General features: G+C 40.5%; 7 protein-coding genes across 7 annotated transcripts; 2 read left to right on the forward strand and 5 right to left on the reverse strand.

The window, feature by feature from the left end:
- Window positions 1–264: 264 nt before the first annotated feature.
- On the reverse strand, window positions 265–12,914 carry LOC119719699 (elongator complex protein 2-like). Its single transcript, XM_038189195.1, has 18 exons — window positions 12,761–12,914; window positions 11,980–12,156; window positions 10,679–10,928; window positions 9,753–9,884; window positions 8,635–8,784; window positions 7,419–7,514; window positions 7,129–7,229; window positions 6,619–6,756; window positions 6,362–6,517; window positions 5,587–5,688; window positions 4,935–5,024; window positions 3,817–3,976; window positions 3,147–3,277; window positions 2,686–2,869; window positions 1,994–2,115; window positions 1,537–1,691; window positions 1,290–1,391; window positions 265–672 (listed from the first exon to the last, which is right to left on the reverse strand). The coding sequence occupies exons 1-18, from the start codon at window positions 12,887–12,889 to the stop codon at window positions 537–539; spliced, it is 2,511 nt and encodes an 836-aa protein (XP_038045123.1). The 5' UTR covers window positions 12,890–12,914; the 3' UTR covers window positions 265–536.
- Window positions 12,915–13,442: 528 nt separating this feature from the next.
- Window positions 13,443–24,230, reverse strand: LOC119719553 (BRCA1-associated RING domain protein 1-like). Its single transcript, XM_038189024.1, has 9 exons — window positions 24,044–24,230; window positions 23,096–23,152; window positions 21,035–22,613; window positions 20,655–20,735; window positions 20,060–20,232; window positions 19,121–19,281; window positions 17,958–18,146; window positions 16,306–16,427; window positions 13,443–14,611 (listed from the first exon to the last, which is right to left on the reverse strand). Exons 1-9 carry the CDS (start codon window positions 24,115–24,117, stop codon window positions 14,273–14,275), a joined length of 2,775 nt encoding a protein of 924 aa, XP_038044952.1. The 5' UTR covers window positions 24,118–24,230; the 3' UTR covers window positions 13,443–14,272.
- Window positions 24,231–25,337: 1,107 nt separating this feature from the next.
- On the reverse strand, window positions 25,338–29,508 carry LOC119719580. The gene is made up of 5 exons (XM_038189056.1): window positions 29,164–29,508; window positions 28,182–28,401; window positions 26,906–27,180; window positions 26,382–26,437; window positions 25,338–26,255 (listed from the first exon to the last, which is right to left on the reverse strand). The coding sequence occupies exons 1-5, from the start codon at window positions 29,384–29,386 to the stop codon at window positions 26,013–26,015; spliced, it is 1,017 nt and encodes a 338-aa protein (XP_038044984.1). The 5' UTR covers window positions 29,387–29,508; the 3' UTR covers window positions 25,338–26,012.
- Window positions 29,509–30,757: 1,249 nt separating this feature from the next.
- On the reverse strand, window positions 30,758–38,123 carry LOC119719627 (serine/threonine-protein kinase Sgk1-B-like). The gene is made up of 9 exons (XM_038189128.1): window positions 38,119–38,123; window positions 36,890–36,984; window positions 36,244–36,429; window positions 35,568–35,680; window positions 34,213–34,443; window positions 33,699–33,833; window positions 33,275–33,539; window positions 32,156–32,254; window positions 30,758–31,007 (listed from the first exon to the last, which is right to left on the reverse strand). Exons 1-9 carry the CDS (start codon window positions 38,121–38,123, stop codon window positions 30,871–30,873), a joined length of 1,266 nt encoding a protein of 421 aa, XP_038045056.1. The 3' UTR covers window positions 30,758–30,870.
- A 10,308-nt stretch (window positions 38,124–48,431) lies between these two features.
- LOC119719375 (kinesin-like protein KIF28P) lies at window positions 48,432–67,126 on the reverse strand. Its single transcript, XM_038188803.1, has 24 exons — window positions 67,051–67,126; window positions 65,908–66,108; window positions 65,329–65,461; window positions 65,081–65,169; window positions 63,724–63,841; window positions 63,170–63,281; window positions 62,884–62,991; window positions 61,450–61,583; window positions 61,083–61,153; window positions 60,011–60,071; window positions 59,665–59,826; window positions 58,610–58,725; window positions 58,204–58,318; window positions 58,023–58,086; window positions 57,761–57,889; window positions 56,727–56,893; window positions 55,855–56,003; window positions 54,488–54,625; window positions 53,301–53,522; window positions 52,587–52,655; window positions 52,289–52,411; window positions 51,023–51,148; window positions 50,482–50,559; window positions 48,432–49,878 (listed from the first exon to the last, which is right to left on the reverse strand). Exons 1-24 carry the CDS (start codon window positions 67,090–67,092, stop codon window positions 49,690–49,692), a joined length of 2,916 nt encoding a protein of 971 aa, XP_038044731.1. The 5' UTR covers window positions 67,093–67,126; the 3' UTR covers window positions 48,432–49,689.
- A 1,877-nt stretch (window positions 67,127–69,003) lies between these two features.
- LOC119719376 lies at window positions 69,004–73,702 on the forward strand. The gene is made up of 5 exons (XM_038188804.1): window positions 69,004–69,759; window positions 70,450–70,590; window positions 70,966–71,030; window positions 71,461–71,599; window positions 72,189–73,702. Exons 1-5 carry the CDS (start codon window positions 69,130–69,132, stop codon window positions 72,438–72,440), a joined length of 1,227 nt encoding a protein of 408 aa, XP_038044732.1. The 5' UTR covers window positions 69,004–69,129; the 3' UTR covers window positions 72,441–73,702.
- Window positions 73,703–75,885: 2,183 nt separating this feature from the next.
- LOC119719841 lies at window positions 75,886–94,381 on the forward strand. The gene is made up of 5 exons (XM_038189337.1): window positions 75,886–76,101; window positions 90,114–90,249; window positions 92,355–92,489; window positions 92,876–92,919; window positions 93,290–94,381. The coding sequence occupies exons 1-4, from the start codon at window positions 75,887–75,889 to the stop codon at window positions 92,888–92,890; spliced, it is 501 nt and encodes a 166-aa protein (XP_038045265.1). The 5' UTR covers window position 75,886; the 3' UTR covers window positions 92,891–92,919; window positions 93,290–94,381.
- Window positions 94,382–111,504: the final 17,123 nt, after the last annotated feature.

Consider the following 111,504-nt stretch of genomic DNA (forward strand, 5'->3'; position numbering starts at 1 on the left):
AATTTTGACCAAAAAAAGGAATTCCTTAAAACTTACTAGAAAGATGCCTAAGGGACCCTAGAACACATTCCAATTCTATTTGTAGAAAGATATGCTTTTCCAAAAAAATTTGGATGAAAATATGGGGCCAAATCAGTCAAAAATGTTAATTAATTTCTCACAAAATCGATGATTTTTGCCCAAAATCTTCAAAATATTGGGTGTTTGAGTATTGATTTGTGCTCCTCTGACTTCCAAAGGAATTTCTACATTGTTTGGAGAAAAAATCAATTTTTGGCCGAATTTTGATAAAAATGTAAGACTAACCCCTTGCATTTTTTTTCATTTTGAGCAAAAAATGGAATTCCTTGAAACTTGCTTTCAAATGCCTAAGGGACCGTAAAACACATTCCAATTCCACTTATAGGCATTTGATTCAGTAAGCACCATGTACTATTTATGCACAAACCCCTCACAAAAACATGTCACTATCTAAAACATTATCTAGAGAGAAACGACGAAGATGTAACCATGGGGTCATCATGTGACCTCTGTCGTCATAACGAGTTGCCCTCAATACTGTGGATACGTACGCTGCCGTCCGAGCTGCAGCTGGCAAGCTGGAGATGTGATGTGTGACCTTTGACCTCTGGTCTCCAACGCAGCCTCTTGACTGTCATGGTGTGGCATTGTCTGTAAAAAAAAAATTTAGAATTTAGATACGGATGTCGGTTGATGCTGGATTTTTTAACATTTAGGCATGAGTTACTTTTAGGACCCCTAGATTTTTTGAGCTTGCTCAAATTTTTTTCTTCTCTCAATGAGTTTACTACTCCAAAACTAGACTAGCATTCTCTAGTAGTGTTTTTATTACAATTGCCACTGTGTTTCTATCATTTTGAACACAGAGAAAATGTGACATTCTTTGTGCATGACATAGCTGTAATTGCGCATCAATAATCGCGACTAGTTGCGATAAATAGTGACTAGTCGCAACTAGTAACGTATTATTTATTTATCAAGTAATACCTCTAATCGCACTAGTCACACAGGCCTAGCATTTCCCCCATAATGTACCGCATAAAACAAAACCCTGCCCTCTTTCCACAAAAATTAATCCTGCGGATAATTAACATGGTATCACTGTCTCGAGTCTGAAAACATTAGATTTTTTTTGTTCAACTAAATATTTTCTCAGCTCCTTCAAAGTTAAAAGGATGTGAAGTCACTTTTAAAGACACAATATTGATTTGAAAATTCTTGCAAAAATAAGAAGTAAATATTTATGCGTAATTATTTAACAAACTTACTGTGTTGGAAAGCGGAAACACGTCTGCCAGTCGTTGGGTTTCTCCGAGTCCCATTTCAGTACGGCCATCGTTCCTGCCTCCAACCCAACAGCTAAAATGTAACTGCAATAAAGAAATGAAAACTATCAAAACAGGTTGGTCCAAAAATCACTTCAGTCTCAAGACCACTGAATTAGTTTGGTTTTATAGAGAACAGAGAAAAACAGTAATGTGGAATTGTTTTAACCATAAAAGTGACTTAATTTACCTTGAATCGACACTGTTTAACACTGGAGCGAAGTCTACTGCCGTCACTGCATCCTTCAGGTCAAAAGGCACTGAGCATGCTCGGTAGTTGCCAAGGCAAGTGGGTGATGCTGTGTCCCCATCCTGGCTGGTCGACCTTTGACCCCAAAAAATGACCTGGAAAATACAATTTCATATGGGAATTTGTTATTTAGCACACCGAATGTAATTAACAAAGTTCCAAATGGACAAGATTATTGGGAATTATTGCAATTTATTTATGCAAATCAACGTTTAAAGTGTTGGAAATGTAAATCATTTTGGTTCTTTGTTAAAGCGCTACATAAATCCTATTATCATCATTGTTACATCTTAAGCTTTTTTAACCTAAATCAAATTTATAACTTGAAACTGCTTTTACGGGCAAATTTCAAACTTTTAATTTATTTTACGAAAGAAAAGGTCAAGGTTCAACCTACTTTTTTATCCCGTGACGCCGTGGCGAAGTACTGGTCGTCATGTGACCAGGCACATGACCAGATGATGCGCGTGTGGACGGAGGTTTTCTTATCTGTGCATGCCTCCAATGTGTAGGGACAACCTGCCAAGAATAAAAAGGAAAAACGGCATAATGAAAGGTTTCATGGTTCATAAGTTTTAAGACTTTTCTCCAAAACTTACAAGTTTTCCTCTCCTAAGCACAGAAAATATGTGCTAAGCAGAAACAGCTTACCCGTCAAAAATGAGAAGGTTGTGGGTTCGAGTCCAACCTGAGTTTTCTTGTGATTTTTTTCACAAGACCTCGGACAACACTGAGTATACAGTTTTTATGAAATTATGTTTGTGAAATTGGGGGGGGGGGGGGTATTTAACACTGAGTGTGGCCTGGTGTTTAGGGTTCGTGACTCATGATCAGAGGGTCAGAGGTTCGAATCCAGCTGCTGGCCAAACTTTATGTCCTTGGGCAAGCCACTTTACCCCACTTGCCTCTCTCCACCCAGGAGTATAAATGGGTACCGGCATTAGCTGGGGAGTAACCTGCGATGGACTAGCATCCCATCCAGGAGGAATAGAAATATTCTCAGTTGCTTCATGCCATGGAAACCAGAGATAAATGCTGGCCTGATGGGCCATATTGGCTCGTGACAGACGTTACTTTTTCTTTGCTCACCACTTTTGGATTTTGTCTCTTGGAAGAGGGACCAGGTCCTGTCTCTGGAGACTGCCAGAAGACGCTGGCCGTCGTGGGAGAACGCTAGCAGGGTCACGGTCAGGGAGTGGGCGGAGAGCTGGCTCAACTGACGCCAAGACGCCGTGTCCCAGAGGATTATGGTCGCGTACTCGGGCTTGGATGCCTACAGAGGAAAGGATGAAGGAACTTAAGCATTTGTGAAGAAAAAAATGAAATGGTTTTAGTGGAGTTGCTTCAAGGCATTTCAAATGAATTTTTTAAAGGCATGTCACCTGAATTGAGGTTGTATCAAAATTGTTATATAGTGGCAATTGGAGGGTTTTAATGGATTGAGGATGGATCCAAGCCAAATGGGTCAAAGTGGTTAGGGTTCAATTCCAGAATTTTCCAGGATTTTTCCATGAATGTGGGAACCCTCAGTAAATATACCCCTTGCTCACCTTGCAGGCTGACGCCAAGACGCTCCCGTTAGGATGACTAGCAATGCTAAAGATCTCATAACTGTGACCGTACAGCTTCTGCGTCTCTGGCCATAGGGTGTTCTGGAGTAGGTGTTCCTCTGTGGGCGGACCTGGGGTAAAAAAAAGGAAGGGGGGATGTTTGGTTAATCATTTATTTTACTTAATAAAGCAAAACTTTGCTGATGTTGGCCGGATTCTCTTGTACCGACCGTATAATGTGCAAAAGTCAACATTTGTTGGCCAACATTGACAAAATGGAATGTGCAAGTTTGCAGTTTTTACATTTGTGGATGATCGAGCTTGGACATGTTTAGCTGTTGGTGTATTTTTCTATAGCTTTCAGCATACTGCTTACAGGCATATATCATTTACAGCTATCCAAAAAGTAAACGAAGACATTATTTTTGTAAAAAACGTACTTGTTCAATATATTAAAGACACTAAACTTGACGGGTGGAGGGTCGAGTCAACCAGGTGCTTCTTTATTGTTATTGGTTTCTGGTTGTTGTGCAGTGCAGCGCCATGAGCGCCGCAAGCGGCGGATACCGGCGCTATATAAATTTTCATTATTATTATTATTATTATTAAACTGGTCTGTGAAATTATTAATTTTTTTTTTTGAAGAAAATTTTTTCAAACGTTGCATTACCTGCCAGTTCTAGCGGGTTGAAGTAAATCTCGGGGTACATCTCGCTCGGGTGCGAGATCTCGCGGTCCGAAGTCGGCATCCCCGCGCCTCCCTGGAACACCGCTTTGTTGGACAAACCCAAGGCTGGGACGCTCGCTCCTTCAGGAATATCACTTTTCTTCTACAAAAGTAAAGACAACAATTTGAGTCTTTCATTCAAAACTGGTCTTCTGGGTTCAATGGAACATTGCATTAGGCTCCGCCCTCCTGCAAGCTTGTCAGACTTGTGTACACGCATGTTGAATATTAATTATGGCTGTGATTGGTCAATGCGTCATGGGGCGGGGCTTAATGGATCAATCCATTCACAGAGCTAATCTGCACTCAAATTTTGCTAAGCACAGAAAATATTGGCATAGCGACAATGGGTTACCAGCCAAAAAATTTCACTAGATGCACACTGCCTGTGACCGGTTCCCGGCTAATGTTGGCAGAGTATAATCAACGTGCTAAGCTATTTTTCTTTTCCAAAAAAGAAAATTTGGCCCCGTTAAGTTCCTGCTTGGAGTATTAAATGAAGAACCTTCCAAAATCAGATTACTTTAGGTAATTCTGTGCAAATGGTAAATGTATTTCAAAGGTACATGTAGCAAGCAACTTTAGCTTGTGAACATAATAAATACAATTACATCCATATTCTGCAATATATATCCAAATCAAGATTACTCATAGTGCAGTACAATAAAAAGTAAAAAAATATCCAAGTTAAAGTTAAAAACATTTAAAGCTTTACACTATAGTTAAACAAATTTACTAACAAAAACAGAGACTAAAAAAGAGACGGGCCATCCGCCACAACTAGAAAACATGCCCAGCCGAGCACTACAACCAACCAAACGACCGACTGACCAACCAACCAACCGACCGACCAACCAACCAACTGACCGACCAACAAGCAAATCAACTAACCCACTGACTGACCAGCTACAACATATATGCTTCCCGTAATAAAGTATTCTGCGTGCAAACGGTTTAGCACATTTCTGTTCTTGTGCTGTAGGTACGGAATGATGATCATAAGCTCAAGAATTCCATGATTAAGTAGAACTCTTGGTTTTTAATTTCAAACAAATCCTTACCCTGTCCTCAAGATCCTGTCTGACGTCAATACTCGATATCCTGCCAAAGTTCGCAATGAAGTTTCTTGGGGCCTCAAACACTCGCAAGACCTAGGACAACAAACAAGACAACAGTTCAGTAAATTTGAAATTCCTTCGCCCCCCCCCCCTTTTTTGGCTGCAAGTCTCCCATACTTAGTAATCTGTGGTAAACTTTCTGGACTTGGAAATTGTAAAATTTGAACAATTGTAACAGCGGCCAATTTCAGTGCACTGCTGAGGGAAAGAATGTTGCAACCTGACGCCACTTTTTCTTCATATATCATCTCAATAAAGGTCAATCATTGCAAAAATGTTGAAAAGACATGAATCTGGGACTGAGAAACATTTCCATTTTCCAATTTTGCTAGGAAATATATGCACCCGTCTCTCCATTGACTTTGTACATAACCAAAGAAGTGGTGTCTAGATACTATACAATTTCCCTGCTGAACACAGAAAATATTATCTTAGGAAAAACGGTTTACCGGCCAAAATTTCATGCAATGCACACTGCATGGGGCTGGTCCTGGGGCTTATTTTTAATTACCGCAAAACAATTTACTATTTGAAAAATTTACTAATTTTTTTTTTTTGAAAAAAAATAAAGCTGAATTTTGATTGAAGCAGAAACCTTTTCGTCAGCTCCCGAGGCCAGACGGAATCTGTCGACCATTGCCAGGCACTGCATGTCGTAGCCGTGGACCTGGGGTCGAGCGATCTCATGCCACGTGGTCTAGAAACAAAGGCAAAAACAAAGAAGGGTTAAAACACGTTGCCAAGTCAACTATTCTCGAGTCATGAAGCTACGTAATATGGCACTTGGTGCTGTGGTTGCTAAAGGGATTTTTTTTTCTAAACAAAAAAAAAGTCCAGGCTCATTGGAGGGGTCATAAGTTTTAATCTGATCGTCTTATGATGATGTCATTTATATAGACCTTTGGGGCATTGTGTTAGCTACATATTGATACCCCGTTTGCTACCAAAGACTGTAAATCGTCTGAGATTAACAACGGTTTATGAGAAATGATGCAGTTTGAGAAGTTGCAAATTGAATATTACGCGAGGAGATATTGCCTGTGGTCATGGTGCATTTGCCCTTGGGCAAGGCACTTTGTCACTCATTGCTTCTCTCCACCCAGGAGTAGATGGGTACCTGTGAGGGCAGTGTTGGTGACTGTAAGAGGTTGATTATAGCCAAAAGCGCGGAAATGGTTGCCTACCGGCCGTGTATGCTCCCTAGGGAGTTGAGAAGGTTTCAAGAGTGTTTGCCCGTTGACACAGGTAAAATAATAATTGTAAAGCGCTCTGAAACCCTGATGTGAAAGTGCTGTATAAATGACTGCTATTATTATTATTATTATTATTATTATATAAATGTAGCGGTGATACAACTCAAAGGTGTTTACCTTGTAGCCTGGTCGTCGCCAGGGGGCGTGTAGTCGTGTCGTCTGGTCCGAACCCACGCTCATCAGGAATTCCCCACCCTGGGGATCCCAGACTATGTCCTGCACACCGGCGTAGTGACCGCTGACCACCGGCATTGGTGACCACTGGTCACTCGTCTGCCAAAAAAAAAAATAACCACAAGTAAAGAGCCGTTTGGTTTAGCTTGAAGAAACTTCATCAATTTTTATCAAAATGTTACGACGCGAAGACAACTTACTCTATCGGGATTGGAAGTGTCCCTCGCCCACAGATGAAACGCTCCTTGGTAGCCGTGAGCTAAGATTGCGTTCCCGTCAGGACTGAACTGGCAGCCGTACAGGCCCAAGGTGTTACCGCCCACCTCACCTACCCTAACCTATAGGAGAGCAGAAAAGTATACCTTATACATATGCATGAGCTAATCCACATATTTCATTGGTCCTTTAACACCTATCGTTTACTGTGGGAGAAAGAAATTTATCTTATTCACATTCATTAGCGAATGCATGCCTTTAACAACAATCATTTGACTATTTAATTTTTTTGTTACATCTGACTCATTTTAATCAGATCAGACTTTACTCTTTAAGAATAAAAATGTAAAATTTCATCTTTACAAAATTTAACTTCATCAAATCTTAGTTTGAGGACACGTCCCCAAAAGTTCAAGAAGCAAAAAAACAAGGATCCATTCCTTCAATGTGGCCATTACTTCAATGAATTCATCTCATGAATAAACACAACTCACATGATCCAGCCACACCCCTGATTCGCTGTCCAGCTTCCATATGATCATGGTCTTGTCCATGGAGGCGGAGAGTAGGCGGGGCTCCTGGTGTCTCCTCCCATCTGAGAAATGACCAAACAAATAAACTGTCTGCATGGTCCCATATGGCTTTATGGATTCATTAAGGAGTAAGTACAATGTAATACAATGTAATACAATGTAATACAATTTAATACAATGTAATACAATTTAACACAATGTAATACAAAATCCACATATTATTCCTAGCGAAACAAATGAACATATCGTACCTCTGTAAGTTGACGGTTGCCAATGTAACCCGTAGACCCACTGTTCATGACCGGCCAGCACGCTCTCTAGCACCACAGAATAATGAGCCTCACCACCTGAATTGAAAGACAAGAAGTAAAAAAAAAAAAGAAGTACGTTATGGCAAGATATTTTCTAAAAAAAATTGCTGACTTTGAATTTCAAAGGCTGTGGAATAAGTAAACATGTTCCTATTTATAAGATGGATTTTTGCGTCGGGGTGATGTAAATTCAATAATGGTTTGCCCTTCACCGATGTAGAAACGCTGTATACTCAGTGTGTTACCCACAAAGTGAAAGTGAGCAAAAAATAACTCGGGTGGGAATCGAACCCACAACCTCCTGCTTTCTATAGTGCTTACGTCATGTTCCTGATTATCTCTATTATCTCTATCTTATGTACCTGTCTGAGTTTATCTCCTTATATTTGAACTTTATCTAGCCGTTTCAAATTACTAAAGTTATCACAGAGACAATTTTGTGGAGATGCAATACACAAAACTTTTGCCAGCACAGAATGGTGAGGTTGTCGTGTCTATGCAACAAGGTCTTTGCATAGACAAAAAAATGGCGAGTGACGTCATGTTTTCAATGTCAAAAGGTCGTATCCCGCTTAAAATAACCCTGATGTACACGCAAAGTCATTGGACATCGAGATATGACCTTGTTGCACGGAGCGAATTCGCGCGAGATACGACTTTGTTGCAGCATTGAGTTACAACTTGTTGCACTGACACGACAAGGTATTCTTCAAGTTTTGAGTCAGTACAAAGTACGGTGGGTTGCTAAGGCAATGGCATAGAAATTGTTAGTTGGGGTGGGTGGGAGGTAGGGTTTGGGGGTGAGGGAATGGGGGTGAGGGAATGGGGGTGGGTGCGGGGGGGGGGGGGGGGGGTTGAAGTTGGAGACTAAGACAAAGCCGAGATTTGAGAAATTATGTGAGGCAGATGATATTTGCGTACGGTGTGCCATGCACAAGCAGGCCGTGGGCAGAGAGCGCCTTCAGTACGTTGATCAGATGCTTGGCTACCTATCCCTTCTCCCTCCCCCTCCTGTTTCATTTTTGTTGGGGGGAAAGGAACACCCCCTCCCCCTGCAACACCTCAACTTTACTGTAGTGTTGGATTTACTTCAGGATGATTCTGTGCCGAAGTACCCAGGTATTTATTCAAAAGATCTTCCTCTGACGTCCATTACCTTCCCAAGCTGCGTGGAATTTATTTCCCTTCAGTCTCAGCTCCCCCTCGCTCGCTTCAACCACGTCGTCCTTGCCCGGCTCGGCTTGGACTCGCCAGAGCCGAATGAAGCAATCCTGGGAGCAGCTAGCCACAAGGAGATCCCCAGTATCTTGAAGAGGCACAAACAGAAGGATTTACAAATACAAACAAAACATTTGTACAAAACATTCGGTGCCTACGGGCTCCATGCTCAAATACCCCAAGAACTGTGGACACAAAAATGGCTTATAAAAAAAACACTTTAACCCTACCAGACACAACACAATAGATCAGGGCCAAATTTCTTGGCTCTGTTTACAGGCATGCAACTGGGAATTTAGAAAAAACGAGGAAAGTCCAAACCACACAAGACTTTGTACAGTATTTTTTTAACTTGTAATGCCATTCATGAGAAGTAAAGAAACGAGGAAATCATTGGATCCGAGGAAAAGTTACATGCCTGTGCTTACCATAAGTGAAAAAATCCCTGCTTAACTGTAGCAGAAAATGCTGTAATAACGGTAAGCGTATTTCACAGGTTAGCGAGGAATTGTGGCTTCTGCGCATGCGTACATCCTGTAACTACGGATTCTGTGCTTACAGGGTTAGCACAGAATTTGTGTGCTAGCGGGGTCAGCAGAAAAGCAATTGTAATCACAGAATTCTGTGGTTAACAGAGCCTTAGGCCATCAGCCTCGGTCCAAAATTTTGGCCATCGGCATCAAATGAGGGGAATAATTGGCAAGGTATACACCTCAAAAGTTAGAAAATATGTCATAGCATTGCAGCGGTGGCAACTTTTTGGGTGTTATCACTCTTTTTTTCCAAAATGTCCATCAAAATGCTTGTAACCACTCTAGGGGCGGTATACCTTGCGCACTATTATCATTTATGCCCTGATTCGTTACTGACCAAACCCCAGGCTGATGGTCTACATGAAATTGGGCCCTGGTAAGATGTATTGATGGTACCATAATGGAGAATTGATAGCTACACATGTTGATAAAGGCACCCAAAGAGTGGTGCTACATGTATATTGCTAAAATGTAACAAAACTAACAGTGGAACTGCCTGATAGATGAATTTTGAATTTCTCACCATCAGCTGTTACTTCTACTCCTCTGATCCAGTCCTCATGGCCAGTCAGTGACAGGCATCTTGTAAATTGGCCGTCTGCTTCCTGGTAAAAATGAAGTTTTGTGTCGTCGCCTCCCAGGACCAACAACGGCACTGCGAAACAAAACGAGAGTTAAAACCTGAGTCGACGAATGGAAGCCGAGTTGGGATCAAGTCCTCATAGGTCATAACAGTCTATCAAATGTCATTGTAAGTCCAACACAAGTCATCACAAGATTTCAAAAGTCTGTCACGTCACCGCAAGATGTCACAAGTAATAACAAGATACCATCAGTGATCCAATCTCTAGTCATCACAAGTTTGTCACTAAACACCGCAAGTGCATCACAAGTCATCATTGGATATCACAAGTCCTCACATAATATCACAAGTCCTCACATAATATCTCAAGTCATCACAAGATACCATATGTCATCCTGTCTCAAGTCAACACAAGTCCATCACTAAGTATCACAAGTCCATCATAGGATATCACAAGTCGTCACAAGATATCACAAGTCGTCACAAGTTGTCACAAGTCGTCACAAGCTGCCACAAGTAGTCACAAGAAGCCACAAGTCATCACAAGAAGCCACAAGTCATCACAAGATACCATAAGTCATCCTGTCTCAAGTCATCACACGTCCATCACTAAACATCACAAGTCCAACGCAAGTCATCATAAGATGTCACAAGTACATCACAAGTAATCACAACTTGTGATTCACAAGTCATCACAAATCTATCACAAGTTATCAAGAGACATCACAAGTCATCGCAAGATATCACAAGTCCACCACAAGTCCTCCAGGTCCCAAGTCATGTGACCAGATAATCAAATTGGCAAGTCCGTCTCACAGGAGAACAGGCCCGATCGCGCCCTCTGTTGATATCCAGATCCCACTTACCCCTTGTGCCGGGGAGAATGTACAGTGCAATGTCCAATGCAAACCCACTGCCGAATGTTATGCTCTGCTGGCAGGCAAAATCGCCACTGATTTCAGCCCTCCGCCAGAGTTTCACGGTTGAATCGCCAGATGCGCTGGCAACGAGCGTGGGTGAGTCTAGGGAGAGCTGGCCGCTTTGGTCTGGGAGGTAGACGGCCTCTAATGCTGTTACGGCTCCAGTGTGACCAGTGAGTTTAGCATGTTGCTGGTGCTGTTGAAAGTAACAATAGTATTACAAATATTGAAAAAAATTTAATGAAATGATGTGACATTTAGTTTTTCTGTTGTCACAATCAAAACACATTTTAGTGGTCTGACCATGCTCAAGCATATGGAAACAAACTGGCAAAAGTGGCTAGCATATTTGTGATGCGATCAAGCTAAATGAGTCGTTTGTCGAACCTGGCCAATTTTTTTTTTTTACAGATTTGAAAAAAGCACAATCTCAGCAATACTGCTGTGAAAACTGCATGCTGATACCATCTTTAGTTACAAATTATGGAAGTCGGAACACCAAGAGATGTGATGAAGTGATGTGATGAAGTGGCCCTAATTTGGCCTGAATCTCCAAATGAAAATTCCTGACAAACGACTCATTCAGCTTGATTGCATCACATGTGACTATCTGATATTTCTTTTCTCCTTCAAAAAGGGTCTCAAGACCCACCTTTCCCCCAAATCGTAGCTGGCTGTCCTCTTTTCTTTGTCTTCTTTCCCTGTTTCATTCTTTGTTCAGTACTTTGTATCCTTAGGCAATTTGGCACTCTATAAATCCAGTTATTATTATTTATTATTAAATGGATCTCCTAGTGGTGACCTCCAACTCTCCCTTTCTTACTGTTGAGGGGGTGCTTGTGTGCAGAGCTGATAGATTCAACTAAGGCCAAGTTCGGGCAAGGACCATTAGTCGACTAGTGGTTGATTTGTGACGTACCTTACGCCTGCGCACTGATAGCAACGTGCGAACGTCTCTTGTCAAACGCTGGTCAAAATGTCATCGCAAAACTTCTGGATCCTGGCTCTCTGCTAGCGTTATGAATGCGCACGGCTATTGGTTACCAGCGAAGCAACCAACCCCAGTAGGCTGGTTCCAAATAGTCGACTAGCGTAGTCAACCACCGTCGACTAGACAGAGTTCGGGCAAACGTTAGTTAACCATTGGTCAACTATAGTCCTTGCGCGAACTTGGCCTAGGTTGACTCGCTATTTGACAATGACACACCTCTCCAAGAGGTCATGGTGTCAGCAGCCTAGATCCTCACCTGACTGTCAGTCCCTCTCCACACGATGAGAGCACCATCTTGGGATCCAGAGACCAGCTCTGTCAGGGCCAGCTGTCCTCTCTGCTCCAGGAAGGGACACTCTATCCACTTGACGCAGTTGACTTTGCCTTTGTGACTGCTGAGTAGACCACAAATTTTCCCAGCTGAATCTGATGACTGCATAAAAAAAGGGGGGGGGAACTACTTTGGAGTTAAGCCTGGTTCATACTGCATGCGAAAGCGAATTCGAAGCGAATTTGATGTCATGAAACGTTCGCTGCAAAATTCACCCGAGTTGAAATATGTTCAACTTTTGCAAATACTCTCCATGACGTCACAAGTTCGCATTCACTTTCCTGCAGAGTATAAACCGGGCTTCAGAATTTTTCTAGCTCCTTCGACTGCGTAGGCCGTAGCCATTGAATTTTAGGGCAGGGTGGGGGGGGGGGGGATCTTCCAGTTTTCTGCAATTACCAACAACCATCTTATCTATTTCAATATTTCAACAATATTTCAGACAAATACATGCAAGACTGTGACAAACTGACATGCAAAATAAGACTAAGATTTTTCATGGGGAAATAAAGTCCAACACAAGGTAACAACCATCTCTTTCAAACATTTATGGAAAAAGTCTTGACTGAGTGACAATGTTCTGCATATTGCAAAGGCGCAAAGGACGCCCCATAGTATTGCACACACAAAACTTTAAAAGTCAACATGGTCTACGAATCATGTCAATTGCAGTCTTAAAATCTTCAGACAACAACTAAAATCTTACCTCTGTTTCGTACAGTGCTACATAATTAAATGTACCAAAAGCCACGAGTCCATTAGCGCCCCAGTGCACACAATGTGGAACTCGATTGCAGGAACAACTGATGTAGCATGTGTCCATGGAGGCCGCCATCTTGAAATATTACCCACGATGCTTCACGCAAAAAACGCGCGAAATTCACACGTGTGTGGGCGCGACCAACAAGAGCGTGAACTTCATTGGTCAATAGTTATTCAATGACATCACTGAGGGAGGGGCTACTTGTTGTAGTGACGTACTGGGGACTTTTTGGATTTTTACTAATGTTCCTTACGTGTACAACTCGACGTCAAAAATGTAAAAGGGGCTGGCCAAGTGAAAATTTTTAGCATATCATGCATATACATTGATTGAATGGAAGGGGGGGGGGGTAATTTTTAGGGGCCGGGGGGGGGGGGGGGAGAGAGATTGAAAGGAAAGAATGTTGCAACCTGACGCCATTTTTTTCATCATATATCATCTCAATAAAGGTCAGTCATTGCAAAAATGTTGAAAAGACATGAATCCTGGACTGAGAAATTTCCAATTTTGTTAGGAATACTTTTTTTTATAAATAAATTTTCTTGACTCTCCATAGAGTTTGTACACAAACATCTGGATACTGCATTCTTTCCGAGATGAATAAACAAAAATTAAACCAAAAAAGTTGCTTAAATCATCGTTATGCATATGCATTTATTATAAATCTGATTTAACATAATACAGTATTTCAAAGAAAACTGGTACCATCATATCAAATTCTTCTGTAAAATATTAGAAATAGTTGAGAAGGAATTTGCGCAACGTATTTGACTTCAAAGGTATTTTGTGTTGAAATCCACGAAAGAATTCAAGATTACTGCAAGCGTTATTTACAAAAATTGTTCGCAATCATTCTAGTGAAATGCTTGCTGGAAAGTACTTCATAATTACACTATTTTCCCTTTGCATTCTTACCCAGTGTACATTTTTTTCCAGCTTTTTAAAATCTAAAATAAGATAGAAAAGGAATCAGTTAATTCCTTACAGACATTGTACTTATTAAGCTAAATGTTATAATACCAAAAACAAAACATCTTAAGATGATTACGTTTGTAATAAATGCACAACAGCTGTAATTAAAACAATCTAAGAATTCGAAATTCTTCAATAACTATTTCCTTTTTCTTTTCAAAATTTTTACAATTGCCTGTTGTATAAATGTTGTAAGTTATAAAAATGATAATAAACATGGGCAACACTACAGTGGATTTTCATGGAATATCGATTTGTCTTGTTCCTAGAAGTCACAACTGTTGTTGGCAACAACACACTCTCAAAACCATTCTATTTGTGTTATAAAAGAAATTTAATCTTTCTTTAAGTTTGTTTTTGCAAAAAGAAAAAAGGACAAAAGCCAATATAAATGACACAATAACATAAGGTTTCACACATGGGTATACCTCATTTTAAACCATACAGACTTGCGACAGAAATAAATGCTGCTTTGCCCAGTTACTAATCGGGCAAGTCCAAAAGCTCAAACTGAGAAATGCAGTCCATGAGCCAGGAAACGGGCGCTGTGCACAATTTCCCCGTCCTGACTCTAGGGGGTGCCCTGCTACCAATGTGGTCATGGATGATGTAGTACGAGCATGCTGCGAGATCGGACCCCGCTCGCGCGTGGTACGGTATCGTCGTCGAGGCCTGGACAATGTCGTCGTCCGGTTTGGGTTGCCTGTTGAGGATCCTCCCGCCGCCGTTTTTGATCAGCTGGATAATTTCGTCTTTGGAAGGGGTCGGGGGGCTGAACGTGCTGTACAGGTAGAAGTGGCAGCCGTCCAACAGACTTGGGAGCTGGAAAGCAAGAATCGATCAAAATTTGAGAAGAAAAAATTTCAATGATTCAAATTGATTGGGAAGGCCTTTAAAAATGGACCGGCCGACATGTCAATCAAACAGTGCTCAAAACTGTCGATTGACCAATCAGATGAAGACTTTTGGTCGGGTGGCCAGCTGGTCAGGTGACCAAGCACTGTGAGTAATGTACACAAGCCAAGAGTGGGCGGGGCTTATGGCCAAATCGGGAACGGTTCATTGGAAAGTCCAACTACACCAAAGTACAATAATTTTTGAATAAGACAATGAAAGAAAAGAATTGGCCAACGTTTATCTGTAGAAGAATTACTTTAAAACTTTCGAATTGCAGCACAACCATAATTCAGTTCTCGTAGGTTAGACTGGTGTCTGCCTCCAATTAGAATCAATATTGTAGAGACCAGGAACCAGTCTATTTGTAGGGTAAACCGTTTATTTGTTAAAATAAAATTCTCAAATGGTGAAATTTTGTTGGGAGTAAAAAATTGATTTTACTGCAGAAATAATGATGGTACGTCTTGATCTTAAAGGACACATGCAGTCCAAAATTTTCATAACGTATTTTATTTTATATATACATTCATTTATGTGTATTAAATGTGAATTAAAAGCAGAAATGGTTCTGGTGTACGTTTAGTGTGGTAATTTGCCGTCCAAAATTGAACCCCCCTTTTTGATTTTCACGGCAACTCCAAATGAGGGCGCTGTTCATGACATAAACAAAGGCAGAGAAATCCAGGGCCCGTAAATGACGTCTGGGTACGAGACGGATTAGCGAAGCTACTGTGCTGTGTGTATGTGCAGCCGCCGCGTACCCGTACGTGGCATTATATGCACACGTACGAATGTGTCTACATGTACATGGGATATGTACAGTACACGTGGACGTGCCACGGTGCCACCGTTGTCGAATGAACACAACGACGACCGTCATGACCGTAAAAGTTCCGAAGACCGTCCTCTTCTTTCCTTAGCAAATCCGATGAAAATGGTACAGATTCGTCCGATTCCAATCAGAGTTCTAATGATTCAAACACTGACTCGATGTTTTTTTAGGGGCATGCCCAAGTTGCTGTACAGACCAGCATCAAAGCACGACGGCTCAAAGTGCAGCGCAGAGGGCCGCGAACTCACTGGGCCCGGACCACTTTGCTCTGGTATTTACCTTCACTTTGGCTCTCCAAATGCTCCGATATTTCGGATTTACTGGAAACAAATGAAGGCTTACTCCATCCTTGGTAGTTTTGCTACACCCAGCAGCCACACACCTTGTCGGCATGGCCGAAAATCGGGTGTTATTTCTCCTCGATTCCGAACGAAACACCAGAAAAACTTTCAGTGCCGCAATGTATATGTACATGTATTATGATGCACGCCGCAATGCCGGTGCCCCCACAGCGCGGCAAGTCTCTGCCTTCGCTTGCGTCATACCCCTCGCGAAGTTTTATGTTAATGAAGCTTCCCTTTGTGGGGCGGAGTAGTTTGACCAAACATGTTCACAAATTATTTTCCCCCATTTATCTTAGAAAATAAACACCGCCATACACAAAATATTGTTAAGAACATCATCCTTTATTGATTTAAGCAAAAAAAATGCAATCAAAATTTTATTGCATGTTCCCTTTAAAGATGGCTTGATCTACCAATGTTCCATTATAGCAAAGACAATGTACCTGCTGTTCTGCATTCTTGCGACCCTTCTCTGCTCCGGCACTAGAGGGCAGTGTTGTCGTTCCCTTGACTTCAAATTTGGTCTCAGCCGCTCGTGATTTTTTTTTTAGACATTCCGTTATCCCTGACAAAAAAAAGTAGAGTTAGTAAGTTGTAATTGAGATAATATATTGCCAAGAATGACTATAAGCCAGCTGATCAGGGGTAATAAAATTATGCGAAGGCTTGATTAATAAATCAGGATTTCACAACTTTAGGCCCCCCAAAAAAGTCTCCGGTTTCTGGTATGGAGCTTGCCCAAAAAGTGGTGCGGCGACGCGGCTTTTTTTTTTTTTTTAACCTGATTTTTTTGCTTCAAATGTCGGCTGATGACTGCAAATGGTGCCCGACTAAACTTAGTGCAAATATATGGGAGTCCAGAGAGGCCACATAAAGCTTATTCTCGACCATAACCCAATCTAAAAACACCTTAAAATTGTGCAGCAGCAGGATTCCAGTCAAACCAGTGAGTTTGGCGGTTTTGAGACATCATCTTTCATTGAAAAAGAAACTTTTTCATTTTGCCGACGCGCATGGCTACGGCGACGCGCATACCAGAAACCGGAGACTTTTTTTTTTTGGCGTTATGGTGCGTATGTTGATTTGGTTTTTGAACATAATAGGATCATTGGCATTTATCCCAAAAGTAGTCTACCAAATTATTATCAAAAAGCTTGCTTTGATTAAAGATCGTACTGGTACAAAACATCCCGTGAAATTATTCCGTCTGGCTTGCTGTCATTTTGAAGAAATCAAGACATGTAGGTGATTTCCAACGATCAGTCAATCGACAGATTTTTGGAAATAAAGACTGCTACAGATAAAGTTGTGTTTTAAACCAGGTTGCACATGGATTTCCATTTCGAAAAAGTGTAACATTCACTGAGCTGAAACTTCAACAGGTTAGGTTTTGAACATTCATCTTTGGATTTTGAGTGGTGTTATTGGAAATGAACAAAATCCATGAAAAGCAAATGATCACATATGCCTTAAAGGGAATATACATTATTTGCTTTTGCTGTAATTTTCAGAAATGGATGGAATTGGGGGGTTGGAAATATATAGCAAATATAGTTACACTGACTTTTTTGAGGTTTTGGGTTCGAAAATGCTATAAAAACCAAGAAAAACAATCATTTTCCTGTAGTCTGGTTCCCTGACTCCATATAAGAAGAAACAGAGCAGTTTACATACATTGTGGAATTGTAAGGTCAGGGAGCCAGTCTAGCTGGCTCGTACCCGTTCATAGGTGTGTAATCGATTGCAAACAAGTGCGATGGTCAATTGGGGCCAGTATTTGAAAAAAAAGCCAGTTTTTTCCAACACTGATCGGCCGATCAGCGTTGGAAATTGATACCAAAATACCACTTTTCTTGAAAATGACAGTATACCAGGTGCCATGATTTTACAGGATGCTTTACACTGTCATTCACTAACAGTCCAGCAAGGTATTTCAACATGATTTGGTAGTTTTATTTTTTTATGTTTGCAAATGTTGTAATTTCCCTTTAAATCATGTATAGGATATCCACATGATACTTGTCTGGCAAAAGTTTGTATATTTGCCTAGAAAAAAGTGGGTTTTTTTTTACGTTTTGTTCAATGTAATACTTACAGTTGAAGGATACCACCCACACCCCGGACAGTATTGCATTCAGGTACTTCATGGTGCGCATGCACAAGTCGTCACGGTTACAGGAGGCGACAAGATGGGTGACTCCTAGCCCGAACTCGCTGATGACACGCCCGCCTCCGAGAAGCTTGGCGCAGGCTTGAAGTTGCTTCCGTTCAGTGTCCTTCAGACCTACAATTCAAGAAATATAAAAAAAAATTTCAAACAATGAAATAAACTAACAGCCGTTTAAGGCTGTCGTTCCCAAGTTGCGCTGATTCAAAATGTATTTTGAGGAACTCGGGTTGACAAGATTAGTGTTTGGTTTCAACTGGGCAAACGTTATTTGGGTCAATGCACAAGTACCCCCTCAACGGTAAGAAAGGGAGAGGTGGGGGAGACCACTGGGAGAGACATTCGAATGCATTGCTGACGATGCCTGACACTCTCGCGCCGGACACTATGGCTTTGCGCACCTTCAGAATAACGTGCGTTCTTCGCACCATTTGCCCAAACAAGTACGCGCTTGTAGTGTACGTTTCCATCCACTAGGCTCTTCAAAGAGGTTAAATGGCGCCCTCTCTTGTTTGCTCTCGGAGCCCATACTTATTTTTCATTGACCGAACTCCGGAGTCATTTTGAATGACTGTAACAAGTCAATCATTTGCATGAAGTTGCTCCTAATTGTTCCAAAAGTCGAACTTAATTTTAATCTTTGGAATGTAGTTTGGCAGGATTTGCAAAATAGGTGTCAATGACAATTGTAGCTGGAAGATAGTTTTGATGTTTAAAAATAATTATCAATATATATGAATTAGAATATATTTTTCAATATAAATAAACTGACTGTTCTCCAAAAATGTCGTACTTAAAAATGTGCTCACCTTTTGAAGCAACCTTAAAAAGTGCATGTTTAAGAAACTCCGAAAATGATTGAAATCTAAAAAAAAAAAAAACACCAGGAATCTGACTAGGTTCATTTTTTATTGGTTCATGGTTGAGCAAAGAAATTGACTACAACAGGCTTCGAACCTACGACCTTCAGAACAACGTGCATATATTAAACTGAGCTAAAAAAAATTCTAGTGTTTAGATGGTTGTAAATGCCTGTTTCAACTTTAAACTTTGATCGCTTTTTTGAAAAATTTACGAAGTAACTTTCAAACCTGTGCCCAGGAGAACCACTGGTTGGTTTCTTGCAAGCACTGACTTCTGGGATACGGTCGCCATGGTGTTGGTCGTCACGGCAACCAGAGGTTTGGTCCCCATTGCCTTCTTCATTGGTTCTGATTTCGCATAATCTGCTGGGGTCAGTCCGTGCATGTTCCTAAAAGAAAACATTGAAGCAGAAAACAATCAAAAATATATATATTGGAGATACGAAAATGAATTGAGCTGAAATTTTCGATTGGTCTGAAGGATCAAATATTGACGTTTTAAGTTTTGTGAGGACTTTTGAGGACTTGTAAAGACTTGTGAGACTTTGCGATGTACTTGTGAGGACTTTGGGGGACTCATGAGGAAATGAGAGGACTTACGACAAACTTTTTAGGATTTTGTGGAGACTTGTGAAGATTTCTGAGGGACTTGTGAGGACTTTTGGAAACTTCTGAAGACTTGTGAGACTTTGTGATGTACTTGTGAGGACTTTGGAGGACTCATGAGGAAATGAGAGGACTTGCGACATACTTTTTAGGATTTTGTGGAGACTTGTGAAGATTTCTGAGGGACTTGTGAGGACTTTTGGAAACTTCTGAAGACTTGTGAGGACTTGAGATGTACTTGTGAGGATATGTGATGTACTTGTGAGGACTTGTGAAGATTTGTGAGGACTTGTGAGGTCTTGTGAGGACTTCAAGGATTTATGAGGACTGTCGGTGAACTTTCGAGTACTAATGAAGAATTGATGAGGACTTGCAATGAACTTGTAATTGATTGACTTTTGAGTACTTGTGATGGACTTGTAAGTATTTGTGCTGACTTGTGGGGACTTGAGATGTACTTGTGAGGACTTGTGATGTACTTGTGAGGACTTGTGATGAACTTGTAAGGCTTTGTGATTGACTTGACTGCAGCACTGATTACAGATAAAGATTTTTACATACCTGACGTCGAGCGCGGCACCTCTCTCCAGCAGGAGTTTGACAACGTCCAGTCGGTGGTTCATGACAGCATCATGGAGGGGTGAATCGTGCTCAAAGCCTGGAGTGTTGATCAGGGAGCCGTGGTCCAGCAAGAGGGAGACGATAGATGCGTGACCGTGGTTACAGGCCTCATGCTATTTTAAAAATAATACAAATAAAGAATTTCTCTTCAATTTTTGAAAAAAATTATCCATGTTTCTTTCGGGTTAAAAAAAAAACTGGTATTACTTAATGGCACTATACAGCTATCACAAATTTGATTAAAAGATTTTTGTTTAAGGTTTTGTCAAAATGCAAAGTACAGTAGTGTCAAAGCTCATATTTTGGCCAAAATGTTCAAAAAGTATTTGTGAGTTTTTACTCTTTTTTAAGGTATTTTCTTTGATTGTCAAGGACTGTAACCATGAAATCCTATACAGTTTTCCAATTCTTTGGTCGCATTGTGATTTCCAATAATTTTCCAAACATTGTTCGGAGTCCTCAAGTTTTCCGTATTTTTTTGGTAAGTTTTCCATGAGTTTTCCATGTGACTTCCATGATTATTTCTTTGGCTTACCAATGGGGTCCATCCGGCATTGTCCTTGACATTGGGATCTGCGCCTTCCAGTAGAAGTTGCCTTGCCATGTTGATGTCACCCTAAAAAAAACAAAGAAAGCAGACGTCAAGCTTAAATTTGCTCACCAATTCGAACTTTAAAAAGGAAGAAATTGGTTCAACATTGGAGAGCATCTCTTTAAAACTTAGTGGACCATCGAACACTTTTTGAAACTGCATTTTAGAACTAATTTCAAGTGAATTTAGGTAAGTGAAATTTCTGGCTTATTTTCCCTAGAAAAAAAGTCATTTAGTTTAAGGTAAATCTAAATTGAAAACTGTAAAATGCTTTGTGGAATAGATTTTTTTTTTAAATTAAATTTCATATGTTAATTACTGACTTTAATGACAGCGACGTGAAGTGGCGTCTCCCCTCGTTTGTTTCTCTTCACGGCAACACCGCCATTTTTCGGTGAAGTCTTCGTCGTAGTTTCTGAGCTACGACGCTTCTCTGATGAGTCTGGTGCCACACCTTTCTTTCCACTCCTTGGTCTGTCAGTAGTGCCCTGGGTGGTCTTGGCGGAGGGTGGCAGGGTACTAGACTTCCTTCTTGTTTGAGTGGTCGAAACAGTTTGGAGCTCATTTTTGAGCGACAAATTTGAATTTCTCAAGCTTCGTTTGCCGTTTCGTCCCTCATTCTTGTTGTCTGCTCCCTCGAGTGGCGGATTGTTTTCCAACGGAGTCGATTCTTGGGTCTTGCCGCGTCTTTTCTTAGGGGGTGAGGAAGTGTCTTTTTCTGGCGCCTGGGGAGCTGTCTTGGATGACCTGTCTCTCGTTCGCCTTGTGCTTTTCATCGGCAGTGGCTGAGGCTCACTCTGTTTTGAAAGGACAGTTGATTCTACTCCGTCTTTGCTAGATCTGGGTAGTTTCCTTTTAGGTGCTGTGGTGGTAGAGGGTTCCATATCTTTGGGAGTAGAGATGGGAATATTAGAAGCTTGAGTAATTTTCTTTGTCAGTCTTGAGGAGAACTTTGTTGGCTTGTTGTTGTCAGGTGTTAATTTTTGTTGGACGTCTTGACTTTCAAAAGCTCTGTTGGGCTTTGTCAGAGGAGTGTCTACTTTGTTGCTTGCAGGGAGATCTTTGTGGTTTGAGGCGTCCAGATTGGTTGCCGTGCTGTAACCACTTTCCTGGGTACCGCTTGGCGTTTGGACCGTCTCAACGAGGCATTCTTCTTGAGAGGAGATTTCCATGGCTTCTACGCTACTGGAGTCGCAAAGCAAAGTCCCGCTCTGATCCGCGTCGATTGAGAACGAGACGTGACGCAACGATCTCTCCGAGTCGAACCCGCTCTCCGATTCCTCGCTGGCTTTTGCGTCGAAATTTCCACGTAGCCATTTGCGGTTGGCCGCGGCAACGCGCTGTCTCTTTGCCGTCTTTGGGTTGGGTTTCCTGGCCCGTTTCTTGGCGGCCGGTTTTGGGCGCTGCGGGGAGGCCACAAAGTCGTACACGGACATCGGATTGATGATTTCATTCTCGCTACTTGAAGAGGCGATGGCTGGCGCTTTATTCCTTTCGTTTTCCTGGACGACCGAACGTCCGCCATTTTGTTTGTCTGCCTTTGTTTGTTTTTTCTTCTGCTTCTGGCCAATGCCCTTGGATAAAAATTTCTGTTTCTCCTGCATATTGGATTTTTCAAATCTTGGGGAGACATTTTTTGTCTGTAGAGCTTTTCTGTCCACTCCTTCCGTCACCATGACTACTTGATCGCTATTGGTTGTGTCGCGCACCTCAATTTGTTCAGTTACCATGGTAACCTCTTTGTCCCCACCACTGCTTTTGCCATCTTGGTCGATGATGGAACAAAGCTTCTTGTAGAGACCAACGACGCTGTCTAACTCACGCTTAAGTTGGAGGTCTTTCACCCAGGCTGTGGCACAGCAGATGGGGCATTTCTCCCCCAGATAGACATCCACACAAGATCTAAACAAGGCGTAAAGAACAATTGTAAAAAAAAAAAGTATCATTAAAAGGAAAAGACATAAACAGTGGGGAAGTTTTAGGAGAGGAATTTCAAACATTCTTATTTTGTTGGATAAATGGAAAGAATGTTGCAACTGGACGCCACTTTTTTCTTCATAATATATCATCTCAATAAGGGTCAGTCATTGCAAAAGTGTTGAAAAGACATGAATCTGGGACTGAGAAATATTTCCGATTTTGTTAGGAAATACTTCACAAATTTTCTTGACTCTCCATAGCCTTTGAACATAACTGCTGAAGTGGCGTCTGGATACTATATTCTTTATGGATTAATATAGTTGACAAAATGATAAAAATGATACACAATGGTACAAATCCAAATACCATAAGATTAATCAAAAAGAACCTTTAATTTGTCCTGAAAACACAAGACATTAATTGCAAAGTCATTTCACCTGGTGCGATCGTATTGATGGTCTTACCTGCAAAATAGGTGATCACAGGACCCTAACATGCACGGTTCTTGAAGGAGTTTCTTACTGCAAATAAAAAGAGAATTGATTATTTAAACACTTGATAGTCTCATTTAACACAGCCATATTGCAGTTGCAGAGTTGTGAGCTGAGTTGTAAATTTATTTGGCATGTTAGGCTTTTCTTGAATTTGTTTTGGCCAAGTATCCCAAATTTCAGTCTTCATTATTTTGGGGCATGTAACTTTGTGGCACAGGCAGTCGTAGATATTAAGATTGACAATTAAATGCAGAAATGGTATGCAAAAATTGTAGCAAGTTTTTCAGCTCAGTTTACTTGCCAAAAGATAGTGGATATTTAGCCTTACAAACATGGCCCACCCCTCAGATCTCGGCCATCGAGTGACAAAAAATTATGAAACTCAGTAGGCCTACACGCATAGTAGGTGGCATAGGCTACCCATGGGCTACCTAAGAAATTTCATGACTAGGCTATATGGAAAGGTCAAGGGTTTTGAAATTATGGGTAAAGCATTAATTATTCATATGCACCAATGGCAATTATGCTTTGTGTAGGCCTACACGTGTACGGGGAAATTAAGTTTTGAAGGCGCATACTGGGCATAGATCAGACCGGAAAATGTTTCACTGTGCGGCAACCCGTGATTGAAATCTATATTTTTGTTGGTATCAAAAGATGCACAAGACTCTAGACTAGGCTAAAAAAACCCAGGACAGCTTCGGTCGCGAAAAAAATTTGCAAGGGTAGGCCTATTGCAGAAAAGGCGCCCGGCCCTTTATTTTAGGGTTAACAAATGCACTTCGACATGTTCGATCAATCGATCGGAGGCCAGCATAGCTGACTTTATACACACAACAAACTGCATGAACATCATGAACATGAAGATCCGAGAATTACACAACACAAACTCTCCAAACATTCCCGAACTATTCTTACCAAACTCCACATCCTAACGCTTTCTCCAGCTTCCCGATAGCTTCTTTTGTACACTGCCAATCACAAGCTTCCATATTTCGACAAAGCAAACCAGAACGTTTTGAAAATAAACCTTTGAAATTACTTCAGTTTTTCAGAAACGATGAAAGATCCGAGAATGAAAATACGCGCCAGAGTTATATTTTTCTTGTCAAGATCAACAGAGGGCGCTCTTCCGAATGTACGGCCCGCCGCCGCCGCGGCCCCCCCCCCCCCCCCGCCGAAAAAAACCCTTTTTTTCGCAGAAATACAATAAGACAATTAATATTTTCTCCAACCTGGATCTATATATGTCTGTTCGAGGAACAGACATAGGGCTTTTCTGCATTATTTTTTGTATGACTTGACCCTTTGTTTTGAACATAGTTTCATGGCTCATTTGTAGTTCTCCAGATATACACTGAAAAATTGCCTGGGTTAATTTTACCCAAGCAAGGGTGAAAACTGCTAACTACCCCAAATTGTGTTATATGCTTTACCCAATTGTTAAATATATAATTTGTTTAATTCAACCAAAACTTGTGGTCATACAAGACCAAGAAAACTTAGTATATATTTTTTTAAAAGTCTAAAAAGTTCTTCAGGACGGACCCAGGACCTGAACCCAGGAATCTTCTGGGCTCGAGTCGTGGGCTCATAGCTCCTACTCAGCCAACTACTGGCTCAAGAAATTTCTTTTGGACTATAAAACCTTAGGTTAACGCATTGTAAAATTAATTATAAATTTGTACATGCCAATAAGCTAGATACCAGTATATATGCTAATTTCTGGACTAAGAAAACGAGGTGGATAATCAGTCCAAAATGGGGAATTCTTCCTCAATAATTCACTTTACTATGGCTAAAAGTTTTAACTTCTTTAAAAAACCTTGCCTGAAGCATTATTTTTGGAAGTAATAATTTTTGGAAAATATTGTGAGGCCAAAAAAGGACAAGGAAAAAAAAAAAAACAGCAACAGAAGTAAAACTATGCCAACTTCTCTCCAATTTATTCCCATTGATTTTTTTGTTGTTGTACAGGGTGTATATTCATGGGCGTCGCCAGGATTTTTTCTAGAGGGGGGCAAAAATTTTGTTTTGCCAAAAAATGCTTGTATTTCTCAACACATTCTCGATTTATCAGTTTTAGAGGGGGGCAGGGACATTTTGCCCCCCCCCCCCAACCCATTAAATTTACACCACTTTGTCTTCGTGCCTCTTTTTCTTTTTTCTTTTTTTCTTCTTTTTTTTGGTCCTTTTCCCGGGAGGTGCAAGTGCCCCCCCCCCTTGCCCCCCCCCCCTCGTGACGCCCATGTGTATATTGTTAAATATTTAACGGTTAAACAAAGTAGACACGACAATAAACAACATATCAATAGCGGCTAAGCCAACTTAATAATGAATCAGGTATTCTGAAAATTAAGTAGGAATGTTTTTAGTTTATATTTGAAATATTCCTTGAAGGGCAATTAGTTAAAGACGGTGAAAGACAGTTCCAGTTTTTTGGTCCAGAGAAAGAAATGGTATGTTGAGAAAGGGTTGTTCTGACTTGAGGTATATGTAATTTGGATGAAGACCTAGTATTATAATCATGTATGGATCTAAACTGAAAAAAAGTTGTGTAACAATTCAGGAAGTTGGTTGTTTTATACAAATTTATACATAAAAGCATCTTGTTGAAAGACATTAATATTGGCAAGACAAAAGCGTGTGTTTCCTAAATAAAGGAGTGGTGTGTTCATTAAAATGCACCTTACATAGAATACGAATTGCCCTTTTCTGTAAGTTTAATCAATTTGTCAACATTTGACTTGTAAGTGTTGGCCCAAATAATGTTACAATAAGAGAGGTAAGAGAGAACTAATTAACAGTATAGGGCACGCAGAATGCTCTTTTCATTGAACGGAAAACCCATGTTTGGCTTTAACCGCAAATATTCATTCATATAACACTAGAACTGCTTCAAAGTAAAATCGTTGTGTTTGTTGTAAGTGTCACAGGGTAGTATAACTTCTGGTGCTCTGCTGGTGCTCTGGCCGGCATTCTTCAGGGAGGCAGAGTGTTGATCATCGGCCGAGTGCCCTGTCAAGTTGGAAACATACCCGGAGGTGCCGGTCGCAAATCCAACAGTGCCCCCAATGTCGGGTTCATCCTCAGGAGGGCCCTTTGGAGACGGTTTTTGTCCAGCTCCCAACTGAAATACATTCATACGTATTCATTAAGTACTTGGGATATCTTCGAAGTGGCAATTATTTGTGAATATATTTAATGAAGTTATACAGTGTGTAAAAAAAAAGTGGTCCAAGATGAAAATACTAACCATCCTAGCATGCTCTGTGCTTGTGAAGTTCCATTCTTCCATCGATTGAGATTCAACTGTACATAGATTAGAACAAAGATGTTAAACTAACAGTGTGTTGATAAGTCATCGCACATGACAAAGGAACCCAAGATTTAAGGGCAAGTGCATCCCTGAATATGGTATTTCTGGTTATTCATGTATTCAGGTCAAACGCTGCCATTTGGTGTATAAAAACACCGACACCCAGTCTGCAATTGCTGTAATGTAGCTTGCTTAAGGACATGGAGCTAATCTCATTGGCTGGGATTCTTGCAACAAATTTTCACTATGAACCATGATATCTGCACAGGGACCAATGAATTATGAATATTCATGCCATTGGTACCTATCACTTAATCGAAGGGTTTTGTGTTATGTTCTACAGGTTTGTCCTATATGGAGCTGAGGGCCTCCATAGCTGTTCTGCACACCAGTCGATCTCATTTTAAAAAGGCTAATTATTATTCAGATAAAACATGCATATTCATGAGGCTGGAACCTACCACTTAAGTCCAAGGGGTTGCTAGATTTGTCAGGCATCAAGTTGGAGGCTGTCCAGCTGTTCTGCCATGCATCGCTCGGGCGGCTGTTGAGCTGCAGATCAAAGTTAGCAGCATTCCGACTTGATTGCCGAGCCACGTTGTGGGGACTGACCGACGATGTGCCACTGCGGACGTCTGACGACCGACGTTGGAAAGCTCCCTCGTTGAAAATCTTGGGACTGTCGGGGTCCTTGGGGGGTCCATACATGTCCTCCTCCTCCTCGACTTCCATCTCACTGTTAAAAAAAAAATCACAAGATGCAAACAAAGAGTTTTGTTTCTGGTTTGGTTCAAATTGGCGAAAAACCACCCAATTTGGAACAAGTTCAGATGAGTACCAGCGCACAGCTGATAGATTTTGGCATACAAAATTGTGCACCATAAAGCTTGCTCTACGAAATGTTTGCTTAATTACCGACTGTCATGAAATGAAACACCAATGACGCACCAAAAACAGAAAGTTGACTGTGGCAAAAAAAAAAAACTTCTGGCAACATTTGATTCAGTTGGCAGTTGTCACACTGCAGCCTCTACCTTAAATGACATCAAGGTTTTGCTCATGATCAAAAATGAACAGTTTGTATTGGCACAACAAGTTAAAAATGCCCCAAAAGCCCTTAAATAAGCAAGACAAACATAAAACATGAAGCTACAAGAATGCATTTCAAACAACATTCAATTTAGTGCAGGCACGGTTCTAGAGCCAATATTTTTGGGGGGTTAGCAGGGTGGATCCAGAATCTTTTTTCAGGGAGGCATGCTCAAATGTAGACCAGTTATTTTCTTCGGACACTTAGGCCTCCGAAAGTCCTACAATCAGGCACACTATATTAACTAAGAGTGTTCAAATGCACCCTTCTCACTACCATTTATTTAGGGGGAGACAGTTCGCATGTACGTCACATTCTTACATATTGCTAGTGCTTTTTTTTTTTACGGAATTTTTTTTTTGGGGGGGAGGCTAGACAAAATTGGGGGGGGGGGGAGGCTAGACAAAATTGGGGGTGGGGGGAGGGGGCTACAGCCCCCCTAGCCCCGCCACTGGGAGAGTGGGGTAAAACAGTACCCACTTAATATCTCGAACACGGCGTAGTGCCATCTAGATTTGACTATACATAGTATCATTGGGCTAAAATTGGCCTGAGAAGTTGTGTGCCTTTTTACCCCACTCTTCCCTATCTCTCTCATTGCCGCTCCTGTGGGAATACTTGTGTGGGGATTTTATTGACCAACTTACATTTGTTCATCTCGTCTGGTGTCAGCATCGGTGGTTATGCACAGAGTGGAGAGCGACACTTCATGAGCTGGTCGGTTGGCCGGGGGACAGTCTTGTTGAGGGAACCGATAGGAGTCGTTCTTGGGACCACGGGGGGTGAGCGGGAAGGCATGCTGCACGTCCATCAGCCCTGGCTCAGGTTTACCACGCTCAGTGGCAAGGGTCCTGCAGAGCTCATTCACTGTTGAAAAAATTTTTTTTAAGAAACTTTTTTTAACTTTCATGCTAACATCGTAATAGGATTGTCCTTAACCAGTTTGCGCCGGGATTATTTTGACATTGACCGGGTAGGACCCGATGGGTTCAGGCCGTCATCTGCGGGTAGCACACCCTGATATTTCTGGCCTCGCTTGCTGCGAGTGGGTCACTGACCGATATTTTCGGTCTCGCTCGTTGCATGTTCATCCATCATCTATTCTGAATGCCGCTAAACCTTTGCGTATATACACGACATCCGACGTGAACTGTTTGAATGTAGCCTAAGTTAATTCAGTGACTAATTTTGTTGGATCCCACATTTCAAGAATGTAAATAAGTACCGTTGTTTACTTGTTTGAAATTGTCTGGCATGAGGTTTGTTCGGCGAGGCTGGCCATACCGAGTATGGCCAGCCATGCAAAACATTATATATGGGTATTTATGAACTCAGCCATTTCTCAAATGTTGGTTTTGTCATCAAGGTTGCCTTCAGGCTAGAGCTTCATGATCCTGATCTCTAGGAGACACTGGCTCCATTCTTTTTCTGGTACAGGCAGACAGGAGCAACGGAAATTTGCAATACAAAGCCACACTTTGGAGCCTGTTCATTTGGTACCAGTGTTGTAGCCTAAGCTCAGAGGAAGCCAGGGTTTGACAAATGGCCTCGTTTCATAGGAACGGCATCTTTTTTTCTCTCTTTGACACCAGGATGTGTAGAAAGAGTAAACAGGTGAAAGTTACTCACCGATTTTTAAGGCTTGGGCTGCTGTCAGCTCTCCACTGACCATCTGAACAACGAGGTGACGCACGTCGGGATGCACGTTGTGGGATAAGAGCACAGTCTTCTCAATTTGACAGACATAAGAAAAAGTTTGTTGAGTTAGAAACGCTGGTGATTGGGCCGAAAAATATTTCATACGACATTGCCCAGTTGTAAATAGTTTTATGTCAGAACAGAAAAAAATCATGAAATTCAGCCTTTCCTATAAAACCATTGGTTTTCATTTGAAAAGAAAAGGGCATCTTTTGGAATACGGTAAATTTCAAAATACATTTTATTTCACAAAATATGTGTGTTAGGCTCTGTGACTACAAATTTGTATCCTTGTGGAGACACACACACACAATAGGGAACAAAACATTGTAAAGGTCTCCACAGGGCAATTTCTATAGATGAATAGGTCTCCACAAGGTTTTCACGAAATAGATATATGGGTTTTACTCAAAAACTAGGAATTTCCAAGGTGGGTTGATCTGTCGCAAATGGAAGAGTTTTAGAAAAGGGATATTAAGTCCAAATTTCAGCCAAGGAAACTAATTCTGGTTAAAATAAGAGCATTTTGAAACTTCACTTTCAAAATTGAACACTTTACTACACGAGAACAAAGGAATGTCTCCACAAGGATACAAATTTGAGAGTGGGTGCGTGCGTGTGCGTGCGTGCAAGCAATTAGTTTTCCCACCATAACTTGAGAACTTGACATAACAACCTCAAACTTGGTATGTGGGTTGGTCTTGGTGTCCCCTGTCGGTCCCAGGCATCAGTACAGTATGTGGTACAGAAGTGAATACGTCACGCGTACAACATGTGTGTGAAAGACATTAGCGCGTGATTCAGCCCGTGAACCAGCACGCGCGCGTACTCCATTCGTTTGCACTACACTTTCTGGTTCTAAATGACGTCACACTTCGGTGCTCCATTACCTGAACAAAACAGTGAGCCTGATAGTTCAAAAGGGTGGTGCCATATCATGGGATCAGATATACAGTGACGGGGCATTTGTGTTGGAGAACACACCTTCTCTTGTTTTTTCCCCCTGTCATTAAGTACAGTTTGTCTGCTTAAAGAGGTTGTGGAATGCTCGAAGATATTTCCGTAATTTTTTGGGTATATGTAGCCTAAGGTGTGATGAAATAAAAACGACTATTGTTTCTGTCATGAAATGAGTACAAAAGGTACTTTTGAGAGCTTTTTTTCAGGTACTGTTTCGACCCGAACGTGCAATTTGGGTTAAAGTCGTCGTTGCGGGCAGCAAACAAAACACAGTAAATCGTGACGTAATAAACAGGACTCGTTTATGCTACTCTGCATCGGGAGTCCTGTTTATTACGTCACGATTTACTGTGTTTTGTTTGCTGCCCGCAACGACGACTTTTACACAAATTGCACATTCGGGTCGAAACAGGCATGACAGGACTTGAAAAACAGCTCTCAAAAGTACCTTTTGTACTCATTTTATGACAGAAACAATAGTCGTTTTTATTTCATCACACCTTAGGCTACATATACCCGAAAAATGACGGAAATGTCTTCGAGCAATCCACAACCTCTTTAAAAGCAGAGTACCTTCTTTGGATAATTTAAGTACTCAGCAGTAAATCTGGTTGAGAACCAGTTGCAGAGCCGTGATCATCGCATGAGGTTTTTCGGCTGGTATCTTGATAGCAAATTTCAAGTGATTTTACTGCCCTTGAGACTCACATTGATTTCGTCAAAATCCACTGGATGGCTGCAGCATGGAAGTCCAGTGATCATGTGTACCAAGGTGCAGCCCAAGCTCTGAACGTCCATACCATACAGTTGACTTTCTGAAATCATTTGAAGCAAAACAAATCACGATGAAAGATGATTCCTACGCCCCTGTTATCAATCCATGCATGTCAAACACTGTTTGTGCATGTGCAGCAGTCTGCCCTTCAATGCACAACATGCAAGTCGGGCTCCATGAACCCCCCCCCCCCCCCCCCCATCGAAGGTCGGCCACGCCCTTATTGCTTTGACAAAGGAGGAGCGTCAAGCCATGATAGGGTATGTTAAAAAGTTAACAAGGTGTGTCATCGGGGCATCTGTACTCTGGATATTGAATCTGTACCCTGGACAGGCACCAGACTATTTCGTACCCAATTATAACATTCAAGTGCTTTGGACATCCTAATGATCCAGTGCGAGAGAGAAGGTAGTGGGAATGCACTGCTCAATGCCGAGGAGACGAGGTCAGTTCACAGTCGTAGACACAAAATTAACCATTAAACTGGAGGATATGTAGCAGGTTTTTGCTTCTCACTGCTACGAGCGGGGTTTGATTCCCAGCTTGGGTCATATGTGAGTAGAGTTGTTTGATTCTCTCCTGTGCCACAAGGGTTTTTATTCGGGTTCAACAGTTTTTCATACTCTACAAAAAGTGAACGCTTTTGATCCGGCTGTGCTCCGTGGTCAGACATGGGTCGAATGGCAGCTGCCTAAGGCGCCTTGACATGCCCTTGGCTTAACCACGTCGTAGCTGCGTCCTTCACAATTCAGCTTCTCAGCTGCGAGTACGGACGATTAACCCTCCAAATTTTTATTCTTATATATATTTTTTAAAGGCAATCGCCCATGACAAGGCCAGAGGGCCACTCAAGTGTGGCCTACAAAGGAAAGTATGGAGAAAAAAAGTTACAGAGAGAGAAGATATCTATTCCCATAGATATCTTATATGCTATTAACCCCTCGCGTACGGGAAGCGGTAATGGCCGCGTCCGCTAATCCTCACTGGAATGCAGTTGCCAGCTGTGGTATGCCGTGGCACATGGCTAGTGGGTAGTTCCACAGCTGCTGCTTTTGTGCAGTCCCGCTACCACACAAAGGCTGTGCAGTCATGCGGGCCACTTGCTCTATGTGTGGAGGAATGTCCCCATTACGCCCCGTCCTTAAGGGGTTAAGTTATTTTGAAATCAAAGTACAGAAACTCTCTTACCGGCGGTTTCCGAGGCCCCATTGGGTGCAGACAGTCTCCTGGACAGGCCAAAGTCTATCAGCTGAACCCGGTCTCCAGGAAGGATCAGGATGTTGTCAGCTGCAGAACGAGAAAATTAAGCGAGCAGTTAGGAATGCTATTCCATTCTTTGCATGCACGGTAGAGGGCGCTATTGGTCTGGTCTATGAAAAGGATCAGGATTACTGTATAATGGGCTAAAGAATAAAAAATTAAATGGATTGCATAAACAGGAGTGCGGGCTCCGCAAAATGACAAAAATGGAGGAGGGGGGGGGTGCTGGACACCATCTTCTGATAGGGGGCGTTGTTCAAAGTGGACGTTCAATTTAAGACACTTTCGACAATGGGATCTGTGCGCCAACAAAAGAGGGTGCGTTTTTACCCACTTGAGAACACTGTGGACAGGACACACAGCGTTGGCGTACTGTACTTTTCTAGTTCACGCGCGAAGTAGGCATGACTTCCTGAAGGTGCCAAAGCCATTAGCCACAGCGTCTTCACGTGAGCGTCAGGCGTTGTCGGCGCGCGAATACCTTCAAATTTAACTTTGGATCATTCAAAATACGTAGTGGATGGACCAGGAACCAGTTTAGGTCTCCCCCAACTCTCCTTTGAAATCTTGTCAGTTTTGCGCAAGCGGGTGAGATTTAAAATGTGGAACTCGTTATCCTGGGACATTTACGGACGGACACAATGTTTCTGACAGAGCGATTTTGCCAACATGAATGGTTTATGGGGGCCCTAGGGGCATGTAACTTGCCCCCTCCCACCTCACCCTTCAAGCAACACCCGTGCAAGTAAAGCAGCAACTTCACCCATGATCGTTATATTGGGACATTTACGGATGGACACAATGTTTACGACAGAGCGATTTTGCCAACATGAATGGTTTATGGGGGCCCTAGGGGCATGTAACTTGCCCCCTCCCACCTCACCCTTCAAGCAACACCCGTGCAAGTAAAGCAGCAACTTCTCCCATGATCCACTGCAGAATTTCTGCAAGATTTATAAACACCAATGGCAAGCCTTTCTGCACTGAACATACATGTACGCATACATTTTTCAAACACAATTCCACAGACAAAAAAAAAGAAGTTACCCTTGATGTCCATGTGGACGATTTGATGGGTGCTATGAAGCCAAAAAACAACAACTAGCAGCCGCTGCAGGATCCTCAGTGCCCGCACTGGCCCCAGGACCAATTGGTGAATTATCTCCAGAAGGGTCTCGCTACCCAGCTGGTAATCAGAGAGGAGCATCACCTTGTTGTCCGTGCACAACAGGCCCAGGAAGCGCACGATAAATGGATGGTCTAGCCGACTCGAAAGTTTGGGCTCGGATGGCGCAAAGTTCCAAAAAGGGACCTAGAAAAAAAAATATCAAACTAACTTTTTATGGATGATTTGTCTTTAGTGAGTGATTAAAGATGTTCATTATATCGATATGCAAATGAAAGAATTTTTGAATTCTACAACTAATGATGAAAAGATGAAAAGATGCAGATGGAGGTGTAATTTACTCACTCGTTTTCCGACAAAGTATTTGCAAGAGGTTTTATCCTTCAACAAGTCGGCGACACCAAAAGCGCCTTCCCCCAATTGGCGAACAAAGATGTACTGCTTCCCCTGTATGTACTGACCATTACTTGGTTTCAAATCCTGCAAATGACAAGAAAACGAACAGACAGACCATGAACAGGTGCAATGCCTAACTGAGGCTCACACTCTATCAAAATGAGGACTGAATTCAGCTAGCCGTGTCCGAGTGCTACAGGCGGGCCTGGTACGGTAACTGTGTGCATGCTGTTATGCATAGCGCCAGCGCGTGCGCGGAAAGCAACATTATAATTGTTACGCCGCTGCAAAAATGCCGATAAAAAAAAAGGCGCATTAATATTGCAAATCCGGGAGGATATCTTATATGCCCGTAAGGTCGGGAGTTTAGTTGATTTTCCAAGAGCCTCCCGGCGAAATCGGGAGGGTTGGCATCTTAGCAGGAATACTTGTTGTGACACGACAGATGCCTTTCGTCTCTTACCGCATCAAGCAGCACGCCCTGGTGGTATCCACGGAGCTCGGCAGGATTGCGATTCTTCAGCTGTTCAATAAGATCCGCCAAGTCAATCACGTCAAGGGGGCCACCGTGATAAACCCCTTGGGTGGTCAAAGCACCTCTACCAGGCATGCTCACATCGAAGTTGCGGTGTACCTGGAAGCCATCGTCTTGGCACATTCCCTGGACAGCCTGCTGGTTTCGCCAGGTCGAGGTCTGTCAGGGTGGGGAAAAATAATAAAATGCTTCAACCCTCATTACAGAATCACTTAACGGAGTTCCCCACTAAAGGAACACAAACTGTGATCAAACCTTTGGAGAAAAATATGTCAAGTCGATTATTCTGAACAAAACCTAAATACATTGGAGTCTACTGTTCTTCCTGTCCCTGTTAGGCCAAAAAAAAAAAATAAGTCGGTCTCTGGTCAGCGCGCGTCGATTTTAATCTTGCGTGTCGATCTTTTTATTTTCCAAAATGTTCCGCGGTAGCTCCAACAGCGCCCTCTATTTCCGCACCTCCTCAATTTGTTTTACCAAAGAGCACCAAGGAATGGGAAATTGCACCAAGGCAAATGATCGAAAGCACCAAGGCAAATTATAGAGGACACCAAAGTACATAAGGACACCAAAAAAGCAAAATAGTACCCCACCTTGTCTGTACAATCCAAGCTTGAAGAAAAAAAAAAAAAGCCAAAAAAAAAAAAAAAAAAAGCCGCATCGCCGCGTCAATTCCGGAACTTTGGTCTGACCAGAGACCGAATAGGTTTTTTTTTTGGCCTTACATCTATTATTTTCTAATTCCGATGCACTCCCTAATGCAGTCATCCTCCAAGCCTGATTATGAATAGCAAACCACCTACCCAACAAATACAAACATGGAGTCATCGTTAGCCTTAACCCTTCTCAATCCTCCAAAATCCTCCTGCTGGTTTTGGATGAATTTAGAGGATTGACGATGAATGGCAAAGATGTACTGCTTTTTTTGTGGAGGATGCATTACGTCAAGCCAGTAGGCCATATCCTGCATTGGTTATGTTCAGCCATGCATAGATCAGCCCTGTGTTTTTCTCGTATTTCATCCGCACTGCTTCTAAACGCCATTCGCACTGCCTCAAACCATAGCAGTAATTGGCAGAGGATTTGGGAGGATTGAGGCAGTGGTCGCCCTCCACAGACTAAATTCAAGAAATAACGGATGATTTTGGAGGATTGAAGCTGAATCCAATGTTTTCTTGGTGGCAATTGGAGGATTTGTTAGCGTTGAGGTTGCATCCTAGCCAGCGGGCTTTGGACCCTAAATTTAAAGAACGACCCAGAAATTGAGGTTTCAAGCAACTAACCTGGCTCTTTCCGTCATCGTTCGGTTTTGCCTGGCCCGCCTTTTCATGATCGTCTCCATTTCCTTGGTCGGCGGCAGTCTCAACTCTGATGGATGCATTCTTTGGAACAGCTTCTGTAAAGCAAGTGATTTCAATTTTTCAGTGGTAACACAAAGTTTTGTCAATTGTGGACAGAGTTCATGGGCGTATCCCCCCCCCCCCCCACTTTTTAAAGTGGGGGGGGGGGGGGGATATCATATCGCTTGTCCCCGAATAAAAATTGTAGCCAATATTTGATTCTATAACTCAGAATAGCTGATTCAGTGACTCTAAACTCGAAAATGATGTTATAAGTGATGATGTTTTGCTCAAAAAATGTGGTTGAAGTGGTCTGAAATTGCCTCAGATCTCACCACAGAGCATCTAGAGTCCACAGTTTTCGGGGGCCCTTAGGTGGGCCCCGAACCCCACGCCGTAAGGGCTTCGCACTTCACACTCGCATTACTTCTGATCAAGGTATGCCCCCCCCCCCCCCCACTTTGTAGAAGCGATTTACAGCCTTGACAGAGTCTGCAGTACACATCTGCAGTTTTCTGAAATAACAATGTAGCAGCTTCAGCATTATATTGGTGGGCATGTGCCCAGAAATACTCGTAAATAATTTTTAAAAAGTTGTAAAGTAACCAATGGTTAATACCTGTGTTAGAAGATTCCTTTTGCTGTCCAAGCTGTGGATAGCTCCGTTTATCTTTCTTCAGATGCACCTTCGCTTTAACTTCTTTTTCACGTGATTCACGAAGCATTGTTTTCCAATCGTCATGTGCTTTACCATTATGGAAGTCATTTTCTGGGAAAGGTTGCTGGTGCATTGCAGATGAACAAGCTGTTGGTAAAAGAAAAAAAAAGGGAATTTTAGAGATATTTGCCTCAGCCTTGAAAGCAATGAAACACTTTTTTGTACAGTTTTCTTTGCAACGTGGTCACATAAACCAGAGTCTGGGAAAGTTTTCGCAGGCATTTTTTAACACTTAACACAAAGCTGTAATTTTTTTTTGGGGGGGGGGGGGAGGGGGAGAGGGATTCAACATAATAAAAAAGGGTTTCTTTATTGTTTTCATATTAACCAAAACTCAACCCATCAAAGCCCTACAGCAGGTTTTGTTGGAATCTGTCAGGATGGGTACAGTACCCCTAAAACTGACGGTCTTTTACAATGGGTTGGCACACCTTCAGAATCAAAGTCAGAAATATGTGTGTGCAGTTTCCCATATGGTGTTGGAATTTGTCAGGATGGGTATGGTTCCTAGTAAATCATGCTAGGGAGTTAGGGTTAATCAACTCACACTCTGTGGCTGTTTTCGTAACTGTGGACTGACTAAATGCATCTTCCTTCAACTGGGAGCCATCGGATTGTTGGCACTGAGGCGGCTTCTTGGAACTGCAGAGCATTAAAAAAACAAGAAATCCAGCAACGCATGAACAAATACCAAACGAAGCTAGTCACTGTCCCTTTAAGGCTTATTTGATTATTTGCAATAAAAAGCTGTATCTTCTCTGAGCGCTCCCCATTTGCTAGCAAAATGTTGCTAGCACTGCGACTTTGGGTGTACCCCTGGCTACATGGCATAGGGTTTAACCCTAACCGCCCTGAATCCTTCAAAATCCTCTTTGACAAAATGAAGGAATTTGGAGGATTGAGGTTACATGGCAAAAGTGTGTTACTGATTTCGTAGGATGCACTTTGTCAAGGTCTTGGGCCGGACCTTGTGTTGGTTTTTGCTCAGCCATGCATAAATATAGGTCTGGATTATGCTTGAAATCCTCCGTACTGCTCCAGGATGTCACTGGCCAAGCATCAACATATATTGACAGTCACTGCCGCAGGATTTTGCAGGATTCAAGCAGTGGTCACCCCTCCACGGACCATATTCAAGAAATAATGGAGGAATTTGCAGGATTGAGGCTATATGCTGTTTATCCATGAGGACAATTGGAGGATTTTGCAGGATTGAGGCTACATCCTAGCAAAAAGGCCTAGGGAGTTACGGTTAAAGAAATAAAAGAGGGGGATTGACTTCATTTTTTATCAATATACACGGCTTCAATGTAAGGCTGATCGACTTGTGAAATTTACCTCTAAAGCCATGAGAATGAAAGTTTTAGATTTGCGTCTGGAAATTTTTCAGCAGACAGGAGGCTTTTTTTCATCAAAAGTGATCAAAAGTTGCCTTACTTTAATAAAAAATGTTTTTAGGTGGATGATTCTTAAAAATAATGGAGAAATTAAGAATAATGGAGACTCGAGTCCCTCATGAGAAGACTCAACTCGAGTCCCTCATCAGGAGACTCGACTCGAGTCCTTATCAGAAGACTCGACTCGAGTCCTTATCAGAAGACTTAACTCGACTTGAGCGAAGCCTAATAAGACTCGAGTCCCAAAAAATAAAAGCAAAAGTTTGGGAAAAGTATTTGCAATGACTTACTGTGCAAAATTTATGTTCACGTCACTTTGAAAATACAGTACAGTAGCTGCTTGTCATGTACATACATAAAACGTGTCACAGACTCCCACCTCATTGTTCTCGAACGCACAAAATACTATCCAGGAACCAGACTTTAAACATATTTTCTTATAATGCTCTTGGATCGAACGCCAGCTAAATTTATGCCCTCCTTTTGTAAGTTTTGGTATAGTGTTCAAATATTCGTGACTCGAATTGACTCACAAGCTATATATTTGACTCGACTCAACTCGACCTTCTTGACCTAATTACTCGACTCTAGTTACTTCTTTAAAATGACTCGACTCGACTCGAGTCACTTCTTTAAAGTGACTCAACTCGACTGAAGTCACAAAAATCAGTGACTTGTTACAACTCTGGTATAATAATTATATAAGTGCATATCGGGTGCTGAAATGTGATCAGCAATTTTTTTCTGCGTATCGGGTTGCAATCCCAGTGTATCAGGCAGATGAACACACAAACATGTATGTTATACACAAATAAATACATGTACAACCCTAATACACCTGTTGTTTTGTATACATGTACAACCCTAATACACCTGTTGTATACATGTACAACCCTAATACACCTGTTGTTTTGTATACATGTACAACCCTAATACACCTGTTGTTTTGTATACATGTACAACCCTAACACACCTGTTGTTTTGTATACATTGTACATGTACAACCCTAACACACCTGTTGTTTTGTATACATGTACAACCCTAATACACCTGTTGTTTTGTATACATGTACAACCCTAACACACCTGTTGTTTTGTATACATGTACAACCCTAATACACCTGTTGTTTTGTATACATGTACAACCCTAATACACCTGTTGTTTTGTATACATGTACAACCCTAATACACCTGTTGTTTTGTATACATGTACAACCCTAACACACCTGTTGTTTTGTATACATTGTACATGTACAACCCTAACACACCTGTTGTTTTGTATACATGTACAACCCTAATACACCTGTTGTTTTGTATACATGTACAACCCTAACACACCTGTTGTTTTGTATACATTGTACATGTACAACCCTAACACACCTGTTGTTTTGTATACATGTACAACCCTAATACACCTGTTGTTTTGTATACATGTACAACCCTAATACACCTGTTGTATACATGTACAACCCTAACACACCTGTTGTTTTGTATACATTGTACATGTACAACCCTAACACACCTGTTGTTTTGTATTCATGTACAATCCTAATACACCTGTTGTTTTGTATACATGTACAATCCTAATACACCTGTTGTTTTGTATACATGTACAACCCTAATACACCTGTTGTTTTGTATACATGTACAACCCTAATATATATCACTACTGATCTGTGTACTTTGGTCCAAAGACTTTTCAAGATACTGAACATGTACGCTAACTTTGTTTCTTAACATGTACATGTGTTGACAATGCCATACCTGTACATGTATGTCATGTACGTGTGCACATGTACTACATTGCATTCTTACATGTACATGGAGTTGTTAGAAAGTACATATTCATGGGTTGTAAAAATGATTTTGTACCAGTACATGTAAACGGTTATCCAAAAACATGGATAGATATTACATGTATGTGTTTATGATTTTGAGACACACAAGAACATATGCCGGTTTGCGTTCTGCCCTTAATATATAATTTTTTTTTTTTAAATGTATGACTGCAATGAATACAAATATTGCCTACACCTTGATGTTTTACATGTGAAATATTAGATACTTTTTATATTTTACATAAATGTACACTTGACATTGTCAATCGTTTTAAGTTGTCAATTATTTCATGCCAAATAATCTGGAGATAAATGCCGACCTGATAGGCCATATTGGCTTGGGACAGACTTTACAATCATCGCTACATGATTTCCCCTGTTTTAAATTAACTAGTCTGTTGCAGTTGTTGGGAAAACAAATCCAAATTTGTCTTACCTGTCTAATGTAGGCTCATATGCATTCCGTCCTGTGTCAGGAACGGCACTTTGACATTCCATCTTGTCTCTTCAAAATGTTCAAGCCCTCGCCGACTCCATCTTTAAACATTCGCACACTTTTCTTGGTCTTGGGTTTACTTTTCACGTCAGGTTTCTGAAATACACTTCAGCCTGCAATCATCAAAATACAAGAGAGACGCTAATGTTAGAAAACCTGTTTGTCAAGTGGAAATCTGGTTGGGAAAGTTCAATTGTGGCCCTGCAGGAGAGTTGCTGTGGTGTGTGCGTTGACAGGTCGACCATCGAACATCAAAAATGCTGAAGTCTAGTCTGGACTATCTGTTATCAAAAATAATAGTGGCCGGCCAGTAGCCTGAACCCCATGGTCGATATGCAAAAGTACGTGATGAAGAAGGTGTGTGATTGGCCAAATCCCAGTGAGGTAATCCTCATGGTCATGATGACTCATGTATGATATAGTGGCTTGGCCAATCACAGTACTTCAAAAAGCCCCTTGATTTTACCAATCTAACATGAAAAAAAAAATGTTGGTGCTATAACATACCAGATTAAGTTTAAAAAGGCCTCAAAACCTACTTTTCACTCCAAGTTTTTACATTATTGTAACATCATCACACTATTCTCTCTTTCATTTTTCTCCTAGAATAGAATGGACTTGTAAAGTACTTTTACAAACAAAACACTAGTGATCTATTTCAATTTTTTTCCAATGGCTTTATACATAGTGACTAATGCACAGGAATGTTAATCTCCAGTTAGAACTGAGAACAGAACCTTAGAAAATGTTATTGTTGTTGCAAAAGAATGACGTGTGGTCGTTTCTTCAATGTAAGGCAGGAAGTGCAAATGATCTGTTACGGCTAGCACTCAATCAGCATGATTTTTGAAGACAAAATAATCTACCACAATTACCCTTGGCCTAGTGTAGTTGCATGAGCTATCACCATTTTCAATGGTCTTTTCCAAACAATATGATTTCATGGCTTACACATACCTGACATCCCAAATATGCGCCTTCTAGACGAAAGGGCTCCTAACAAACTAGAAACAAGTCTCAAAAATAAAAGTGGCCTGACGTTTCGATCTTTACAAGAGCTGCTTCAGAGGCACAATGCTAGAACTAGAAACAAAGCAAGATATATCTGCTGCCCAGCAGATGAACTTTCATCACCATAATGACATGGCAAATATGCATATCTGGATAAGACAGGCTGATACTTCACACGAAAGCCGCAAGCCAAGCAAATTTCATGACTTCAACAATTAAAGTTTCATTGTGACAAGCGAATTTCATGACTTCAACAATTAAAGTTTCATTGTGACAAGCGAATTTCATGACTTCAACAATTACAGTTTCATTGTGACAAGCGAATTTCATGACTTCAACAATTAAAGTTTCATTGTGACAAGCGAATTTCATGACTTCAACAATTAAAGTTTCATTGTGACAAGCGAATTTCATGACTTCAACAATTAAAGTTTCATTGTGACAAGCGAATTTCATGACTTCAACAATTAAAGTTTCATTGTGACAAGCGAATTTCATGACTTCAACAATTAAAGTTTCATTGTGACAAGCGAATTTCATGACTTCAACAATTAAAGTTTCATTGTGACAAGCGAATTTCATGACTTCAACAATTAAAGTTTCATTGTGACAAATTGGCCGTTTCCCTAATAGTCAGGCGGCTTAGACCCAATTTTTGACAAGTTCATGACCGATTGGTCAAAAGCACCAAAACAGGGCAGATAGATTCTTATAGCCCTATAGAAGATATTTAGAAGGGGTGACATCTTAAATTCATTTGGGAAGGGTGTCTACATGTAATTTGCATAAATACCTTTGTATAAATACATTTGTATAAAAATGCCTGCTACTATTTTACCCAAAAGTTGTACGCATTTACCTTGTCTCCAGATATCGTCAAGTGGTCTTGCTAAACCTCAGTATTGATGAGCTTCAAATTCACCAAGTTGCTTACTGGCACAGTTACCCTATTAAAAATGTATGGAAAATCATGCGAACAACGATAACATTGTGATATTTAGCCCAGAAAACAAAAACGGTGGAAAAACGAGGTATCTGTCAATTGGTGAAGGAGTGCCTAACATGGGAGACTTGAACAAGTTCAAGGAAATTCCCAAAATTATTGGTAAGAAAAATTTGACATAGACATAATTATTGTCAACAACAATAATCGCTTATTTTTGGGGATTTCCTTGAACTTGTGCAAGTCCCCCATGTTAGGCAACCCTTCGCCTAATGTTTAGCCCAATTTACAAACACATAATTTCCCCCCCTTTTTTGATTTTTAGGGTAAACATAAAGATGTTATCATTTTTTTCATGTTATTCCCATTTATTTTTGTTAGGGTTACTGTGCCAGTAAGTAACTTTGGGAATTTGAAGCTCATCAATACCGATGTTAGTCACCCTGCCCAAAATAACTTCAGGTGTCACCCCTTCTAAATATCTTCTCTAGGGCTATAAGAATCTATCCAGTCGGTCACGATTCCGACCATATGCCATCTGACTATAACAATTTTGCTTTATAATGGAACTCGCGTGAAGCATGAGACGGCCTTAAAAATGCAAAACAAAACGGTTGCCATGGCTGGACCAGTTTCAAGATCTTAGCTTTCAGTTTGCTTAAAGGGAATATACATCATTTGCTTTTACTGTAATTTTCAGAAATGGATGGAATTGGGGGGTTGGAAATATAATATAGCAAATATAGTTACACTGACTTTTTTTTAGGTTTTGGGTTCGAAAATGCTATAAAAACCAAGAAAAACAATCATTTTCTGAAGTCTGGTTCCCCGACTCCATATAAGAAGAAACAGAGCAGTTTACATACATTGGGGAATTGTAAGGTCAGGGAACCAGTCTAGCTGGCTCGTACTCGTTCATAGGTTTGTAATCGATTGCAAACAAGTGCGATGGTCAATTGGGGCCAGTGTTTGAAAAAAAGCCAGTTTTTTCCAACGCTGATCGGCCAATCAGCGTTGGAAATTGATACAAAAATACCACTTTTCTTGAAAATGACAGTATACCAAGTGCCATGATTTTACAGGATGCTTTACACTGTCATTCACTAACAGTCCAGCAAGGTATTTCAAAATGATTTGGTACTTTTATTTTTTGATGTTTGCAAACGTTGTATGTTTCCTTTAAAGTTGAACTTCACACCTGTGTTTCTGTTGAGTAATGTTTACTTTGAATCATCTGTTTTGGGGTTATTTCGGGAAAGCAGAGATAACCCCCAAATTGGACAGCAAGAACATGAACTAAAATTATATCATAAAACTGAGGTCATTCAGAAGTCAACAAGATGACTGGTTTACCAAGTTTGTACCCGCTATTGTTAACTAACCCACCCTCCCTGTGTGGACAGTATTTTAGTATCAAGTCCATCAACGTACATGTGTATGTGTACACTATGCTGATAACCGTAAAAGAAAACTACATGTACATGCACTAATAATTTAGTATCCCACATGTTGGCCGCAAGACCTACAATGTACTACATTTTCCGTGTTCCACGAGCGCGGGCGGTGGGATATCAAATCTACATTCAAGCAAACTTGGCGTACAGCAAAGACGGAACACGCACGCATTACACAAACTTTTCAGCAGTTATTCCTTAAATGTATCTTGGAATAGCGTGATACAGTGAGTATATAATACATGTATCACACTATTGTTGCCATGGATCAACCAATCAGGATTGAGGAGTCAAGTTTGTTTGAAGATAAGATGTTCTATACACGTCCAAATGGGCTATGAGTTATCTGTTCACAAAAACCAGGAAACCAGAATACTACTTTGTTCAACTGCAATGGCAAGGTTTTCTATTACAACTACAGAAAACAATTGAACAACCAAAAGGCCACATGAGTCATCCATCAAATTAAACGTGATGTGCCTGGGCACCTGTCAAAGCACAAAAATTCATCACCCCATACAAATAATTTATCAGAAAACCAATAAGCCTCTGTGCTGATGACCTCACACATTGTTTACATGTGTGCTTTCTTGTGGGAGCCTGGTGGGGACGAAGGTTTCGTAGCCCCATAGAAAAGCACACACGTAAACAAAGTGTGACGTCATCAAAACAGAGGCTCTTACAAAAAACACATTATTATTTTTTGCATCGTGTCTATAGTTAACTAAAATGAGGAGTTGAACACTAGCTGAAATCGTTTTTGTGGCAGAGTCAGTCTTACTCAGGAATTCAATTGTTTACGCAACCAATTTGTGAAGTCTGTCATCATCGTTTCGTCATGACTGTTATTTTTAAGTAATTACAAATTATGCAAATATTTGCACCATTATTATGACTACACGAGAGCAACGAAGACTTTTTTCAAAGATACACTCTGACTGTTCTGAAAAATAAAGTAGGGTGAAATTTCGGTTCTGGCAAATTTCAAACTTTAAGACCTTTATTTTAAAGGGAATATACAACATTTGCAAACATCGAAAAATAAAACTACCAAGTTTTTGCGAAATACCTTAATAGGACGTTGGTAAATGACAGTCTAAAGCATCCTGTAAAATTATGGCACCTGGTATACTGTCATTTTCAAGAAAAGTGGTATTTTTGTATCAATTTCCAACGCTGATCGGCCGATCAGCGTTGGAAACAACTGGCTTTTTTTCAAATACTGGCCCCAATTGACTATTGCACTTGTTTGCAATCGATTACAAACCTATGAACGGGTACGAGCCAGCTAGACTGGTTCCCTGACCTTACAATTCCCCAATGTATGTAAACTGCTCTGTTTCTTCTTATATGGAGTCAGGGAACCAGACTACAGGTAAATGATCGTTTTTCTTGGTTTTTATAGCATTTTCGAACCCAAAACCTCCAAAAAGTCAGTGTAACTATATTTGCTTTATATTTCCAATCCCCCAATTCCATCCATTTCTGAAAATTACAGCAAAAGCAAATGATGTATATTCCCTTTAAAGCAAAGTGATCCGGAACTGTCGATGATCCAGAACTGTCGCACTAACTGTACTTTAAAAATTTTCTTGACTCTCCATAGATTTTGTACACAACCCCAGAAGTGGCGTCTGGATACTACACTCTTTCCAAGGGCATGAAGGATTCTGTTTATTTTGTAACACAGTGGAGTCAACATTCTTTGCCACTGCTTAAACCAACTTCAATTTAAGTTTCATATCCATGCAGTCCGAAATTTTTTTGGACTCTCAAAACTGTGTATGAGAGTCCCAAAAGTTAAGGTATTGAAAACATGCAAAACAAGAACATAGACTGGCACCTGAAACAACCAGTCCAACACCGCTTCAGTACTGCATCAATCAACCATGCCAAAAGAATTTAAGAAACATGTGGCATGAACCGGGAACTAGTCTCTATTTACTACACATTTCTCCATAGTCAGCCACCAGACTAATGACACTGAATGAAGAGGTCAGTCTTTTCAAACAGTTGGACCATGGTTGGACATGTACCAGTCTAGTCTTTAGCCTCATTTTGAAATCACTTGACTTCCCTCTTATGTGCAAAATATTGAAGAAAAGTCTCCTTTAACAATAGAATTGAGTCTGCAAACTTGGTTGGTGAAATACTGAGGACCTTTTCTTTGCCCAATGGAATTTTTGGAGAAATTTGTGGTCCAAAGAGTGAGTAAGTTGGCCTGATTTAGTTTTGCATGTTAGCACTCAAGTCCCAGACTGATATTGATGTCCCGCGCGATCAGTCGACGAGCGTGATCGGTCGATCATGTTGCACCATCGGTCGATCATGACGCTATCGGTCGAATGACACGACCGTATACTCCCAGTGCATTACAAAAACATTTTCCCTCTATTATCCCAACCCAGATTCCATAATTCATACCTCATACCATGCAGCAGTCATTCATGAAGCTAATAATCGACTTCAAACAGATGTCTCTGAAGAAGAACTTGCCAAGTTCGCAACGTCAGGCCACATTAATTTTTAGAACAAGAAAAACTAAAATATGACATTTTTGAATGATTTTGGCGGCGTTTCTCCAGAATAACTTCCACTGCCACGGTTGTTGTGCATGTCATCTGTACGTATCATGAATCCCATGAAGCGTCGCGTGATATCACAATAGATTTTACAAATCGCACCATCCACTGGTCGTGTGCATGTATTTTCATGCATTGTGCGTGATGTGGGTGCAATACCGCTTTCAGGCGCGCTAGGTTTCAATTTTTGTCTGGTGCTTTGTCGTGGAAAGCAAGACGACTGTTTCATCAATTCATGCATTTTGCAAGTTTCAAAAAAGAAGATTTCATAATTCATAATCATATCGCTTTCAATTTAATACGACCGACTCGTGAATAAAGCCCATGGGAGGGTTAGGTTTGGGAACAAAGTTACATTTCTTATCAAGAATCAAATATTCTGCTTTACCCTTATTTATTTTTTTTGAATAAGATTAAGAATGGCAAATAGGCTTATTCCCACGACCAGCATGACAGTGAGTGGGTGGACATGGTGGAGCGAGGTTTCGCGCTGGTAAACGTATTAAAACAACTTTTTAACTAATTTTAACTTCTGAACTTAGATATGCTTTATTGCTTTTTCTATAACATGTATTAAGCTACGTTTAATGTTCAAAAGCATATTCAAAATTTGTTGATGCCTGTTGACGTTTGTTGACGCATTTGGACCCCGTGCTTTTTGGGTTGTTCTGGACGAACGTCACATCGCGGCCGGCCGCGCCAGCATTGCAATACACTTTAAAAACACAAACAAATTTGAGGTTTTTCGTCGTCTGTCATGTCTGCAGGCAAATAAACGAAAAACCCGTAGTAACCCAATTATCCTATATTACTCTGTGCATGCCAAACAAATCACGAATTGAAACAAAAATCGGTAAAAGTGTAGGTTTATAATTTTTCTTACCAGAGTCCCGCGAATACATGGAATATCGACGTACGGAATTCAGCCGGTACCCGGCGCGGCGCGCCCTCTAGCGGCGGGCGAGTTGCATATTTCGTGTCGACAACAGAGGGCGCACTTCCGAGTTGATGGACCTCCCCTCCTCCCAAAAACAAATTTTTTCTTTCAGCAGAATATGGAATTGCTCATGAAAATTAAAAGTTAAAGCAATTGAACAATTTCAGAATGTTACTGTCCTCCCCAATTCAAATTTCCTCCTAGGTTTGATGAAAGACAACTTTTCAAACTCTCGGCCGGGGCCCCAGGGACATCCCACAAGTTAGCAAATTAGGAAAAAGTAGTACACAAAACTCAGTCAACACCCAAACGTTGTATGTCCAATAGCTCTGAAAGCTTTTTATTCGAACAAGAGCGAAGCTAGTCAATTGAATAATTTCTTCATACAAAACTGTCAGAGAATTATTAATTATGTACAATGATTATATAATTTAGGATTCATTAAAAACTCACAGAAATGTTATTAAAGGGAATATACATCATTTGCTTTTGCTGTAATTTTCAGAAATGGATGGAATTGGGGGGTTGGAAATATATAGCAAATATAGTTACACTGACTTTTTTGAGGTTTTGGGTTCGAAAATGCTATAAAAACCAAGAAAAACGATCATTTTCCTGTAGTCTGGCTCCCTGACTCCATATAAGAAGAAACAGAGCAGTTTACATAAATTGGGGAATTGTAAGGTCAGGGAACCATTCTAGCTGGCTCGTACCCGTTCATAGGTTTGTAATCGATTGCAAACAAGTGCAATGGTCAATTGGGGCCAGTATTTGAAAAAAAAGCCAGTTGTTTCCAACGCTGATCGGCCGATCAGCGTTGGAGATTGATACAAAAATACCACTGTTCTTGAAAATGACAGTATACCAGGTGCCATGATTTTACAGGATGCTTTACACTGTCATTCACTAACAGTCCAGCAAGGTATTTCAAAATGATTTGGTAGTTTTATTTTGTGATGTTTGCAAATGTTGTATTTTCCCTTTAAGGAGAGTTGTATAGCACACTACACACACATACCACCATTCTATCAATCCGAAAACTATTCCAAAATTAATGTCATTTTGGCAAATAACAAATACTTGCTTTCTAAACTTTTCAAAAGTTTTGGAGAAAAATTCTAGAAAAAAATCATATGAATACATGTGCTATAAAAATAAGTGAATTTTTGAAACTATTTAAGTTGACAGATATAAATCAAATGTCACTATCATTACACAATATCAACCTGCTCAGTTTAACAGCAGAAGTAAAATTTACACCACATTCATCATTCACAGAATGACTTTTTTTTTACTGCACCTACACATAAATTAATGAAATAAAGCCTTAAAGAAAAAGAGGTGTGTGTGTGTGTGTGTGTGGGGGGGGGGGGGGGGGGGGGTCAAAATGTCCCTGCCCCCCCCCCTAAAACTGATAAATCGAGAAATACAAGAATTTTTTTGGAAAAATATGTTTTGCCCCCCTCCAGAAAAAATCCTGGCAACGCCCATGCCATGGACCTTATGCGCACCGACCATCTTAGAAAGCATCTTTCATAGATATTATAATTCAGTAGCACTGAATACACAAAAGGTTCACTCATGCATATATCCAAGCAACACAAAGGCACTGCACTCTAAGATGGCTGCTATGCATGACGTCTATTAAAAACTAATGTACATTAAAAAAGGTGTCCAGTTCTTTTGTAAAAACCTTGCAATGCACACGTGATTGCAACTAAATATTTTCAAAGACTGGTTCAACTGGGTCAAGTTTATATATTTTTATATATTTATTTGTTTATCTATATTGTAATTTATTTGTTTATAGCGGACACAACAGCTGCAGAATTCAATGGACACAACACTGAACACTGTACAAACGATAAAACACACACAAAAAAAGCAAAAGTGTAACAGCAAGTAACGAAATAAACGGACGGAAATTCAAAAAAATACAATTTTCCAACAATGGATTATGATGGAGCCTGTTCATTTGTTGTTGTTTTTTTTTTTTTGCTTTTTGGTCAAAATCTTGCTTGTCTGTAAAACAAACTTACATTTATGAAAATGAGATGATTTCTTGTAATCTTTCTGTAATTGTTATTAAAACAAATGCAGAAATAATAAAGAAACAGAAAAAGAAAATGTCCTAACTTGCTGTATAACGCATACAGGTTTTCAAATGCTTTTAAATACTGCGTCTGATATTGCGTCTGAAATTTCCAACAAAATTTCTTCTCATTAATACACATATATTTGTTTACATATTCTAGATAGATTAAATAAGTTGCAATTTCACAAAATATAAATTCACACCTTAATTTTTTTACACATTTTTAATACTAATATACAGATATGCTAAAAATGCATAAAGACATATATGAATTAAAAAGCAAAAATACAACCATTACTTCACAGCGCCGTAAAGATTTGTGTATTTGATGTTAAAAAGGCGATAAGTTGGGTCCAAGTTACTCGGACTAATGGAGAGTCAAGAAAATTTCCTTACAAATTCGGAAATGTTTTTCACTAAATATAATAATCTCAGTTCCAGTTTCATGTCTTATCGTCATTTTTGCAATGAGTGACCTTCATTGAGATGATATATGAAGAGAAAAGCAGCGTCAGGCTGCAACATTCTTTCCGCAAGTTCTTTAAAAGCATTTACACAAACTAAAATCAGTTTATTTGAAGGAAGATTTGATGTTTCATTGTACATTACAGGTCGTACTTGTCACATTTCCGTTGGCCTTTGAGCTCTCGGTGATCGCGACAACTCGGGCGGCCGCTTTGAAGCTTGACGACGACCCGCCCATGACAGCGGCCTCCATGTCCTTGATCGCGACAAATTCTTCCCCCCGGGCTTTGGCATCGAGGACCAGGTCCCTCAGCTTGTGCTGAAAATAGTTTCGAAAGCAAACGAAAAAATCCAATGTAAGCTTTTTAGAGTATCGTTTGTCATTTGTGAATTTTGTTTTGGAAGCAACAAAGGTGCTCAAAATCTAAGGACTAACCTGAAAAACTTTTAGCTCTGTGAATGCTGTATATTCCGAGAAAACAATATACCAGGATCTCGGTCTCAATTCAAATGTTGTTGAGTCATGTTTTGAATTGCGCCTGAAATCAGCGTCCGGGGCAAGTTCTCATTCAGCCAATTGCTGCTGCACGATGTCACGCAATGAAGTGACGAATAATAGCAACCGCAGATTCGCCCAATCACAAACCAACTACTAACGGAAATTTCCAAAAATGCTTCATGTGGAGTTGGCCTTCTGTTACTGCTTTCTTCAAATTGACAGCATGCCATAAAGAATAATTTCACAGGGAGTTTTAAATAGTGCCATTACTATCTTTAAACCAAGTATGCTTTTTAACGATAATTTTGTCAGTTACCATTGGATAGCCGCAAATGATATACTCTACCTCTAAAAGGTTTTAATTTCAAAGTATCTCTTTTAGGGAATCTAATTGACATTTTTTTTTAAAGTGGGAAAACTCACTAGTTTGGATTCCAGTCTTGCAACTCTCTTTTTCTCTGTGTTCAGTTCGACAGCCATGCGGTATTTTTCTTCTGCGTCCTTCAAAAATAACAATTTGGAAAAAAGAAAGATAATAAAATGAGTAAAAAAGGGAAAACAAAATCTGACACAGAAACTAAGGGCAATAGAAGTACAAAGTCATATACAAATTAAATTATCTACTATGACCCTTAAAGGACATACAGATGTAAGTTTCCTTGAAGACATCCAAAAAAATAAATTCACAACAAAATCTTGGAAAGCATAACATTACTGTTCTTTGATACTGTTCTGAACAGCACCACAATTACACTGTGCAATGCAATGAATTTCGTATGACTTTTTAACTTTATAGACAAATTTTGTTTTTCCATGTTGCAGAATTATGCAAACAATTTAGCAAACAAAATCCATAGTAAAAATTTTTGCAATTTTTAATCAAAGTAGATGAAATTTCTTGTACATGTAGAATTGCACTACAATGCTCTCTAGTGAGTACAGCCAATTTGACTTGATCCCTTACCAAATTGTTTCCTTTTTCGGTGCCGGTTTTTGGTCGGCCCCGGGTAACCCGAGGTTTGTGACTAGCGTCAGACTGACGTCCCCACACCTCGATGACCAGCGTGCCACTGTTGAAATAGTCAAGAAGCTAAAAAAAAAGGGAAAAAAGGGCAAAAAAATCTATCAATTTTTACTGATGGTCACATTCAGTTGTGTTCAGTCATGTCAAGTCCATCATAAGTCAATCACAAGTCCATCGCAAGTCCATCACAAGTCCATCGCAAGTCCATCACAAGTCCATCACAAGTCCATCACAAGTCAATCACAAGTCCATCACAAGTCCATCACAAATCCATCACAAAACATCACAAGTCCATCACAAGTCCATCTCAAGACAATCACAAGTCCATCCCAAGTCCATCACAAGTCCATCACAAGTCAATCGCAAGTCAATCGCAAGTCCATCGCAAGTCCATCACAAGTCCATCACAAGTCCATCACAAGTCCATCACAAGTCCATCACAAGTCCATCACAAGTCCATCACAAGTCCATCACAAGTCCATCGCAAGTCCATCGCAAGTCCATCACAAGTCCATCGAAAGTCCATCACAAGTCCATCACAAGTCCATCACAAGTCCATCACAAGTCCATCACAAGTCCATCGCAAGTCCATCACAAGTCCATCGAAAGTCCATCACAAGTCCATCACAAGTCCATCACAAGTCCATCGGAAATCCATCACAAGACTTGTGATGGACTTGCAATGATCTTGTGATGGACTTGCGACGGACCTGTGATGGACTTGTGATTGACTGGTGATGGACTTGTGATGGACTTGTGATGGACTTGTGATGGACTTGCAATGATCTTGTGATGGACCTGTGATGGACTTGTGATGGACTTGTGATGGACTTGTGATGGACTTGGGATGGACTTGCGATGGACTTGGGATGGACTTGTGATTGTCTTGAGATGGACTTGCGATGGACTTGGGATGGACTTGTGATTGTCTTGAGATGGACTTGCAATGATCTTGTGATGGACCTGTGATGGACTTGCGATGAACATGTGATTAATTTGTGATGGACTTGTTACTGCCTGTGCATTGTACTTGAAAACACTACTTATTTTCTATTTAATTTTTAAAGGGTCAACGTCAATGCGCGATCAGTAATTTATTCTGCGAACTCTTAAAATGACTTTTCACAAAAAAGTGCCAGTAAAGGGTAAAACGCTAAAACAACCCCAAAAGTGGAATTTGAGTTTACTTGCTGTTTAGTACCTCACCTGTTTTGTGACGACGTTGACAGACACTAACTTATTATAGTTGTAGTCTGGGTTGCAGGTTCCTTTGATTTCGGCCGTCTCTTCTGCATTCTTGTCAAGGTAGAAACGATATTTACAACGACTCTGGAGGCAAACCACAAAAACAAATTAGGAGAAACCTCCAGGACAAACAGCTTTACAAACAATAGTTTGGCCTACTTGAAATTAAAAACTGCGTTTCTTAGGAATTTCAGATGAATTGAACAAAATTAACACACCCAAGTACCAAATGACGGATTGGCGGACAAGACAAACTTACTTTCTGAAATCTTAAAGGAAGACCTCTAGCGTGGGTTAAGACGATCTTGAAGGCTACCTGCCTACCCAACTACAATGAGAAAGAAAACAAGAAATCAAGTTGTTTCGTTTTGTTTAGGGACTATAGCCACACTGACGACAATTTTTGTTTTGTTAAAATTTACTGAGACTGTCGATAGCTTTATGTCCCCTCTGCACTTCTTCATCTTTGACAAATTTGTCCTCATAATTTGATGATCTAATTATTTTTGTCTATAATTTCAAACAAACCACCACGGGAAACTGACTAGGTGCATTACAATAATTTGTCAAAGTTGAACAAAGAAACTGATTGGAGCAGGGTTTGAACCTGCGACCTCCGGATTGCCGTTCCGGTGCTCTACCCACTGAGCTATCCAGCCCTATGCTGGCGGTTCCCCAATTTGTCAAAAGGGCAATAAAAACAAACAGCAGTGTTCTTTCTGAGTGATCCCCATTTGCTATTTCCCCGGTTTTCAGCATTGCTAATGTTGCTAGCCTTTGAGCTTAGGGTTGGGGAACTACAATTTTTTGTAAAAATATATTACTAATGATGTCAAAAAGGGGATTTAACTGATATTAAAAACACTTGAAATTACCTTTGATGTACATTGTTTAAGGTTTGGTACAATCAGATTTTAAATTCATTTGTAAAACTTTAAGGACAGAAATACATGTAGCAAAGGCAAAGTTTTACCAATTCCTTAGGCTCGTCGACAAAGTCGTCTTCGGCCAGCGCCGATCCGTCTCGATTACAAGGGTAGATGTCAACTTTCAGGAGACCCTGCTCATTGCCACGGTAATCAGTGATTCCCAGGAATTCTTCGACTTCAATCAGGTAGCCCAGGGACTGGAGGTAGACGTGGGTGCAGCCGATCATAACTTCTGAGTCCGGGGGCTCCCAAAAGGGATCCTTGTCCTGGAGATTGGGGATGAATGGGCGAATGTAATACAACGGGATTTTTTTTTTTACCCGTTACGCCCAAATGGGTGTCTACAGCCAAAATGGGTGTCCACAGTCCAAATGGGTGTCCACATGGGCATCTTTTGTACCCATTTGCAAATGAGCAAAAACTTAATGAAATGGGTGTTTTTGACCCCTTTTAGGCAAGTATGGCACCGTTAGCCCAACTGGGTGTCCACATGGGCATCTTTTGCACCCATAAGTCTAGCTTCTGGAGGTAGACATGGGTGTAGCCAATCATGACTTTTAAGTCCAGGGTTTCAAAGAAGGGGTCTTTGTCCAAACGAGAAGGATTCAGCAAATGGGCAATAGTTAATGAAATGGGTGTTTTTAACCTAGTTTGGCAAGTTTGGTACCCGTCAGCCCGACTGGGTGTCGCATGGGTGTTTTTTTTTAGACCCATTATCCCAGAGACTAGGGGTAGTGGTTGGTGCAGCTGATCATGACTTTGGAGTCTGGGGAGCCCAGATGGGATCTTTGTCCTAGTTAGGGGGGCAAATGGGTGAATGGTTCATACAAATGGGCGTCTTTGCCACCCATTATCCTAGGTTGTACAGGAAGATGTGGGTGCAGCCAATCATGACCTTAAATTCCACGGGCTCTCAGAAGGGATATTCGTTCTATGGGAGGGGAGAAACTAGGCAAATGATTTATAAAATGGGTGTTTTTGACCCTTGTTAACCCACTAGTCCCTGTGCTGCCCAATCCCGCCTTGTCTGCTACTCCCTGTATTGCCCCAAACTGCCAAGACACTGATTGGTTTCACTGTTTCATCAAGGTATAAATACAATGTAATACAATGTAATACAATGTAATATAATGTAATACAATGTAATACAGGTACTAATGGGTTAAAGGTGCTTATGGGCTAAAGGTGCAAGTGGGTATGAAATGGGTATGTTTAGACAAAATGTCCACACCTTTTCCCTGTCCCAGTCTGTGTCTCCGTCCACAAAATTCTGGTACATCTCCTGCATGAGGTACTTGCGGTTCAGGAACTTGTTCCTATCCCAGAGAAACTCGTTGTCATTGTTGTTGCAGCGCATCAGAACTGCCAACTAAAGAAACGGAAAAATAGTAATAATTGACCACAAATAGTCCAAAGCCTTTCACATTGATTACCTGTTGTCTGCAGGACAACGCTTGAGAACAACAACATCCGATTGTAGTCCTGGGTAGAACTGATAAATTGTGGTAAAGTGTCTTGCCCAGTGACACAAGTGCTATAATCCTGTTGTACAGCTAGACAACGTATGCGTCCACTCAAGAGTCCTATTCTCTACCTTCACAGATACCTATTTGTAGTGATGAGTGAAAAAGATCAATTGAGGTCAAGTGTCTTGCCTGGTGACACAAGCGCCACGATCCCTTGGTACAGTTAGACAACATGTGCATCCACGTACGAGTCCTATTCTCTACCTTCACAGATACCCATTTGTTCTCATGGGTGAAAAGTGATCAATTGTGGTAAAGTGACTTGCTTGGGGACACAAGTGCTATGATCTCCTGGTACAGTTAACCAACACATGCATCCACTTATGAGTCCTATTCTCTACCTATACAGATACTCATTTGTATTGCTGTGTGGGAATGATCAATTGTGGTAAAGTGTCAAGCCTGGGGACACGTGCGCTATGATCTCCTGGTACAGTTAGACAACACATGCATCCACTTTTAATCCTATTCTCTACCTTCACAGATACCCAGTAGTCCTGGGTGGAAACGTTCAATTGTGGTAAAGTGTCAAGCCTGGGGACACAAGCGCAGTGATGCCCTGTTACAGTCAGACAAAACATAAATCCACTTGTGAGTCTTATTCTCTACCCTCACAGATACCCAGTATTCCTTGGTGGAAACGTTCAATTGTGGTAAAGTGTCAAGCCTGGGGACACAAGCGCAGTGATGCCCTGTTACAGTTAGACAAAACATGCATCCACGTGCATGTCCTATTCTCTATACCTTCACAGATACCCAGTAGTCCTGGGTGGAAACGTTCAATTGTGGTAAAGTGTCAAGCCTGGGGACACAAGTGCAGTGATGCCCTGTTACAGTTAGACAAACTTAATGAGTCCTATTCTCTGCCTTCACAGTTCTGGTTGTAAATGCTCAATTGAGGTAAAGTGTCAAGCCCGGGGACACAAGTACCATGATCCCCTGGCAAAGTTCGACAACACATACATCCTCATAAATCATGCACAGAGAACGGTGGTTCACTACCAACAGTGCCCTGGGTTTCCTCCATAACATTCTGTGTCATCATCTCTCGGATATGAATAAATGAACATACCTGTGTGCGGCCGTGAATCTTGCCCCTAGCCTGCGGTGAGATCAGGACGATTTCAAATCGCACGCCCTTCTTGAGTTCTTCGCTCATCGCGTTGGCTTCGTTGACCATGGGCATCAGCTGGACTAGCTCCTCTTGCAGCAATAGATCATCTGCAGGGGAAAAATATATAAGAATAAGATTCGAAAACTCTGCAAGAATGAAATGACGGGAGCACTGAAAAATGGTTAACTTACACCCCAAATTTGTGGGGAGTGTGGCTTAGTAGTTAGGGTTTGTGACTCACGATCAGAGGTTCGAATCCAACTGCTGGCCATATGTTGTGTCCATGGGCAAGCCACCTCACCCTTACTTGCCTCTCTCCACTCAGGAGTATAAATGGGTACTGGCATTAGCTGGGGAGTAACCTGCGATGGACTGGCATCCCATCCAGGGGGAATAGAAATATTCTCGGTCGTTTCATGCCACTGAAACCGGAGCTAAAGCCGGCCTGGTGGGACACATTGGCTCATGACAGACTTTACTACTACTGTTTACACCAAAAATTCACCTATTCATAAGAATTTCTTTTCTTCGTCTAACTATATTTTTAGTTTTCATCATTATTTGAAGTTCTAGCAAAGATGGGGTAAGTGGACATAATTTCGAAGAGTATGCTTTGTTGATTTTCAAGAGATACGCCTAAACAATTTTCCCGAAGATTTTTTTCTCAGCATCTAAAAGACCAACATTAAACTGATGCCTTTTATAAATTTGGAGAGTTTAAAAACAATCCACCTAGTGTATTTGAGCTGTACTTTTGAGACCTCAAATCGCGCCTTTTATTTTTGCCAAAATGATAAATGAATGAGAAAAAAAGTTCGTGAGCCACAAACCTTTAGATTTGTCCGGTCCCTTCTTCATGTCGAATCCCGAGTTGGCCGCGATCTCTTCCTGCGCGGTGTCGTAGGTTACTTTCTCCTCTTTCTTTCCAGCTTTCTGATTTTTGGCCAGATCTTGCGGGTGGTGAAAGACGTACAGGTGGCTGGAACCAAACATGATTCTGAAGAAAAAGGACAAAACGGTCAAGCAGATGTCGGCACAGTGAAACTTTCTGATGCCTTCCAACTCCGTGCAGGGGGTTCGAATCCTGCTTGAGCTGTTGTGAGGGTGTAAGGTTTCAGTTCTGGCTTGACAGCGAGAATGTTTTCCATGAAATGAGTTTCCTTTGACATTTCCACTTGACTTTGCTTAAGACTCAATGGCTTCGTGTTTAGTTTATTTAGGTCAGGTTAGGACAAGTTAGGTCAGGTAAATTCTAGTCAAGCTGGGTCAGGCCAATTCAAGTCAGGTCAACTAAAGTCAAATCTGCTCAGGTCAGCTTAAGACTCGATGCTTCGTGTTTAGTTTATTTAGGTCAGGTTAGGTCAGTTAAGTTCTAGTCAAGCTAGGTCAGGCCAATTCAAGTCAGGTCAACTACAGCCAAATCTGCTCAGGTCAGATTAACCAAGATCAAGTCAAGTGAGGTCAAACCAGGTTAGAATAGGTCAACTCGGGTCAAAAGAGGTCAAAAAAGGTCAGTACAGGTCAGGTCTGCCAGGGTCAGATTGGGTCAAGTGAGGTCAACTCAGATCAGGTCTGCCAGGGTCAGATTGGGTCAAGTGAGGTCAACTCAGGTCAGGTCAGGTCAGGTGTATTCAGCTGAAACCAATAAAGCCAGTGTTGGGTTTGGATGGGCCAGGTTGGGTCAGATGGGGTCAGGCATGAGTCAGGTAGGGGCAGGTTGGGCCAGGTCGGTTGAGTTTGAATCATGTCACAACAGCTTAGTTCACTTTAGTGATGTCAGATGGGTTGGCACAGGTTGGCACAGGGCGGGTCAAGTCAGGTCACAACAGGTCAAGTCAGGTCAGGTCGGGTCAGACAGACTCACCTGTCATTGTGATGCAGTTCAGCCTTGTCAATGAGGTCTTGACCGTTCAGTAGCACCTTAGCTCCAGGGCAGGGCTGCAGGACACACACTCCCTTCGTATTCGTGATGGTAGCGTGTTCCTTCTGTACACTGAAAAAACACAATTATGCAACTTGTTAGAAGTCTTAGAATTCTTTGAAGGATCACCAACAGCAAAAAGTACTTAATTCCTGTGCCAACAATGGTAGTGCAAACAAATTACATTCAGCATATAATTTCTCACCTGAGTCCCGTCAACATGATTTCTGGTGTAGTTTCCGCTTTCTGATTTCCGACCCTCGTCACCCCTGAAAACAAAATGAATACACAATGTGAAATTTGTGACAACCATAAACATGAATATTGAATTGATTCTGAGTATTTCTACTTCTTGAATTTCAACTTGAAAACCACTAAGTACTTACCGGAGTGTGTGAAGTGGACGATCATCCCAGTCAGTGCTGGATCTTCGTTCAAGTTCCAGAAATGCGGTGTGACTTTCATCTCTTCCCTCTTTTTGATTTCCTTTGCCAATTTTTCCTGAGCGAGAAATAAAAAGGAAGGGCGATTGTTTACGAGAGTCTAAGATAAACTGCTAATCCAAATTCTGACACCAAAGTTCTCGAGCCCTTGCATTGACCTTCCCTATCAGATACCAGATACACATTTTTGAGTCTTTCTTCTCAACAGTAAATCTACTGCAAGGCACTTCAAATGCATTTTTAAGCCTTGCTCGATGGAGACAGAAAACCTGGAAATAAAGGCACCTCCAAATTACTGTACTATTGTGATCCCACTTCTGACACCGTTTTTGTCGCGTGTAGTTCTTACCTCTTGCACTGACTGGACTTCCTTGAGTCTCTGCTCCCATGATTGCTTCATGGAGTCCATCTCGCTCTGGTTCCTCTGCATTTGCAGCTCCAGTTCTTTTTTCAGTCCCTCTACCTCTGTTTGGTGATGCAGGATAAAAGGGTAAAGGGGATCGAGATGAGGAATGTGTTACTGGACAGTACGCCCAGGTTGTGACTCTTGCTGTTGTGTAGGGATTATTGTATTACAGTAACAAAATGGGCCACTAAAAATGGGAATGTTGCTGTCAAGGTGAAGCAATTCTCTGGTGTGTAGGGATTCTTGAAATAAGTGGAAAGAAAAACTGGCACGTGGGCTATGTTGGATTGGGCTAGGGTTGGGTTGGGTTGGATAGGGTTGGGATGGGTTGGGGTGGGTTGGGTGGGTTTGGGCTGGGGTGGTTTCAGGTGGGTTGGGGTGGAATGGGTTGGGTTGAGTTGGGATGGGCTGCGCTGGGTTGGGTTGGGTTGGTTGATTTGGGTTAGGTTGGTTGAGCTTGGTTCTGCTGGATTTAGCTTGGTTGGGTTGGGTTGGGTTGGGTTGGATAGGGTTGGGATGGGTTGAGGTTGGGTTGGGCTGGGGTGGTTTCAGGTGGGTTGGGGTGGAATGGGTTGCGGTGAAATGGGTTGGGTTGGACTGGGTTGGGTTGGGTTGGTTGGTTTGGTTGGGTCGGGTTAGGTTAGTTGAGCTTGGTCCTGCTGGATTTAGCTTGGTTGGGTTGGGTTGGGATGGGTTGGGTTGGGTTGGATAGGGTTGGGATGGATTGGGATGGGTTGGGGTGGGTTGAGGTTGGTTTGGGCTGGGGTGGTTTCAGGTGGGTTGGGGTGGAATGGGTTGGGTTGGGCTGGGCTGGGCTGGGTTGGGTTAGGTTGGTTGAGCTTGGTTGGGTTGGGTTGTGATGATTTCTGTTCATTTGTATTGAATTACGGGTGACTAAGTTGAGTAGACTTAGTAGAGTTGGGTGGGTTGAGTTGGGTAAGGTTCAGTTGTATTAGGCTCAGTTAGGTCGAGCAAACGCTATCAATCCAACCACATACCTTCTTCAGGTACACCCTGCATGACAGCAGCCTGTCCCCCTCCTCCCTTCCCCTGTAGCTCCAGCAACAGACGAGCGTTCTCTTCCTTCAGTTCACGGATCAGTTTCTCCGTCGGGCTCTCGTTCACCACGGCTATGGTCCTGATCGCCTTGGCTCGGTCGGCTGAAATTAATATCAGTGCAAATGATAAAATTATCATTTGAAACATACGTAGTCAGAGATGGAGGGGAGATTTAGGGTGTTTGTCTTCACTCAATCCTGCCATTACGCTAATGAGTTGACAATTCTGCTCAATTTTAACTGGGAGTTAAAGAGTCAGAAATTTACAAATCTGTGAGTGTCTTACCGTATCTGAGGGTTGACAATGTTTCGTCATAGTTGATGTCCGCTGGGCTTAGGGCAGCAATCTACATAAAATGTGAGAACAAACTGCTTTTTAAAGGGAATATACAACATTTGCAAACATCGAAAAAACAAAATACCAAATTTTTACAAATTACCTTACTAAGATGTTGGTAAATTACGGTCTTAAGCATCTTGTAAAATTATGGCACCTGGTGTGAAGTCATTTTCAAGAAAAGTGGTATTTTATTGTAAATTTCCAACGGTGGTCGGCCGACCACTGTAGGAAAAACCTAACTATTTTTCAACTACTGCTCCAAATTTACCAATTTGTTCAGTCCAAATTTTGTTTGCTATTGGTTACATGTTCATGAACGGATGCAGGCCAGCTAGACTGGTTCCCTTACCTTACAGTTTTCCGGCATCTATGAATTGATCCATATCATCTTTAGTGGAGTCAGACAACCAGACTACTTGAACATTTTAGTTTTCTTGGTTTTTCCAGCATTTTTGAACACAAAACTTCAAACATGTCAGTGTAACAATATTTGATCTATTATACTAACCCCTCATATTGTTCATTACTGAAAATTACAGCAAAAGCCAATGATGTACATTCCCTTTAAAGGAAATGGATACAATAAAAAATAGTTCACTCATAAAGATGTGTCAAGTGACACATTTTTGGATATTTCCATTTGCAGTTTGTTTGTAATTGGGCAAATCCGTGAATGGGTGTAAGCGCTTTGACACGAAGCACACGTGCGCGGTTGCGATTATTAGCGAGATTCGTCAGTTCAGTGTGTGACATCATGTAGCAACAATCAGCTTAATGAGAATCATGTCCCGAATGCCGATTTCGGGATTGGGTCAAGACTCCGCAAATTTTGAACTAAAATCGAAATCCAGAATATTGTCTTTTCTCAAAATATATACAGCATTCACAGACGCTTCATCAGTTAGTTGTTAAACACCCGTCTTTATAGGTTCTTAGCACTTTTGTTGCTTCAAACGAAAGAAAATACACAAATTGAAATTGGCCTACTCTACCGTTAAGACGAAGGGATGTTACTTACCATGATAGTTTTGCTGTTACCGCCCAAGGCGTTTTTAAGTAACATGGTGAGTTTGGAGTCGCGGTAAGGCACTGTTCGGAAAAAGGAACAACACTTTTTATCTTTGGTGTACAATCAATTTTTACCTTTAAAAACTGGTTTTAGTTACTTCTTAAGTGAACTATTACACAAATAATGAATATTTGGGAGTGCAATGGTAAGAATAATTTTATGAGGTTTTGTAGAATTTCATTAAAAAACCCAAATAATTCATATGTCTTAGGGGTATATTTTTTGGCGGAGGGGATAACTACCCCCTCCCCACACACTGTGAAACTGCCCCCTATGTGTAAACCGGCGATCATCAAAATGTTGTGTCATAACTTGCCTCTTGCTGATTTCTTTCCCATTCCCTGGTCAGCCAACGCCTTGATGACGTTCCCCAGCGACGACAGGGACTGGTTGATGGCCGCGCCTTCCTTCAGCCGGTCACCGGTGGCTCCTGTGCTGTCAACCCGCTCGCTACGGACAACAGGGGGAAACGAAAATTCACTTGAAACGTAGTTACGCAAGGGGTTGTTGAACTGACAAAAAGTGTGTTGGACATGACAAGTTCTCATGAAAGCAGCATTGTAGTCAGTCCATCACAAGTCCTCACAAGTCAATCACAAGTCATCCATTCAGAAATCAAGTCACAAGCTATTCAAATGATCTGTGAAAAAGACATTCCTTTGGCACGGCTTATCCCCTATTACTTGTGACTGACTTGTGACCATGCTTGTGACTGACTTGTGACCTTACTTGTGACTGACTTGTGACCTTACTTGTGACTTATCTGTGACCTCCCTTTAGACTGACTTGTGACTTTACTTGTGACTGACTTGTGACCTTGCTTGTGACAGACTTGTGACATTTCTTGTGACTGACTTGTGACCTTGCTTGTGACCTTGCTTGTGACTGACCTGTGACCTTGCTTGTGACAGACTTGTGACATTTCTTGTGACTGACTTGTGATCTTACTTGTGACTGACTTGTGATGTTACCTGTGACTTACCTGTGATTGCTCTAGACTGACTTGTGACTGACTTGTGACTGACCTGTGACTTACTTGTGACTGACTTGTGACCTTACTTGTGACCGACTTGTGATCTGACTTGTGACTGACTTGTGACCTTGCTTGTGACTGGCTTGTGACCAACTTGTGATCTGACTTGTGACTCACCTGTGACCTTACTTGTGACCTTACTTGTGACTGACTTGTGACCTAACTTGTGACTGACTTGTGACTGACTGGTGATCTTACTTGTGACTGACTTGTGACTGACTTGTGATCTTACTTGTGATTGACTTGTGACAGACTTGTGACTGACTTGTGATTTGACTGTGTTCAACTTGACTACAACACCGTAAATATGAAATCTGATAACTGAAGTGATTGTTAGATTTCTTTTAACACTTGCATAGTAACATGGGTTTTAAGTAGAGATGTGATGGTCTGTAACAAGTCAACAACGACTTGAAACTCAAGTAAGGTCAAAAGTAGGGGACTGACAACGAAAAATCAATGCCGTTTTCACGGTGCTTTTGAAAAAGCTTCAGCTTCAGGCTTGATGGCAACTCTAGTTACAATGTTCTCGCAATGAGTAATTAAACAAAAACTTTTTTAAAAAAATAGAGATTGTGGTTGTTACTGAACAACCCCAAAGCTATTCCTAAAATGTTTTTGATTGTCTATTGGATGTTAAAAAAAATGATAAAATGATTGAAATTGGGAACAGCTAATAAGAATAATGCAGATTATAATTATATTTTTCAGTCTCACCTTCCCGCCAAGTCTACCAGATTGATGATGGATGTCTTGGTCATGTTCTGTCCGGTGTCGTTTTTACCCTTTTGTACAAATTTGATGGAGACGATGGTGTGTGCCCGACTGCAAAATAAGCATGATAGAAAGAGAAAACAAATCTCTGTTAGTAGGAATTTGTGTGCAGCCTCACCTAAGTCTGAAATTGTCACAATTTTTTTTCTGATCGGTAGTTTGAAGGCAAGAACTAACCCTTAACGTTAGGGGAGAGGGGTGATGTGTTTACGGATTACAAGCTTTATACCTGCTAGTTGCGTTCATGTTGGTGGACGCGATGGTTCTGTTCCGCGTTCCCTCGTTTATCCGCCCGTTGATGTCATCGTAACTCTTCACGGGGAAGATGCTCTGCGATTCCACTGTTCACAACAAAATACAGCATTCTAAACGCATTATTCCAGATTCAAATTAGCTAAAATATCCTAAGTACTTTTCACCACATAACCCTTGGATTTTTCATCTTATTCTACTTTCTTTAATAGCTGGCACTGGTAATACTTTGATAAGATACCGGATATTTATTTAAGTGATATTTATATTCATCAGTGAAAACGTTTTCAATGACATCAATCCCGACTTTTTAAAAAATTGAACAAGGAAAATGAACCGGCGGGGATTGAACCTGCTACCACCGGATTGCCGTTCCGGTGCCCTTCCAACTGAGCTATCCATCCGTATGTTGGCAGTATCCCATTATTGGTGTGAGAAACTGTGAAATGCCAATACTTGTCCGTGCTTTCTCGGTAAGCCTCGCCTACTAAAGTCTAGAAATAGCCATGTCTGTTCTTTTTCAACACTCACCATAAAACCCTTTCTGTGGGTGCTCCCTGACCTTTAACCCTCCCTTGACCTTGAAGCTGCTCGGGTTCAGGAGGTCCCGGACCTGCTCATTGTAGATCTCCAGCATGCTCACAAACACCTAAAACAAGGATGTATTTAGACAGGGAAAAAAAGGAGTTGAATTCATGAAGAGAAAAGACGTATGCAATTATTTGATGTGACTGCCTATGATGTGACTCTGAAACACATTCTCACATTGCAAGTATAAACAGATGTGATCTGGTACACGGTACCCTGTGGAGACATGTGCACAATAGGGAACAAAAGAATGAAAACGTCTCCACAAGGCAACTTCTATAGATGAGTACGTCTCCACAAGGTTATCACGAAATATACATATGGATTTTACTAAAAAACTAGGAATTTCCAAGGTGTGTTGATATGTCGCAAATTGAAGTATTTCATGTAAGGGATATTAAGTCCGAATTTCAGCCCAGGAAATTAATTCTGGTTAAAATAGGAGCATTTAGAAACTACTCTTTCAAACTCTAAACTTTTAGTACACAAGAACGAAGAAATGACTCCACAATGATACAAATTCCAGTATCTGTGGACTGAAGTTCAATGAAAGTCAATTTACAAGTCAAATCACAAGTCAATTATAAGTCAATTACAAGTCAATCACAACTATCTCATAAATAGTCAAATCACAAGTCAGCCCTACATGTGTAAGTTGATAACAAGGCAAATCACAAGTCAAATCCCAAGTAAATCACAAGTCAAATCACGATTAAAATCACAAGTCTAATCACAAGTCAATCATAACGACAAATCACAAGTCAAATCATAAAACAAATCACAGGTCAAATCACAAGTCAAGTTACAAGTCAAATCACAAATCACAGGTCAAATCACAAGTGAAGTTACAGTTCAAATCACATTTCTAATTCTAATCACAAGTCTATCACAAGTTAAATCGCACAACAAATCGCAAGTCAATCACAAGTCAATCACAAGTCAATCACAAGTCAAATCATAAGTTGATCACAAGTCAAAACGCATGTCAGGGATGAACATTTTCAAAGCAAAATCCTTTGTCACAATTAATCTGAATAGCTGGTTACTTGACTGAGACTAAACTACTATTAATGGGCTTTAATTTGATTGTTGACACCTTGATTACAATTAATTTATTCTCTGCGCAGACCATTATACGGATAGCAGGTATATGTTATGATGCATTGTGGGACAGCTTGCACTGCACAAAATCCCCTTTCATTGCGCAAACTGTCCCAGGATGCAACGCACAGCACACCTTCACCGCGAATTTCCGATCTATCCGATACCACTCTTTGTGGGAATGCAATGTGTAACAAACCTGGTATTCTTGTTCCCTAGACTTGTCAGCAGTCTTCACGTTCTCATCAATTCCTTGGAAAAGCTTCTCACAGGTTTCGGGTACAATCCCTAAAATGTATAAAGTAGAAAAAAAACGAGGGAGTTATAAAATAATTTCCTTGAATCCCAATGAATCATTTTTTGTGAGTCTATGTTTAAAATATCATCTTCATGGTAACTTTTGTTATGGAAGTTCATTGTAAAACTGTGTGTCATTTCATGTCTCACCCCTGTTCGCTCCGTATCCCACCACAGAGTAGGACTTGCCGCTCCCCGTCTGGCCGTAGGCAAACATGCAACAGTTGTAGCCTTTCCACGCATTCTCTAACACCGAGATGCCCAGGTCCTTGAAGACTTGTCGCTGTTTCATGTACCAAAAAAATGATCACGTTATCAGCTTTTTTTCTGAAATACGCAGTTTTGGGCTTTTAAAAGCATTTGCCATGAAATGATAACAATTAGACTAGGTGAAATTTTAATTCTTTGAGCTAATGTGCATCTTTATTGCAATTGATACTTTAAGATTAAAGTGTGAGTTAATTTGAATTGCTATCTTAACAGTCACAGACAGTCAAAACATTCCATCCACTTCCCCTGCCATGCCTTTTACACAGGCTATTCACCAACAGTCGGTAAAAATTCCAAGCAAACACTGTGACTAGTCAAATTCAGTCAACAGGCAACACCAGACAAGTGGTAGGCACAGGTGGCTTATCAGTCACCTACAGTCAAAGCATAGCTGTATCAAGTTACACAAACAGCCACAGCCAGTCAATCTTGCGTAATAAAAGCACCGAAGGTACGAACCTGATCAGCATAGGGGCTCTTCGTGCTGGCCGGTTCCAGGTACCCATCGGGCCCTTCCTTGTACCCGTCATGTGACCAGTAGGACTGGTCAAAGGTGAACTTCTTGGGTTCGCCCTGCTTGTTGGCCGGGTCGCTGATCTCCGTCGTCTTGCCGTGCATCTTGATGATGCAGGTGGCCTTCATCTTGAGCTCCCGCTCATTGTGTGAATAAATTAAGGCCGAGGCTTAGAATGTACAACTCCAAGTATTGTTTTATTTTTTTAAATTTTTTTAAATCACATCCGACAATACATTTAACTTCAGAGTATTTCATCTTCTGGAAAGAATGTTGCAAAAGAATGTTGCAACCTGACGCCACTCCAGCAGTTGTGTACAAAGTCTATGGAGAGTCAAAGAAAAAAGTATTTGCTAACAAAATTGGAAATGTTTCTCAGTCCCGGATACATGTCTTATTATCAATTTTGCAATGACTGACCTTCATTGAGATGACATATGATAAGGAAAACAGCGTCAGGTTGCAACACTCTTTCTCAATGTTGCAACCTGACGCCACTTTTTTCTTCATATATTATCATCTCAATAAGGGTCAGTCATTGCAAATATGATGAAAAGACATGAACATTTTCAGTTTGTTAGGAGTAGGCCTAGTTTTAAAATATGTCCGACTCTCCATAGACTTTGTACACAACCGCTGAAGTGGCGTCAGGATGCAACATTCCTTCCCCCTGTGCAGAACCAGACGAAGATTTGGCACACTAAAAATGTCTAAGTTTAGTCCCCCCAAAAAACACTCACTGTGCATGTTCAGTGCCGTGCCGGTAGAATACTATACTGAAAACAATCGGGGACCGGTTCACGGTCAAATATCCACTGCCCTGCTGAATTGCTAAAGCCTAAACGCAACACACAGCATGCAAAAAAAAATACTGAGTCCGAGATCTGATCAGTGCAGTGTCGTGGCGCGGCATTGGCGGACTAGTCATGCTAGTGGTTTGAGTAGTTCTGTTTGAAACATATTTTTGTACAATTTCGAAAGACCTTTCATTAACCCAAAAGTCCAAGGACATCCCCGACATCTACACTAACAAAATACTAATTCACACAACACCAAAATCAGTACATAAACTGTATTTAAAAGGATATGAATGGTCGCACTCGCACCGCTACTTTCACGTTCTCCGCCATCTTGTTTACGTCGCTGTTGTATCGAGGGGCGATGTCCCCCCTGGAAAGACATCGGCAATTATTAAATAAAATAAATAATTATTGTAAAACAAAGGATAACAAAAATTTTGGTACGATAAAGTAATGTTCAAATAATGTTACAACAAATATAGAGATTCATAAACATATAATGTCATACCTGTATGTATTTTTGCGAAGGAAATTTAAATGAAAAAAGGTGAAAACGGAGGGCCAGCATGTCACGGTTCGATGAGTAATCCGTGCAGTTGCTACCATCAAATCGCACGCATCGTTGACATCAATGAATAGAAATTTTTAGCTCCCAACATAAAATTTGCAGCACTGCGGCAAAAAGTAAAAGTGTGAAAATCTCAACATTTTATATGAAGTCAATTCTTATTATTATTCCGGAAAAGAAGCAGATATTAAATTTTTAGAAACCTGGCTTTTCTTCACTGGGGAGGTAACTGCATTTACTTAGAAACGCTCGTCGTACGATGATAAAAATCTGTATCAAAAATTAATGTCCATATTGTATTTAATGCAGTATATGTTTAAAAATTAATTTAGAGAATCACAAGAACAATGATAAAAGGCGTGGTTAAATGACATTTTCGAGCGGGGGGGGGGGGCGGTGTTGCCATTTAATGACAAGTTGACAAGATTTTTTGGAAGTCTAAGAGAAAAAAAACACATTTGAAACGAGAGACAGTTTCGTTTGATTGTGTAACAAAAAAATCAGAAAGAACAATTCTCCGAAAATCCCATTAAGTCAACGATTTTGTGTGTGTTAAGGATACAATATACATATTTTATTTGTTTATTGAAATAAAATGCAATCATCTAGGCCTAATAAACTATGACGAAATGTCCCCCAAAGTACATATTTGTTAAAGAGAGGAACAGCCCGAATCATGGCATTCTTTTTTGTAATAAATTTGTACATTTTTTCCCTGTATTCACTGGGCCCATATGCAATCCTTGAAAATGCACCTACCTTTGTATCACATCTAACCTAATTTTCAATTTTTGTTTTGCAATTTTCAGTGGTATTTTGGTCCCTTTTTGGTTTTTAGTCTAAACGGAAATTGAGCAAAAGTGCGGTGTCATTTCAGGCAGAAACCTCAATGTTACAGCTATTTCAGCACAAAACTTCGCCAGAATTTTGGATATTTTGCTGTCCTAAATTTTCTTTTCTTTGGTGATTCATTGTTGTGTCAGTACATGTATAAGCGAATGAGCAAACTTTTCTCAAAAATGTTTTCAATGAGCACAGTTTGGGGTACACAATTTTAACAGAAAAAAAAAACTAAACTGAACAGTGTCTTCCTGAAAATACATCACAGCAACAGCGCCCTCAGAAGTACACTTTTCGATAAAATTTACCAAAAATGGATGTCAAATAGTTTTCATACATTTAAGAGGAGTAGAATTGCACAAATTATGTTCCTAAGAAAAATTCATTTCATAGACCCTTTAAGTTTATCGCCTTTGTAGTGTGAAAATGGTCTCTATGTTAAAAGGAGGACACATTATTTTTTGTTGTATTGCGCAGTGACAGGTCACGTGTGAGGGTTAGATTCCTTGAGATGAAAGAGACCTAATTTCACAGGAGTCCAAATTTCATAATGACACCGTGCCTATTTAATTTACCTAGTAATTTGATTTACTATCATGGGAGAGAGTTTGACCTCCGCATATTTGCGGCGCATAATGGTTAAGCATACATGAGTGAATAGCTCGAGGCTTCGACTCTAAGTTAATCAAATAATTCAAGTCCATGGATTTTCCCCAAGTGCCTTTGGCCCATGTTCTTTTCTGCAAGTACATGTAACAGTCACAGATTTTCTGCTTCACAGAACAGCCGTCGCATCAAAGTCACACCAAGAAGGACGTGTGATGTGATTATCGGGCTCTCCGTGTGTTAGTGCGGGGGAGAAAGAAAAAAAAATCGATGATGCAGATGCTCACGTTGGCACAGTGTGGAGGTCAAAGAGAAGCGTCAAAGGTTTTTCCATTAGCATCAGTTGGGCCAAGATGGCGGCCATCTTGACGTGGACGTCTTCACTGTTCTCTTGTCTCCGTTTCAATACTGTCTTCGTCTTTCTTTTCTTAGCTCTCTGTAGATCGTCCTTTTCGTCAATTAATAATGAAGCCCCTTCTGATGCGCCCTTGGAACCCGGTTTTCTGTTCTTCAAATTGCTGCAGCAGTATTCCAAAGTCAAAACGCAGTTGATATTGTGTCCTCTGTCTTCGTCTCTGAACTCCGAGGGGGCTGCCTCCCCGGACCGCGTCAAGGGTCCCGTGGCTACCGCAAGCTCCTCGGTTCTGAGCCAGTGCAAGACCGGTAGCACCAGCTTCGACTCGGTGCGCACGGACAGCCTGATCCAGAGGAAAATCAGCGGGGACGTCGCGGCCAAGTGCAAGAAGGGTGGGGAGAATTTGGTGCGGTGCCTGGAAAAGGATGCGTTCATCAACAAGATCCTGGGGAATTTCGTGGAGGGGTTGAGGCCGGGGATCGTCCGGATGTGCTGCCTGCTGAGTGGGTGCGGGTTCGCCGCGGATGGTGCGGGTGCTGGGCCCGGGGAGAAAGGGGAGATTGGGAGCACCAACGCGTGCTTGGGATGTCTGTCATCGGACACGGACAAAGGAGGGTATAGCTCAAAGGTAGGCCTATTTTGATCAGAGTGGTTAGTGTGGTGGTGATGTAGTGATGGTGCATGGAGGTGATGCTTATTCACTCACTCTTCCAATTTGCATTAAGCATCTTTAAAGTTGTGTGTAACTTACAGTTCAGCAATCTACCATGCATAATCCTGTCAAACAAAAACACACACTTACAAAATTGATGCAATGCAAATGATTTATTGGTGCTCAAGACACAATATCATTGTTATCCTTGCTCATATTGCCATCTACATTACTACGGCCATCTCAGCCATCTATGGAGAAGGCCTACATCTTAATGCTGCCCTTTTCCAGGCGCAAACGGCTAATTCATGTACAACAGACCCCTTGCACAGGGCGCCCTCGTCGAGGACAGGACTTTGCTCTTCTGTAATACGCATTAGTATAGCTTGTACTTGTCACTGAATTTAAATACTAAAGCGTGTGCTCAGTTAGGGCGCTCAATGGACGGGGTATCTGCCCGCAGCTCCCACTTTATTCTTTGGTGGGGAGAAGCAAATGGTGATGACTAAGTGTCTTGCCCAAGGACACACGCATCACAACCTCTGCAGACTGGATTCAAGGCCATCGCTTCACAATGATGATGCTGGCGACAATTATGATGATGATGGTATGATGTGAATTTGTAAAACGTGGCCATTTTTTCTCATTTCTTAATTCCCCATTCAGATCACTTCCTCCGCCGACCAAGGGTCTTTCCTCCAGTCGCTGTCCAAGATGTTCTGCACGGACCTGAAATATAACAACATGCCTTGCACGAAACTAAACCTGATTGCCCTCAATCTCATGTCGGGACCGGCTGAACATAAGGTCAATAGCTCAAATTCATAGTAATTATCCTTATTTAATCTGACAGAAATGTATATTGGTCTGGTTTACCTCAGAATTATTCAGGGGCATTCAGTAGGTATATCAGGGTGGATCTCGGCGTTTTAGAGAGATTTTAGCGCCCCCCAAAAAAAAAATCAGTCAAGACAAATAAAACCCCGACATTTTGAATTGCGCTTCATTTCCATATTCCTTATAATTCACACGATCTCAAAGCAATAACCAATGGAACAAAAATCCCAAAAATGTTAGTGTATGTAGGTCTTCGAAATTTGATCAGAAACGAAACCTTGTTTTTTTTTTTTAAACTGGGCCCCTTTCTGGATAACTGACTTCGTTTTAATTTTGACTCTCTAGATCCTAGAAGGATCCGCCGACATTCTCAAACACTGCTACCCGGCGTTTGCTAGTGAAAGCCTGAGGTAAGAGAACAGATATTGAGATCAACATTTTAATTTTTTTCATTTTTAATACACTCTCTACTTCCTGCAAAGTACTTTTTAATGAACGGAAAACCTTTATACTGGAGCCAATCAGGGAACAGAAAACGACGAATACAAAACACAAGGAGAATAGACGGAAGTAATGGATAGTGTATTCGTATAAAAGAGTAATTTATGAAAATAATAAAACAACGAAAACATGTAGAAGGAAGTCCGAATTATGGCGTACAAGGCTGTTAATATTTTTATAGGCTAAGGTATTTTGTTTACAAGTGAAAACACTTCTCAATCTTGAAAACAGGTTCAGCTCCCAACATAAGCCCCCACCCAACATTTATTTCAAAAACAAGAAATAAATCTTGCCCGCATTTTTTTTGTAACGTTTGGCTTCATTTTGTACATTCTTCAGACTATTCCAGATGATCGTGGGCAACCTTAGCGTCAACGACACTTCCAGGATAAAGGCACTGCTGACGTCACCGGGTTCAGAGGTCAAATCATCATCTATCGTTCAGTTCCTCTCAGGAAACAGCGGAGTGACGAAACAGGTTGGTGTTTCTTTATATTTACTTTTCTTTTTTTAATCTACAAGATAGTTCATTTGGATTTTACAAATTTTTTTTTTTAGGGGGAAATTGAAATATGGACCTAAATACATCCATTATTAGGAATTGATCATAAAACTGCAGTTGTGGCGTTTTCATAAAGGTTTTTTTTTCAATTTCTCTGAACCAGCGCACATTCAACGGCTATTACCTGAATAAAGTCAGTCCTCTGCTCGAGGAAGCAGACCTATATACCCGATCAATATTTGCGTCGGCTATTCGTTGCACGTACCCCTCGCCCTCTCCAAGCGTAGGACGCCCCCAACGAGGGCTCAACTCTTTTCACAAAATATATGTAACGCAAGCATCCAAGGAAATCACCGCCATGATAACGACCAAGCATCGTGCGCATGTGCAAATGATCCCTGGTCACCGTCAAACAAAAATCTAACCAATGAGAGCCCAAAGAATTTACACGTCCTGTCACCAGCCCCTAGGATGGGACGGTGGGAACGAGGAAAATTCAAAATGGCGTCGTATCAATATGTCTGTATATCAAGCCTCATTTTAAAATTTGCTCGCCCTGTTACAGAGGATGAGCGACCTGACAGCGAGAGCCAAGACCGGCCTGGTTGTCATGGGGGTCCTAGTGACCATCAGCATCCTGCTGGGAGCGTGGGTCATCTACCAGAGAGCGAGGTTGTACTTCCATCCGAACGAGGCCGTGCGGTACTCGCAGATCAGCATCAATGATATCTACATCGACGATCCCAACCGGGACGAGGATGAGGACGAGGATGATGGCGACCCTGGGGAGGGGGTGCCCACCCCTTATCGTCCTTGATTTTTTTTTTGTAATTTTTATTAATTTATTCTTATTTATATTATTTTTTTTGGGGGGGGGGGCAAACGAAATTCGGAATTGGAATTTGTTAATTCAGGACCAGGCTATTATATTGTTTTGTTTGTATGTTTCAAGGGTTTTTTTGAAAACAAAACCTATTGCCACGATAGAAGTGACTTTGCGACTGGTTTCCGGCCTTTCTGGCTAATAACGTGTGAGGGACGGGAACCAGTCTCTATGGCTTTGTGGTACATTTGGTGTTGGTAAGAAAGTGTTCCTGACACATTTTCAGCAGTTACGGTAAGTGATGAAAAGGAATGTTATCAAGATGCCAATTCCATGAGATTCTAAAATACACATTAAGAAAACAAAGATATTCTTGCCATTATTTTCATCAAGAAAAAAGTGTACAAATTTAGTAGGCCTATGTGCACAACGGCTATACCTAGTTCTACGGCGCTCTAGCTCTACAACCCATCTGCAAATTACTTTGAATTTGGAAGATAAGATTTTTCTCTTTATTTTATGGGACTCATAGGAAGGAGTCACGGCTCGAGATGGTTAATTTGAAAATTGTTGGGTTCTAAATTTGTTTTGTAAATTCATCAAAAATTAGGATTTTTTTTTAACAAAGCGACTTTAAGCTTGCCTTGCACTGTATTGAGCTGCTTAACGTATTAATGTGTATGCTTTATTCACGAATCGGCCATATTAAATTATTGAAAGCGAGGTAAAATCATCGTTTTTGGAACTTGCGAAGAGAAATGAGAGCAATGAAATACAGTTAATTACTAATTAACACCAATCTGCTCTGATGAATAATTAAAACTTTGTGATTAAACAAACCCTACTGTTTTAAGCCACATTTGAAAAAAAAAATTGAAAGTGAGGCTACAATGCATAAATAGTCTGGCACCATGCATCCCATTCAACAGTTCACAATTTATCAAATACGTTCAGGGAACACGACCAAAAATGGCTTCTTCGTGAACAAGGTCCATAGGCCTACATTAGAAACATTCCGCGAACGTAACTTATCGTGTGTGCAAATAACTGATTTTAGTAATATCGATCTATGTACGTTGCGTATAGGCCCAGGGCGCCCTCTATCAATATTGTACTGTTTTGCATTATTTTGTGATTCGTGTAAGGATATAGGGCGACCTCTATTAGAAATGTGTATTGTCCGATTTGTAAATATTGTGCGACATTTAGAAATATCAGTAAAGAGTATTAAACAGATTGGAAACAAGAGGAAATCAGTTACACACGTTTAGCAGACGGTTACTTGCATTTTATAAAGTGTTATTGAATGTACAAATCCAAATTAAAACGTGTATAAGGAACCGTCTGGACAGGACACAAAAGTGAACAACAAACGGTATTCATTATGTGCGACAACTATTATCGTGGTAGGCCTAATAAGCTTTATTTCTCAGTACATATATTTTGAATTCACACATGTATTATATTCACATAATGCAGCAATAATAAGAAGGCGAGCATTTCGAAAAATTATTTTGAAGGTTTATCTGAGTTTTTGATTGCGACAGTTCAGACAGTAACGACAAACTAAAACGACATTGGTCCAGTTGATTTCAGCTAAGAGAGTCAGAGAATGGCTAGCATGCAATGAGCTTTCTGCCGTGATGACCTCTGGTGCGGGGTCAAGTTAATTTGAATATTAGCGCGCGTACGCCACGGTCTTGCGTGTCGCGCGCGCGCTCGTATTGACCAATGAAATCTCTGAGGAGCAGGGGCCGCTTACTCGTCCTGGCATCACGATACCAGAAGGCTCACCTGTACAGTCTGATAAGGCATAAAAAATGTAAGAAACAAAAATTGGGTTTGTGACCACATCATTGGGTTTTATTCAAATTTCGATTCAATTTTGTGCTGATAGTTCGAAGGAATTAATATAGCTTGTCAACTGAAGACACGTACGTACAGACCGTACCGTTAATATTTTGGAACCACGCAAAAGGCCTTAGATGTTGTTAAACACCTCATTAGCAAAGTAACGAGCGAAAATCTACGGTACCTGGCCTATGCATGCCTAGAATAGATTAATGAGGGAAAGGTTTAAAGAACGGCAAAGGTTAATGAAAATAAAAATAGGAAGTTGCAGTTTTTTCCGGTTTAAAAATTGATGACGTTCTTATCGGCCATGGCGGAGGGATATGCAAGTGAGGAACCTTTCATGGCTTTTTAAAAACAACTGTCCAAATAAACAAAACAAAGAAAACCAGCAACGAATGGCGGGCGAGTGAAATGTCTTTCTTTTTGACATTGGCTGACCGAATCAAATGTAATTTTACAAAACACAAACAATTTTTTTTTGTTGATGTCAACTAATGTAACTGATGTAGGCCACTAATTTAAAGGGAATTTTAATTTTTGAATACAAAAGGAAACAAGAAAGAGGCTTCTTTTTAATGTTGTATACAGTTTGCTCTCGTCCTTTCGTTAGCAATGTTTATGTACCTGCATACTGCCAGTGTTTGAAGAAATGTTGAAGGATTTATTGCAATTTCGACTTAAGTGATTATAACTTATAACGTGTGACTACTAGCGGTTCCAGGAGGGGGCTATCTGGGGCAATGCCCTCCTTTCCCCCTAAAAGGTGTTGATTTTTGGTTGATTCTTAAATCAGAGGAGTGACGACGAGGGAGGAGGGAAAGAGCGCCCCCTAACGCCAAATCAGGTCCGTCTTATTTATGAAAACTGAGAAAAAAATGGCTGGCTATGGGATGTATGTTATACAGTTCAAAACCAACCATGGAAATACATTGTACTATAAATTGGTATCTTCAGCAACAGGAAATTGGCGATTCTGGCTCGCACGCGAACAAAAATAACGGCCCCCAAAAAGCACGACAATGTAATTTGATGAGTTATCCGATTTCTAATCATACTTTCACCACTAGATATCATTTTACAAAATTCCAAACAGGCTTGTCCACGAATAAAAAAGTATAACGTCGTCCGGAAAATTAGTTGATGATCTCCTATATCGAGTGTGTTTACAACTTGGATCAAATTTAGATAAAGTAGTGCGTGTAATTATCAGAGGGTGTAGGCGCAATTGCCTAAGCCGCCTCGGTGTGGGGTTTCAGTCAATGACGTTGATTCCGGAATGTAATCTGGTTTCGAGGAAATCTCGTAAAGTCTCTCTAGATTTTGGGTTTCACATCACAAAGAGCTATATCATGCTCTTTTTCTTTACATTCACTTTTTTTCTGATACACTGTTTTTTTCAACATAAACTTTTGTGGAGTTTCTCTTGTTTTGCAACTGTGACAGCGAATACACGCCTTACCAAAGCTTGACAAGACACCATGGCGGTGACGCAGGAAAGGTCCACAGCTGCGTAAGTATACGCATCACGTGATGCTGTGTCTTGACCAATCACCGTGCGACCTCCTGGAGGCAGGTGAAATCTAGTAATGAGCACACGTGCGATATATAAAAGTGGAGTTAATGCGCCGCAACGCATTAAGCAAAAATCAAGTAGTTTCACTCAAGTTGGCTGTATCACGGAGCGTGCAAGCGTGCGATCGCGACTGCATACCGGTCTGCGACGGTTGGCCTGTTCGAGCCGCACTCGCTTCATCGCGCAGAAAGCTCGGAAGATCGCCTCTACATTTTCGTCTGACAAGGGGTGAGTTGAGGGTTTAAGGATCTCATTCAAGCTTTAAATCTATAATATGCACAACCCGAAAGGCAGAAACAAACACGGGCTATAGTCTTGTTTGCGTCAAATCTGTCAAATTTACACAACAAATTGTTTGGTGTCACAATTTAATGTCGGGGTCTGTGCATTATTAAAGATCAACTGATTGACTAAAAGTCTCACAATATTTATAAAAGTCGAAATACTGACTGGTTTAGAAAACCAGGTAGGTATGTTACTCACTTAGGTGTCGTAGTCGTGTACGTGTCCACGAGTATATACGAGTATTGTCAAGAGGACGAGTGCGAGTACAATACAATTCTTTCTCACGAGTACGAGTATGAGTATCAAAAAATGTGCTTGAGTATACGAGTATGAGTACTTTTCACAAGAGGGAGCAAATTTCAACGTGTCACGTGTTTATAAGGGCTTTTGGCGGTAAAACTAGGCATTAAACAAAATACAGAGGGTAAACAGTATACAAACTGGGATTTGTTTCAGTACAAGTTGCTCTTAATTTTTTTTCTAAATTCTTGCGGGAGAGCGTCTGCAAGAGTGCGAGTATACGAGTAAGAGTAGTTTGTCATGAGTACGAGTACAAGTACGGGTAATCGTTTTTATCTTGCGAATATACGAGTACGAGTACATTTTCATGAGTATCAGTACGAGTATACCAAAAAAATTACTCCTGTACGAGTACGAGTATAACAACACTGACTCAATCATCGTAGATTTTTCCATTTAATAATTCTGACAAAACTGTAGTTACGCGGACTGATTTTTCAGTTACACCAATGATCCTAGTGATAAGTCGAACCAGACTATCTTCAACTACAGTATTTTTTTTTTGAGAGGAGTAAAGGGAACGGGTCACGGTTGATCTATACCTCACGTTTCAGTTTTGTTTCACTTCCAGCAATTTAACCCGTGTAATATAATATAGGCCTAAACCCCTACCTGTCAATGTAACGAAAATGTCTGAGTATTATTTCACGAAGCATCAGCGAGATGTTGACTCTATGTGTGAGAGCGAAACACCTTTGCTCTCATAAGTCGACGTAGGCCCCTATGCCCATTTTGTTGGTTGAAATGTTCGTGTGTTTGATGTAGCGGTTTTATTTAGTTATTATTCACAAATACCTGAGACAGTTTACCTATTGCTATTGGTCGACAGCCCGTCGCGTGGGTGGTTTTAAACCGCCGGTGAAACACCGCTGCGTTCTGCGCTACATTCGCGTAGTGCGCGCCGCGCGCGCCAATTTCCATATAAGGAGATTTGTTTAGCACTACGCGCGCGAGGCACATACCATAGACATGGCCAGAGGAATGTTTCACAAAACATAGAGTAAACTAATTACACAAAATCGTTGGATATTTGCGAATTTTTGACTTATTTATGAATGGGAAGAACATCTTTATTCCAATTCATAATATCTTTTCGGTCACAAAGTCAAAACAAGCACATTATTATTCTCATATTTATACGAGTCATTATTATAAAGCTCATAAGTTAAGCGATCATAGTCCGACTACTTCATGTCTTTCTCGAATGGCGCCCCAAAAGACCAAAACCTAGTGAGGTTTTCCAGCATAAAAACAATATTTGTTACCAAATGAATTCACTTGGGTAGGATTCTAAGTAATTGCCAGCGATAAAACAGCAGTTTCGCCTGCAGAGCTCTCAAAAATAAAAAAGGTAACATTAATATACCTAAGGCCGATCGGAATGGACTTAGCAATCACTGTCAACTCTTTGCCAATACGAAAAACCTGATTGTAAGATATGCTTAAGGCGTATGGTATCTACTGAAAAATGTCAAAGTGCTGATGGCTAAGCCAAAAAAAAATGATGAAAAACTAGAGCTCGAGAATTACACTCTTGTGAATAGAAAATGAAATTAGAAAGAACCAAATTTGATTATTTTTGGATTCATGTCACGGCATGTGAGTCAATGCTGGCTTTATTCTATGCCCAGTTGCTGAAAATATACAAAACTTGGGGGAAAAAGGAATGAAGAACGACTTTCAACTTATTAAGCCATAACGGCTTCAGTCGAAAATTGCTTGGCGAAGTCAGCTGGCACAATGCATGTTTTTTTTGTGTTGGTGGGCGAAAGAACGGTTATTTTATTATTATGCCCAACGGCGAAAGGTGTATTACTAAGAAACGAAGGTGTTTTGACATATAAAAGTACACCGTGATATTTCTGTATCGTTGTTGATCCACAAACAACGGAGTTCAATTTCCGCCGGGTTGATGCGGGAAAAATCTTCACACGCAAAAGGAAAGAAAAAACCTGCGGCGGTAAACGCAATTATAAAGCCGATTGCTGCTGCGTTTTCACGTGTTGCTCGTAGGGGTGACTTTACTGGCGAAGCGCGGCCCATCCAATTACGGCTAATATACGGTCGCTTCGGGGCTATCAATCCGTGAAATAATCTCCCCACACAAACAAGCAAAAAAAAAAATATCGCACTGGTAGCGATTAAGTGTATTTGTAAATGAATTATAGGCCTTTTGGCAAAATAAATAAATCATTTAGGCGAAGCGCAGAGCAACTCCTTCGTCATCTGGAAAAGATTTCTTGTGTTTTTTTCTTCACTTAGTAAACACACATTGCACAGAGACATATGCCATTGGCTTGGTGACAAGATGACGTATTTCTAAAATACATAATTATCTTGGCAGTGAAATAGACCTTTCTTTTGTTTGTAAAAAAATTAGCGCCATTTTGTATGGACTGCCACAGGGGCATCAACTTAAGCCGTAGATGGAAACAGATTGTGCCAAAACTGACATATTAACACCCTCATAATTTAAGAAAGAGGCATTTGTATTAAGTTCCTGAGAATGAAACCTTGAAAATGCAAAAATGGAAAAATTCCATCGTACGAAAAAAATCGAACGAACGAACTCAAGAATAGCAACATTGTCCCCTTGAAAGGTTGTGCCGAGTCTGTTTCTGATCAGGTCCAAGGAGCTTCGGGATCCAACGAGCTGACAGCTTGGACATTTGGACACGATGGCGGATTTTTTTCTCATTTTCAAGGTTTAATTCTCAGGAACCGGTGACTGTCAAGGTTTAATTATCTGTAACTAAAAAAGCAAGTAAAGATAATAACTTCAAACTTTCTGTGTAATCCTTCTACAAGTTGAACTGCACACAATATCAGTCAAAACTGTACAGGTCATCGACTTCTACCTTAGGCCACGAAGTGTTGAAGTAGATTTTCAACCTAAACTTTAAGTTCGCTTTATACTTTTAAAAACATATTGACTACGGCACAGGTCTTGTTTAGGAATTATTTCAATCAATCCATTTCCTATTTCAAACTCTAGAACCAAAATAGCAGATGTGCACGTAACAATCGGCCTGTTAACTGAGGTCGTCCCAAGAAAAGTATCCCCCAACCGGCCCTGTTTACAAAACAATAAGTATCGCAAGTCGATTATCCCCGGCGACAGACCACGTCGACTGACCACGTCATCAGCGACGTCATGCCTCTCGATCGCCGCTAGGCAAATGGTAATGCTCAGTCCTAACCTTGTACATTGTAATAACGTCTAAATTATTGAAAACACTCGTATCCTAAGAGATGAACAGTCAAGGGGCCTGCATCACGACAAGCAATTTTGCAAACAAACGTATTTTGCTCTATACAACATTTATTTTCAAGTTTCTATTACTGTACTGGTTTAAGGCAATTGCTCTTGAATTATGGACGATCATTACACTATTGGATATACACCAACTTCCTTCTTAACTTACGTAGAAATAGTTGCCAATCACATTTAATTTTGTCAAGTACAAAAATGACGCTCGTTTTTTCTTTAAAAAAAAACCAGGAGAAGAGTCTATGCGTCTTAAATTGAGATGTAACATCGTTCCAAACCAACTGCCTGCTTATTCTAAAGAATGGTGCGTAGACCTAAAAGTTCAAATGCCCCATGGGAATCTCATTATTATGAGAGTTGCCAGGGGGATTCGCGTTGCAATTTAAAAACTCCGGATTTCCGACACGAATGGCTCCAGCTTCTGATTACTTCAGCGAAGTCTTAATAATAGGACCTCTTTCCAAGGAAACACAAACGGCAATGTTGCGCTGAAGACCTTTCGATCTGTACCGCAAAGCTCAGCATTCAGCGCATGCAGCTGGCCGACTCTTGTATACCGGGAAACGCGCCGCTCGCCCCCGGATCGGGTTACGGGTCTCACACGGCCCACATTATTCGGTTACCTTTCACAACCAGGGTAATTTCCCTCAATTTTGATCTCGTTTTTCCGTTTGAAACAATAACCCGTTGGGCCGGACGCGAGACGATCCAATTCTTTATGAGTTCTGTCCCTGCGGAACGGATCTTATCTGCCATGGCCCATTTAAAGGGTGATGCGTTAACGTCTGCGTGTCATGTAGTTCTGGGAATCAGTGGTAGGGCAAAGCTTACCATAGCGATCGATTTTTTTGAAGATACTTTTTATTTTTCTATAAATCTAACCTAAGCCATGGCGTTGTGATTAATGTCGACACGTCATTTGGTTTGTGCACAACGTCTTGTCGTTTGATTGGTTTCATTAAAAAAAATACGATGAAACTCTTGGTGGCGCTATACATTGCATGCAGTAATGCGCATGCTCAGACTCATATAATGAATGTTTGCTGCCACCATGAGTTTAAAGAACCCTCAAGACTATACAACTGGCAAAAATGATCATACTGTTCAACTCACGACAATGAGTTCAACGAACTCAGTGTGAACATTCCCCGGTAAGTCTGGAAAATTGTGATCTGTACATTTTTATGTTTTGGATATCAGATTAAAGCTGAGAGTTTTTCTTCCCAATACTGAAAAAAATCATGAAAACAGCACACTGGCTTGCTGAGAAAATGCCAACAATGTAACACAACTCTTTTTTTGGTCCATTCCAATGGCATTGTACCTATATTATGCATGATGTATGTAGCGCATTGTGTCCTAATCCTCACGAACAACACGGCACAAAATATGACCAGAGTGCAAATTAATTTGATGGAATTACCATTTATTTTCCACCTGAACACGTATCTCATCCTTTTTAGTCCTATTTTAAACCTTTTCAGCATCATAAATATGTCAAAATATTAAAGAAACTGCACAAAATGAAAGACAATCGCGCAGTGGGCTTACAGTAACATGTTTCACTGTTTGAAGCGCAATTGGAAAGGAAGATAACTCCCAGTTTGTTTGTTTGTTTGGTTGGTTTTTTTTTTTTTTTTTTTTTTTACATAATTGGCATTTTCTCAGCAACCTAATTTGCTGTTTATGATTGTTTCAGTATTTGAAAGAAAAAAAAACTGCCAGCTTTAATCTGATATCCAAAACATAAAAAACCGCAGATCACGTTTTTGAAAAAAGAGAAATGTTTCAGGTTTGCATTTTTGTTGGGGTCACCCCGTAGAGTGTACCGTATATGGAAACAACACTATTAGTGTACATAACAATATAACCGGCCTACGGACATTTATGGCCAATTTTCAACTCCGTGCGCGGAACGCTAGTGGAGAGAAAACATGGTGGGATTATCATACAAGCTAGATAGGTCGCAGGAAGTTACGCCACGACAGTTAGTTGCTGAACGGAAGTCGGCTGCATTAGCAACGCGAGAAAACGATGGTATGGATTCCACACGGTCTAATGCGACAATTCGTTCGTAACTCGAACCCAGAGGGGAAAAAAAGGGGTGAAATTGTACTTTTTTTCAGGATCGGAGGTGAGAGGTCGGAAAAACATATCAGAACGTTCGCGTGATATCGATTGGGTGGGAAGGGGAAATTGCATTAGTTGAAATATTATTTTTTGGGGGTGGGCGCTCCGATCTATTACACTAAATTGGGAAATAGGAAAAACACTATCACATCAGAAACCAGCAAAAAAAAAGAGAAAAAAAAACAAGTAAAGCTAGGAGAGGTTGATGATATTAGTGTACAAGTTACAGAAACGAGATCTTGTGGGAAAATGGTGCTTTCCAAAAATATGGAAGGGTTAAATAATATGATTTGAATATTTCGTTTCCTGGCTATTAAAAACCACGCCTGAGCTGTCACCTTGCAAATTTGAAAAAAAAAGGAGAAGTGTTTTTCTGATCTGACGTCACGAGGAATTGCCTTAGTCTAGTACCCTAGAGACCACATTCATAACCAAAGGTTGGTTCAAGTACAGTGAAGACATCAGACCATTCCGGGCCAAGAATCTAGATTATTCATCCCATCGCTGAGCGAGCTAGAGCAGCTCTTGGTAGTGTACTGCACGAACACTGTGGGGACGAGGGTGCGGTTTTATTCCGGATTAGGTAAAAATAATTATAATAATAATAATATATAACGGTTCTTATATAGCGCATTACACAGTCTGGTTCTCAGATCGGAGTCCTACCTGTTTCCGAAAATGTCCGGAGTTTTCTTTATACAGTGTCGTTGATACTCGGGTATGTTCGCGAAAGCTCGGGTATTTCCGGGAGTAAATCGTTTCATTTTGCAAAAAAAAAGTGTTCGGCATTGCTTCGTAGTATCGTATCCTAGTTTGTAATGAGGCGGTTACCTGTTCCACGATCTATTAACAGATGTCAGGTGATCGTCAGCTGGACAGGGAACCAGACTTAATAATTGCAAGGGACTTGGAAGACGGTTCGTGACTGGACAGAATGAAATATCGCAGATTCGATAGACCAAGCGGCTCACGACCGACTGGGAATTCGGAGTGCAAACATCCAAGACCACGGCAAAATGTCAGCCCATACTAGGCTGACTCAGAGCTAATTAGCAGAAACACGAATTGGTTGCCCGAGATAAGATGCAAATCACAAAATACGCATTGTAAATATCCGCAAGGAGAACCACAAATAGCAAACGGAATTGTATCCAGTAATTAAAGCTGAATCCAGCTCAGGTACTTTCATTCAACATTTTTTTTTTCGGAATCGTATAAATTGTACTCGAAGCACTTTCGCAGCACTTACAGAAAATTGGAGTGGAAGGATATTGGTATACCTTTTGGGAGATGTGACGTGCACATCTCTAGTTTGTGCTGTTATTTTTATTGGGGAAATTCCCAAAGGAAAACATTCAAGGAGAAGTCCGTTCTGGGGCGAATAAACAAGATCTACTTCGTCTGACACTGCAGGTTTTTGACCGCCCAATACCGTTAATCTCGTACGCATCTCTGTGCGATTACATTGCTCTTTATAGTGGCTAGATCAACCAAGACAGTATAATGCGGGGTACGTATTTGCTTGCGTGGGATCGCAAAGCACAATTCACCGCGCACAACTTTCAGATACCGGTTAAGAGTGAAAGAGATGTATTGGGTTACTTCGTTGCGGAATCCTATATTCCTGGGCATTGTAAACCGAACTTCCATCTCGACGATGATTTCCATTGTCGCATAGAATTTGTCACTTCCTAATTTGTGTGTGTTCCTTGAAGTGCAGGTTTTGAAGATGGAAAAAAAAGATTCTTAAAATGAAATTGGTCAATCACTAGAGGGGATGTTATTGGTATTTATATAAAGCCTAATGGAGTAATATGATCTTTTGGGAAATAATCAAAATGTCTTCGTTGAAGGTCAACCTGACTGCACAAAAAGGAATGGCCCTCTTGAATTTCTTGGGTCTTCAGAGAAATATTAGCCACATCGGCCTTTAAAAGGTGCGCGCGTGCATGTTTACAGCAAATCAAATCCTCGTGGAATTTCGACGAAGAATAATTGTCTGAAAAGGTCTCCAAGTTCTCTTCTTTCATCACTTCCAGCAATATCCTTCCAATCTAGAAAATGGACATCAGGCAGTGCAAACTCTAACATTGTTAATAAATGATTAGAAACATATAAAGCAAGATTTATATTCCACCCACGATAAAAAAAGTACTCAAGTTAATGTTGAATGTTAAACTTTTACCACCTTACGGGAATTATTTGCCTTAGGCAGTTGATGTTGTGACCAAAGTTAGCAAAGAGGATGAGCAAAAATTGTTCCTCTTGAGATTATGATGGACACAAAGGAGGGCGCTATTTAAGGTACTTGGGTAAACCTTGGTTTCTGCCATATCTCAAAAACGCTAATTATAGTGGTTTTTTTTTCTCCTTAGGGTGATTTTAACACAAGACGACCTTTAAAACACGCGTGCTAACATTTACATCTTCTGTTGTAACACGTCATCAATTACACGCTCCAAATTAAAGCAACGCACTCATCAAGTAGTATCCGAAATCAAATGGCGGTTTACGTTCACTTTGAACACTGCCAGTACATGCTCGTAAAACAAACAAAGCGATACCACGACGATAGCGAATCAGTTTCTTGAAGGCTGTTTCGGGAGATTATCTAGCACGATCGGTCTTGAGACGTATCCTCAGGGAATGACGTAAAACGCCGCCAAAAGTCCATTATTTTTGATATCCTGTTCGCACGACGTTGGTGATAATAATTGCACACAACTGACAACGTTATTTGTATCACTAGTCTTGATCAACATACATACGCGACTTCAAAATTGCGTCACGACATCAGATTTTACCGGATAAAATAAAGGCGTGAAACATTGCACCGCCTTCCCCCTCAATAAAGCAAAACCATTCCTTATCATGTTTGACATCCTGGCTCGTGCTGGACGTGCCAAAACACCGGCGGTCAATTACCTGAGGATTTCAGCGCGATTTGAGCGGGGGATCACGCCGTGATGTCAGCTAAAGTCTCCCGTCTTGGTATCTATCAAAATATCGGTGGGATATGATTGCAGAACACCGTGTTTAATGCTTTACCTGCGGCGGGGATAAAAACTGCGGTATTGGCCTTATCTTTTGCCCGGTTCAATAAACTCTGTGTCCCTATCGAAATTGATGTTCATTTTGCTCTTCGTCCGTCGTTTGAATTTGAAGTAATAGAATCCACTTAGGCCTACGAGATACAACAGTGTACAGATACGTTTTCCTTGTGTTCGCAAGATGTGTTGTGTTCATTGATCTTAAACGGCAAATGCAATGCAATTTTGTTTTTAATGCAATCCTTGAAAATGCACCTCTGTGTCTCGTCCAACCTTATTTTCAATTTTCGTTTTTCCGTTTTCAAGGGTATTTTGGTGCCTTTTTTTTGGTTTTATGCTAATACAAACTTACATATTCATGAGCAAAAGTGTGATGTCAATAATTCCGGCTGAAACATCAATGCTACAGCTATTTCAGCACCAAAAGTTGCCAGAAGTTGGCTATTTTGCTGTCATATATTTTCTTTTCTTAGGTGATTCGTTGTTGTGTCAGTACATGGCAGTAAAAGCCAATGGGTAAACTTTTCTCACAAATGAATGTTTCCAATCTGGAGATTTTGGGGTTCACAATTTGAACACATAACCCCTAAACTGAACAGTGCCTTTCCGAAATGACATCACAGAGACAGCGCCCTCTATTGTCCGCAAAAGCATGGAATTAAAAAAAATAATGTTTAAAGAGGCGCACTTTTGAATAAAATTTACCAAAAAGGGATGCCAAATATAGTTTTCATACATTTAAGAGGAGTAGAAAGATGCACAAAACATGTTCCTAAAAAGAAATTCATGTCGTGGCCCCTTTAAACTTCAATAGGTTAGTTGTTATGCAACTTACTTAAGACCTTGAGCAATATTGTTGACCCAAACGAAATAAAAATGCACAAAGAACTAAATGATTTGATTTTACTATTTAAGCACACCACATCTCCAAATTATAAAAAAAAGGAATTTATGCCGAAGTATAGGTATAGGCGGAGGCGCTTTTTAAAAACAAACTTGCAACCTGTCGGTGGGCGGGATACCGTATCTAGTGTTTATGGAAAACAAAATTTAGTTTACAGATTTCTGTTTTATGAACAATTGTCAGATAAAAAAAAGCGGCGCGGCGTTTGCACTTGATGCAGAATGCGCGACTTTCGTTTCAGCCTCATGAATTTCTGAGAGCCGTACGACCATACGGCATCGAATTTCTCGAAAAATAACGGAGCGTCAAGTATTTCTTCAAGAAACCGTGTTTTAAGAATACTCTCAAAAGTCAAGTGTCACAACGGCTACATTTCGAGTGTCGAGGTTTCGAGTTGGTGTACTTGAAAATGCAACACGCGGTGTACAGCAAAATCTGGTTACTGGATATTCTAACACGTACCTGTAGCGTCAGGAAACTTTATTCCAGAAAGGTAGCAGATTTTCCTTGGAAATTTGATACCGTTCGTTCCCCCCTACCCCGAGATACTTGTAGTAAAACAGCATATAGTTGATACTGACATTGTTAAAACAACAAACTATATGCAAACGATATTGTGGAACGGGGTGAATAATGTTGACCCAAATGCGAATCAGGCAAACACGGTTCTTTGACAATTTGTGTTTCTTCTTAGGAAAACAAATTGGAGAACTTGAGAGTCCTGTTCAAATAAATGAGGGTTTGGATACAAAACACAATTTACTAGCAACGTATTTTCATGACGCCTAAGGCCTGCACTACAAACAAAATTCCCGTGGCACGTCAACAGAATTTCGGGAATTTTATTTTGATATTATTTGTTTTTGTTATGGGTGCGCCTTCGTAGCCACACGGAAAATAAGCAACTCCGACATCTTTGATACAACAGAAAACCTCTCGTGAGGGTAAGATGATCCATAAAGTGTGCATCATAAATCAACCAAGTGCGTGTACTTAATCCCCACGTTGATTTGTACCACAATGACTCCCCCGTTCTTGATACACTCAAATCACAAAATTAATTCCGCATTTTAATTTGTTCATGGATGTCCATCTTTACCCTGGGGACGAGGTATCTGTGTAATCTATCAAAAACAGATATTTTTATCTTGCCAGAGCTCTCGTCGGTAGATCCCTGGTGTTTAATTTCATTTTCTTTTTTAATCTCTATTGGTCCGCCACACGATATACAAACGGATGCAGCAGGATTGTTTTAATTCGCAAGGGCGGCTGAGCCGAACTTTGCGCGTACACACGCCCTCGGGCCAGAATCCAACATGGCGTCCCCCGGGCACTTTTGGTGGCACGACTCTTGTATCACGGTTTGCGGTATTTGCCAGCCAAACAACGCTGACCAATTTCAATCGTTGCTGATGGTGTTTTTCTTTGTTGAACCAAATCAAGTATAAGTAAACATATTTGTTGATTATTAGCCAGGGCTGACAAAAATAGATTACTATTCTGGTTAGCTAGTTTTTCGATCCATTTATTAACAAAAAGTTGATGACACTCCGATCGTCCACTATACTTTTGTTTATTATTTAATTTTTTAAAATAGTAAAGTGGGATTTGGTTGATTTTGACTCATCGATTAACTTTACTGATAGATTAATAATTAGCTATAATAATTGATTGTCTAGTTATTGATTTTGAGTCGTTGACTGACTGGTTGATTGATTGACTAATCCATCGATGATCGATCGTCTAACTGATTGGTAATTGAGTCATCGATGGATTGGTTGATTGATTGACTAATCCATCGATGATCGATCGATTAACTGACTGACTATGTCATTGATTGTCTAACTGATTGAGTCATCGACGGATTGGTTGATTGATCGATTGATTGATTGATTGATTGTCTGGCTGAGCTAAGGATTATTGATTGCTGTATTGTTCGATTGATCTATAGCTCAATCGATTAACTGGATACTGATCGATTGATGGATTGATTGCCAGACGTACTGATTGATACATCTGAGAATGATTGATTTATCAATGAAGGTCAAGGATATACCGCTTCGGCGACTGGAACAACAACAGTGATTATTGTTCATTGACAAAATATTGATTTACAAACGCTAAGTCGACAAATTTATCTGAAGTCCTGCGATTTGCAGACGATCATCGACGCAATCGCTGATTGGCTGTTTGCCTTTTGGCAAAAAAAATAAATCTGTAAATGAACAAAAACGGTTTACGAGAAGGCCGAAGTCCTGTTATTTGTGATGACAATTCTTTGGCCAGTCATTTTGGAACACAAGCAAAATTGCTAATTTCGGTTTTGGAACAACCGAGCCAGATAAGAATCCACCCATAGGGATTTACCTTCAAAAGGCACTCGACAATGACTCAGATCACAAGATTTCCTCAGAGCAAAGTCAACCAAAAAATTGCTTTTACCCAAAGAGGTTGATATAAAACCGTTTTTTAATTAGCAAATTTAGGCCGAGTAAGCCTAAATCTGCCAGGATCGAAACGCACCTGCCAAATTCTCGGTGGAATATTTTTGTTTTCAATTAAATTAAACAAAAATATGCGTGGGTGTGTACGTATGGATGTGCAGCGGCAGAATTACGATGGGAATTTAAACAATAAATCGCTGTATTGGTAATTTTCTTCATCGAAAACAAGAAAACGTGGTGAGGTTTTTTTTTGGTGTGATAGAAAATGTCAACGACGGTGAATTTCGCGGAGACCGGACACGGGGAATCGCGATGAAAAGGTCGGCCGCCTGGGATTGAGATTTTCCCGCCGAGACCTTTGGTCTTGCAAATATCAAGTAGACCTCTACGAGACAAGAGGTTTTATCCATGAAAACATTTTTATTGAGATTTTTTTTCTGAACTGTTTGTTGGCAAAGTATTTTTTTTTGCAGGTACGTGTTCATTTCTGAAAATGTCAAGCTGACCACGGACCTTTTTTGTGGGGGGGGGGGCATTTCTCACTAAACTAATGAAAAGGAAGGATGTGGTCGATTTTAAGAATCGTCAGAATCCTTTATTTCTACCTTTTCAATAATTGTGTATGGTTATTTATATCTATATATCAGAAGCGGGAAGTGTGTTTTTTTTCTGAGAAAAGCGTGAACATAAGTTATTTCAAAGGTTACACATTTTGTTCAATTTTTAACTTTCAACCGAAAAGTACATCTCGGCGCAGGATGGATTCTTTCTGAGAAAAAAAAAATCTAGTTGTTTTATCTTTATTTTTTTCGTGCATGCGGCCTATGAAAACTTCCCCAAAACGGAAACAAGTTGATGTACAGTGAGCCTACATATATCTAAAAGGGGGACACTGTTTTCCATAGCTGACGAAATAGTATAACTATTAACTATTAGACCCATATCTTCTATACTGTTGGTTAATTTGAGTAACATTATGCCAACTTTGTGAAAGAGTTAATGTAATGTGACCAGCTGGTCCGACGTCGTCCATTCGACTAGGTTCAACCAGCTAACCAGCGTTCAATCAGAGTTGATCGAATTACTGATCGCATTTGCTCATGGTTAACTGGCGTGGCAAGTTAACCACAAGTCAAGTCGGATACTCTAAAAATAGCGGGTATATTTTATGCACGATTCGGTGTCCGGGTCATATTGGACAATTTCACGGTCAGGATAACACTTTTCCGGGTAAAAAAAGGTGAATTCTCTCGATCTGTTTCCGGATCATTTTGTTTAAACTTGCAAAAGTGTCATGTTGACCCAGATAGGTGTAATTTCGACTCTGAAAATTATCAGGTCGAATATGGCCAACCTCGAAGGGCTAGTCCCGAACGGCAGACTACAGGTAGACCAAACACAGGTATGGTCGACTATTATGACTGTAGCGTGCGCGTGGGTTGGAAGTTTGAACTATATAGTCAACTATACTTCTCACTCGAACTTGTTCTATGATAAAAGGACATGTTTAATTATTTATTTATTTATTTATTTATTACATTTCTTTACCCAGGGTGTACCCAAACAGTTTAAAACTGGTTTCCATTGGGGCCCTGCATACACTACTAATGATTACTCACATGTACAAATACAATGCATTACAAATACAATACACACAATGAAGTAAAATAAAAGCATACGAGATTACTGCATAATCGTAAAGCAACTATTATAAATATTGTACAACATTACCAAGAAACATATACAGTTTGAAACGATATTCCTAACGTGATTGTTTCGAATTGTTTCGATTCATCGGTTATAACGCTGATTTGATATTGATTACTGAACACATCGATATTGGTGATTGATTACAGAGGAATCGTCCCAGTTACCAAGGTAGTGACAATGCGGCCTCACGTGCTGTTATTCACGTGTCTTGCCGTGCCGTGCCTTCTACTCGCTCAGATGGTCAGCTCGGTCCCCATTTTTGACGGCGACAACCAACTTCGGGTAAGCACAATTTTTCTTTTCTAAATAAATTCTGCTGCCAATATTTCCTTCTGCTATAGACCAATGCGAGCACGCCATCAGTGTACGCGCACGGAGCCCCTTCAATGGAGAAAACATTGTACCAGCTATTGTTCAGATAATTCGTCGGGGCCGCCTCCGTTAGCGTGTGCGGAATGGTCCATAGTGTGCCCAAGAAATAACCACGGAAAACTGCGAAATATTCGGCAACTTTTTAAAGGCTGCGCAATAAGCCATTTGCGAGTGACCTATACCCTTTGGGATTTGAAATTTGAAGAAAAAAAAACATCTGGTACACTGACTTGCTCAGAATGGTTGGCACATTTTATCTTTGAATTCTCCAGACCAAAGACACTGTTGTTAATCACATGATTCGGGGCAAGCTCTTGCATAGTTACGTAAGAGACGCTCAGCACCAATACATTGTTCACAATGGGTGGGAATGGCACAAAGACACACCATGCTGGAGCTGGGGGTTGCTAGCATCAGGCTTGCCCCTTATCACGTGATATAGTAACAGTCTCTTTGGTCGGGAGAATGCAAAGTTAAAACGTGCAAAGCATTGGATTAAGTCAGCATTTCCAGATTTTATTCAAATTGAACTCGCAAATGGCTTATAGACCTTTCTGCGCTTGGTTGGCAAACTGCATTTTTGCCAACCACGGCCTGCAAAAGTATGGAAGGTGCAACACTGCAAAAATGAAGAAGAGTTATTACAGATCACCAAAATATTATTTGATACTTGAAAATACAACATTTCAACAAAGCAACAAAATAATTCCTATATATGCCTTTTTACTATGTATGGATGGCGTTATGAGGACTTTTTTGGAAAAATATGTTGCCAACCACGGCTTCAATTTATGCGCTTACGGCAGCCCATACAAAATGGCGCCAATGTTTACAAACAAAAGAAAAGCCTATTCTTCGGTGATTGCGTCGTTTCAAATACTCCCCATTAAAATTACAGGTCATGTGTGAGGGTCAGAGTCCACATAAGGTACAAGACACTTTGGGTGCATTCGAGCGTGTTACTATACTCTTGATACCCACGGGTGCAGGAAAATGTTGCGTGCGCATTACTCCCCGGCGCTCGAGTACACTCTCGGTCTGAGCGGGAGTACACTCTCGCCTACCCGGACCCGCGGGTCGTACTCCTGCCGTTCGTGTGCTCAAGAGTATACTCGTGTTAGCACGGGTAACACGCTCGAACGCACCCCAGATGTCATGGGAGTCCACATTTCATATGACACCCGTACATTCACGATTCCAGTGATGATGTAAGCTTCGGTTCAAGGCATGCTTGCCTCGTCTGATATCCGTGACCATTTACCACAGATGGTTTCGGGAAGGGCTTGTTTTCCTGACGTATGTATGTGACCTCTCGATTCATTGTTCCAATAAAAGTATAAACAAAATTCTCATTAAAACTGACCCCAATTAAACTACATGAAGTGAATCGGATATACTACTGAGTAGTTTCCCGAAAAAAATTAAGTCACATGATGTCAAGTCATTATTGTCAAGACATTTTACTTGCACACACACCCACGCACCCACACACAAATTGCCGGTTTTCTGTTAAAGGTGGGCGCGTACATCCAAGATTTTTTTTGTCCATTGGCTTATCTAGCTCCCAGACCTATGTTCTTGAAACTCAATGGTTCTTGAGTCTGGAGTGCTGAATGGTAATACATATTAAGCAACCGATGAAAACTGACGTCCTATACAACCAAAACGTGCATCAATTTGTCTACAAGTACAGTGGAGATGGTTGGTACGCTTACGTTCACAATGCCCGTTTTTTTGGTTTAATAAAGTGAACTCCTTTTTTTCATTATATAAGAGTTTTTTAGCCAACACATGGAATATTCCACAATAATCTGCCTGTGATTAGTGGCAGAATATAATTGGATCATTTTTTTTAATTATAGGATCAGGAGCGTCTTCTCCTAATCCAAACAGTGTACATGTGCATGTACTTCTATGGTTCACGATGCGCTGGGTGTTTTTTTTTCATGTTGCGCTGACGAACGTCTATACTAACCACGCCCCTTATTTGCATAAAACTTTTTCTCCCCGCCCAGGCACTGGACATAGGAGACTGGCCAGTTGATGCTTATGGTGACACGCAATATTTGCACGGCGCCGAGAAGAGGGTCAGACCCAGAGGAGGGGAGTACTGCGTGGACTGGATTCACAACACCTGGAGACGGTGCAAGGTAACTGAATATTCATAAAGTAGTTGATGTCGTCATGAATAATGCACAACGGTATTTGCATATTATAAACAATTTATTACGAAGCGATTAGGGGTTATGTTTTCCCGTTTACCACTTTAACTTCCAAGGTAACTGAATATTCATAAAGTAGTTGATGTCCCATGAATAATGCATAACGGTATTTGCATAATATAAACAATTTATTACGAAGCGATTAGGGCTTATGTTTTCCCGTTTACCACTATATCTTGCAAGTCTAAAATTGTGAGGCTTATTTACTCATAAGTGATGACTATTTGATAGAGTAATTTGCATAAATCTGAATAATTTGCAGAATTGTACAATACAATTTCACGATACCAATGACATGTTTCACTTAATTTCAGGGCAGGAAAGGCTAAGGAAGACCGGCTAGATGATTATAAGACGGGTAAGGACAAAATATCTTAAAGCAATTTAAAAATGAAGATAATTTAAATGTAGGCCGGTTTATTGTTGCCTTGTACATTTTTGGGGAGGGGCAAAACACGAGAAGACATTTGAATGGCTGCTTCGCTCATTTCCCCCTGCCTGTCAATCAAACAGTGTGCACTGACCAATAAGACGTGTTTTTGTCAGGTGACCACGGGGCGTCAAGCTCCGCCCCAAGCACTGTGAGCGATGTATAAAAATCAAAAGAGGGCGGGACTTACGTCCAAATCCTAGATCACGGTACGCTAAAAATATACCAAACTTAAATTACCTTGGTAAGCTAACTTATTAAATTTAGATATACTTTCTTTTATTTTCTTGTTCTGTAGATTTCATCGACAATTTTGAGGCCTTGCGATAGTCATCATACCAACAGCTCGTCATGGAAAATGTTTCGATTGTGATATTTAATAACTCGTTCTTTTAAATTTGTTGGGGGAAATATATTTTTTGTTTTGGTTGTTTATTCTTCGTCCGGATCAAATATTACCTAAACCAGATCTTGAAACATGATTTCCGAAATGGAAAGTAACAATGAACTGCTCAGCTGGTATACGTGACATTTCGGTTCCTGAATTTTGATTGAAAAAAAAAAACAACAACAACAGACCAGTCGTTCTTCAAAATGTTAAGGTCAACGATGCTAAAGCTAAATAGGTCATCGAAGGCGAGTATTGTTTTGGTACATGCCTGTCACGACATAACACTACTAACGGCAGCTGAATATACACAGAAAAACAGGAAACCGGTAGATTTGCCTGATTTACCGTCCATTCATCTAATTCCCCTTTTTGCGTAACAAAAACAAAATGCGCCTTCTGCTTCCACAAGCGGAGGTGTGACCACGGCTTGCCAGCTGCAAAACAGTTGGAATCGAAGACTTTCCCCGTGTTTTTTTTTTTTTGATTTGGAGTATTTTATGTGATATTTAAAAACATTTTGAATCCAAGACTTTTTCCGGTTGTTTTTGTTTGATTTTGAGTGTTTTATGTAACAGTTAAAGGGAAGGTAGTGTTAACGAATTTAAGGCAGGCATTTGATGTCATTATCAAAAAAATTTAATACACAGAATACACAACATGGTTTAAAGAATTGTTTGAAAGGGTTAATTTTTGGGGGGAATTTAAGCATTTTTCCCTCTCAATTTTGTGTCTTGCGGGATGACCCGTGTCGGCCGTAAAAACAAGGCGCCTAGAAATGGCGCAAATTTGTCCTAGGATTATGTTTATTTAATAGAGCTTGTGTGATCAGTTTTTTTGATTGGAAAATTATCTTTCTAATTCTGTTAATGGTTGGGATTTTCTTTTGAGGGGAGGGGATTGCATTGAAGCTGGAAATTGGCGGTTAAGGGATGTTGCCTTGGGGTAACGTTTTATTTGTTTTGCCGGTTGGATCATTATTAAACTTGCATTTGAACTGTATAAACCATTTGTTCCTAAATGTCAATTATTACTGTTGGTAAACGACTTTTGTTTGGTATTGCTGGATAAAACACACCTCCCTCAAAGAAAAAAAATAAAGAAATGGAAAACAGAAAGATATTAAATTTTAAAAAAAGCAGTGAAGAAAAAGGACAGACGGTTTAATTATTTATGTACACATTTTATTTTCGAGAAAAGCTTTACGCATTAGAAAATTTGCAACAAAAAGCAAACTGCTTATTTTCGGACATTTCTACGTTATACGGGGTTTCCAGTGAGTCATGAATGAAAAAATTTGGCCCACTGTGGAATCCGGACCGTTCTTCTGCTTATTCTAACATGTAATGTACATGTACATGGTGACCCCAAACAGTTGTCACTGTATATAATCACAGCAAAAATGTGATGAAAATCCATTCATGTAAACCAGAGATACAACAGATTATAGATGGCAATAATGTGATTTACACAGTGAATGAAAAAAAAAAACCCATTGCAGAGTGCCGGTTGAGTGATTTCCACTGCAATGTGTAATTCCTATTACAAGTAAATAACGATTCCTGTAATTACTCTTGGAAAAGCAAATTTAAATTCAACCGTTACGGATGTGATTTTTTTTTTTTTATGCCAATCTATACAATATTGCAGGGTCTTCATTTTTGGTATAAAGTGCAAACTCACGTGACCCTTCCTTCCGGTCGAAACCTCTGTCATTCTAGATTGTCAGTGTTTTAGCAAACTTTTGTTAAATTTCTTGACATCAACACAATGCGCGCTAGCCCAACACAGTGTGTTTGTACCACAAACTCTAGTTCTCATTGGAATGGTTGAAAAACACATATATCCTTTTCTAATCTGTTACAGCTCTGGTCTGCGTGAATGGGTTTCCATGACATTTTCACTGATGATTATACACAGGAGTATAATTAAAATGCTCCATGAAAATGAAATACTCATGTTAGGTACTTTCTGAGAAATTTAACGGCGTCTGTGCTTGCACAACTTTTTGGGGGGTCACCCTGTTTATCGAAAATTTTCATGGAAGACAAAAGGTGTTTTTTTGTTCAGATGATAAACATGCTTTAAATAATTTTCTGTACAGGAGAAATGGAATATTTTATCAGAAAAGCATATACATATCGGGCCCTTGTTTTGTTAAAATTTCAAAATGTCCAGTACAACTTAACACCCTTAATAACCGGCAGTTTAAGTTTAAATCCACAAGAAAAACGGAAGTGATTTTTACAAGCGTATCTCTAGTTGCTATTCAAACGCAGCTACACACTGATATACATGTATCGGCTTAGATTTTGAAAAAAGAAAGGGGCAATTTTTAATGACTTTTTCTGGATCGGGTGTTTGCTGAAGCGAAAAGATCGAAGCTTTTGGGGTCGGATTACTGTTTATGGAAAGGTTCAGTCCACTTTCCTTCATGTAATTGAGGAGCGATGTTGCCACAATCGGATCAAAGCTGACTGGAGTCTGTCAAAGCAGGTATCGTTGTGGTGTTTAAATGTTCGATCATCTTGAAAGGAGATTCCTCGGTTGATTTCATGCCGACGAAGAAATACTTTATGTTCTATTCTGGTGTTCGTTATTCCGTGCGCCTTGGAGGATTTTTTTTTCAGTCAAGAATTGAAGATTAGTTTCCGGATTATAAACTTGATGAATTCATGGAATAAAAATAACGAACAAAATCCCTGCTCTCAAAAACACATCTTGATTACGCGCACAAAATGTTCTTGTGTTTTAATATTTTTATTGAAATAAAATCCTCTCCTTATAAGACTTCAACTAATCTTAATCATCGCAAAAATCATTAAAAATGTCCTTCCCTGGAGAAACCAAAACATAATCCCCAAAATCTCACGTTCGTTTGATAATTAAAAACCAATCGGGAGGTATTTTTTTCCGTGCGTGTACGTGCGTGTTATAGGTCACCGATTTAATAGCTACAACCATTATAGCTCCGCCTATGGCGTTTTGACCAATCAAAGGCCGTGATCAACGTCCGACGTGCGTGAGTAGGGGAGAAGGGCGGATACCAGACTTTGCCATAGGTCTGGGGGTAGTACAGGACCAATGGGGAGAGGGGCAGGTACCAGACTTTATCCCCCCCCCCTTTCCCCCACCCTCTGGCCACGCCCCCACCCCACCCGCCCCTCCCGATATCTCAGCCCCAATGTCTCAGTCTCGGAATAAGGCCAGGCCCTTCATATTTACAGTCGCCCCCTTGGAGATCACAACACAGACTCACAGCGGCTGGTGCGCGAGTCTATATTTGCCTTGACTCTTAAGTGACCTCAGTTTTCCCTCGTGTTTTAAAGTCAGGCTGTCATAACAATGCAGGTCGCGCTGTTATGACAAATTCTATAGAGCCTCAGTCAACACATTCAAGGTCGGGCTGTTTATAGACCTACGTCAGGAGATTGGGTAAACATTCTTGATTGCACAACCTGACATAAGCCCTGCAACGAGCCAATTAGCATATTGTACAAAAAACGAAAATGAAATTCCACTTATAATCAGGATGACTCAGTTCTACTTGTCATAATCTACAACTGGGTATTAAAAAACGAAAATGAAATTCCACATATAATCAGGATGACTCAGTTCTAAAACTGGGTATTACTTGTCATAATCTACAACTGGGTATTACAAAATAACACGTGATCAGTCAATCACTGCCAAAAATAGAAATATATTTCTAAAGGAAGAATTTAGCATAAAAGTAGTGTTTTGTGATAGTTGCACCATAGATAGAGCTTGAGCCATCGCATGCACATCGCATCAAAGCTGTCTCTGATACTGCATTTTGTTGGTTAGTTTTGACGGAAGTCTATTAAACACTTTAAAAAGATTGGTTTCTGCAAAGTACATCTGTAGCCTTACAACCCGCAGTTCGAACAGGAAGATCCATCTTTTGCTTTCAAAGGTAAGGCTTTAGTAATTCATCTATATTAATGTTGTAGTAAGGTTTAAAAACTCACCAGAACGTCTGTATACAAAACAGCCAAAACTGGGCTGAAACCATGAATATATTGGGCAACTGATCACACCGTGAATGCAGGTGATCACGATCATCCATACACTATTGCGTTTGACAAAATTTATACACAATTGGAGTGCTAGCACAATGGTTGACCTTCCTTTGAACTAACACTTTTATACGGTGCGTTAAAGGTGTAGTCTAAAACTTAAAGGGGACGCTTTAGAGTTGAGTATAAATGCTTAATTTGTTTTTGTTTTGTTTGTTTGGTTTTTTTTAGACGATGGCTTACCCAACGCACACAGTTGACATGACGTACAGCCAAGAAGCATTAATCTTAGCAAATAGTATGGTCAACGATACTAGAAAGTGGATTGCAGAAAAGATCGGCAGCATGATGGAACAGTGGGGGATTGCGAAACGCCACTTGGAGGAACACCGCCACGACATGGCATTAGAAGTTTTGTCTGTAACGCCAGACTTCAATCAGCCACCACCTCTACCAATTCTAACAAGCAATGAAATGGAACCGGAAGAAGAAGATCAACAGCCTGAAAGAGTAAAGAAAACCGTTGACCCCCTAGATATTTATAACGAAATTGTAGCTAAATATAATGATAAAGACGATCGAGTAAATGATAGTGTTATCCCCTGCGTGGTGGACCATGAACGGTATAGTTTACGCGATTTAGAAAATCGCGTAAAACACTGTAATGCAGTTTGTAAACGAGGGGAAAACTGTGCTTTATACAACGCGGCAAACTTCGGTAATTGGCTGGAAGTTTCTTTTAAAACATTCAAAAGGGATAAGAAAAGGGGGAAGGTAAATTCAGCAACTTTTAACACTTGGTTGAAAAACAATTGTAAGATAAAAAAAACTTGGGCAAAAACACACAGAGACTTCTACGACCTCGTCAAGAAGTACCCGCAATTACTGCACTGTTGCCTACCCTTAACGTTCTTCAGAAAAAATAAAAAGCATATTGTAAACTATTTTACAAGTAATTTAGAAGTAGGATTAAAATGGACACATGCTGTGTTTTGCAACTGTGGCCAGTGTGGACCTTGAGTAAAAACCTGTTGATATATGACAAACCAAACAGCTATTTAAATGAGCTAATTTGAATGACAACGAAAAAGCCACTCAGAGTGGCTTTTTACTGTATATATTAAGATGTATGAAAAGCTATTTAAATGAGCTACTTTGAATAACAACGAAAAAGCCACTCGGAGTGGCTTTTTACTGTATATATTAAGATGTTAGAAAAGCTATTTAAATGAGCTAATTTGAATGACAACGAAAAAGCCACTCGGAGTGGCTTTTTACTGTATATATTAAGATGTAATAAAAGTTATTTAAATGAGCTAATTTGAATGACAACAAAAAAGCCACTCGGAGTGGCTTTTTACTGTATATATTAAGATGTAATAAAAGTTATTTAAATGAGCTAATTTGAATGACAACGAAAAAGCCACTCGGAGTGGCTTTTTACTGTATATATTAAGATGTAATAAAAGTTATTTAAATGAGCTAATTTGAATGACAACAAAAAAGCCACTCGGAGTGGCTTTTTACTGTATATATTAAGATGTAATAAAAGTTATTTAAATGAGCTAATTTGAATGACAACGAAAAAGCCACTCGGAGTGGCTTTTTACTGTATATATTAAGATGTAATAAAAGTTATTTAAATGAGCTAATTTGAATGACAACAAAAAAGCCACTCGGAGTGGCTTTTTACTGTATATATTAAGATGTAATAAAAGTTATTTAAATGAGCTAATTTGAATGACAACGAAAAAGCCACTCCGAGTGGCTTTTTACTGTATAAATTATAATATATGAATATCAAATAAAGAGAACGTATGAATGATAGTTTTATCGAGTCCAAGTTCAATTATAATAAAAGAAATCAACAGAGGGCGCCATTCATTGGTGGTGAGGTATTATAAACAGAGGGCGGTATTTAATTTTATGATAAGGAGTTCATGTACCGATAAAAAACAGAGGGCGCTATTAACGGGCACTAAGAGATCTGATTTCAATTATATAAAGAAACAGAGGGCGATATTTAATTCTTTATTTAAAAATGCAATCATTTTTATTTAAAGTTTATTAAATAGATGGAATACTTTGGGACGTCACAACTTGGGGATAAGTGCGATCATCATATAATCATCGAGAATGGTTTTTTAGTTTGTGAAACGTGCGGTGAAATAGTCTCACGTTATTTTGATTTTTCGGCAGAAAATGCGCAAGAAGATCGTATCAATTGGTCAATTTTAAAAAGAAACAAAAGAAAAACTGTGGAAAAACTTATTTTGTCTGTTTGTCCAGAGCAAGACTTAGAAGATGTCCAAGAAACAATCAATAAATATAACGAGCTCGTTAATTACAAAACATTGAGGGGAAACGGATGTGTCAAACGGTCGTTAATAGCCGCGAGTTTCCATCACGTCATTGGATTAGACAAAGAACGAGTTAGAAAATTATTTAAAGTGACTCAAAATCAATTTAATAAAGCACTAAAAAGATACGATGACCACTACAATAAAGGCGGGGCCGAGGGTGTAGCCCTAAGAGGTGAAATAGAGGTATAACTCGGTGGATCGCTTTCATAATGTTTATTTACCGAGAATTTGAACTTGTAAGTTTTTCGATAAGAGATTTTTTTTCTTTTGCCAGCCGTTCGTCTACCCGTTTTTTAACTTCTTTTTCAAAGTCTGTATCATTTTTAATTTTTTGAAGCTTTGTGCTGGTCTTTGTTCTAATTTTTTGCTTAAGCTCGTTAAATTTTGCGAGCTCTCTCGTAATCAATATAAACTCTTCGTGTGATATATCTCCGTCGTTGATGGCTTGAGACACGTATTCCTCAATCGTGTTAAGTTTGGAGTCTGCTAATATTTTAATCTGGTCGTGCTTTTTTAGCTTGGCGGATAATCGCCTAGACGCGATTCTAAGCAGAATATCTACACCAAAAGCGCCTATAAACGTTCCTTCTAGCACCAATCCAACGGGGGTTGATATAACACCCAAGAGAGCGGGAATACCGACAGCCCCCGCTATAGCCCCCAATCCTTCTAATCCTATTTCTACGTAATTAATAGTGTCGATCACTCTCTTTATTTTTTTATAAGTGCGCTCTCGGTGGTCTCTCTCTTTCAAGATTAAAGATCGAATCTCTTCAATCTTTTTAAGTCTGTACACTTTTGTTTCTTCGTTACTATTTAATCGGAGTACATCTCCAGAAATATCGGGGTATAGCGCCTTACCATCTACACTCATGTTTTTAATATAAAAAGATTTTAAAATTAAAAGATCTCCAACTCGATAATGATACCCTCACCCTTGTTGTTGAATACCTGTCCTTTTTCACCGCTGATAGAAAATGTCAGTTTGTCGATTATACCGTTTTTAAGATTTTTGAATCCCTCGGCTCTATCAATATCGGGTTTGCGCGTAGCCACGGGTACGATTTTTAAGATGTCAGAAGGACGACCATTAAAAAAGTTTTCACTCGTACTTAATTGCGGGCAGCGAATAAACAAAAATTTAAACGGATTAACGTCGTAAGACCCCGTATACACCACTTTGGGTACCAGTCTTCCTTTGGGTAAATTGAGTAATCGAGATACTTCTCTGTTCAAGCGCAATTTGAGATTTACGTCGGTTATCACCAATGTCACCTTTTTAGATTCTCTAAATATTCGAAAACTTACCCCGGGTATAGAATTTAAAATGAAATCGAACCAATCGACGTCGTACCACCCCGGTGCTATGATGACCGAACCGGTGACTCCGAGTGGTAACGGCGCTAAATGACTCGGAGGAATAAAATCTAAATCATCACCCGTCACGATAAGACTTCCCCTTATAATTACCCCTGCTTCTCTACTATCTCTCAACTCGCTCAACTCGCTCGCACCCATTTCTCCTTCAATAAACTTTGAAGCCAATTCCTCACCTTCAAAGATTTTCCTTTCTCTAACATATAATATTCTTACTAAAGATTGAAGCGTATTAAGTTCTAATTCAGTTTTTGGTATTTCTGAAGACATGGCGGCTAAAATCAACCCTCGCCGTTCAGCTATAATAGCTCTTTTTCTTTTGTTTGATTCTAAAACGGATTCTAGTCTATCGTCTTCGTACGCTTTTATAAGATCGTTTATAGTTTTTTGTAAAACATTTTCATCGTTAATTAAAAAGTGGTATGGTATATCGGGTAACAATCGCTCTATAAAATCTCTATCTGGCGTTCTTATGTGTACATCTGAAAGAAACTCCGCGGGTATGGGGGGAGGTTTATCTGTGGTAAACGCGGGTCTCCCATCTATTTGCGTAAACCAATCAATCTCCGTGGCGCTGGAAATATTAAAATATCCGGGGTTAAACATTAGCCTTTTTACGCGTACAGATTTTTGACCGTTTAAATTATCTACGACGTCTTCTAATTTAAACGTCTGCTCATTTTGAAACAAGTGAAACGAATGCATTTATTTTAAAGTCTTTTTATATTAAAACTGAAACTAAAATAATGAGTGATTTTAAGTCGTTAAAAAAGCAGATACAATCGATAGCCGATCAGGTAACGAAACAAGTAAATCAAAATGTAGCCAAGGCAACCAAGCTAAAGCATCAAGCTGCACCCCAAGCAAAGTTTTTAAACAGCACTAAACCCAGTGAACTGGAAGTTATAGTTAATAATACCAACGGGTTTTTAACCTTGTTCCCCGACTTAACCTCAGACTATAAATTGCCTCGCATCACAACGGATGAGGATGTAGATCGTTGGAAATCACACCCCATGTCGTTTTATCAAAATCAGTTAAATTTTGCGATCTACTGCGCTACTACGGGCTGCGGTGTTGGATTTGATCTTTTAAACGCGAGCAACCGTTACGTTTGGGCCATCTTTAACTTTCATTTATATTTTACGGTTAGAAAGATCCTGTACGACTTTGCCGCTCCTTTACCGGGAGATGACGCATTTAAAGCTCTAGACAACAGTTATAATCTCAGAGCATTTACCGATACCTCTTTGTTGTTTGACATCGATCAAAATAAATCTTTTAAACAGACGAGAGACACAAACTCTAACGGTTTAGGTATAGCTTATTACTGGGACACGTCTTACGTACCCGTACCCGGAAACGATTATGATACAACCGACCTTAATCTCGAGTATAGTCAGTATCGTAAAAATATGATGGGTGGAACTAAAATGGGGTTTGGTTTGGAAGATCCACCCAAGGGTTCGGGGCGTTACAGCGATTACACCGTAGCCTTTATCGAACAAAATGAATCGGTACAAAAGGCTTGGTTAGATTTTATACCCGACACGAGTTCGTTTACCCCCGTGGGAATCATAAAGATCAACGAATCGATCAGATCTTACGTGTACGCTTTACTCGGTGCGCAGGCTCAAACAAAAACGAGCGTATTAACACCAGGCACCGGATTAGACGCTCAGAGACAATTTAACGTCATCGTTGAAGATATCATCAATGCAGTAGACGACATGGAAACGAGTATCAATCAATTCCAAGACTCTTTGCAGTATGCCAGAACGCCTCTAAATTTTGTCGTGAAACCGGGGTTGTATTTAATTCCATCGGATATGAACTTGAGGGTTGGAACGCACGACGGCTATAACAACAATCTTCAAATCGCTACCCAGATTATGAAAACTGGTTTGGTGCCAGATTTAAACTCACAACCTCAACCGGACGACTCTTTTGATGACACCGATGATGTCGCGCCACCAACAGCCCCAGAGCCTATGACGAACGATGTTGTATCACCAACACCAACACCAGCACCAACACCCACACCAGCACCATCACCAACACCAACACCTACAGTTTTAACCCAAGAACCCACGAAACTACAAACTCACCAAGACGAAAAATTATCGTTGACGGTAGGAATATTAGCTATCGTTGGCATGGGTATTTTAGCTTACGAGGCAACGCGATAAGTCACACTCTAATCTCACCAAAAAAATAAGCCTTACCAACTTTGTGCTGGTAAGGCTTATTTTTTTTGTTTAAACTTGATTACAACTATTACTACCATCGTTTTTGCAGGTACGCAAACACCAAGGCTCCCACACCCAAAAACAAAGCCCACACGTGTTCGGCCAACCACGATACGGACTTACTCAGCGCGTTAAATATCCAACTTAGTACGCTGCCTATGATACCCGGCAGAGCACCCAACGCGCTCACTCCGAGTTTTTGAAGAGCAGATGCAAAATTAGCGAGTTGTTTTGAAATCCACTCTTTGATACCGCCTTTTGGTGTTGGTGTTGGTGTTGGCGATGGCGCGGTTGGGGCACCCACACCTCTCACGCTAGCGACGATGCTACTCACTATCGTGCTGATGGCTAAACTCAAAGCGGCTAAAATACTCACTACGGTCACACCTTGTTCTCTAAACAGAGTTCTAATCTTTTCCGCCAGAGTCGTGTTGTCGCCTAAAATTTTATTAATCGTTTCTTTGATTCTAGCGATCTGACTTTTGAGTCCTCGTTCGTTGGCTTTTGCGGCTTCTAATCTGGCGGATCTTTCAGCGTCTAAGTCGCTCAATTTATCGTTTAACTCTCGTCGTTCTTCTTCGCTGATCCTATGATCACCTAATTCATGTTCGGCATCAAATATCTCTTGGTCTAGTTCTGCGAGACGCGCTAAATTAAGTTCTAGATTACCTCTCAACGTCTGAAGACTTTTGTCTAAACCCTGGAGTTCTCTGTAATTTAATCCTTCTGTTTGAGCGCCGGTGTCGCGTTGTAAATCGTCTATAATCTCGGTTACCTCATCGGTGGCTCTGGGTAGTTCTGTCATGGGGATACTCTCGGGTTGTACTTTTTCGAGTTTATCTTTTAGTTTGGCAAGTAGTGTTGGTTTATAGTCAGCGATTTTGAGGGTGTCGCGAATAAATGCGGTACCATATTTATTTTGTAAGGTACTTAATTTGTAATATATTCTTTGACCACCTCGTCTATAAGATAATGGTTCTCGACCTTTATATGTTTTAACGTATAGATTTCTGTCTTTACCAATTTCAAAATCGTTGGGGTCGATAAACGCGGGGTCTATATTATTTTGTTTGTAAAATGAATCAACATCTTCTTTTATTAGTTCTATAGATAAACTGCTTATTGTACCCGTGCCGAGGACGCTTTCTGTGTCTAGCGGTGGTGTAGTAGTATCAAAGTCGTCATCTACATTGGTCTCTGCTACATCATCATCGTCATAATCATCTGTTCTTTCGTAGTCTGGATCATAAAATCCTCCCTCATCCATTTATTTAATAAACCTATTTAAATTATGCCGTTTTCATTATACTGCCCGGTAGTATACCCTGTGTCACCAACCAATTTTGCGTGGCCAGAGCTCCACTTATAATGCCCGTCAATTTAGCCGCATCTTCTACGCTTAGTTTGCTCAAATCCGGCGCTTTCATTTTGAGTAGTTTATTTCCTACCATGGCGTATCCCATCACCAGACCCGATATGACGGCTCCGTGATAAATCGTATTAGCTATTCCGTTTGTGTCAAAGTTACTCATCGTTTTTAATATAACAATTTTTAAATTGCTGTTTATTCCATGTCTAGCGTTTTGGGGGCGATGGGTGTAGTTGGTTGCGTGACTACCGGCACTGGCTGTACTACCGGCGCAGTCACCTTACTTTTTAGTACCAGCAGCCCCACTCCTATTATAGACGCTATAGCTCCCCACATCGCCCAAGAGTTGTAGTCTGGTGAGCTCGTAGCTTCGTCCGATGTTACGTTCATTTTTGCTAATTTTAATTTCATCTGTCTATTGTGCTCGGCTAAAGCTTTACCCTGCTGAATTCGTTTAGGATTTTTAGTCTTGGTCACTCTCGTTACCGTCGGTGACGACGTTGTTTTTATCGGTTGGGGCGTCTCTGTCTCTGCTGGTTGAGCTGTGATCGCTGCTTGTTGATCTTCCATTTATTATATTAGGTTTATTAAATTTCAAATGTTTTGTTGTGATAATCGTAGCAACTAGGGGTGATATAAAAGTTCCGTACTTGTAACAAACGTCGCTCAACATACCAGCCATACTCGCGCTTATAATAGGATCAGAACTCAAGTCGTTGGTGAGTTCTTCTTCAGAATCTATAGTGACGTTATAGCCTAAAACTTGTACGGGTGTAACAACGGCTAACACTCTCGAAAATAGACTTAAAGTGTATTTACCAACGGTTTTAACAATTTCATTTCCAAATTTAGTTTCGTACAGATGATATAATTTGTCGAGTTCTTTACTGTCAAGAGCTTCGATTTGTTTAACGGTGTATTCCTTTCCCAAGTACTTTCTAGAGTTTCCAGCTGCTACGACACCGCACAAACGATCTTTATGTTCTGCGTTGTGATCTTGTTCGTTCGTTAAAGTCAGTTTTAGGTCCTCCATTTAATTAGAAACGAATTTAATTTTGTTGTAGCTTTTGCAACTTTGTTACAAAGGCAAAGGTACTCGTAGGTGTAAAACGATAAATTAATCGATATGACGATAACAGCCAAAAACTGCAAATACTCGAATATTGCTATCATTTACTAACAGCAAAATATAATTTTGTTGACGTTTGTTGATTAACAAATTGTAACGCTTGTGTAGTTTGTTGAATAGGTTGCTACTAAGCTAGTTATTAATTGTTACTCGACTACTTATTAATTGTTACCCACCTAGTTATTCATTGTTACCCACCTAGCTATTAATTGTTACTCACCTAGCTACTCAAGTAGCTCGTAACTAACTGGAGGTTCGGTGTATACGACCAATTTACTATATTTCACATCTCTCAAACGTCGTTTTATATAATCTCGTTCTTCAATGGGTACGACGTCATTTTCGTCTAACGCTTGATCAAACGATGTTTTATCTTTGCAGTAAAATAAAGCCAACCAGGCCGTGTTTTCTCTATAATCTTTTAAAACGCTGTTGTACTTTTGGGTCAGTAACCAACAGCTGTGATTTACGTGTCTTCCGCTAAACGCCATCTTGCTTAAAGCGCACGTCTTTTTACGATATTTAATCTCTTGATCCGAAGAGCAATCGTCCACGATAAACAGCGTGGCAACACCTTCGAATATTTTACTGTAAAAATCGATCGCTTCGTTGAGCGTCATCTTGTACAATTCCGGATCGCAGAGGTATACCTCGAGATCTGCTTGAATCCACTTTCTTTCGATGTACGTTTTGTTTTTAAATATGGTAGGGCAAATGATGACTATCGCTTCAAATGTATTTTTATAGTCTGACTCTAACAGATCCAAAATCCATTTGGTTTTACCCGAATTTGTTTTGCCGACGATTAAAGCGCAATGCGGTTGTGTCATTTTAACTTAACAGAGATTTAAAATTTCCGTCTTCCAAGTTCAATTGAGCATCCATGACTAAAAATACGTACATCGTGAGGTCACCTTGACTTTCGGCTTCTCTGTTAAATTGAATGTTGATGCCTCCTCCGTCTCCGAGTTTCCTACCGGATCCGTGAGCGGAGTTGTCGTCGTTACTTCTAAAATCGAGCCACAGACCGTACTTGTCTTTTAGGTAGTCTCCGAGGTCAAAACCCGTCAAATTTAAGTCTTTAGCTACTCCGCGCCCGCTTTCGGTATCGCTGTCTCCAAAGAACTTGTTGATTTCATTCCAGTGTTGATACTGAAACATGCCTTGACTGTAGAGTTGATTGGGTTTACCTTCTACGGTCACTGATGTTTTGGTTATTTTTGGATTGTAAAATCGCTGCGGATTTTTGACCGCGGGATCTTTAAACAAAAACAAAATACCCTTGAGACTCCTGATGGGTTGATTGACGCTGACGTTCCAAAGCGTGTCCGATTTGTTGACGGATCTAACTTCTAGCGAGTGGATTTTATCAAACAGATATTGCATTAACCCCTTGTGTTTATTCCTGATGGTGATAGCTAGGTCTCTGTTGGTCACCACTTCGTATTCGAGAGACAAGTCTGAGATAGAATACATCGCCGCCGTATCTGAACTGTTGACTACTTTTTCGTGATCGTTAAACTTTATCTCGTACGTCAGAGGTTGTTTTAAACCGCTGGGGTAAAAAGGGTGATGCGAAGTCAGTATGTCAATGTCTAGGGGAATACAATATCTGTTACCATAGGCATCCGCGATAGCCTGATCTTTACCGCTGTTGGCGCCCGCATTAGCATCTCCAGCCCCAATTCTTAGTTTAGACACGTTTTCTTTTTCTATGCCCGAGTACGCCATGTTTCGAGTTGCCGAGCTGTTGATCCAATTGTCTTTAAAGTTGTGGTACACGTCGGCGTGACGATAACTCACGATTTCGTGACCTTGAAGCCTGACGCTGATTTCGCTGACTAAATTTCTGGCCAAATTGCTAAAAATGGTTCTATTGTCGTCGCTTCCACCTTCGAGTTCTAAACTAAAAGCTAGTTTACAAGTGCCGGGTACGATCACGTCGTCTACGCCCAATTGAGGAAACTTAACTCTCAGCGTTTGCCCCGCCGATATACTACTGGGATTGTGGGTAATGACCACCTCTTTTCTCTCACCCTTGATAGATCTGGGTATTTTTAATAGTCTACTGGGATTGAGCTTTTTTCCGTACGCATTCATTTTATTTATACGAGTTTTAAATTTAAAGATATCTATAAGCCAAGAAACCCACCAAAAGCGTTCCTCCCGCGATAAACACCAGTTCTCTTTCTATTTGTTGGTCGCTAGGCTCGTAAAAATCTTCGAGTTTGGGTTCGCGTTGCAGTCCTACGGGTAGTTTGGTAGATTGTCCACTCACCTCGTTGTAGTAACGCAACGCTCGGTCTACGTTGGAAAATGTTTCTTTAGAGGCATTTTGTTTTCTGATACGTTCGTTGAGAAAATCTAGATATTTCGTTCGTTCTCGTTGCCACTTATCTTTGGCGGCCGAGAGTTGTTCTATCGCTAAATCGTGTCTCTTACGCTCCTCGTCGGCATCACTCTGTTTCAGACTTGAAAATAAAAAGTTTGAACCCGTAAAAGCTAAAGCGTTGACGATCGCGCCTCCAACCATCATAGCAAAGCCAGACATATTATTATTATAAACGTCTTTTATATTAAATAATATGCAAACATTATCTAAACTGTATTATAGCCCGAGTGGTTATTGGAGAGGTGAAAGCGCCGTCGACCATTTACACGATAAAACAAAAATCGATAAAAAGGTAATCAGAGATTGGCTTAAAAAACAAGCGATCTGGCAAATTTATCTACCGGGTCCCGCGTATGTACCCAGACCTACGAGTACATCGCAAGAGTTTGAAACACCAAACGATTTTCACCAAATGGATGTGCTATACCTACCCTGGGATAAAGTAAAACGCAAGACTTATAAATACGCTTTGACGGTTGTCGACGTTGCGAGTCGATACCACGAAGCAGAACCTTTGGTTTCTAAAACGGCGGATTCCACCCAAGATGCTATCGTCAAGATTTACGCGAGATCTCCTTTGAGTTACCCTAAAACGTTGAGAGTAGACGCCGGTACCGAATTTAAAGGCGCATTTAAAAAATGGATGACCTCAAAAAACGTCGAGATTATCGTAGGTGAACCAGGAAACCACCGATCGCAGGGTATCGTAGAAAGATTTAATCGAACGCTAGCCGAGAGACTGTTTGGTCATCAGTACGCTCAAGAAATGTTAAATCCCGAGAGTAGAAACACGCAATGGGTCGAGCGATTACCCAGCGTGATCAAAGCTATAAACGATGAAACGACGAGATTAATAGCTAAAGCACCGTCAGAGGCGGTTAAACTAGAACAGGTCCGGCAATCGCCGGCTAACCCCGTTAAAACAAAAGAGCAACAATTACCGCAAGATGCTATGGTTAGATATTTATATTACCCGGGCGAGCAAGAGGGTGGAACCTCGAGAAGAGCCACGGACCCCATTTGGAGCGTAGACATCTTCAACGTGGAAAAAAGAACGAGTCAATTTAAAATGATTAACGGTAAAAAAGTCACGACGGGTCCTACTCTTTATTACCTTCAAAACGGCCCAAAAAGGAGTTTTGTGAGACAAGAGCTTCAAGTCGTACCCGAGGACACGCAATTACCGCCGTAGTGACCAAAAGCCAGCGTGTTTATACCATCCGGTAAAATGTACCTCTTTGTATCCAACGGACTCAACGATAGTTTATTTAGAGATACGGTGTAAAGGATGTGATTTTCCGATCTAATGTGAGTCATGGTTTCATAATGAGATTTCTTGTTTAAGATGCAGTCGTAATAGTGTCGGTGTTTTAATTTCTTAGAGGTAACCGATTTTGTGACACCCTTGGCTTTTTTCAGGTTGATGTCAGCGGTTAAAATGGAGTACATTTTAGGTCTTATACAAACAACTTCTTTGACTATTTTACCTCCAAACTCGTCTTTAAATTTACCGATCACTTTCTTATTGGTTGGGTCGTACAAAGGATGATCCGTCGGATAATTCGAAAGGTCGTATTGTTGCCCGTTTTGCTGCATATCTTTGTACACGTCGTCAGTGTGCACTACGAGTACCAAACTGTCCGTATCTGTGTACATCAACCTGATTTTCTCTTTGTACTTGTCTTTCAAATGGTTGTAATAAAAATCGTACATCAGCGTCTTAGATAGATCCAAGATACTCACTCCGCAATAGATTGGTTTGTTTAACACGGTTTTAGTCTTGTACTTTTCGACAAATGACAATTTGCATTCTGAAAATGACGTCGTCGTTTTGTAGCTCGGTTTCTGTATAATTTTTTGGTATTTATCTCGATCGTCATCGTTATTGTCTCTGAGCAGGTAACCGTCAATCCGGTTTCTGACGTTTTCCATCGTCTTACCAAACACGCTGTTATTCATCAGTTTAAAAAAGTCTTTCTCAAAATCAGAGGTCGCTTTTGTTCGGAGTTGCGTGTTTTTGTCTATGTAAGATGCCATCCAAGGCGCTTGTTTAAATTGCAACACTCGATGTACCTTTTTAAGTTTCAAGCCGAGTTTGAGATACAACTGCAACGTGACGTAGTGCAAAACATATTTTTGTTTAGGATTAAGGGTACACGTTAATTTTTGCACGTTGCTACTAGGTTCGGTATCCAATAACTCGTTTTGATAATCAGACATCCATTCTTTTGGTATGACGATATTTTCTGGCGCTAGGGGATAATCGTTGTGCAGGTCGTGGAGATTATCCGGGTAATCGAGGTCTACTTCAAAGCAGTAACCGGTGTTTGACGTTTTCCTGAGAGATAATATCTTAGACTCGGTAAACGTTTTTGTAGACGCCCATTTAAAGTCTTTGTACGGCAGGTATTGACTCATGGCCCAGCCGTACAGATTGTTTGCATCGAGGTAGGTGATGTAACTCGACGGCTCGTTTGGATTATGGTCGGGTAGGTATTTGTTGTTGGCTTTGTGGTATCTCATACCACCCACGCTTGAGATACCACCTCTTTTTGCTTTTTCAAAAAATAAATGTTTGTCTACGTCTTGCAATAGTTCGAGTTTAATTTCCGAGTGTTTTAACAAGGCATCCCACGACAATCCTGGTGCTGTATAGTAATTAGCCGGATCTAACGCGTAGTTTGTAATGCACGTTTTCCTAAAGTTTTCAAATACGCATGCCAGTAATAACGTATCGGTAGTGACGTACAAATCGTGATATTCCCCCATGTTTTTAACTTTAAACTCGTTCCACGTCAGTTTAGCTCTGTCGTAGTCCTCTCGCGATATATTTTCGTCTTTTAGGCTGCTGTAAAATTGTTCGATGGGGGGTAGGCTGGTCTCTTGAAATCTGTCAAACGAGTCCATGTATTCATACGGATAAACTCCTTTTTGTAACAACGAGTCGATATTTTGACGATTAAAATGTTCTCTGAGTAGTTTAAACGACTCTCTCGGACAAGCTTTAGATAATCTATCCAACGAAGACGCCATAAAATTAAACGAGTCTATAAATCGCATATTTCCGATCGAAAACGAAATATACTTTTCTGAATTTCTAGCGATAACTTGTATTTCCTTTTCATCGTACTCTGAAATACTCTGCATGATCAAGTGAGCGTCGTAATTTTGCAGATTGTGAAAGACGACTGGTATGGGGGTAAAAC

Source organism: Patiria miniata, unplaced genomic scaffold (genome assembly GCF_015706575.1).
Source record: "Patiria miniata isolate m_02_andy unplaced genomic scaffold, ASM1570657v1 HiC_scaffold_8, whole genome shotgun sequence".
Classification (NCBI taxonomy): domain Eukaryota; kingdom Metazoa; phylum Echinodermata; class Asteroidea; order Valvatida; family Asterinidae; genus Patiria; species Patiria miniata.

What these genes read in the sequence shown, in the direction of transcription:
- LOC119719375 (XM_038188803.1), bottom strand. Translation starts at nt 67,092, where the DNA reads ATGGCGGAGAACGTGAAAGTAGCGGTGCGAGTGCGACCATTC. An exon ending in CTAGGGAACAAGAATACCAG is followed by an intron (nt 63,842 to 65,080) that starts GTTTGTTACACA and finishes TCCTTGTTTTAG; the next exon opens with GTGTTTGTGAGCATGCTGGA. An exon ending in GGGAAAGAAATCAGCAAGAG is followed by an intron (nt 61,154 to 61,449) that starts GCAAGTTATGAC and finishes TTTTCCGAACAG; the next exon opens with TGCCTTACCGCGACTCCAAA.
- LOC119719580 (XM_038189056.1), bottom strand. Translation starts at nt 29,386, where the DNA reads ATGATTTTTTTCTGTTCTGACATAAAACTATTTACAACTGGGCAATGT. An exon ending in AGCCCAAGCCTTAAAAATCG is followed by an intron (nt 28,402 to 29,163) that starts GTGAGTAACTTT and finishes TTTTTTCAACAG; the next exon opens with TGAATGAGCTCTGCAGGACC. An exon ending in ACCAGACGAGATGAACAAAT is followed by an intron (nt 27,181 to 28,181) that starts GTAAGTTGGTCA and finishes TTTTTTTAACAG; the next exon opens with TGAGATGGAAGTCGAGGAGG.
- LOC119719553 (XM_038189024.1), bottom strand. Translation starts at nt 24,117, where the DNA reads ATGGAAGCTTGTGATTGGCAGTGTACAAAAGAAGCTATCGGGAAGCTG. An exon ending in ATGCCGGATGGACCCCATTG is followed by an intron (nt 20,233 to 20,654) that starts GTAAGCCAAAGA and finishes TTTTTAAAATAG; the next exon opens with CATGAGGCCTGTAACCACGG. An exon ending in AGTGGTTCTCCTGGGCACAG is followed by an intron (nt 18,147 to 19,120) that starts GTTTGAAAGTTA and finishes CTTGAATTGTAG; the next exon opens with GTCTGAAGGACACTGAACGG.
- LOC119719699 (XM_038189195.1), bottom strand. Translation starts at nt 12,889, where the DNA reads ATGGCGGCCTCCATGGACACATGCTACATCAGTTGTTCCTGCAATCGA. An exon ending in ATTCCACGCAGCTTGGGAAG is followed by an intron (nt 7,515 to 8,634) that starts GTAATGGACGTC and finishes CTTTCAATTCAG; the next exon opens with GTGGTGAGGCTCATTATTCT. An exon ending in GGCGACGACCAGGCTACAAG is followed by an intron (nt 5,689 to 6,361) that starts GTAAACACCTTT and finishes CTTTGTTTCTAG; the next exon opens with ACCACGTGGCATGAGATCGC.
- LOC119719627 (XM_038189128.1), bottom strand. An exon ending in AAAGGAATCTTCTAACACAG is followed by an intron (nt 35,681 to 36,243) that starts GTATTAACCATT and finishes CTTGCTTTACAG; the next exon opens with AAGCTGTTCCAAAGAATGCA. An exon ending in CGTCCACATGGACATCAAGG is followed by an intron (nt 32,255 to 33,274) that starts GTAACTTCTTTT and finishes CTCGTTCTGCAG; the next exon opens with CTGACAACATCCTGATCCTT.
- LOC119719376 (XM_038188804.1), top strand. Translation starts at nt 69,130, where the DNA reads ATGGCGGCCATCTTGACGTGGACGTCTTCACTGTTCTCTTGTCTCCGT. An exon ending in AAGGAGGGTATAGCTCAAAG is followed by an intron (nt 69,760 to 70,449) that starts GTAGGCCTATTT and finishes TTCCCCATTCAG; the next exon opens with ATCACTTCCTCCGCCGACCA. An exon ending in TTTGCTAGTGAAAGCCTGAG is followed by an intron (nt 71,031 to 71,460) that starts GTAAGAGAACAG and finishes TACATTCTTCAG; the next exon opens with ACTATTCCAGATGATCGTGG.
- LOC119719841 (XM_038189337.1), top strand. Translation starts at nt 75,887, where the DNA reads ATGAGCACACGTGCGATATATAAAAGTGGAGTTAATGCGCCGCAACGC. An exon ending in ACATTTTCGTCTGACAAGGG is followed by an intron (nt 76,102 to 90,113) that starts GTGAGTTGAGGG and finishes GATTGATTACAG; the next exon opens with AGGAATCGTCCCAGTTACCA. An exon ending in ACGGCGACAACCAACTTCGG is followed by an intron (nt 90,250 to 92,354) that starts GTAAGCACAATT and finishes CTCCCCGCCCAG; the next exon opens with GCACTGGACATAGGAGACTG.